This window comes from Magallana gigas, chromosome 2, assembly GCF_963853765.1.
Source record: "Magallana gigas chromosome 2, xbMagGiga1.1, whole genome shotgun sequence".
In the NCBI taxonomy this organism is placed as follows: Eukaryota; Metazoa; Mollusca; class Bivalvia; order Ostreida; family Ostreidae; genus Magallana; species Magallana gigas.
Genome location: NC_088854.1, coordinates 19,250,028 through 19,377,051, shown reverse-complemented (window position 1 = coordinate 19,377,051; position 127,024 = coordinate 19,250,028). Strand labels below are relative to the sequence as shown.

General features: G+C 32.9%; 12 protein-coding genes across 27 annotated transcripts; 5 read left to right on the top strand and 7 right to left on the bottom strand.

The window, feature by feature from the left end:
• Positions 1-9,986: 9,986 nt before the first annotated feature.
• On the bottom strand, positions 9,987-10,835 carry LOC105344521 (apolipoprotein L3). The gene has a single exon (XM_066077624.1). The coding sequence runs from the start codon at positions 10,833-10,835 to the stop codon at positions 9,987-9,989; it is 849 nt and encodes a 282-aa protein (XP_065933696.1).
• A 1,792-nt stretch (positions 10,836-12,627) lies between these two features.
• Positions 12,628-23,325, bottom strand: LOC136272184 (uncharacterized). Of its 2 annotated transcripts, none has more exons than XM_066073337.1 (8): positions 23,275-23,325; positions 21,182-21,304; positions 19,206-19,301; positions 18,968-19,056; positions 18,692-18,837; positions 16,481-16,537; positions 16,298-16,383; positions 12,628-14,097 (listed from the first exon to the last, which is right to left on the bottom strand). In XM_066073337.1, the coding sequence occupies exons 1-8, from the start codon at positions 23,282-23,284 to the stop codon at positions 13,937-13,939; spliced, it is 768 nt and encodes a 255-aa protein (XP_065929409.1). In that variant the 5' UTR covers positions 23,285-23,325; the 3' UTR covers positions 12,628-13,936. The 2 variants fall into 2 exon arrangements, with proteins under 2 accessions (XP_065929409.1, XP_065929414.1); XM_066073342.1 differs by lacking the exon at positions 23,275-23,325 and adding an exon at positions 21,947-22,156 and having other exon boundaries at positions 12,629-14,097.
• A 3,848-nt stretch (positions 23,326-27,173) lies between these two features.
• LOC136272777 (stimulator of interferon genes protein-like) lies at positions 27,174-31,135 on the top strand. The gene is made up of 6 exons (XM_066075406.1): positions 27,174-27,293; positions 28,634-29,264; positions 29,438-29,546; positions 29,732-29,967; positions 30,396-30,582; positions 30,878-31,135. Exons 2-6 carry the CDS (start codon positions 28,785-28,787, stop codon positions 30,973-30,975), a joined length of 1,110 nt encoding a protein of 369 aa, XP_065931478.1. The 5' UTR covers positions 27,174-27,293; positions 28,634-28,784; the 3' UTR covers positions 30,976-31,135.
• A 5,724-nt stretch (positions 31,136-36,859) lies between these two features.
• LOC105344519 (phosphatidylinositol N-acetylglucosaminyltransferase subunit C) lies at positions 36,860-39,999 on the bottom strand. The gene is made up of 7 exons (XM_011452300.4): positions 39,810-39,999; positions 39,590-39,659; positions 39,295-39,461; positions 38,833-39,001; positions 37,909-38,056; positions 37,408-37,574; positions 36,860-37,047 (listed from the first exon to the last, which is right to left on the bottom strand). Exons 1-7 carry the CDS (start codon positions 39,997-39,999, stop codon positions 37,002-37,004), a joined length of 957 nt encoding a protein of 318 aa, XP_011450602.4. The 3' UTR covers positions 36,860-37,001.
• LOC105330727 (cilia- and flagella-associated protein 157) lies at positions 39,962-45,104 on the top strand. 2 transcript variants are annotated; one of them, XM_066075405.1, is made up of 10 exons: positions 39,962-40,249; positions 40,923-41,044; positions 41,342-41,491; positions 41,768-41,921; positions 42,173-42,440; positions 42,828-42,958; positions 43,301-43,451; positions 43,687-43,880; positions 44,168-44,372; positions 44,496-45,104. In XM_066075405.1, exons 1-10 carry the CDS (start codon positions 40,095-40,097, stop codon positions 44,640-44,642), a joined length of 1,677 nt encoding a protein of 558 aa, XP_065931477.1. In that variant the 5' UTR covers positions 39,962-40,094; the 3' UTR covers positions 44,643-45,104. The 2 variants fall into 2 exon arrangements, with proteins under 2 accessions (XP_065931477.1, XP_034302654.1); XM_034446763.2 differs by having other exon boundaries at positions 39,963-40,249; positions 43,684-43,880.
• A 3,604-nt stretch (positions 45,105-48,708) lies between these two features.
• Positions 48,709-55,133, bottom strand: LOC105330728 ((3R)-3-hydroxyacyl-CoA dehydrogenase). The gene is made up of 8 exons (XM_011432623.4): positions 54,996-55,133; positions 54,569-54,691; positions 52,607-52,794; positions 52,344-52,436; positions 51,913-51,998; positions 51,558-51,685; positions 51,362-51,436; positions 48,709-51,237 (listed from the first exon to the last, which is right to left on the bottom strand). Exons 1-8 carry the CDS (start codon positions 55,024-55,026, stop codon positions 51,221-51,223), a joined length of 741 nt encoding a protein of 246 aa, XP_011430925.3. The 5' UTR covers positions 55,027-55,133; the 3' UTR covers positions 48,709-51,220.
• Positions 55,134-56,501: 1,368 nt separating this feature from the next.
• LOC105330729 (protein SGT1 homolog) lies at positions 56,502-57,854 on the bottom strand. Its single transcript, XM_011432624.3, has one exon. The coding sequence runs from the start codon at positions 57,814-57,816 to the stop codon at positions 56,707-56,709; it is 1,110 nt and encodes a 369-aa protein (XP_011430926.3). The 5' UTR covers positions 57,817-57,854; the 3' UTR covers positions 56,502-56,706.
• Positions 57,855-59,692: 1,838 nt separating this feature from the next.
• On the bottom strand, positions 59,693-83,336 carry LOC105330730 (coiled-coil domain-containing protein 180). Of its 10 annotated transcripts, XM_066075395.1 has the most exons (41): positions 83,078-83,336; positions 82,426-82,634; positions 81,933-82,021; positions 81,691-81,748; positions 81,510-81,561; positions 81,138-81,242; positions 80,752-80,886; positions 80,568-80,663; positions 80,164-80,327; positions 79,931-80,050; positions 79,691-79,770; positions 79,320-79,408; positions 78,974-79,096; positions 78,661-78,834; positions 77,519-77,634; positions 77,155-77,278; positions 76,980-77,027; positions 76,295-76,333; positions 74,929-74,967; positions 71,738-71,991; positions 71,330-71,411; positions 71,110-71,203; positions 70,753-70,933; positions 70,487-70,633; positions 70,159-70,335; positions 69,719-69,902; positions 69,323-69,343; positions 67,672-67,810; positions 67,359-67,439; positions 66,423-66,455; positions 65,643-65,754; positions 64,705-64,763; positions 64,253-64,397; positions 63,751-63,786; positions 62,397-62,544; positions 62,124-62,268; positions 61,464-61,762; positions 61,010-61,121; positions 60,794-60,910; positions 60,469-60,596; positions 59,693-60,230 (listed from the first exon to the last, which is right to left on the bottom strand). In XM_066075395.1, the coding sequence occupies exons 1-41, from the start codon at positions 83,144-83,146 to the stop codon at positions 60,102-60,104; spliced, it is 4,752 nt and encodes a 1,583-aa protein (XP_065931467.1). In that variant the 5' UTR covers positions 83,147-83,336; the 3' UTR covers positions 59,693-60,101. The 10 variants fall into 10 exon arrangements, with proteins under 10 accessions (XP_065931467.1, XP_065931470.1, XP_065931469.1 ...); XM_066075398.1 differs by lacking the exon at positions 63,751-63,786; XM_066075397.1 differs by lacking the exon at positions 66,423-66,455.
• On the top strand, positions 72,778-75,333 carry LOC109619061 (arrestin domain-containing protein 3). 4 transcript variants are annotated; one of them, XM_034446759.2, is made up of 3 exons: positions 73,038-73,182; positions 73,302-73,341; positions 73,912-75,333. In XM_034446759.2, exon 3 carries the CDS (start codon positions 74,067-74,069, stop codon positions 75,219-75,221), a length of 1,155 nt encoding a protein of 384 aa, XP_034302650.1. In that variant the 5' UTR covers positions 73,038-73,182; positions 73,302-73,341; positions 73,912-74,066; the 3' UTR covers positions 75,222-75,333. The 4 variants fall into 4 exon arrangements, with proteins under 4 accessions (XP_019923860.2, XP_019923865.2, XP_034302650.1 ...); XM_020068303.3 differs by having other exon boundaries at positions 73,302-73,346; XM_020068301.3 differs by lacking the exons at positions 73,038-73,182; positions 73,302-73,341 and adding an exon at positions 72,778-73,006.
• Positions 83,337-83,523: 187 nt separating the features above from the next.
• On the top strand, positions 83,524-89,794 carry LOC105330731 (26S proteasome non-ATPase regulatory subunit 5). The gene is made up of 8 exons (XM_011432626.4): positions 83,524-83,715; positions 87,044-87,188; positions 87,535-87,664; positions 87,777-87,880; positions 88,074-88,326; positions 88,443-88,631; positions 88,837-88,946; positions 89,315-89,794. The coding sequence occupies exons 1-8, from the start codon at positions 83,540-83,542 to the stop codon at positions 89,708-89,710; spliced, it is 1,503 nt and encodes a 500-aa protein (XP_011430928.3). The 5' UTR covers positions 83,524-83,539; the 3' UTR covers positions 89,711-89,794.
• An 841-nt stretch (positions 89,795-90,635) lies between these two features.
• LOC105330733 (NMDA receptor synaptonuclear signaling and neuronal migration factor) lies at positions 90,636-102,485 on the bottom strand. Of its 2 annotated transcripts, XM_011432628.4 has the most exons (11): positions 102,108-102,485; positions 101,921-101,989; positions 96,528-96,754; positions 94,338-94,465; positions 93,234-93,311; positions 93,090-93,123; positions 92,917-92,987; positions 92,438-92,523; positions 92,151-92,253; positions 91,421-91,496; positions 90,636-91,227 (listed from the first exon to the last, which is right to left on the bottom strand). In XM_011432628.4, exons 1-11 carry the CDS (start codon positions 102,218-102,220, stop codon positions 91,037-91,039), a joined length of 1,176 nt encoding a protein of 391 aa, XP_011430930.2. In that variant the 5' UTR covers positions 102,221-102,485; the 3' UTR covers positions 90,636-91,036. The 2 variants fall into 2 exon arrangements, with proteins under 2 accessions (XP_011430930.2, XP_011430929.2); XM_011432627.4 differs by lacking the exons at positions 101,921-101,989; positions 102,108-102,485 and adding an exon at positions 100,243-100,770.
• Positions 102,486-110,901: 8,416 nt separating this feature from the next.
• LOC105330734 (acyl-CoA Delta-4 desaturase) lies at positions 110,902-119,130 on the top strand. The gene is made up of 10 exons (XM_011432629.4): positions 110,902-111,323; positions 113,528-113,617; positions 113,834-114,037; positions 114,388-114,489; positions 114,840-115,026; positions 115,175-115,251; positions 115,385-115,482; positions 115,605-115,781; positions 116,212-116,337; positions 117,105-119,130. Exons 1-10 carry the CDS (start codon positions 111,102-111,104, stop codon positions 117,154-117,156), a joined length of 1,335 nt encoding a protein of 444 aa, XP_011430931.3. The 5' UTR covers positions 110,902-111,101; the 3' UTR covers positions 117,157-119,130.
• The last annotated feature ends 7,894 nt before the right edge of the window (positions 119,131-127,024 follow it).

The window sequence follows — 127,024 nt, the reverse complement described above, 5'->3', positions numbered from 1 at the left end:
GGGCCAGATACTATTTTGTTTCAGGTGTAAGAGCTTTGTTTGAAAATATTTAGACCCCTTTTGGTCTCTGATTTGCGAGACAAGCCCCTTTTACTTGATATCAAATAAAAGGTCATTTAATTCTTTAAAAGACATTTTGTTCAACAAGTGTTAGGAAATTAGTCACTGTTCTTGAGATATTTGAAATGAATCGTTATAAGGGCCAGTCTCTTAACTCCTTATTGTGGCCGCTGAACCAAATTTTGAAGGTTGCATATTGTTGGGTACATCATTATGAGCATCTCTTCTTCTATACCGCATTTCAAAATATTTTTCCTTTTTGAGATATAAGGGATCAAAGTTTTGGATGTTGGGTACATCATTATGAGCATCTCTTCTTCTATACCGCATTTCAAAATATTTCATATCTCAATTTTCGAACCCTACCGAGCTTTGGCGCATTTAGTACTAGACATATTAAAGACAACTGTAGAAATATGAGATTAATATCTGTTATACTTAAGGAGAACGTCTGCAGACAAAATACCCATATAAAAATCACTAAAACGTCAATATCGCAAAAACGGATGTGACGTTATCACTGAAAAAATGTTCTATCAAGTTCAGACCAATATGTATCACATCTGCATTGCTGAGAAATCGCGTGTACAAAAATCGGAAGGAAAAAAAATAAAAATAGGGAATAGGACAATAAAATCTAATCTAGAATCTAATCTAAAAAGATTAAAAATCTTTTAAAAATCTTCTTTTTAGAAACCAATTGCTGCAGTCACGATACAAAATATCTCGATTGTAGTATAGTATATGTGATATATCAGCTTATATATATAAGCTGACACTGTTGCTCAGGTTTTGTCTGTACGCTGGTAACTTACCTAACCTAGGTGAGACTTCACATCAAGAAATCGATTACATCTATTTTTCAAATATAAAATTTATTGGAGGCAAATAACATTGCATTCGTGTGAATAAACTATTATGGCATTAAGATATCTTGATTTGACTCTGTTTGATTAATTGGTACCTTCGTAATTGGTCATTCAGGATTTGATAAAGCAGCGTCTATGTTCTACGGGACAGATGCCATATTTTTTTTGAATTACAGATTCTCCTTGCACGTAAAATACATGTTTAATTCATAAAGTTTAATACTAGTACTGTCAATCAACTCCTTCGGCGTATTCCAAGCAAAAGATATCATTTAAGTACCTCACAGGCTTTCTAGTTACTTCAGCATTTACAAAAGTCGCACACACATACTATTATTTGTCGACATATCAGGTATTCTCGTCCACGATCGTGTCTCCTTGCATGGTTATGCCCAGTTGCATATTCCAGCGGTTAAACTCAAGCCATCGTGTATTTCCCTTTCGTTTTCAATTCAGCTAGTTCAGATTTCAACTCTCTATTCATGTTTAATCCTGCTCAGCAAAGTTCAATATCTGAAGTCCGAAGTTGTTTTAAAAACACAACATAACAATGTTATTAACAAATATCGATATTGATATCCATAGTTTGTTGGTTCTTTTTTAGGAAGATATACTCCGACAAAGGTAGATTAATATTAAAACAGAGGAAATTCGGACTAATTTTTTCATTTACTTTTTTTCTCTTTAAAACTTTCTGTTGCAATGTAATTGCAAAAGTTAAGTTTCTATATGTTTTTTCATATCATTTTAAATTTATTACGGTTGTATTTACCCGTCTATAAATTTATATCATTTGCTGGCAAGCGATTTGAAAAATCTTTAAAATACATAAAATCGATTAAAGATAAAATATCTCGAAATTTTTATCAATGACCTTATATAATGTTAATGTCAACATAATACAGACAGCAAAAACAGTTAAAGGCAATCAATGATTTGGAGCTCCTATTTGTCAGTTTTTTGTAAAACTTGATCAAAAATGGGTGCGATTTTGGAAATTGATAGAGGAAATTCGGACTAAATAAAACTTAAAATATGAGCTTAAAACGATTCAGTCAAATATAAAATTAGTAAAGCTATTCATATTTTATCATTTCCCAACCTACGAATTGTTTTATTATTTCTAATAATTACAAAATAAAGAAAACCTTGAAAATGGTGGATAATTTTGACAAATTGTGACATTTTTTCTTTAAAAAAAACATTCAGAGGTCACTAGCAATAAAATTAGGTCATTGACCTAGTTACTTGAAAGTGACAAATAGCACCACAATAGTGCGGCAACAATGTGGAATAAGTAGTTTTTCGGTCTTATTAGTGGATTTTTTCGCCCCTGAGTAAACGTAATCCTTAAATCAAAATATTGTTAATAATTTTCAAAACGACATGAATATATCGTAATGTACAAACTATCTAAAAGTTTAGTCTGCGCTGAAAATTAGATGGTTAAAGTAACAGTACTCTTAAAACGATTGAGTTATGAAAATTGTTCATTTTCTTCTTAAAAACCTTCCGTCAAAAAATACAGTCCCTTACTAAACTCTGTAAATATGTAATTTTCTTTTACCAATTAAATTAAATATGGTTTATTTGGCATTGTTAAATACATGTATAAATATACAAATAGAATTAATTTATGATGCAACATTTTTAGAAAAGAGGTGACCTAAAAGAGTTACCCAAAAAGAGAGGAGCGAACCTCTTTAAGATATCTTGAAAAGGCTTGAAACATGTTTATACTTCACCTTATCCTTTTGAATTATCTTATGCGAATCACTTGGACGTTTTGATAAGCTTGTTATGAAGAGAATGATCAAACAATACAGACTTACTTTAACTGAATTAAACATTTTTGACGCATACGGCTGTATAACTGCACCACGATCCAGTATGCAAAACGACGTCATTATATCTTTGTTAAAACAACATACTAAGGCGTAGTTATGACATTGAAAAGGAAAATAAAATCGAATTTTTGCTTTGAACAAATTGTCAATTGAAATCAAAGTGACAATTCTGCAATGTGCTTTAATAGTATTTTACCTTAACTTTCGTTCTCTCTAAGCGAAAATGCAAGAAAATGTTCAAAATATAACTGTGAATGTAAAAGGATCATATTATCAAGCAACTGAGATATCCACTGAATGTGCGCTTTGTCAATAGATCTAGATTTTTCATCAAGACAAACACTGGAGTAATTTAAATACTTTCTGCAATGGTCTGCACCGCTCCACTTTGTTTAAATAAGATCTTTAAACATATTTAATACTCCAATACCCGTTCACTGCCAGTTAGACTTCTTAGATTTTTTGTATTTTATTCTGCCTTAAATAGTAAATGTTTATAAATGCAATGGCTTTCAAGGAGACCTGTGACAAACGAGGTATATGAAATAGCTTTAACCTCTGTCATGCAAAAACCGTTGCTGAAAGAATATTACCATGTATTCTTTTAAGGAAACTATCGTTTAATAAAAAGGACTGAAATTTTAATGGCAAATGGTTTTTGGAACGTAGTTTGCTATTTGCAATTCAAAAGCGTTCCAAAAACTGATTGCCAACTGAAATCCAAGAGTCTGAGAAGTCTGAACTGAGAAAAAAGGATTGATAATTTCAATTTTTCGTAATTTTTATGCATAACAAAACAATGTTTGCCATTTTCAGTCATAAATATTTAAAGAAGATAATGCTAATCCTACAATTTGTTTACAGTCAGCTGTTCGAAGAAGTTCGCATGTGACGTCACCGTACCATGTGACATGATATCTAATTAACGAGTTTTTATACGATCGGGGCTATGATTTCGATTAATATTATGGTTAATTAGGGCTTTTATACAGAGCTTTTATACAGCTGACAAACTGGTAGAAGTAATTGAATATACACAAGGAAGGCAAAAAATGTAAAATGTCCCATACTTTATAAACCTGCGATATGCCCTTTAAGTTACTAAAATACTAGAAAAAGAGCTAACAGAAAACATCTTCGCTAGCCAAGTATTTTCTGTCCAGTGCGTTTCCGGGGTTGCCCAATTACGCTTCAGTTATCTAATCATAGATCTAAATTTGCCACCATGTACAGTATCATAGATGTAGGTCGAAGCGTTTATAATGTCCTGTTTGTAAATTATATAAAAAGTTAACGAAATAATTAGATTATGTTAAACAAAACTAAAATAAGAAACATTTATAATGATAAGAATACTTCAATCCATCTTGGCATACAATTGTCAGGAGGCATTATTGGAAGCTGTGTACTGACCTTTCGATCTTTGTGTGTGTGTGTGTGTGTGTGTGTGTGTGTGTGTGTGTGTGTGTGTGAGAGAGAGAGAGAGAGAGAGAGAGAGAGAGAGATCAGCCTCATATTTCATTTCCATTTTGCTTATACATTTTGATAAGGAAAAATAGAGTAAAACAATAGAAATTTTTATTAATACTAAAAACTTAATCACATTCAAGCTTGTAATTCAGTTCAATTTATATAATGTGTAGTTGCAATGAATCTTTCACAGAGAATTTTTTTCTTTTGAAAAGTCATAATGATATTATAGCTAAGATATATGAAATCCCTTTAGGGTGTATATTGCGAATACTTTTTAAAGTTTCAAATACATTTGATTTCAATTAAATTATGTACATATGAGTAAATATTAACATACATGGAATGACAATTTATCGATATAACTTTTAAAGGTATGTTGTTAGTTTAAAAAAATAATAACAAAATAAGAAAGCGCATAAACAGTTATCAGTCAGTCACTTTTAATTAATGTTATTATGTTCAAAAGATTCATATGTTCAATATATTATATTTGCATTTCCATTGTTCTTTCCCACTGTAAGCCCATACGGAGGAGCTGCAATTATTTCTCTATAATCGCAATTGCTCTGTCAGTATACTATGACGTCATAAAGGTGTAACGTTATATATACTTTTCCATGACGTTATAGATTTAAACCACTACAGTATATATACGATACATCATGTGTTTTTCTGCAACTCCATTAAAATTGACGTATTTACATGCAATATTAAAACATGTTTTTGATAACATTTTAAAGGAATTACTGTTATAACATTCATTGATTCTGTTAACAAATCTATGTGAATTAAAAAGATACATTACAGTCTGAATGTTTACTTTTGATGTAATAGCTAAATGTCAAGGTCTGGGCTATTACAGGGTATTTGCGAGTGGTAAAATGCAAATATAAGTAATAAACAACGATTATTTAGTGAACATGGCGTTATGAATAGCAACTGCTCTGCTGGCATATTTTCCATGATGCGCTAGCGCGCATCATGGAATATGCCAACAGAGCAATTGCTATTCATAACGCCATGTTCACTAAATAACGTTGTTTATTTCTTAAATATTCGCTTTAATTTGGTATAAGAAACTTTTTCCATTTCCCACACTTTTTTGCAATTTTTGGTTTATGAGAAGCATTGTGTTAAGACATCATATTCGTGTTGCATTTGTTCAATGACCTTCTGTAATTTCTTTGCCTCGGAGCACAGTTGCCCTTTATTGATTTTGGACAAGTCGACTGCGTTCCAAATCAAGGACCCCAGGTCAATTACGATTCCAACAGCTGCCAGAACGCTCAATGCCTCTGTAGATAATTTGGTAACTCCTTTTGAAACATCCTTGAGTGCCGAAGGAACTATGTCGTCTAAGGCTGTTCCAATGCTCAACACCCTAGCAACTTCATCAACGTTTCCTGTAATTCTGTATACATCAACTGCTTTTGAGTTATTCACCAAATTTACAACGCCTTTAGCAACTCCCGTGACACCTCCGACTTGTTTCAGACCTTCGCCAAAACAAGAAGTTTTCAATTCATTGCAATCCTTAATACTCGCCTCTATCGTTTCAATGTCCTGTTTCAGCAGTTCTAACAGACGCTTCATCTCTTTACAATGCTTATCATGGTTCTCTAAATTCGTTTTGGCATTGTTAATCTGTTTTTTAACTATTCCAAATTTGACTGCTCCATGAGTAACGCCCGCGACGCCCGACGTCACTCCCGTTGCAACACCAGCCACGGTTAATCCAAGAGAAACCCCGAATGTAAATGGAGCTGTGATTATCCCTGCAATTGCTAACCCTCCCCCAACAAGCCCGACACTGGAGTAGGTGATGGATCCAATGGAATGAATCTTTGCTTGTCGTTGAACTTCATCTCTGATGCTTTCCAGATCTTTGAGAACTCTTCTTCTCTCGGGTGCCCATTTTTTACGATAAAAATTTCGTGCCTTTACGAAGGAGTCTAGATGCTCCATTTTTTAACAAGCACCTGTTGTAAAAAATATACAAATTAATAAGATTTAACAACAAAAGGTAGGAAAGTGTCAACACTAATAAACAGTCAAATGCTCGTTTGAGTCTGGTTTGTACTCTTGTAACTTACCTATCCTAGGTGAGAGTTTTGAAATGTATTGGAGGCAAGTAACATTGCATTCGTGTGAATAAACTATTATTACATTTAGATACCTTAGTTTGGCTCTGTAGTAATAATTAATAGCTTCATAATTGGTCATTTAGGAAAGATAAAATAACGTATAGGTTCTACTGGGCAGATGCCATTTCCGGTGATTTTCGAAATTACAGATTAAGTTTTCCTTACGCATAAAATACATGTATAATTTATTAAGTTTAACAGCTTGGCAGTTATGTGTTCTTTGAGTTGACCTTATCCGCATAATCCCAGGCATTAAGATATTTTGAAAACGTATTGAAACATACACATACTACACATAATCCTTTTGAGTTACCTTATACGAACCACTTGGTTGTCTTGATGAACTTTGTATGAAGAAAATGACAAACACAATACAGAATTATCTTACTGAATTAAACACATTTGACGCATACAGGGGTACAAGTCCACCACGATCTCAAAATGACCTCATTACGACGTTGGTGAAGCAATATACTCAACCGTTGTTATGACATTGAAAAGGAATTGAAAATGAAAGTTAAAGATGATATAGAGTTCGTATGCAACAAAATACGTACATCATGACTCTCAATTATTAATAGTAAAAGTAAAATCGAGCTTTTGTTTCGAACAAACTGCTTTTGGAAATCAGAATAACAATTCTACAACGTGCTATAATAGTTTTAATTACATATACTTACCTCAACTTTCGTTCTCTCTAAGCGAAAATGAAACAAAATGTTGAAAATATAACTGTTAATGTACAATGAGCATGTTATCAAGCAACTGGGATATCCGTTGCATGCACGCTTTGTCATTAGATCACGATTTTTCAAAAAGACAAACACTAGTCTGTGTAGAGAAATTTAAATACTTTTTGCAATAGTCTGCACCGCTCCATTTTAAGTTTTTCAAACATATTCGCGACTCCAATACCCGTTCACTGCCAGTTGCACTACCTAGATGTTTAATTTATTCTGCCTTAAATATTATTTATACATAAAAAACAATGGTTCCTAGAGGATTTGTGACAAATGAGGTTTATGAAATAGCTTGATCCTCTGTCATGTAAATGCCGAAGGTAAAAAATACTAGTACTATTAGGGACTCTTTTCAGGAAAAGGAATGGATGAAACTTAGATCCTCTGAACCGAGAAAACAAGGCTTTATGTTTTACTTTTTTAAAATTTCTAATCTTTTATGTATAACAAAGCAAATTTTGATTTTGTTCTGGAGCAGCATTGATTATGTGTTGCCTAGGGGGAAAATATTTCGGCCAAAGGGAGCTCTCATAATACCTATATTGCCCTCAATTAATAAAACATACGTGCCTTAAGTAGTAATTGTGAAATAAACTCCGTTCAAAGTAAAACAAAACATTACTAAATCATTAACTTATAACCACTCTATCATAAATAACCAAGAAATTGTGACGCAAAACAAAATTGAATTCTTGAAATTCAATTTTATTCATAAAAATACACTAGAGTAATAATGGGGTCGTAATAAGATTCAAGAATTTAAGCTACTATAAATGAGACAGAGAGCTGAAAGAATCCTTTTACTCAAATGATAAAAAATGGAATTTCATAAAATTCAACTTCAGGAATCCTTAAAACATCTAATAGAACAGTTTTAGATCGTATAAATTAATTATAGAAAATCTAAATGCCATGTTCTTTGGGAACAAGTTTTAACCATTGTCAGCATCACATTTAGAAGTCAACTTTTTATTAGCTCACCTGAGCTGAAAGCTCAAGTGAGCTTTTCTGATCACCTTTTGTCCGTCGTCCGTCTGTCCGTCTGTCCGTCCGTCCGTCTGTCCGTCTGTAAACTTTTTACATTTTGAACTTCTTCTCTAAAACCGCTTATCCAATTTCAACCAAATTTGGCACAAAGCATCCTTATGGGAGGGCGAATATAAATTGCAGAAATAAAAGTCCGATCTATATCAAAGCGGAGAAAACCTTGAAACTGTAGAAAAAGGGGGGTGCATTTTTAAAAATCTTCTTCTCAAGAACTATTGATTCCAATTCAACGTAGTTTAGCATAAATTATCCTTATGGGAAGGAAAATATAAATTGCAAAAATTAAGGTCTAATTCTGTTTCAAATCTGAGTTATTACCAAAATAATAATATAGGAAAGGCGTGTTTCAATCGGGCTCGGCATCCGGTAAAATGGGTAGACAAGACTTTGCCTGGGCAAAACAAAAGATTGGCAGTTATTAATCTGCCAATCTCATTAAAATTTCAGGATATTTGATGGACCAGTATATTTGTATTTGCTGTAAATATTGCTGCAAAATAATGCGTATTTGGAATTGACGATTGCCGATCTGCCCCGGCTTTTAGTTTGCCACGGCCCGGGTTTGCATACCCATTTTACCATGACTCGTATTCCATACTTCTAAAACGAGGTTCTTTGTTTAAAGCAGCCATGACATTATACGAAAAAGGGTCGATCTGACTATGATGAATTTGCTTGTTGTGCAACAGTTCGCGAATGAAGGGAATTTTTTGAAACATGCAAAATATATTGGTGCCGATTTTGTGAAGTAAATTGAGGCTAAATATTTCAATGCGTTGGCAGTTTTCACACATGACGTTGGTGTTAGCTTGTTCTGATTTTTGTTTCGTTTTCATTATTTATGCTTTGTAACCCGGGAACTATCGTCTGTATTTCGTGATTTTTACGTATCAAATCAAACAGATACTTCGGTAAATCAAACAGTTAACTGTTTACCTGCGCAAATTAAGAAAATCTGATGTATCAAAAAAGTCCTGAAATACAATTCATTCTATCGGTAATTCGGCATTATCTTTTGCGTAATGGTAGATTAATGCAATAGGTTTTGTTGAGATGCTCGGAATTTTCTCGAGTTTATTCAGTTTAAATAGAGTTTGATATTGCTGTCGGAAATAAGTACATTGAGGTACAATTTTCTTCTTCACATCTATACATGTAGGATTTTTAAAATAAAAAAAACAATAACTATTATACTTATTTTATAAATACAATTACTAGTAAGTAGTTGATGAAAAAAATGTACCTATATGCTTTCATATATTTTGATCGCTTTACAAAGTGTGTGTGTGGGGGGGGGGGGGGGCAGAACGAAAATATAGGGAATTGGAAGTTAACAACTTGACAGTGTACTCCTACCAAATGTTTAGTTTTATATCTTGCGTAGGATTTTCTCATTCTGGTAAAAAATTGTATTTCATGGAGGTACATAATGTACAATGTCAAAAATTATGTGTTTGCAAAAATAAGTGTAAAATTCGAATACTTTACAATATTTATTTTTTGTTATTCTACCGAAGGACCATACGGCACAATATCTTTTGAACGCCCATTGTTGCTCAGGTGAGCGATGTGGCCCCATGGGCCTCTTGTCTTGCAAGGTATGAAGTTCATTAAAAAAATCAATAATAAAATAAGAAAGCGCATATAAAGTTATCGGTTAATCAGTTTTGCCTTTCCCTTGACCACTTTCTACTAATAAATGATACATGTATTATGTTTAAAACATTTGTAAGTTCAATATATTATATTCGCTTCAATTTGGTCTAAGAAACTTTCCCATTACACTTTTTTTTTGCAATTTTTGTTTTATGAGAAGCATGTTGTTAAGACATCATACTCGTGCTGCATTTGTTCAATGACCTTCTGAAGTTTCTCTGCCTCGGAGCACATTTGCCCTTTATTGAATTTGGACAAGTCGACTGCGTTCCAAATCAAGGACCCCAGGTCAATTACAATTCCGATTGCTGCCAGAACGCTCAAAGCCTCTGTAGATAATTTGGTCACCCCTTTTGAGACATCCTTGAGTGCCGATGGAATTATGTCATCTAATGCTGTTCCAATGCTCAACACCCTAGCAACTTCATCAACGTTTCCTGTAATTCTGTATACGTCGACTGCTTTTGAGTTATTCACCAAATTTACAACGCCTTTAGCAACCCCCGTGACACCTCCGACTTGTTTCAGACCTTCGCCAAAACAAGAAGTTTTCAATTCATTGCAATCCTTAATACTCGCCTCTATCGTTTCAATATCCTGTTTCAGTAGTTCCAACAAACTCTTCATTTCTTTACCTGACTTTTCATGGTTCTCTAAATTCGTTTTGGCATTGTTAATATGTTTTTTAACTATTCCAAATTTGACCGCTCCGTGAGTAACGCCCGCTACGCCGGACGTCACTCCCGTTGCAATACCAGCCACGGTTAATCCAAGGGAAGCCCCGAATGTAAATGGAGCTGTGATTATTCCTGCGATGGCTAATCCTCCCCCAACGAGCCCGACACTGGAGTAAGTGATGGATCCAATGGAATGAATCTTTGCTTGTCGTTGAATTTCATCCCTGATGATTTCCAATTGTTTAAGAACTTCTCTTCGCTCGGGTGCCCATGTTTCGTCATAAAAATTTCGTGCCTTTACGAAGGAGTCCAGGTGTTCCATACTTTTTGGATACGCACCTGTTGTTATAAATATCTTAAAGTCAATAAGGAATAGTTAAGGGTCAACGTAATTGAAATTCTCACGTTTCATCGGAATATTTTTAGGTCTTTCCTTATATCTACATATCTATAGGCAATATTTAAAAAAAAACATCCGATTTTTTTCGTTTGTTTTCTCTTGTCAATTCAAGTGACATTTTTCAATTCAATTAATTTCGTTAAGTTGTACAATTCACAGTAATTCAAATAAGTACATAATGAACGCTATAAATTACAATCTAGGCTAGGAGAATATGAATTTTATCCAATGCATGTTTTTAAAAATATCATACAAGTGCATTTTGACATCATGATACTACAAATGGATTTTACATCTTGAAACAGAAATTTACCTTATTATTAATTTTTTTTAATTATTTAGATATTGTTTGATCGTTCTCTTCGGGACGTTAAAACTGAAATTTCCGACACATACAGGAGTTTCTACTGCGTCACGTCCTAGCTGGCAAAATGACGTCATAACGTCGTTGCTAATGCTTTGAACTGTCTAAGACGTTGAATGAAAGTATTCAACTTAATCAAGTTTGGCCGAAACAAAAACGTAACTCATGGCGATTAATTGTGATATAAGTAAAATCTATGACAATAATATTATTACTGGGAATCAGAATTGCAAATCTGCAACCTCTTACATTTTCATGAGCTTACCTTCAATTCTGTACTTTCTGATCGAAAATGAAAGAAAATTACGTAATATGATATCATTGTTTACACAGGTATAAAAAGCATGTTATCTAGCAACCAAGATATCTGGCCATTGCACGCATGTATTGTCAATTGTTCAAAGAATGAAACTTGAGATAAATTTAAATATTTTTTGAATTAGTCTTCACTGTGCAAGTGTATTAATCAGACCCTCTAACACAGTTTGCTAATCAAATACCTGTTCACTACCAGCGATAGTGTACATGTATGTACATAACGCATTTGCTTGCTTGTAGATTTGTGAACAAATGAGCAATAACATATCTTTTATTTCTTTCATGTTAACTCCTTGTCTGTAAGAATATGCATGTACCAGAAACAGTTTTGAGGATATTAATGTATAAGAAACGGAATGAAACTTGAACTCAAGAGCTTGAGACAGTCGTATTAAAATTAGTCCATACGTTTAATATTTGTTATGCCGTAAGTATCGACCTTTCGACATAAGTTTGGGCCAATTCTTATTAGACTGGAGGTTGAGATACCTGTATCTGACTGCAAAAAAGAAGGTGATTTGTTTTGAAGACCTCTTGGGTTTTTTTTAATCTCTTATAATAACAGAAATATTCCTTTCGAAAGAAAATATATCGGACCAAGGGAGCTCACACTTTCATTGTTGATTTCTTATGATAAAACATTCGCGCCTATTTATCAAATGAAAAACCTCAAACACATATATCACTATTATTAAAAAGGGTAGGTTAAACTGTGTGTGATACCTTTAACAATAAACAAATATATTGAAGCTTTTTTAAAAAATACATGTAACTTCTTATTTAAATCTAGACCTATGAATAAGGCGGTAAGAATGCTGCGTTAACTATATAGCGACATGTATGTAGGTTGTCCAATTCTGAAATATCGGAAAATATACAAATTGAGAACGTAAACAGTATCATTTCTAAAGTCAGCTCATCGGAATATGGACTTTTACTTACGTTAAATCCGTTCTATCTCAAACGAAAATATAAAAGAAAATGGGCAGGGAATTCCCAACGTTTAGATAATAAATGTTATCAAAATAGGTTGGGTATAAAAACCCGCAGATTGTAACGTCAAACACATACTGTTCAAGTTCTTAAGAACTTAAAAAAAACCGGTTAATCAAATTATTACCAGTATCCGACTTCAAATACAACACCGTAGATCCTAATTAAGAAAATTACATGGGTGTCACAGAATGTAGAAGTAAACATTTTTTATCCACATTTAAAACTTAGGATATATTTTTTATTTGTGAAGATATCACGAACCGTTCAAAGTGATAGTCTGATATATTAAAATCTCTGACACCCTATCAAAAAACGACCATATTTGGTTGTCGGCTGTCTACATGTCTGGTTCAAAATATTTCATAGACCTCAGGCACGTAAGAACAGAAAGAGGGGAGGAGAACAGTAATGACCTGACCGCCCTTCTTGGCCACTTTCAAAAATCTTTCTTATAACCCATATATAAAATATACATTTGAAATTAAAAAATTATATTCAGACTAAAACTACAAAAACATGGCATCCGACCCGTCTCTCTTTGTCCTAGTTAACTTTTTACATTTTCTTCTTTTGTAAAACAAAGCGAGAAAAAAATTAAACCAGTGTTGAATAATGCTACAACGTTGCTTCTAAAGAACTGGGTTAAAATTAAATCACAAATACAACCTCAAAAAGCTACTAGTATATATTTTCCCCATTCCTAATATTGTAACGAATTAAGTGTATATCATATCGGCTATAGATGTGATGAATTTAAATTTTATAATACTAATAAAATCCTTCTACACACTATCCCTACATTGTAATACTAGTAAGCAGGTCAAAATAAATTTAGAAATTATGATTTTTACAAACGTGACACGGGAAAGGGTAAAGAATAGGGACATAATGGGGACCAGGATTGAAATTCCTAGAACATGATATTTCTTCAGAAAATGTTGGCCTATTTAAGTATAATTGATCAGTATGAACAAGTATAAAAATAAATCTGACATGTTCGTTATAAAAATACTATTTTGCATGTTATTTGTTTTAAATACGTAGTAAAGCACTGTCTGGGTCTTTGTTATAAATGTTACAATCGATCATTTTAAACAGTTTAAATTGATACCTTTAAAAGTTTTAATCTAACATAAACATTGTCGATAACCGTGATACCAGAAATTTCTGTGATTATATTGTAATACTAGTACATTGTGTGTGATTCTGTTCGATATAATTGCATGTGTTTCCATTTTAAAATGTGGTCTCCGATTCTGGTTTTGGGTATTGTCTGTCATTCTGCTATGAATCGTTGTTTGATACTGTTGGTTTCCGTTGTTCGTTTCTCCGTTACATGACATGTTCATCGGTGTTTTTTCCGGGACGTTATTGCCCTGAAGCCAAATTGAATGGCGTTCACCACTCTCGTGCATTCGCACACATGACATCGAATAATATTGAGGCGGTTTTCCCTCTTGAAGAGAGTGTTGAATGATTTACAGGAAGTACACATTACGTACTCTTCTGTAAGCATTAAGTAAAAATAGTATTAAAAAAAACACATTGTTACCTAACAGATAACAACAAGATCATTTGATGCACACAAAATAAAACTTCAAAGTGTTTATCCTGATATGTAGATTGATTTGAAAATCACGAAAATGACATGAAATATTCAAGATTATTGTAGCCGATGTCTCTTAACAAAAGCACTGATAAAATACTACCGATATAATTTCAGCTACTGATAACAATCAAAACAAGAAGTTGGTATTTTGCAGCATCTGCTTTGTGTTAAGGAGGCTGGATGCTCAACAAACTATCCATCAGATCTTTTTTTTTTTTTATATATAAAACTTTTAGCCATAAACTGTCACTAAGTAAAGACAAATTCAAAATGTTTAAGCCTTAGATAGGACACCAATTTATATCTTTATATAAAGTCTTCATAATACGTAAAAATAAAAAATATTTTAATATTGGAAGCATAAAAAAAATCAAAATATCTTCAAAATTTAAGAAAATTAGAGGAAATGCGGGCTAAGCTATATCAATTTTAGTCTCAATATTTATTCCCATTTAATAGTATAAACTGATAGACATCCTGATATTCTATCATTTCATTGAATAAAAGAATCTTCATATCTTAAACAGATGTCTACATAACTGAAAAGAACTAGATTTATTTTTATCATCCTTTAAGGGTACTCAGGGTTTGAGTTGTTATAAAGTTCAATGTCATGAGTAAAAATTGTTCTAAACACAAAAAGTAATTATGAAATGAATTATTATTGACTTAACAGTCGATATTACTACTTTAATATGGAATTAAGCTCAAACAGAAATAGATTTTAAACCAAACAGAGGAAATTCGGACTAAATTTTGCAGATTTTGTTTTTCGCTCAAACATTTTTGACAGTTCACTAATATTAAAAGTTAAGATTTTATATTTTAGTTTATATAATTTTGCTCATTTTCTGTTGGTTATACCTCACTTATTTATTAAAATAATCGTATAGCATGAATTGCAAAAATATTGAAAAATGCTTAAAAACGAAAAAAGACACCATATCTCAATTTTGATCATTGAGATCAAATAATTTTTATGCCAACAGAACAAGGTCTATATAAGTTGTTTAATGCTATAAATGTTTTTGTATTATCACATTCAATTTTTTGTAAAATTGGATCGAAAATTGGAAGAAATTTGAAAACTAATGGAGGAAATTCGGACTGCAATATTTTTAAAAAAAATTATCGCTGAAACTTTAATGCTTTGTATATATTTAGTGCCACTAGCATTCATAAATTGTATTTCATTTTTAAAGTGTTTAATCATTTGTAATATTTTCACAATTAAAAAATCTCAACCGTAGTGTAAAATTTTATGGCATTTTTTTTATTTAAAATATATTCAATGGTCATTAATTCGAAAAGTAAGTCATTGACATACTTTTTTGAAAGAGGATAATAACACTATAATCAAAGGTCTATAACATACAATTGATGGCTTTTCATTATCATCAGTGGAATTTTTTTTCATTCTGAATAAACATCCTCCTTAAGTTAAGGAAACGGTAGTGACCTTGACCTGACCTTTAGGCGAAAACAAAGAGGTCAAATTTGATTAAACTAATGGAATTATTTGGTTATATGATCTGTTTTACTGTATCAAAATTTCATGAATTATTGTTTATTATAAGAAAAGAAGGATGTTAAGATTTAGAAAGATATATATGATAACTAAAGGATGACGCAGAAAGGAAGATTCAGAGGAACATTGTGTCAATGAGGCAATGTAGTCTTGCATAGATTAGGACCAGGGGTGGTCATTCATTTTTTTTACGGATTCTAACACAACAGCCAAAAGAAACATGAATGCATTATTATTTATCAATAAAACCTTTCCCTTTTTTTTAATCAAACAATTATTGAGTGAACACTTAGAACTTTTCAGCGTAGTCTTTGGAAAGAAATTAAAAATGAATTTCATCAGTATTGTGTGTGTGTGTGTGTGGATTGAACATAAAACATTAATCTGATTGATCTAAATTCATTCAGGTATTCATTGGTATGATAGAGGACATTCTCTATATATAATGAAGAGAGGCTGTATATTTCATAAATCGTTTGGGATGTTAATTCGTGAGTAAGGCTTCCACCCAAATTCCATGAAACAGAACCCCACGAAAATGAAATATTCCACACTTTCTATATACTCACTGACGTATTTCGAGATGATTGTTTGTAGTTCTTTTTGTCTAAACTTTCCTATTAACGAAAGTCTGTTCCAGGGGTCGAGTGAACCACTTAAATTGAAAATTTGTGATGTTATTAAAAAAATCTATATCTAACTAAAATCGATAATTTTTTTCTGTTATTTTTTTCTGTTTAATGTACATGTACCTTGTCGCACATTCACTTATCAAGAAGTCCATCACGTGTTTCTGGGGACGCTTAACTCTAAAAGGAAAAAATCCAGGGACATTTAGCATATTGTTAAATTATTCAGATATATGGAAATGTAGAAGCTATTGGGGGGGGGGGGGGGGCACAAATTCTGACTCTTTTATAATCTTAATTTCTCTCGATGAGATGGATATAAACGTAAAAGGGCGTACTATATATATATATATATATATATATATATATATATATATATATATATATATATATATATATATATATATACACAAATTTTCAATCTGCAGGTCTGTAGCTTCCGGGTCTAAAAAGTATTCGGATGTACGACCTTAGGGCTACATTGCCTCCTATTGTAAAAAAAAACCCTGCAATTTACTGCGCTTAAAAATGCGCTAGTTTCGGACTAATTAACCTTATTCTCATACAAATTCTGTAAAAACAATTAGTACCATTAAATTTTTCAGGCAATTAACTTTACTTTACTTGCATCATTTTTCACTTAAACATGCTTAACCGACGTTGGAAAATGAAGTATATGAATTCATGTCGAGATCAAGAGTCACCATTTTTATATGTGAACAAACTGCACCATTTCATTTTTCGGAGCTGGTGATGTTGAAATGAATGTCAGAGGCAAGTAAAGTAACAATATATGTAGAAATGTCCGAGAAATCTTTTGGAATCAAATATTTGAACAGAATGTGTTTGGAAATGAGATTAATCAATCCAAACCAAGCACATCTTTTTCTGCGACGTAAATTGCATTTTTTTTTAATGGGAGGTACTGTATCTCCCAGGGCGTCCATCCGATTTTTTTCAAACCTGGAGCTACAAACCTGCAGTGTTACAACGCGCTTTGAAAAATTACGCACTTTGATAAAAAAATTCAAAGTGCTTTTTTTTGGGGGGGGGGGGGGGGGAGTCAACGCACTTTGAATATTTTTTTTTCAAAGTGCGTTGATATCGTCGAAATTAACGCACTTTGGAAAAAAATTGTTTAGGGTTTAGCCGAAATAATATATAAATATATAATTTTAGATACAATAAATAATTGTTTAACCTTGTGTAGCTTAATGGGATATATATTTTAGAAAGAACCCACTGCATTCTCAGCTAACTTGATAAACAGTTTCTCGATTCAATTTTTCCCCTTTTCTCATAAGCTTACGTAGTTTGACCAAATATGACGTAAGCTGCATCGCTTAGCAACTGCATTTTCCTTTTTTGTGTATCGCTTAGCAACTGTATTTTCCTTTTTTGAGTATGCAGCAAACTTACTAATTATCGGGTATTTTTTGCTGTGCCAGAAACGAAAATTATTTAATTTATTTATTGATAATGGAGATAATGTACAACATATTTCAACTGTCTTCAATTACATGTGCTTATAAACAAACATGATGTGAAAAAAAAGATACCTTAGTTATAGTTATCAAAAACAATATGATCTTTTAGAGGATCAGTGCGAGAGAAAAAAAACTCGCACCCTAATGCTTATTTTTAAGTTTATAATAATTTAATGTTTGTCAATTTTTTTTTATAATGAAGTGGTTTATTTGATTAGAATTTGAAACGAGGGTCTATGTTGACACACTTATAGATTTTTTAACGTACCATTGGAGTGATTATTGTTTGACCAGCTCGTATTTTTTTTTCAATATCACTGAACTTAATTTACGACAAAGCGTATTTTCCCCAATTTTATATATTTACTCTAAATTGCTGAATATCATATATGTTTTGGAAGGAAAAAATAGGGGTAGGGGACCTTCTTCCTGTAATCAATGAAATGAAGTACTGGTAACTGGCCTGTACCTTTGGTTAACCTATCCCCGTTTTTAAAGACGGTAAATTAGATTCATTAGTGTTAACAAATCATCATATTATCAACAAATTTGGAATTTAATTCCAGAATTTGTGATTTATACATATTTTTTTCAAAGTGCGTTAAGTGTTTCGATACTAAAAAATGTTGATGTACCTTCATAACTCACTTTGAAAAAAAAAATTCAGAGTGGATTAACTTGGTCCAAAATTTAACGCACTTTGAAATTTTTTTTCAAAGTGCGTAATTTTTTCAAAGTGCGTTGCCACACTGCAGCAGCAATTTTTCATGTTGATAGATTGTTTGCTATTTTGCCATTTCGTGGATAATATTATTAATATAACAGGAATCTAACAAGAAAGACATACGCATTGCAAATTTGTATGAAGTTCAGGAGGACCGTTTTCCTTGCAGTAAAAAAGGAACGAACATCGGGGATCCATAATTTGCAGGATCGTTGCTCTCGGAGATGAGGATGGTCTCTTTTAAGTGATTCATAAAGTTTATCCAAAAGCTGCAATTGAAAATGAATGAGTTACATTGTATTTAATACCCCCCCCCCCAATTTTACTCAAACTACATGTATACTAATATTTCTTCTCAAAAAATCGTTTGGACAGTCTCTTTATATTTTGGAGATATACTTCTTGATACTGATAGTCTTCATCTACTTGTTCCACATTTCCTTGGACTCCATCAACAAAAACAGGGGCCTCAGGTGGGACATAGTCATCTACAAACGACATTCATTATATCTTTTTGATATTCAAATGCATCTACCTACAATTAATCCTTTTTATCTACAGGAACAAAATGAACATTTAAAATATTTTCAAAACATTACAAAATTATCAGGATCTTTTATTAAATTCATTTATTTACCTTGAAATGCAGGTTTGCCAGATTTCTTTTTCTTTTTAAGACCCAAGAAACTCATGTCCTCTACAATATCGTCGATGTCTTTGTCAAGCTGTGATTCTTAATGTACGGAAAATAATTTAATAGAAATGAGAATGTTCGTAGGAAATAATTATTGAAAGGAAAATAAACTTACACTAGACTAGTACCATAGTAGAAAAGTGGGCGATATGAGATATGTTAATTACTTAAAAGTCATCATTCTTCAGTTTTTGATTTTAACTAAAATCTGTAATATGAAATTATTGCTCATACATTGTATATATATGCTTAAAGTGTTTATATTTGTAAAAAAAAAACCGTGGAAAATAATGAAGAATATTGTACGTTTACATCAAATTGTTTTAAAGGTACTTAGTGCTGAAAATCAAGTTTATTGAACCCGTATTGTCCACATACACCTGCGTGTAACGTTATGTTTATTTTCCAAAAAAAATATACCCCTACGTAATAAATAAATGGAAGGGATTAAAATACAGAAACCAAAAATATAACTCCAGCAGGCATGTTCACGAAAGTTTGCTAAAATATGACTTAAGTGTGTTCCTAAGATATGACTTAGGAAAAAAGTAAGGAACATCCTAAGATCAACTTAGGACACGTCTTAAAATGTAGCTCGACGGTAACTTAGGAACATCTTAAGTTAGGATATCCTAACCTTCTACAATCATTCTTATTTTGCACATTTCATCATAAAAATCGAATTTGAGAGACTTGTGCATGGATAAATCTTCAAACATGTTGCCAGAGAAAATTGTACGTGACTGTAGTTACATGTAACACAATATGCCTAAAACTAGTAATCTTAACGTTTACATTTATTTAAATATATATCAGTGAACAATAACTTATAAATAGTTAAAAATACCAAAAAAAAAAAAACAATCAAACAAAAAAAAAAATAAAAAAAAAATTAAACAGCACCCCCAGAAATCCAAGTTACTGCTTTTTTCGATGAAAATGTGTATCAAGACAGAATTGGCTTACAAGCAAATGATTAATTAAATAACACGTGTCCATTCTTTGGGTGTAAATTAACATTTGATAATCTTTTCAGTCAAGTATATGTTATACATAAACATGCGCTTTTCATAGAATTACATGTAGAAACACAACCAATCTCCCTTTAATCTGTTATATATATAATATACACGATGGTAAATAAGATATAAGTTGTATTAAATAAAGAAAATTCATAAATACAGTTTATTCAACATTACGATTTTTTCAGAGATTACCGTATTTTTTCAGAATGAAGTGAGAAAAATTCGAATGATCACGCATTGTTTATATAATCCAATGTTTTACTTTTTAACCAAGGAGATTTGAATAATCTTATCCAAAAATAATCAAAACAAAGAATGTAACTTACTTAGTGTACATTGTATACATTAAAAATAAGTGAATAATAAGGATGTAGCAACGGGGGAGTAGGGGGGGGGGGGGGTTAAGTGAATTCCTCTCCAATTTATATTGATAAAATGAACGTACATGATAGAATAAATGACTATGCCCCCCCCCCCCTCCGCCAGGATTAGGAATTATATGTTTGTTGGAAATGCTGTAACTGTATAAAAAAAACCTTGCTTTAATCTATCGGTCTAAGGAAAAAGCTTTACAACAGCCCCAATATCCCCAAAAACGTTATTATACAGCCTAAGGATGGTCTTAGGACAAGGTAAATGATGCCCTAAAATTAGGACATAAGTTATGGCGTTCCTTAAATTTAGGAGTGCTTCGAGAAACAGACTTAAGACTAAGACATGTCCTAAGATGTACTTAGGACGCACTTTAGTCCTAAGATAGCTTCGTGAACATGCCTGCAGGTGCCTGTGGTCGTAACTTAAGATATGGATTTTTACTTCAGATGGAATACCCATCTGTTTGTCCCTATTTGATTTTTTCATTGACCAGTTGGTAAATAATGACACTTAATGTACCTTTGCTAATCCTGTCATCCTTTGTGTATGAATGATTCCATCTGAGATGATGGAGTTTGCTTTTTTTGTAGACAGGGGACTTGTAAGGATCCAAGCTGTTATTTGACATAACTCTCAATTTTTCTGTTTAAATAAATATAGATTAGTTATCAAATACAAATTTCAAAATGGGTGATGAAATTTGAGCCTGACATCATCATGATTATTTTGTTTTTTAGGTCGCTGAAGGTTTCGACCAATCGACAAGCGGGGCGTATACATTTCAGTCTTCTCAGTTTTCTGACGGTTTCAGTCGCTGTATGTTTTAACCAATCAATAAACATGGCATGTAGATTGTTTCTATAGAGCTATGAATTAATGATTAGTTTCCTTAAGAAATAGAGGGAATCATACTCTGTAGATGTAAATATATGTAAATTAGGAATGTCAACGAGTGCTCGAGTACTCGACTAGCGCTCGGTCACACCGATCATCGACTGACGTTTTATGATAATATCATATTATGATCTTATCATATTTCCTTTACAGAACCTTCATTGACGTGACCGTTCAGGCTAATGGGTCTGCAACTTCTTTGATCAATACGGTGCCAAGATGTAGTCTTAATGCACATTTAAATTTACTGAATAGTCCCGTAGCTCTTTCAAAATATTCACTATATACTGTTTTGATTTATATATACTTTGTAAATCTAATCATAAAAAAGAAGACTGAAAGTATCTTACTGAACCAGAAATTAAAAGAATTGTACTAACCAATTCTTACCTTAAAATCGAATTTTTAAAACCGAAAATGAAAGAGAATTCACAGAATCGTTATTTTCATGCCAAGTCAATTAAGTTTCTAGCGACAAATGTAAATGAATGCGATAAGTTACGATCTTTTAGTTCAAAGTATTCGTATTATTGATTTTTTAAAAACGGTCTGCATAACCCTTGCGAGTTAAATCTTCGAAAGCATTTCACACTCAAATTCACTTTCATTTTTGTTAACCCTGCCTTGAATATTATGTCTTACTAAAGAAATAAAATTGCAATGTTTCCAAGTTCAAGTGGATATTAACTTGGTTAGTCGTACATGTAGTGTATTCAACAGTAAGTGAAAATTTAGAGCTGGTTAAAATAAAATAGAATGGTTTCATAGTAATAACGATAAATTGGATTTCTGATGCAAGATATTTACTTCCAAACATGCCATCGATCAAAGATATGGAACAATCCAACCTCATGTTTTGATTAAAGAGTGAGCCCATGATTAAATGTCCCACAGTTCCTTTATAATACACAGAATACAGCTTTTGCCTTTAGTTGTAAAACTGCTAATATTCATACGAGAAGTACTGTTGTAAATTTGAAGACATATAAAAGAGACGATCAATTGCATCTATGCTTAAACTTCACACATAAGACATTTTGTCAATAAACTAAATGCTTGCACCAGAGTAACTGCTTTAAAAATCTTTGGTACATGAATTTAACATCATGTGTGAGATAATGTCCATAAACTATAATTGAATTTTATCTCATAAGTAATTATTATGAAATAAATTAAAAACTTACTTTCATTTTCGATAAACCAGCCCGAAATAGCAAGAATAAGAGTAAGGTTGTGAACACGCTTTGGCGGATCCAAATCACTGGGAATTTACATCAAATTATATACAATGTACTTGCAATGAAATAATGTTGAATGATTACGTAAAGAGTAAATATATTCATTGGGAACTTAGGATATACACAGAAATTGCTGAATAAATGAAATTTTGAATGCGCGATTTTAGTTTTGGTGTATAGAACCTTCCAGAACGGGGTTACCAAGTAATTAACGTCATGGCGGAGAGTGTAGGATGAGTTTATTATGCATCGCTTGTAGATACCTTGGATCGGACATATTTCGTTATACCAAAAAAAGTTATTTTATAGAATGTGCCAATTTGTCGCGATTTTAGTTTTGATGGAAAGAACTTTAGAGAACGGGGTGCGGAAAAAATGCGGATTGACCACAGGGGCATCTCATCCACTCTGATCTCTATGACACACACAGAGAGAGAGAGAGAGAGAGAGAGAGAGAGAGAGAGAGAGAATAATACATACCCTTTACCATATCACAGCTTGTATCAGCCCGAGACTCCAATATCTGCCTGTTATCAGATGATATTGGCCTGTATTTATTACTAAGTATGATATAAATATATATATACACACACACACACAAGCTTGTGTAACTATACTTTTATATATGTCATAGAGAGTAGAGCAGATAAGATACCCCTGTGTTGGTTGTAAAGCTAATAAATTAATTTGTGCACCTTGAACAAGTTGTGTTAACGTTTATATGAATAAATGATGTATGCATAAAATGGGTAAAATCGGGTATTGGCATAAGTTGACAGTCTTTTTTCTAAAATTCTTATCTGCGACAGTGATAAAAACGATATAGTGAAATTTCACCTAAAGATCAAAAGTTAGAAAAGAGATATGACGCACTAAACACATGTGTATGTGCTAGTATATGTAATTAAATTTCAGCTGGGTTGGGACATCATATTACACGTGTTGAAATACCAAAGGTGTAAGCAGTTACTCTAGTGCATACATTATTTAGTTTTTTTGGCCCGGCAAAATGTCATAATTTATATATATCCTAGATGATATTCCGCGCAAGCGCTGTAATTAACACTTATTCACATTGATATGATACGATGCTTGAAGAAGCATAATAAATAATATCAACTCACAATTAATTTCTTGTAATTGAGCGTTATGTTCCTTAATTACAGATGTTTCGATTGCCAAGTATAGTTTTACATTTCTAGTCTCTCCCGGGTCTTCGCTTCCGTGATATTTTGACAATATTCTCAGTGAAAATCAGATTTTTTGTTTTTATTAAAATGTAAATGTTTCTAAGGTTTCAAAAATTTTCAGACAAAATTACCGTTACTGGAGCGCTTAAATCTTTCTGATGTTATGTTATGATACGGTTTTTCAAGTCTTTAGTACGGGATTTTTCAATGTTAATTTCAGCCATTGCAGCCAATTTAAGTGTACCAGAGAGTGGTAAATTATTTTTAATGCGCCTCGAAATAAATCGCAAAAAAAGAAAAGAAATATTTTATTTCAACTGTGCATATGTATGGGCAGCGGAAAGGGCAAAAAATACATTTTTACAAAATCAACGACAAACTAAATTCAGCAATCTAAAATAATATTATCAATGACCATAAATGCAAAACAAACAGTCTTCTTTGCAAAATAAATGTACATAAAAATCAACCAAAGATATCTAAATACAAATCAAACACAAAAAGTAAAACCAACAAACATAAATGTAAAACGAACATACATCAACATGAAACAAGCGGACGCACAAATAAACGCCAGGTGGCGTTTTTTGGGAAGCAATATACGTCATCGATTATTGGAATCCGGGATGGTTCGCACCTATTCTGTTTCGCCCTGAGATGTTTCCCACGTCAATGTTTCGCACCTGCCTCGGAGCAAAACATCTGACTGTATTATAATGTAATGTAATGGAGTGTTGATGTAAATAAAAATGTACATGTATATATAGTTAGCATAGATCTATTTTGGGGACCATTAAATACATAAATTACCGGTATCTGCTTGAACTTTACATTACCCAACTGCATCCACTATTTAACTACGATTTTTACCAGTCTTATTCTTATAGCAAAAGTGGGGTTAAATATTATTTCCATTCCCATTTATTTATTATGATTTATTTAAAATTATATATTTTAATGACCTGTTTATACTCGTACATTTGTTCCAAATTTCATATTCGGATGAAAACATATGTATAATCAAATATTGTACAGTCTTATATAAAAAAAAGTCATTTATTTGTTACCCATAAACATGATGATATACAAATATCTGGAAATAAAAAACATTTTTAAAATGCTACAAGACATATGTACATTGTGAATTAAAATTAAGTGCATGTATCAGAATACTTCAAGCTTATCGACACATACATGTAGGCTTCGGAACCGGGGGGGGGGGGGGGGGATGGCTTTTTGCAAAGTTAGTCCTAACCATTAGGTAAATAGCAGAATAGACGGTTCAGCCCCCCCCCCCCCCACTTTTTCTCGCAGGAAATATAATTGTTCCTTAATGTACCTTGAAAGATTGAGTCTGGAGTCTTAGGCATACTAGCCCCCCCCCCCACCCCCACCCCCACCACGGATTAAGATTTTCATGATTTGGGGGAAAATATTTTTAATGTAGGTTAGATTTTTTCTTTTGGAAGCATAGGTTTACTCCCCCCCACCCTCACCCTCCTCCCCCACGGATTAGGATTTTTATGATTTTGGGAATTAGGTTTTTTTCTCTCAATATTTCTGAGGATCAGTCTAGCCCCCCCCTTCCCCCCCTCCCCCCCCCCCTTTGTCAGTCATTTGTTGCATTTTATATCACTTTAATTTTACTGGGTGGAAGTAATGCAAAATTTACAACTTGACATCTTTGTAAATTTTGTATTTACTGCCATCCGGTAAATAAACAATTTATAGAATAAAAAAAAGTCGGATAAAAATAAAATATTTAACGAGTTTGAATGGATAATTCCATAAAAAATGGATACAGGGGAGGGGGCGGGGGTGGGTAATGTAAAGTTCAAGCTGATAATTTATGTAATTAAATGATCCCCAAAACAGAGCTATGCTAACAATATGTAAACATTCCCAAATTTTTCATTATAAAAATACAGGTAATTCTCAAGTGAAAGACAGGCTATAAATGTTATTACAACACAGTTCACACCTCTTGTTCTTAACCATATAAAACGACATGGCTTAATAAAATTAGTAAATAAAAATCCTAATCAAGCAAGAACGCTCTCTTGGCCGTGCATGAATAAAGACAAGCACTGTTTCAATAGTTTTTTTTAAAAACATATTTCAATTCTTGTATAGGTAATAATTAATTTCAGAGGAATGATAATACGAGAAAAATATCTAAATACAGTGAGATGTTTCGCTCCGAGGCAGGTGCGAAACATCTCAGGGCGAAACAAAACAGGTGCGAACCATCCCGGATTCCAATAATCGATGACGTATATATTGCTTCCCAAAAAACGCCACCTGGCGTTTATTTGTGCGTCCGCTTGTTTCATGTTGATGTATGTTCGTTTTACATTTATGTCTGTTGGTTTTACTTTTTGTGTTTGATTTGTATTTAAATACCTTTGGTTGATTTTTATGTACATTTATTTTGCAAAGAAGACTGTTTGTTTTGCATTTATGGTCATTGATAATATTATTTTAGATTGCTGAATTTAGTTTGTCGTTGATTTTGTAAAAATGTATTTTTTGCCCTTTCCGCTGCCCATACATATGTAATTGTTAAATTCACATATAGATTTTCTATTTTCGCTCGTATCATAAACCAGGTGGACATTGAGAAGCAATTTTATTGCAGATGATATAGACATTTTCCCCTCTACCAGTAGTGAATAAAATACCTCGGGTGAATAGATATTTCTGATTGTCGAAATATTTTGGAAAAAGTGGTGGAAGCAAAACCCCGGGACAGAGTATAATAAAAAGAAATGCTGAAGGAAAATCGCAGAAGAAAGAAAGTAGGACAAAAACAACGACAATTCACTTATCTTCAGCCCTGGGGCTTATCATAAATTGTTCTCCTTACATTTTGAACACGCCTTTGATATAAAATACACCTTTTTAAATTTGTATTTTGATAAGTTAAGTAAGAGATCGTGATGACACTCCCCATAACCACCAATATAAGAATAACACATCACAATATTTACCCCCCCCCCCTTCCCCCCGAAACGAAAGTTACAAAAATATAGATTGGGTCTGGTAACATTTTGCTCTTTTTATGTTTTGATGTACACCTTAAAAGATCGTCTGAAATGTTTTTAAAACCATAAACACTAGAAGTGATAATAGGTATATATACAACTTACGGCAGGAAGTTATTCAATATAAATGAAATTTTTCAAATCTATTTTTATAACACATAAATTCTATGACTCTATTTATAGTTTAAAAATTTTCAAACGAAATTTTTTCAGTGAAAATTTCCTATTCCTCCTGCATGTACGCATTGTGTGCCTGCATTTCGAAGTAAGTATATCCTTTTTTTTCATCAGTAGAAAAATTGAATAGAATGAACTAAATTAAGCAAGAGTAGTGTCTCTTTGATCGCCTGTTTATTAATTAAGGGAAAATGTATGCAAAATGTTATGTATTCGCGGATAATTATGATGAATTAGTACTTACTTTTTTTTTTAAATAATTATTTCATTTTTAATAAGTCGTATAAATTTGTTTTATTCTACATTGTAATTTCTTGCACATGGAAGAAAAAGCTGGCATTGATTTTCAAACGCCTTTATTAAGATAGTACAACAAGTATAACTCCGGTTGCATAAAAAAAATTATGCCCATAATAATTAGATTATCTTTTAAATTAAACAATATCAATTGTAATTGTGTAACAGATTTATACTGACTCGAGCTTCAATTTAGAGTTATGAATAGACTTTTCTCGTTTACATCTTGCAAATTGATGACGCCAGGTTTTATACATATAAATATAAATAGATAAATAAATAAAATGTTAAACAATTCTTTTAAAATTGGGAAAAAACGGGAAAAAACCGAAAATAATAAATTTGATGTAAAAAAAAAAAAAAAAGAAAAGAAAAAAAACGAAATAAATTTTGTAGGCCCTAGGAAATAAATGAACAAATGAAAGGGGAAAGAAAAGCGGACCAATGGTTATGTTTTAGGAATGAATTCGATATTAAAAATCCTTCCTTAAGCGGTGGCTGCAAATGCCAGTACATAATAAACACAACAGCAGATGTTAAGATTGTTTCAATATTTTGGATAAATCAAAATATAACGCAAAAAATATTAGAAATGCATGTTGCGTACAAATAGCCATACATTTAATGTCCCGTGTAAAAGTAAAAATATTAGGGGTCAGACCTCAAAAACTTCAGATGTGACATGAAATAAGCTAATTTTAGACAAAAAATTGGAGTTAATTTGTTCTTGACTTCTATGCAATATAAGCTAAATATGCCAAAACATATTGATAGAAATATCAAAATATTTTTCAAGTATGTTTTTCAGAACAACGTGAATATATATATATATATATATATATCGTAATATTGATAAATAAGTAAGGGACCCAATAATTGTATACGCTTTCAGATTTGTAATATCATTTATCAATGAGCAGAATAGATCGAAACAAGAGTATTTTACGATCTGTTGAATTTACGTATTAGCTTTATACGATTGTCGATAACCTTAAATCAAATCCGCATTGATATAGTTTTGGCATACAATCCATTTTAATGTATTTTTTTTCAATAAAAAAAGAAAATAATTCAAGGACTCCACACCCCATTGATACTGACTTTTTAACCTTCACTTGTTCGTTTCTTTAGATATTTCATAACAAGAAGAACCTCAAGGAAACCTTTTGAAAACACCAACAATAGTAGAAAAAAGACGTAGAATAGTTTGTAGTCCAACAACGAAGAACTACAACCAAAATTATATTCAAGTGTAAGAAGAAACAATATTTTGGATACCATAATGTTCAGTATGTATCTAAGATTAAGTCCTTCCGACAGAGCAATAGCTCTTGGGACTATAGGGATCCTGTTAATGTTTTTACTGGCCTGTAAATCCACCGACAACAACTTCTGGAAATCAACGTTATCATCAAACAACACCAATGCATTCGGAGATGAACTAAGTTACACTTTGATATTTGTTACCCTAGGCATCATTGATGTTTGGGTAGGGGAGATAATCAAGAGAGTGTTCGTCTTTTGCGGAGAATTACGCTTTATTAACAGTCGTTACGGCGGTAGAATATCATTCGTAGTTCAGCAAAGTTTCTGCACAAAATCTAATATTCCTTTTTTGACCCTGCCAATTCTGGTAGCCATGTTAACTTATATGAATCTCCATGGAGACGGGATGTTATTAGTATGGAGGATTTTACAAACCAAGTGGAATTGTATTATAATCGTCACTATTTCCATGATAGCACATCTACTTCGTTTAACTGTGAGTATATGTTAGATTTTTGCTAATAAAAAGTCACTCAAATTAAGGGTGTTCTTTAGCTATCAATTTTTGTTAAATTAACAGGCTCATGTGGTTAATGTTGAGTTGTGTTTGAATGACAAGCAATCATTCCTGTTAATGTATTTTATATTGTGCGTTGAATTGCTTTACAGGATCCCACAAGATCAGAAATGAGTAGGGTTATGGAGGAGCAAAAACTCAACGTGGGCCATGGATTTGCCTGGTCCTTCTATTTTGGATATCTAAGACTAATAATTCCAGGTAATACAGTGTCGATATGTAATTTAAAATCACTGAGTGATAATTATTAATTATTTGTGATAATTTATGCAGTTAAAACTGCTTTTCTCAAATAAAAACATCGCACAGATTTGAAAATAACTACGTTTTCTGTTTCTGTCCGGCAATATATGTGCACTTATGGTTATACATTTGTGACACCATAGGTTTGCAATCACGAATGGAGTCCTGGAAAAAGGACATAGATACCACAAGAAAATCCGTTGTAGTTCCAAAACTGTATATCCTGGTTCCTAAATCTTGCTATTGTCCACCATCAATAACAGCAGCCGACCCTCGGCTAAAAGTGGCGGGAGTGACGCCATCTTTTGTTGCGAACAGAGCGGGAAATCAGCGCAGGGAGTACAAAAACACCGTGTACTGTTTTGAAGTGGACAAGACGGTATGATTACTCAAATACTAGTTATCCCCCCCCCCCCAATCAATCGAAATCTAATTACATCAGGGCTGCTTAAAAAAAAACATAAAAAGTTGAGTCAAATAGACAGCGATCTTCCATTTTTTGAAAGATCTAATTGGATTAAATTGTCAAAATGATAGACATGAAAATATTGGATTATTTATCATTCTTACGACAAAAAAATCTTTGCTTTAGTTGAATAATATGATATTTTTAAAAAAAGATTTTTTGCATTTAATATATATGTTAAAATATTTATTTGGGGGCAACATGTGGCTATAACATGTAAAAAACCAATATTGTATTATATTTCATCCATGCATGATAGAAACGTGTGTAAATGTTTTACTTTCTATATTAATTCACTTTAAATCATGCAACAAGTCTGACTGTTTCTTCCATACATACAGGACTACTATTGTTTGTTGGAGTATGCCACGCCCATTCTGTCCCTGTATGAGATGAGTAACAGCGAGGAGGCGGGGCTGTCGTCGTTTGACAGACTGCAGCAGATGAGGACGTTCGTCGACACCCTGCAGGAGATCATCAACTCTAACCCCGAAACCAAGGACAACTGCAGCCTCCTCGTCTATGACGGTAAATGGAATTTACTTTTGTTTTTGTTTTTTTGGTATATAATCATCATCTGTAAAACTTAACAGCTGATAGTTGTTGATTTAACCGTAGGTAAAGGTTAATGTAATAAATTTGACTAATTGATTGTCAGGCAACGACATTTCAAATCTTTTTTAAAAGTTTTAATGGCACACAATATATACGGTTTTTCTTCTTGCTTTTCAAATGAACGAAAAGTATTATAATATTATCGAATTCTACTTTGAAATAACGACTTATAGAATAATAGTTTTTCTGAATTAATTTTGTGTTGTAGATAAAAAGTTTGGCGATGGTGAACAGTCCATTTCGACGTTAATCAAAGACAGAATAGAAAAAGATCTGAGTGAAAAAGCGGTGACCAAAACCTTCTGAGACTCAGTGTGTTCTTTTTTCATATTTGTTGCATTAAAACGCTGAGAATATACTAACAAAATTCTCACGATGTTTTTATTTGTTGAAAATCTGATGCATTCAAATGTTCTTAAATCAGTTTAAAAATATACATGTCAGATGTGATAAAAATCATAAGAAAGGGTGTTTTGAAGGTTTATTTTTACATGTACATATATATGTATAAAGAGTGTATCTTTTTATTAATATTTGACATTTTTGAAGCAACATTCAATAAAAAAAGGATTTTAAATAGTATGACTTGTAAATTATATAATTTATGTATCATAATGATATAAGCAATTTTCACTAGTGAAAAAATTGTTTATTAATTAAAGCATGATCTATATTTTCGTTAAAAAGACAGAGGAGGACATAGTGTAGGATAATGTATATTTCTCAATTTTCATTTACATTTCTTAGGGAAAGGTGATTTTCAAAAATAATTTTACGTATATTTTGTTGGGTTTTTTTTCTAAGTATTACATACTACATGTATAAACAATTTTTTCGCGAAATACCTGAGATGAACTGGTTCGCGGTGATAGATTTTCGTGATGATAAATTTTCGCGTTATCAACATAAGTGTTGATATAAAAACAGTTGGCAAGGACTGGCTCGTGGCGAGAAATATTCACTTTGCCGAGGCTATCGCGAACTACACTATAATTTCTCGCACCCGAGTAACAGTTGGTTTACAAATGTACAGTATGCATCGACATTTTTAAACTTTTGTTGTAATGTTGTATATGCTGATCATGAATGTATGGTGGCATATTTCTGCCCTCCACATAATTTTTGGTCAACATAGCATATCACGTAAAGTCAAGTTAACTATCTCATCAAGTCGAGATAAATTTCTAGATTTTTAATCGAAACCGACTTTTTTGGGATATCTATCTCGATAATTTAATTTGTATCTTGACTAAAATTCCTAGCATTTGCAAATACTGCCGTTCACAAAACAAGATAAGTTAAGAATAGATACTTGATAATAGAATTTTGGAACTCATTACCAAGGACTTTTTTGATATGCATCGAGGATTATTGATGAAAATTATAAGGTTGTCTTCAAAATATATAAATATGCTGATTTTTATTTTCCCTATTAATACACTCTGTACGTCATTTTCTCATATTCATAAAGTTGAACTCTTTAAATTCTTTAAACAACATGAAATTAAAAGTGGTGTGATAAGAATTAAAATAAACATGTGTTTACCGTTGGTTATATTTGTATTTTGGTGATTTCTACTTTATCTTTATATATTTATTTTGTTTTCTGTACTTATTAAACGTATTAAAACGTATTCTTGATATTGTTTTTTTTAATGTATCATTTTAATCTCTAATCGTATGAGTTAATTTAAATAACATGTAATTCAATATCAGCCTTGCGTTATCTGTCTTTTATTTAAGGTGTCTGAAGCTCTATAAGTCAGTATATTTATATATTCATCTTAATTATAGATTCAGATATGAATATGCAACTTAAGATAATTAACCAGACACCAATTGACGGGTAATTCGGTACAAATGCCTTTCTATAAACGTAAGGGAATATTTAGTAATGAGTCCCGAAATACAATTATACAATTTATTGATATACATCCATTATCTCGTTCTGCATTTGCAAATCCAACAAATTTTATTCAAGATACAAGATAAATTATTTCATCTTGTCGAAAAAGTTATCACAACAAAATATAATACCTTATGTAGACTAGACCAAAAAAGAAGTTAGAGTTTGTTGAGAAACAAGAAAGTTATCTTGACTTGACAAGATAGTTATCTCGACTTGACGTGATATGCTATGTTGACTAAATATATGTGGATGGCAGAAATATGCCACCATATGAATGGAAGTATATTTTTCAACACAATTTACAATTAGTTGTAAAGAGTACCTAACTATAGTAATATATCTTGAATAGAAACTAAGCACTGATCGAATATATTAAAAAATAATAATTCTCCATTGTAAACCTTTTGATCAATATTAAATCATCTAGTAAAGCTTTAATCCATTGTAAACCTTTATAGTCCAATAGTAAACCTTTAGACACAATGTAAAACTTTAGACAAATAGTAAAACGTTTGTATTAAAAAAAAAATATTTATCTTTTGTAAACCCTCGATCAATATTAAACCTTTAGATTAATAGGAAACCTTTTGATCAAATGTAAACCTTTAGATCGATATAGTAAACCTTTACATCAATAGTAAACTTTTTTATATAATTCAGAAAACAATATATATTTTACAAATCAAGGAAAAGTTCTGATATGCAAATAAGTAAACTATTTTTCTGCTAGGTAGAAAATACTTGAAAATCTTATTGCAATTATACAAGTTTAATTTTTTTTAATCACCCTCACCTGCTTACTGGTTATAATATTATAGTCATTATCGATATATCTATATCAACAGATATGTATTGATGTTAAGAATTTAAGAATCATAGTAAATGTACATTAAGAATGAGTGAGAGAGTGAAAGTTCGTGGTCTGTCTTTTTGTGTTTGTCTTTATGTATAAAACTAATGTATTTTTAATAGAAATAAAGCATTGGAGAAAAAAAGTAGACCTTTCGATCAACTGTAAACCTTTAGATCAATAGTAAAGCTTAACCCCATAGTAAACCTTTACAAGATCATTAGTAAACCTTTCGACACATAGTAAACCTTTCGATCAACCGTAAACCTTTGGATCAATAGTAAACCTTTAGATCCATTCTAAATATTTAAATTCATGAAAAACTTTCAGATCCATAGTAAACATATGATCTTTTGTTTTATGAAGTATGCTGAGAAAAAAATTATCAAAATAGCGTTTCATTCCACTGAGTAAAGTACCTGAACAGTTCACAAACTACACATCGCATGTGTGTATATTATGCCAAATTACTCTACTAAACAATTGAAAAGAAATGGTGAATTCATCAAAGTGGCGGTTGACGGAACCAACGTGGAAATTTGCAAAAATATTCCGGATATCATCTCCTGGAAATGTGCAAATAATTAATTACAGAAGACATTAAGAGATTATAAAAATGATTTCTGAAATACATTAAACGTAATCATATTCATAAAAGTCACTTGATAATGAACGATCTTAGATATATGTCAATTTCCATAAATACAGAGGAACCTGGCATAGTTAGCTCTAGAATTCGGAACACAATTCTAAAAAGGGTGATGTGAATACAGTCTCAAGTTTATTGACAAAAAATAATTGTTGGAGTTTCTGTTTCATTATTCATGTATACACCTGTAGTCACTGAAATTATATGTAGATGTATCTTCATAGTTTATAACATCCCCCTTTTTCATCACGTTAATACGACTTTTCACTCGCTCATGTCACTGTGAAATTACATTAAACAGGAAGTTGACGTATCTTGCACGTGGAAATTCAAAAACAAGAAACAAAGAAGACATTCAGGAAATTGAGGGAGAGGGATTTATTTTCTCAAGTCCCCACTCAGGAAGTAAGCGACGTAAACATGGTTTTATATCATCAAAGACATTGAAAAAAATCACAAAATCCACCAAAATTTAATGATAATGGGCTATGTATTTTTTTTTTTTTTTGCTGCAATTGCTTCCCTCTTAGCCCATAAAAAACACTAATAAAGCAATTCACTGCTTTTTTTCATCTATATTTGAATAATTTAATCAATTTTATTTAAATGAGTTAAAGTGCATAAATCTTTTCGGTCAACAAGAACGTTACACAAATGGAACAGCCATGTGAAGGTTATGGTAACTAAATGAACTTGAAAGCTGGGGTTGGTCGCTGTAAGTTGTTAGGTTTGTGCTCTCAAAGTAACTTTAGTTTTGATCGATCCATACTTACATCACAATTTCACCACCGTTACCAGTGCTGTTTTATTTTACTGAAGTCAGATTTTTATTTCTACACCTCATCCAAAGTAGATGTTTGTTTATAAAAAATAATTAACAATCAATAAACTGAGATAACTGAAACGTATGCCTTTAATGAACCTGAATATATTTGTCAACAAAAAGGAGCACTGCTTTTAGTATTTTCAGTACTTTGATTTTTGATTGGAAATAAGTTTCACAATGAGTAATATGAGCAGCATAAAGTGAAAAATGTTAATGTTGAATACCATATAGGATGGTATATATGATGGTGTACGCACAACCCAGAGATTTTCAAGTTCAACTTTCAATAGACTGCCAATTAAATGATGCAAATAAATATTCTATAGAGCAAATAAGCTAAAATTTTGAAGTTTTTAAAAATAGTGATTGGTTTTTATTCAATAATGAACAATCTTTTTTGTATAAGTGTTTATTTGTTTAAATATATACTCATAATAACATACATAAAAATGTACAGCATTACAAACATATAGAATACCATCTCTATACATCCATCAGACTATAATATCAAGGATGCCGCTGGTTTACTTGATGCTTGTGTTTACCATAAACCACAAGGTTTGGTATCTTTCTGATTGATTGGACAATACCACTTGTTTCTGTGACAGCATTTGGCTTTCTCTTCACTGGAACACCGTCCAAGGCGAGGCTTATCCTTTTCCCAGGGCCTTAGCAGAGTTTATGTGTACGGGCTATGCCTAGTAAAGTCTCTATCTTGGATGTCAGTCATTTTTTATCACAGCCTCATCCCATGGTCCATGAATATTACTAATTTAAAAAAAAAATAATGAATGCATATACAGTTACTGTAGTGAAATGATTTTATAATGTTGATATTTTTACCTTCCATTAAAAAATCCACTTTGATGTCTCATCGACAGTGGCATTTACTTAAAACATTTTTGCTATGTAATCCTTTCGGCCCTTTGGGCCTCGAACAGTTCTTTCTCTCACAGAATGGACAGTTTTCGGATTTTCTCCTTTACTTAGAAAAATTCCTCAAAATTGATAATAACATATACATGTACATGTACACATCAATCTAAATCCAAATCAAGGAAAACTTCTAAACTCTAGTACAACTTGAGAGCATATGTATTACATTTCCATTTTAAAAGTTGATCTTACTTTTTAAGAGGTTGTAGACTGATCAACCATGCTGGGCAGATAAATGTAATGAAGACGTTACAAGAACGTTACACAAATGGAACAGCCATGTGAAGGTTATGGTAACTAAATGAACTTGAAAGCTGGGGTTGGTCGCTGTAAGTTGTTAGGTTTGTGCTCTCAAAGTAACTTTAGTTTTGATCGATCCATACTTACATCACAATTTCACCACCGTTACCAGTGCTGTTTTATTTTACTGAAGTCAGATTTTTATTTCTACACCTCATCCAAAGTAGATGTTTGTTTATAAAAAATAATTAACAATCAATAAACTGAGATAACTGAAACGTATGCCTTTAATGAACCTGAATATATTTGTCAACAAAAAGGAGCACTGCTTTTAGTATTTTCAGTACTTTGATTTTTGATTGGAAATAAGTTTCACAATGAGTAATATGAGCAGCATAAAGTGAAAAATGTTAATGTTGAATACCATATAGGATGGTATATATGATGGTGTACGCACAACCCAGAGATTTTCAAGTTCAACTTTCAATAGACTGCCAATTAAATGATGCAAATAAATATTCTATAGAGCAAATAAGCTAAAATTTTGAAGTTTTTAAAAATAGTGATTGGTTTTTATTCAATAATGAACAATCTTTTTTGTATAAGTGTTTATTTGTTTAAATATATACTCATAATAACATACATAAAAATGTACAGCATTACAAACATATAGAATACCATCTCTATACATCCATCAGACTATAATATCAAGGATGCCGCTGGTTTACTTGATGCTTGTGTTTACCATAAACCACAAGGTTTGGTATCTTTCTGATTGATTGGACAATACCACTTGTTTCTGTGACAGCATTTGGCTTTCTCTTCACTGGAACACCGTCCAAGGCGAGGCTTATCCTTTTCCCAGGGCCTTAGCAGAGTTTATGTGTACGGGCTATGCCTAGTAAAGTCTCTATCTTGGATGTCAGTCATTTTTTATCACAGCCTCATCCCATGGTCCATGAATATTACTAATTTAAAAAAAAAATAATGAATGCATATACAGTTACTGTAGTGAAATGATTTTATAATGTTGATATTTTTACCTTCCATTAAAAAATCCACTTTGATGTCTCATCGACAGTGGCATTTACTTAAAACATTTTTGCTATGTAATCCTTTCGGCCCTTTGGGCCTCGAACAGTTCTTTCTCTCACAGAATGGACAGTTTTCGGATTTTCTCCTTTACTTAGAAAAATTCCTCAAAATTGATAATAACATATACATGTACATGTACACATCAATCTAAATCCAAATCAAGGAAAACTTCTAAACTCTAGTACAACTTGAGAGCATATGTATTACATTTCCATTTTAAAAGTTGATCTTACTTTTTAAGAGGTTGTAGACTGATCAACCATGCTGGGCAGATAAATGTAATGAAGACGTGGCCAAGAATAAATACCACAGCAGGAACCATTGAAACAGTAAACAAAGCCAGCAGTGCCAAGGATCCCAACACCACAGTCAGTGTTACATTTACAGCAGGGAATGCCTCCTAAATAGAAAAAATTAACTGCATTCAATTCAGAATCAATGTTGCAGGGTATATTGCAACTGCCATGTTTAAAAATTTAAGACTTATGGTTAAAATTTATTCATCAATAATTGAGAAATAGATATATAATAACTTTTTTCCAAAATCGGGTCTGCAAAATTAAAATAAAAAACGTTCATAGTGGTAAATTTTATACCAATAATTGTACCTTTACAGTTTCTAAAAAATTACTCTATGAAAATATTCTTTTGAATTTAAGTGTGTTGCAAGATTTGCAGCAAACAAAAACATATCAACTTCATGCACATTGTCTATATACAGTTCAATAAATTACCTTGATTTTGTGTCTTAACCTGGGCCAAAGACCAAAGATTTGTAGTGAGAATAAAACTGTAGCAAAGGCATGCCAGGAAGTGTGAAGACGGGAGGCCAGACACACAGAGGCGAATATTGCAGCATTCAGTGAGAAGGCTTCGGATACCCTAAATGGCAAAACATTGATTGCATTTAACAGGGCAGAGCGGTTATGGAAAACATTTTTACTGATTCAACTTTAAAAAGTTAAAGGGACTTGGACAATTTGAGATCAAAAATTTTATTTTTTATATATAAAATGGTTTACTGGTGCATTTTAAATGATTGACCAAAATATTGAATGTTAAAGTCAAGTTAAAAGCAAGATACAGAGGTAAGAATTGATTGTTATGTAAACAAAGCTCGAGTCTTATAGTTGTTTACAAAAAATGTAATGTAGATAATTACCATTTCTTAGACAAAATTACATGTAAAAAACAATTTAAACTTATTCAATATCTTCATAAATACTATTACATGTATCAACAAATTTTAAAGAAAAATACATTTGATTGAAACTTACACCAATACAATACATATGACAAAAATGACAATATTCGAGCTTTGTTTACAAAACAAAGAATTATGAACTCTGTATCTTGCTTATAACTTGATATTTGATTTTCAAATTTTGATATTGCATAGAAAACTTCTATTTTTATCAGTATAAACACTGAAAATGGAAAAAAAAAAATTGAAAATTTTCAGTAAAATCGTGTCCAAGTCCCTTTAATTCTTCAATCCTTTTTAATTAAATTATAACTGAGACAATATTGAGAAAATATTGAAGGAGTTTTCAACAAAGCATGGCCTAAAACAATATTTATTCAAAATATAATTTTCTATTATTGAATAAAGCTATGATAGTAATATATATGTATGTACAACTTATACATGTACTAACAATGCTGCCTGTACTCCATAATTATGAAATGCTAAGTTGGCAAGAAGCATCACAGTTGTCATTGCATAGATTGTGTCAGTAGATATTGTCTCTGTTAGGGATGCCAGCACTGGAGACAAACAGTAGCTAAATCCTGTGAACATCACAAATGTTTTCAGGTCCTCTAAAACTGTAAAATATTGATGTGTAAAATATATTATAGCATCGTTTAGCAAAGAAAAATATTTGGATCACTCCTAAATGTGAGATATACAGATACATGTACCAGTATATGAGAAAATTATAGTTTTACTCAAGTTACTGTTTTAGTGTAAAGTAACCCAGAAGACAAATTTACCATAGAGTATTTCTTGTGATTTTCATGTAAAGGTTTGTTTTCTAAACCAAAGATAACTCTCTGCTTTAGTTTGTATTCAGTACCTACATGTACTACATGTCATGTAGTAATGAATGCATTTTTACCTGTTCTCTGATTCTTATCATCTGAAGAATCTACTGTAGTAAACTTATCTACTAGTTTACTGACAATATATCCAACCACAGAGACAGCAATTGTGATTAGAACTAGGGTATCTGGTAAGAGTCTTTTGTCATCCATGTAGATAAACGATACAATAAACAAACACATACTGAAAGAAAATTGTAATAAAGCAGTTAATTTTTAACTGACATTTTCTCTCTAATTCTTCAACGTTGGTCTTATTTAAAGCATTTTAGATTTTTAGGAGTCAAACTTTATTATATCATAGCTACTTACCTACTTATCTGTTGTGTTATTTCACCAGATGCTTTTACAACTGACCAATATTCATAGTTTCTTATATACACTGAAATAAAATTTTTGAAGTAAAAACAGATACATCATACAGTCACAGTGTTCTTAACGCAATGTTGATAACATCTAAAAATAAATAGTTACAAAGAGATATCAAAGGTAAAATTCGAGTTCATTGTGGAAAAAGTTGGAACATGCTTACAATTCTTTTTCATTTCTTCAAGAAAAGACTCATCGACGTAGTTGTCGGGAACATTTTGATGCTCATACAAAATTTTCCGCCATTTGATTTCCCTGCGCGCTGCCATTTTTACATCATGTGACCTGTCACGTGATTTACTGTATCGAGGAAATGACGACACAGTTGTTGACAACAAGATGGTGTCCTCCATGAATAATACAGAAGTGGAGGCTTATAGTAAATAACCTTGCATTCCTTCTCCTATTTAAAATTTATCCATATCGTAGATCATAAAAGAACACAAATATGCCTCCCAAAAAGAAGAAGAGTGGGAAGAAGGGGAAGAAAAGTGCCAAGAAGTCTGGCCGAGGATCCCCTTCCAAAAGTATCGAAACCATGAATGAACTGTCAAAAGAATATTTTATCATTCAAATTCGAGACTTAGAGAACAGATTGCAAAGGTAAATATATATACTGAGTACATACATTTCTTATTCTGACATTTATGAACTTGTTTTTATTTAGCATTCAATATACATGTACATGCATATATAGATACATATATATATATAGCTATACATGTAAATATTTTGCCTGAAATAATACACAACGCATGTGTCACCCGTTTAACAAGTGTGTGACTGTCAGTCAAATATTGTGGGGTCTCTGCAGCTCAGTGGTTAGCTCTACTCAGCAATGGCATGGTACACTAGAGCTAGGCCCCGCATTGGTTCAAATTTCATTTGAAACTTGACTTTTCACCGCCAGTTACATTTAGAACCATCCATGAAAAACCATGGGCATTCCCCAGGAACATGCTTCATGCTTGTCCTATACTCTTAGATTTCTGGAGCAAATTTCTCTAAAGAAGGAGAATATTAAAATGGGTACGTTAACAGGTGTATGACCAACCTACTGACTGTCAGTCAATAAATTGGGTCTCAGTGGTTGGTATACTGGCATGGTACACCAGGAACCCAAAGTTTGAGTCCCATTTAAGATAGAATTTTTTTGAACTGTTATATTTCCATTGTAGCAAATAATGCACAAAAATTTGAGGACTGAAAATTTAGTGTAGAAAAAGTTTTATGAGTACTTTATATAGATCTACAATGTATATATTTTGATTTCTAGGTATCAGAAAAGATGTGATGAATTGGAAGTGAACAGAGGAAATTACAATGAAAAATTTGAACAACTTGAAAAACAGAAAAATGATATTGTGGATTACCTGAAAAAAGAAATCAATAAGAAAAGTAAGTTCATATCATGTGTTTGCAAGTGCAAGAAATTGCCAAAAAGTAATCAATACCAATAATTACAACTGCAATAAAATTCAGATTAGAGTTTAATGTTGGTCTATGCACTTTTACCTGTGAAATCCGGCTTAACAAAAACTAGAGAAAAGAGTATTGATTTTTTTATCACCAAGGACTTGATTGGTTCATCTTCTAATTAAAGGTTAACAAATGCATGACACATGTATTTTAATTAACTTTTGGTAACGCAACAGAATGTAGGTTTGTACTGCATGAATGTATTTTGTTTGGTAGATGATGATATTGAGGATTTGAATGAACAGCTGATTGGTTTACAACAGACACGAGAGCTAGAAAAAGAGCAGGCCCATGCCACCATTCAGCAGATTAAAACTGAACTCCAGGAGACCAAGGACCAGCTAACATCTGATAACATGATTCTAGGTAAATGCGATTATCCAGTTAAATCTTATCATAATAAATTTAATTAAAGTTTTTATTTTATTAATTCTTGAAAAATTTTGTCTTTTGCTAAATTGACTTGACAATTCATGACTTAACATTCAATTCTAAGTAAAATTAAATTGATCTACATGTATTTGTAATAAATGTATAAAAACCAAATGAAAAAAGATAGGGTTTTATTGGTCTGAAAATCTTTCTTCTCAGTTGAAAAAAGAATTACCGATGTAAAATACTTTTTTTACTATTCATTTTTAGGTGGTAAATTGGCCTCTCTGGAAGAGTTCAAAGTGCACAGAGAAGAACTGATGGCAAAGTTTGCTAACATGGAAAAGGAACTAGAACAGAAAGATGAGGACCACAAATCTGCCATTTATGATCTGGAAAAGAAAGCAGTATTAGATAAATCAAGGTTGGTAGCCTTGTTTAGAAAACATTGGTCTAAAACTTCCTTCCAATTCTTCTTGTTTTTTTAATGTACTACCAAAGCAATGATTTCAAATGCATATAAATTTTTGTTTTGCTCACCTGAAAGTGTAAGTTAGTCATTGTCCAACATTGATACATTTTGATACTCAGATTTTGTCTGATAATTTAAAAAATATTAGTTAATAGGTTATTTATTATTGAAATATTCATTGAGAAAAATTCACTTTCTTGCAGATTGAAATCAGAAATGGTTCAACGAGTCAATCAGGTGGCTGCAGAATTTAGGAGAGTATCCAATAAACAGATGGCAGAGACCACGAAAAACACCATCAGGGAAAATGTGTCCATTACAGCCCAGCTAGCAAAGATGTCCGACAAAACTATGGAGCTGATTCAAGAGAATGATGAACTGAAAAAGAAAGAAAGGCAACAAAAACAGCACATAGAGATGTTAGAGGACAATGAAAAAACACTAGCCAAGAAAAACCATAGTCATCAAAAGGTATTAATACTAATCTAATATTTAATCCCAAAATGAACTTTTGGTATTTTCTCACTCAATGAGCCTTGCAAAGTTGATTCAACCAACTGAAGCTCTAACTCTTGTTCTGTTGATTTTACAAACATGATGCTAAGAATTAAGCATTTATTTAACAACGATGATTATAAATATGATTTTTTTATCTGTTCTTAAACCACGATTGTGAAAAAAAAATTCTCATTCATATACATGTACATCATAGGAAATTTCCACTATAGCATGTACATGTAGTATCTCTTGTAAATCTCACCTTAAATTGCAAATTTTGTTCTGATAGAGAAAGTTACAAAACAATCATGAAAATCGTCTTATTAGTTACAATGTAGTAAATGATATATTTGTTCACAGTTAATCAAGATGCTGACAGACAAATGTCGAAACCAGGAGGCACTCATTGCTGAGTTTGATTCTAGGGAACAGGAGTATCAGGAGTTAGATGCTGAGATTGATTTTCTGAAACAACAAGTAGAGTCACAGAGGTAAATATCCTCTAATCCTTATTTCTATCATTTACTGCAAACAGAGAAATTTTCATCTCTGTACAATATGTTATTTTTAAGTGACAAAGAGGTAAATTTAAAATGGGACTATAGTTGAAAACTTAAATTTACTTGTTTTTTTAACAACAACTGTGTAAGGGTAAATTTGAAATACAGAAAAATCTTATACATAGGTACAAGTGAGTGTTATTGAATGGAACTAATATAGGACAAAATACTACCAAAAATGTACACAGAATGTTAAAATACCAATAATGCTACAATTTGTTAGTTCACATTTGTCATTTAGCATTTTAAAATTAATTTTTGTTTTCAATACAGAGAAGAAATCCAGAGTTTAGCGAAAGAAAATGAGCAGTTACAGGAAGATCTAAAGGAAGCCAAAACTAAATTTAGAGCAGAGAAAAGAAACAAAGAGAAGGTGGACAGGATTCTGTATGATGCTGCAGAGGCCATTAAAATGATGCTCCAGGTAACTGTTTGTTTTTTAATGTAAATTTAATAAAGTACTATATGTTGATATCAATGATATCTATTGAGTAATAACTATAATACATATTTTTCAATAGTTTTAAGACAAATGAATACGTGTTTCACTTTTGATGAAATTCATGCACATTATGTACAGGAGGTAGGTTTTTAAACCAACACAGAAATATACCAGAAATTAAAAAAATGTCATATTCATGCATATTTATTTCAAGAAGTCAGATGATACAGAATCAGAGAGTGGGTACAATGACATTGAGAAGAAGGACAACATGTTGGAGAATCTGCTCATCTTGTTGAACAGTGCTGCTGCCATTGGTATAGGGCCCCAGCCCGAGGAATTCGGGAAGTATGAAATGAGGCAGAAGAGTGCCAGTGAAATGCCAGGCTCAAAGCAAGGCCTCAAAAGAGGGTAAATACATGGCTTCTATTTACTAACATTTGTACATTTATCAGTATTAAAAGTATTTATTTTTTTTTATTATTATTTGTACCTGTATTAATGCATTATTGGATGCAAAAATTCAATAATTCTACCCTTTTCAAAATTTATATTGCAATTACATTTTTTGCCTTTATTGATGCAATAAACTTGTAGCCCATGCAAATATGCTCTCAATCTGTGATATTTATTCTATTTTCTTAAAGAGTTATCCCCCTTGTAGCAGACTTTTTATAGAGTTTTTCCCCTTGTTGTAGAATGCTCCCAATGTCTCCTGTGGCCAGGAGTGGTGGCACCCTTCCCCATTATCAGCTCGGAGATTTGGGTTTGATTCCTCGACCCAAGAACCATATTCCCACCAGTGTAGATAAGATGAGGGTCCTGTCCGCCACCACAAGACTGGGTGGTCTCCGTAAAGTGTTGACCAAGTCTGTAGCCGTTCAAACCGTCAGTGCTCCTAAGGTATGTATATACGTATCATTTTATAATCTAGCTATTAGAGCCTTGCAACCTTTTAACTATTTTTGTTATGTAAGGTCATGATGCTAATTTGTGTATGATATTCCAAATTAATTGAACTTTTAGGCGTTATTTTATGCTGATCAACTTCTGAGTAAAGCTCCCACTGGTACCCAGGAAGCTGTGATCTCCATGACAACAGAAAGGATCCGGTCCCCAGGGATGCCCCTTGGCCCTATACATACAGCTAAAGCCACCAGTAAAGTCTATTAATCAAACCGCTATCACAGCATGTTAATCACATGTGACAAGAACTCACATCAATGTTGTCAGGAGGCACCAACAGATCAAGTGTCAAATGCATGCTGTTAAAAAATATGTTTTAGAATGAAGTTCACAAATTGTTATTTTAACATGCTATATTTTTGTGATATTTTTCTTTTTGTTTCAAACTCATTTGTGAGTTGTTTGAAGACGCTTCATGATGAGCTTTGTATTTTCTTCGGATGTATAATATATTTATACTTGCAACAGGTGAGTAAGGAAAAGTGTTAATCTTGTTTTCATTACGATACAAACTAAATACAATATTTCTTACAGAGAAATCCAGTCAATTATTGTATTATGTATAATACAAATGATATACTTATCATGAAGTCACTATTTTTGTTGTTACAATCATTGTAAATATGTATAAAATTATCTTTCACTCAATAAAGCATTTAATAAATGTGATCATGCTTTTGTTTTCAACCCACTAGTGAAGGCATGGACACTCACGAAATTTTGATACTGTTGAATGTTGTGGTTGTCACTATATTATGTTGAAAACGATTTTGCGCAACTACCTTACATGAAGTACTATTACATTACACAAAGGGAAAGAAAAAAGTGTTAGTTAGCCAGAGTGTAAATTTACCTACATATGTTTTAATAAACATACAAGAAATAAATTCAATTTTATTGGGTTCAAATACATTGACAAGATATCACTTCATATAGATTCCTTTACCTTTTAAAGCAAAATTTCAACGACTTTTCGCTTTATTGATATAATCCAGCATTGCAACCAGTAAACAAGTCTGAGCAAGATTTGGTCATTGTGAGAGAAAACATTGTCTGGATAAAGAAATTTCAGAGATGTCATGACCTTGACCTTTGACATAAAAAACATATTTCAATGTCATTGTACACACAATGCCAAGGGGGAGAAACGATAATAAAAAACTAGATTTCAAACAGATCTGACTTCAATCCTTGACCTTGAAAACTTGACTTGAGGTCCTTACACACCCTAATTAAGCTCACATGTTCTTTATGTGAAGTACATGTATGAACATAATAGGGCAAAGGAATATGAATATACAACCAGGACAAGGATTCTTCAAAGAGATCCGATTTGGTCACTGCACACATTTAGTCTGTCCCAAGATATTTTTCCCACATATTTCTTAAATTTACCAATACTTATAAATACCTCTTGGTTCAGACATTGTTCATTCAATAGTATTCATGAACAAATCCCAAGATTTCCCCTTTGAAACGCCCCTCTAGCTTGTCAGATTTCAATACACGGCTAAAAATAACAAGAGGCCCAGGGGCCACATCGCTCACCTGAGCAACAGTTGCCTTAATTCTGATCAAATTAGCATTACAGTATCAAAATATCTTGACAACTAAGTACAGTAGATCTTGCTAAACAAAAATTGAAAATCTGCCAATTTTTATCCACCTCTTTTTTTTGGTAAAATACCAAGCCCTTTTTGTTGTTGTACCTGTAAGAAGATTTTTCTCTATTCCTATGTACCCCCCCCCCCCCTCCCATTTTGTGGCCCCACTTTTCTCTAGGGAATCATGGTTTCATCAAACTTAAATCTGCATAACCTGTGCTTTCACACTAAGTACTGACTTTTGGACCGAAAACTTTCCCAGAATATTAAAGATTTTCTCTATAGATTCCTATGTAAAAATTCAAACCGCCATCACGGCCCCACCTTACCAATAGGGACTGAGATTTTGCAAACTTGAATTTACACTACCCGAGGATGCCTTTACACAAGTTTAAGCTTTTCTAGCCAAACAGTCTTTAAAAAGATTTTTAAAGATTTTCTCTATATATCTATGTAAAAATTCATCCCCCATTGTGGCCTCGACCTACCCTTGGACTATTATTTAAACAAACTTGAATCTACACGATCTGGGGATGCTTCCAACCAAATTTGGGCTTTCCTGGCCTAATAGTTTTGAGAAGAAGATTTTCAAAGATTTTCTCTATATATAAAAATTTATCCCCCATTGTGGGCATGCCCTACCTCAAGGGACCATGATTTGAACAAACTTGAATCTACATTATCTGAGAATGGTTACATACCAATTTGAGCTTTCTTGGCCTAATAGTTTTTGAGAAGAAGATTTTTAAAGATTTTCTCTATATATTCCTGTATAAAAATTTATCCCCCAATTGTGGCCCCACCCTACCCCCAGGGACCATGATTTGAACAAACTAGAATCTACACTATCTGAGGATGCTTCCACTCAAATTTGAGCTTTCCTGGCCTAATAGTTTTTGAGAAGAAGATTTTTAAAGATTTTCTCTATATATTCCTATGTAAAACTTGATCCCCCAATTGTGGCCCCACCCTACCCCCAGGGACCATGATTTGAATAAACTTGAATCTACACTACCTGAGGATGCTTCCATTTTAATTTGAGCTTTCCTGGCCTAACAGTTTTTGAGAAGAAGATTTTTAAAGATTTTCTCTGTATTTTCCTATGTAAAAATCCGTTCCCCCATTGTGGCCCAACCCTACCACCAGGGACTATGATTTGAACAAATTTGAATCTACACTACCTAAGGATGCTTCCACTTTAATTTGAGCTTTTCTGGCCTGATAGTTTTTGAGGAGAAGATTTTTAAAGATTTTCTCTATATATTCCTATGTAAAACTTGATCCCCCTATTGTGGCCCCACCCTACCCCCGGGGACCATGATTTGAACAAACTTGAATCTACACTACCTGAGGATCCTTCTATTTTAATTTGAGCTTTTCTGGCCTAATTGTTTTTGAGAAGAAGATTTCTAAAGATTTTCTCTATATATATTCCTATGTAAAAATCCATTCCCCAATTGTGGCCCAACCCTACCACCAGGGACTATGATTTGAACAAATTTGAATCTACACTACCTAAGGATGCTTCCACTTTAATTTGAGCTTTTCTGGCCTGATAGTTTTTGAGAAGAAGATTTTTAAAGATTTTCTCTATATATTCCTATGAAAAACTTGATCCCCCTACTGTGGCCCCACCCTACCCCCGGGGACCATGATTTGGACAAACTTGAATCTACACTACCTGAGGATCCTTCTATTTTAATTTGAGCTTTTCTGGCCTGATAGTTTTTGAAAAGAAGATTTTTAAAGATTTTCTCTATATATTCCTATGTAAAACTTGATCCCCCTCTTGTGGCCCCTCCCTACCCCCGGGGACCATGATTGGAACAAACTTGAATCTACACTACCTGAGGATGCCTCCACACAAGTTTAAGCTTTCCAGGCCGATTAGTTTTTGAGAAGAAGATTTTTGAAAAATACCAAAAATTTTTCAATAATTCTCAATTATCTCCCCTTTAAAGAGGGCGTGGCCCTTCATTTGAACAAACTTGAATCCCCTTCACCTAGTGGTGCTTTTTGCCAAATTTGGCTGAAATCTGCCCAGCGGTTCATGAGAAGAAGATGAAAATGTGAAGGTGAGCTAAAAAGTCAATGGGGATTTTCTATTGCTTAAGAGATGAAGGTACCCAGATGATAGCATTGAAAATTGAACAAGGTATTCCAAGTGAATTTTGAATGGAGAAAAGATGTCAACATTCCCCATTATAAATCCATGAGGAAATCTGTTTTTGTTTCTGGTGAATTTTTAGGAGTGAAAAATGATAATGTGTGAATGAAGTTATTTTGGAAATTTTCTCTTTCATTTTTTAGGGTAAATTTAGTTTATCAGGAACATATTCAATATCATTTCTGTAGACCTTATTCAATCTATAACTTAAAACTTCTTGCAGGCAATTTTCAAATATTTGCTATGAACTTGAAGTATAAGTCAAATGTAAAAAAAAAATGCTTTTCATCCAACAGTCTTTTTTGTAAAATCAGGATCTTGGAGATGGTCACCACCTTAATGATATCTAGGATTTTGTTACAAGGAATGCCTATAAAATGATATATCAACTTGAAATTTGCAAGTTTAGAAGGAAAGGACATTGTAATTTATATGTTCATTTGCATTTACTGTAAGTTGAACACAAAAAATTTAGATCAAAATAAACTACCATACTATCAAATTCATTTTTATCAATTTTTATGGTATCAATTATTACACATTTAAAAACAATGAACAAAGGTACGTATCTCACAAAAACTGTAGTACATTTATTAAAATACATTTGTATATGCAATGGTCCCCCAAAAGATGATGTCATTGAAACAGTGGATATAATCAATATACAGGTACCAAAGAAAAGGATTGTTTCTCACAATTACAGGCTGAGGTAGTTCATATCCTGTGTCTTAATAACAATGTTGTGTGGCAGCATATGATTGGCATAGCTAACATTATAGTATTCTACCATATAATTGGCATAGCTAACATCTATTGTATTCTATCATTTGATTGGCATAACTAACATCATTGTATTTAACATATGATTGGCATAGCTAACATCATTGGATTCAACATATGATTGGCATAGCTAACATCATTGTATTCTTACATATGATTGGCATAGCTAACATCATTGTATTCTTACATATGATTGGCAAAGCTAACATCATTGTATTCTATGATATGATTGGCATAGCTAATATCATTGTCTTCTTACATATGATTGGCATAGCTAACATCATTGTATTCTTTCATATACCCCCGGTAATTGGCATAGCTAACATTATCGGATTCAACATATGATTGGCATAGCTAACATGATTGTATTCTTACATATGATTGGCATAGCCAACATTATTGTACTCTATCATATGATTGGCATAGCTAACATCATTGTATTCTTACATATGATTGGCATAGCTAACATCATTGTATTCTATCATACAATTGACATAGCTATCATCATTTTATTCTATCATACAATTGACATAGCTGTCATCATTGTATTCTATCATATAATTGGCATAGCTAACATTATCGGATTCAACATATGATTGGCATAGCTAACATCATTGTATTGTATCATACAATTGACATAGCTATCATCATTGTATTCTATCATATGATTGACATAGCTATCATCATTGTATTCTATCATATAATTGGCATAGCTAACATCATTGTATTATATCATATACCTAGTAGTGTATCAGCCCTGATACACGTGTTTTGGACTAGGTGAGACAGCAACCAGAAGCTAGGGCTGTATCGCCCTCGGGGCTGATATTTCTCTGTCTCAGCCCGTCGTCAAGGGGGTGTATTGCCCTCAAATTTGAAATCAATAATTTCCGTATATCTCCGCTTTAAATTAAAACTAGTTTGTGAATTAACGATAGAATAACGAATATATAATACAATTTATCACCTTACACGTCTGAATATTTTTATTTTTTACTGAAAATTGAAAAATAATAATTCAAAAATAGCGCCAAAGAGTGATGTGTATCCAAGTAAGGGGAGGTAACCTACACAACGCTTGTGTATTGAGAACAATAGCACGCTTTATTTAATATCAATCAACGTTTAAATTATGGAGGATATAGAGAAGGATGGAACGAGACTTAATCTTAGAAAACCAGAGATAAGACTGTAAAAATTAAGATGCTAAAGTAATGGACGCGCTTATGAACGTTCTCAAACAACTTTCTAGTTGCTATAGAATCTAACAGTATATGGATCTTTATGATTGGAATCTGACGGGAAACTTACGAAATCCCAGTGAAAGAATTTGACTCATACCGAAGCTGCGTAGGAGGGAAGTTTCTCTCTCGATAATTTTGAATTCTAGAAGATAGTGCTTCATTTCAGACGACAGACTCCCTTCTACTGTATTTCAAATGACGATGCTTTGTCAACAAAGTCCGACAACTCTTACAGTTTTAACACATATAAAAAGAAATAAAAACGAACAAGTTTTGTAAATCCGAAAAAAATCTATAGCTTCTTCATGATAAATCATATTCCTAATTTGGAATTTAAATCTGAATTAAAGTCTTTGATTTTAGATATATGATATAAACAACATCACACTTTTGTTTTGATCTCGTCCCTAGTATCAGCTCTTCGGGCTTGGGCCGATACCAACCGCTCGGGCCGATACCAGGGCCGAGATCAAAACAAAAGTGTGATATTCTATATGTATCATATGGTTGGCATAGTTAACATCATTGAATTTTTATAAGTACCCTGGTAAAGTTTTTATAGTACAATAAATATATCACTTAAATGCAGTAATGTTCTGCAATCAAATACAGCTGTAGTTCAAATACAAATATGTCATTGCTTTTTTTAATTTTATTACAAGATTTTTGCTTATTTGTTTTTCAATTCTCCTTTGTACAGTAAAAAAGAAACCAGTCAAAAAGGATGAAGATCCCTACTCCTCCATCAAATTCCTAGCCGAGATAAGGATCCCAACCTCCTTTAGCACCATTCCTGTCCAGGACCATCCCCAGCTAGACTAGCCATCACAGATACACAGTTGTCTTCATATCAAATCTCAATAATCACTAAAAACCACTGTGATCAGTTAATTCATCTATTGTGCTATTATTTCGCATATCTTTATGACTTTGTATTAATATCACAGACTTGATGTTTTTTTTAACAACACTCTGACTCTTCACTTTGTTTTACATAAAAAGACCACCTGCAAAAGAAAATACATATGTTAGTTATTATCAAAGAAAATAAAGAAGGAATTGACACTATATCTATCTTATGTTGATTGATAAACATGTATATAAATTTGTCTATTAGCCACTGTTTCATACCTGTAACTTCAATAGTAGCACCAGTTATATAACTGCTCTTGTCAGAGGCTAGGAAAGCACAAGTGTTTGCTATTTCTACAAGAAAAAATCAAACTATTGAACATTTGGAACAAGGAGAGCTATCCAAAACTGTCTCTGAGACCAGTACCTAAAAACAACAAATTTCAACCATACATAGAGAAAATTTGGTTTTTACCTTCTGGGTTTCCTAGGCGGCCCAATGGAATCAACAATTTGGTCATTTGCATTAGATTTTCTGGAACTGTCTCAGTCATGGGGGTCTCAATAAAACCAGGTAACACTGCATTCACCCTGATGTTAAACCTGTAGTCAGAGAGAACATGTATCATGATAACATTACAGCCACAACAAAGAGAACAAATGTCAGATAACCACAAAATTACACAAACAAGAGAACTAATAACTTAATCATAGATCCAAGAATATCAAGGAAAAGAGACACAAAGACTTAACTAAATTAGTACATGTCATTTGAGTATGATCAAAGCAACAACTTTCTTTGGAAAGACAGAGATCATAATATAACTCACTTCCCCATTTCCTTTGCCATGGACTTTGTGATTCCTATCACTCCAGCCTTTGAGGCAGCATAATTGGTTTGTCCTATATTACCTGTCTAATATAAATTGACTTTGTATCACTTCTGGATCTACTTATCTTCTTGGTTTTTTTTTTATTTTTGCATGTTATGACACTTAGTTGGGAAATATAAATATAGGGGCCATATTGCTCACTTGAGCAGCAATGTCCAGCTTCAATTTTGGAAGCGTAGTAACTTTAATACAGATAAATCAAAAATGTTGTGTAATATTGCATCCTCTTGGTGTATTTGAACCAGAGGAGAACACAAAATTGGAAAGTTAATGCAATGGACATAAACAATGACTACATAAACCTGACAAATTTTGATCAGAAGAGCCTTCAGCTTAGGTAAGCCAACAAAAAGTCATACTATATTTACCTTGCCTACAAGACTTGATATGTTGACAATGGAGCCTGGCACTTTGTCTGTCAGCATAGCTTTACCTACAGCCTTGTTTAACAGCCAAGTTCCCTGAAAATGGAAACTTATCTTTTAAAAAGAGCCTCCTAATAATTTAAACAATCAGTTATAGTCTTTGCTACATTAATTGAAAACAGAAAGGCTGGTTAAAATATATCTAGTATTTTAACATACTAACATTAATACACTTCTCGATTCTTACCCGTTAACATAACATATACCTTGAGATTAACATTGACGACTTTATCGAAGTCTTCCTCTGTAAGTTTCATCATTGTCCTGTCCCTCGTAATACCCGCTGAGTTCACTGCTACCTGAGGAGCTGAGGAGTACTTCTCTTTAATTTTGTCCAGTAAATTGTTGACAGATGCTGAGCTTGATACATCGCACTGGAATGATTGATGGTCACCTAAAATTCACATATACCTTGACAGAGTACTTTTATGTTAACCATGGTATTTGTCTTTCACTTGTTAACAAATCCAAGTAGGCAAGGAAATAACTGACTGACAGCCATTGCACTGTTTGAACCATTGATAGATATAATTATCCTGGTAGTAAAAAAAAGTATCAGCTACAGCCTACATATACACTATACACATGAAGACATCAAATTTTTATTTCTTTCCTGTTTCTTGAATAACAGAATTATAACAGCAATTGGTGAATAATGTATATACATCATTGCAAGTAGTTAATGTACACTATTCCTATAGACAGTGATCTTTGCTTGGAGTCAGCTAGTTTTTACCCCAAAGAGAAGCAGAGAGATAAGATACAATGTATAACCACTACCCCTTCACAAAACATTGATAATATGTTTTACGGTGCGACCGTTGGGGCGAGCACAGCATGTGATCAAACAATGAATTATAATAAATTAATAAAATAAAATTAACAACGTGAAATTTGAATGCCAAAAAATAAAACATACCTATTTTTCAGTAAATTTTCATTATTCATAGTTTATAAGATTTGTTATAATTTATTTATTAATATATAGAACAATAGTTTAATCTCAGATACAATGTTGTTAAATAATAAAGATTTTAATATATAAATATTCATTGCACTGCATCTCCTCTTTTAAAGTTTAATTTTATTTTTAATTTACGCTTAAAAATATTTGCTTATCATGTTAAAAGAACATGGTGTTGTCCCCCCCCCCCCCCCCCCGCATGTAATAAATGGAAGTGAAAATAAAGAAACCATTGAACTGCTAAAGAGCTGAAGGATTAGAATTTTCATGATTTATTTTTCTTTTTGCTTGCAAAGATTTTTTGGATGAGGCTGCCATCCACCCACCCACCCCCTTTAAAAAAAGGCGCTGCTACGTATAACGTTACGTTTCAGGAAATTACCGTAATTATAGTGAATAAAATATTTGTGAGCATTCATCCAAATTAGTGCAATTTACAACTGTTTCCTGTATCTGAAGAAATGTCCTTATTCGTCAGCTGTTCTTTATCTTAGCCTTTGCAAGATTTTAAGAGGATTTTGGTCATTTCAGCAGATTTACAATAACTTCAATTAGAGTAATTTCCCCTTATCAGTGCTTATTGTGACGTCAAAGCTGACGTTGGTTGAGTGTCGTCTTACTCTTTAAACTCCCCTGAGAAAAAAAAGTATGCGAAGTATACTGTTTTATTAACTTAAAAAGCATGATGTTCTTAAAATTACACATCTTATAAGCTTTTCAAAGGTTTTACTTTGATTCTCGGGAGAACGTGATGTTGAAACGTGAGGTTGGAAACCATTGGTACTATGAATTGTGGGTCAAAATTTACTGACTCCGAAAAAATATATCGGATCAATGTGTAAACGTTTGTGACGTCACACGATTATTTTTGATTGAAAGTTTACTGAGGTGAACTTTAGAGGTAACATTGACTGTATGTCGCTTACATCGTTATTGTTTTTACTGTCTAAATTTGTCTTGCTGATTCTCGTGAGAGTGTGAAGAGATAAAAATTGCCATGATTACAAGGAACTACTGGGACGATTAAAACGATGCATTACTGGTCCGATTTACTGACGCCAAAAAAATCCGTTGAATGAATGTGCAACTAGTCCGAATTTTCTATTCACACATGCCTTGCCGGTAGAGCTCGCTTCGCGCCGGCGCTGCGCGCCGGCGAGCTGCGCTCGCTATAAACTTTGATTTCATTAACCATAAATTTTACCTGTGTCCTTGATCATGGCTAGCGTCTCTTCCATTCCCTTCTCATTCATGTCTACACCAATAACAGTAGCTCCTTCAGATGCAAACACCCGGCATACTGCTCTCCCAATGCCACTCCCAGCACCTTCAATATATAGGTATTAACGATTCTTTTTACCTCTTCAATAAATTTTTATAATCGTCCAATATACGTTGATTATGGCGTACCAAGTATGCACCAAAGAGGTATATCTAAACTGACCCAAGTATACATACCGGTAATAACAGAATAAGCAATATACATGTATGACATGGACAATACGGTATATAGGAATATAACCGGGTTTTAAAAATATTTTGAACTGTTGCAAAAGACGGTTACCATAGGTGAAATTTGAATATTAATTCTTTTATTCATAAAACCAGACAATGACTAAGTGAATATTCACCTGTTACAACTGCTAGTCTACCTGACAACATTGTGATCAAAGTTCGTCCTCAATCAAATCGAAAATGAAAGTAGAAGGTTCACTGTTTTAACTTGTACTGTAACCTATTCGCCCAACCTTTGAAGTATACATTCACGTTTTTAAATAAATACATCAGTATGTACTTTTCTTTTTTAAGGTGGATTAACACACCTGGAAAAGTCACTCAAATTAATTTTTTTGATAATGAAAGATATAATAATAAATAAACTGTTTGGGGATAAAAAATGAATATCTAACATAATTATTCCAGTAATTAACAACAAAAGCCCTTGCGGGATTCTAACTCGGGATGTAGGGATTACAAGTCCGACACTTTATCCACTCGGCTATGGAGTAAGTTACATGTTTCAGTCCATGAAATCCTTTTAATAAAAAGAAATTTCGATCAGCGGTCAGCTATTTTGTGATGATGTGTTATTCCATCTCATGTGTGATAATTTGAGTGTTACAGGTACATTAACTATAATATACAAGAGTATCTGGTAGAAGATGATCTTTTTATAATCTTATACCACAGTTCATTAAAATTTAAAGTTGTTTAATTGATTAAGTCACAATTTGAATCCAACTAACCAAGTTCCTTGATGTAATGTTCTTTTGTGTTAAGGTGACTTCACTGGTCTTACAGGTAGCAACTATTTAAAAGGAAAGGTTACACAATATGTACCATTTGTAGTTTAGATACACTGTATTATAAGACCATTGATATAAAAATCTCAATTAATAAAAAAGTTTATTTTGTCAGAATCAAAAGTCAAAACATGCACAATAATTTGGACGGAAATGTGAACAAGAATAGAATATGACTTAAGGATATATCTTTCTTTTCTTTCAGAGTTATTTAAGGGACTTGGACACAATTTCATTTAAAATTTTTAATTTTTTTTGTTCCATTTTCAATGTTCATACTGATAAAAATAGAAGTTTACAATGCTATGTCAAAATTTGAGTTAAATATCAAGTTATAAGCAAGATACAGAATTCTTTGTTTTATAAACAAAGCTTGAATATTGTCATTTTTTACATATGTGTTGTATTGGTGTAAGTTTCAATCAAATGTACCTTTCCTTTGTTGATAATAGTATTTATGAAGATATTGAATTAGCTTAAATTGCTTTTTTACATGTCATTTTGTCTTCGAAATAGTAATTTTCTTCATTACATTTTTTTAACAACTTTAAGACTTGAGCTTTGTTTACAAAACAACCAATTCTTACCTCTGTATCTCGCTTGTAACTTGACTTTAACATCCAATATTTTGGTCAATCAGTTATTAAAATGCACCATACATAAAAATAAAAATAGCATTTTTTATCTCAAATCGTGTCAAAGTCACTTTAAGTTCAGCAGATTTCTTATATGCAACTTATACAGTACATGAAAACACAAAATCTATTTCTTTAAAGACCAGTATTTCCATCTGTATTCAATTTTACAACATAGAATAATTGAAACTAAGTGACATTAAGCTTCCAGTTAAATTTATTGGATATCTAACTGCTCAGCATCTCTACATGTTATTCAGATTTGATCAAAGCATAATATACAATGCCAATTTCTGCAAGAGTCATGAAATAAATATAACAGAATTACACTGTAGTTCTTATTCTTATCAATATGACTTAATGAAGATAAAGATGATAATCACTCTTCAGTACTTTGTTGTCTATCACACTTCCCACTTTTTGTACTCCATCCCATCTGGTGGTTTCACATCAACTTTCTCCTTTCCAACTTCATTCCAGTTTGTGCTTAGAACAGTTCCACCTGATTCATAAAATGATTTCATCATTGCTTTCTTCGTATCTTCACCGGCATCAGCGTAGATCTTCTGAAACAGCTGATTCAAGGCTGCATCTCCATCCAATTTCTCGTCCTTCTCTTCTTGCTTGATATCACTCACCAACTTATCCCAGTTTCTGGTATAATGACTGGATGTGGGATACTTGCTCACGGTTGGATCGGAGCCTTGAGGATTAAACTGTTTGACTTTGTCCTGGAGACCATCATCCTCTAATTTTTTCCACTGCCTTTCCTCAGATTTACGAAGTTTGATCTCAATTTTGGTAGACATAATTTTGCTTACGGATTTCTCAGGAATGATTTCATGGGCCAAATCGAGTTCTAAACTGTAATCACTTCCCCCAGGCAACTTTACTGTAACACTCACTGCCTTTGGTTCGATGTTAATTGTACAATCTTCTTTTTTCACATTTTTCAGCATCACGTTGACTACAACTGTTGTTTGGGTCTGATACCAATCATATCGTGTTTTGGGACCTGCAGGCATTGGAGGAGGCTGACTTGGGGCAGCAGCTGGAGCCTTTGGTTCTTCTTTTGGTTTTGGAGCTTCGATTTCTCCCTTTGAAGTGCCAACAATTGGTTCCATGGACTTGTCTTCACCTGTTTCTTTACCCAGAATATCCAATTCAGCTTCACATTTCCTTACCCATGTTTTTATTGCTTTGTCATCAGGATCAAGGATTTCTGCCGCTTTAAATGTTGTATAAGCTTCTTTGTATTTTTCGAGATGAAATAACGCAGTGCCTTTCCTTACGTACGCTTTGACACTCTTTGGATTTATTTCACACGCGGTGTTAGTGTCAGTTATCGCCTCTTCGTACTTCCCTTGGTTGATTTTAACTTGTGCTCTATTGTTATAATACTCAGCATTGGTTCCGTCCAATTCAATGGCCTTCGAATAAAATTCCAATGCCTTTTCGAAATTTTCATTAACAAATTCTTCGTTGGCCTTCTGGAAAAATTCTTTTGCTTCCATTTTAGAAATTGTAGTATTCAGACCAAACACTTCCGGATTACTCCAAACAACGACAACAACTCTGCATAGCGCAAGTTTGATTATTGTTTCCATGGCACGTAAACAAGAAAGGATCTATTTTCTCTCTTTTTTCAACTTACATAAAAGTTCTGTTCAAGAAACAGGATCCTTCACTTTTCTGTTTTGTAATTTTCTGAATATTGAGTGCCCATAAAGCTGAGAATTTTTGTAGCTGAAAATATTTTTTTTTTCGCGAATAAATGCATTACTTTCGCAAAATAAGGCAAAACTTTCGTGTTATTCGCAAAACTTTTGCACTTTTTATTCGGTATGGGTTACAATAAGCACATTTTCAAACAATATCACTGAATAGGCCACTAATTTCTAACGATATTTTTTAATTGGCTATATATATGGATAAACACAAATTTCAATGGAATAAGACTAATGAATGCCTGTTTGAACCAAAAAAATATATCGAAAAGGATGATTTACTTCCTTAATATTTGCTTTAAATATTTTTATATGATATGAATACTCATTTTAAGCTTTATCAAATTTAAAAAGATAATATGATTTTGATTCATGTATCCAAAGTAAAGCGGACAAAATATATATATACATCGAATTTTAATAATTCACGTAATACGGAAAATATCATATCGAATTTCAAAACTAAATCGAATTCTTTTTCACTCATTGTTCTTTATGATGGTTCTTGTTTGAAATAACAATATTTATATTAAATTGAAGTTTCGAGTTCATTCGCAAAATTACGCATTTATTTGCGAAAGTTTGCGTTATATAGCGATATAATTTCATTCTTTTTTTACCTAAAAAATGAGCTCAATGGGCTTTTATAGATGTAATATAGGTTTTATATATATGAATAATGTCAAAGACCTAGAAAATTGTATATTACCCCCCCCCCCCCCCCCCCCGGCTATTTGATTTTATGTACATTTGCGAGTGTTTACTATTTTTGTTTACTTATTTAATTTTTGTTTGCGAGCCTTCTTCCTTTTTTTTTTAGGCGTGGGGGGGGGGGGGGGGTAAAAATCCGAGAGGACTACATTGTAGTTCATTATTTATATACAGCTTTACTGGCACACGCAAAAATAAAACCACTAAAAACCTTTGTTTTCCTTATTTATATTTAAACACGACTACAATAACCAGGCACGATCGAAGTATTGTCACGGGGAACCGGGGGGTTAATGCGAAGAACTTAAATCGTTTTTATGAATGTTAATGTAAAATGTGTCAAATTTGTTCATAAATGTGACCAAGTGATTTGTTGAGTAGAAATGGGATAGAAATGAGCATGCAATTTCGAATGGGCTAAAACATTTGAATTTAATAAGTTACAGTAATTTTATTTTCTGAAAGTTTGTGCTACATACATGGTATAATTTTCAACTATTGTACCTTATTCTCAAACATTCCTCCTGAAATAGGTTTATATTGTGAAAAGTTTTGTGTACAAATCAAAAGTAGTCAATGGTTCCTTTGTCTAATTAAATAATACAGGTACCAGTACATGCATGGAAGTAGATGCATATTTATGACTTTGGCTGAATTGGCTCAGTTAACTTTTTGTAAGATTTTATCACAATTTTTAATTAGTCAAGAGTTGGATGCATGATTAATAACCAAGACTATGCTGACAAACTAGTATGTATGTGGTATTTCAACTAAGGTGTTTAACATTCACTAAATTATACAGGTATTATTAGTTTTGATGTCCATTTAAAAAATCAGATACAAGCGGTATCAGTAATACATTTTACAGTATGGTATTCCAATTACATATGAAATTATGGGTTTTATCTTCAGTAAAACTAACTGCATAAATAGGTCAAGAAAAGCAAAGAAATAAATCATACAAAATTGTATTTATTTCTTCAATCAAAATACCTGACAGGTATATCATATCACAGTTCACACTGACAAAATATCAGCTCTATGGACGGTTACAGTTTATAGAAGGGAATGCTGTCCAATAAATAAAATATTTAAATAGATTCTTTTATAAATGCATATGTATTTACAAATACATGTATAAATCATACAGTTTAGTGCAATTTCAACAACAAGTAGGTAAAACATATCACAACTCATTATAAAGGGGGAAAACTCTTGCCATCACAGTCAATGAGAGAAGCACATTTGGGCTCTTAATACATTGCTTTCACAATATTTGTTCACATATACACAAACAACCTATACATAAATTCCCATTTAAGTTTCTGTATCATTGCTCCACATACACACATGTGGATTAATTAATATAGCTGTTTAACTTTGTCCACAGAGGTATTCCAGCTATCCACCCATCTTTGCTCTGCCTGCATCAGTTTCTGTCGCTCGCTGTCTATCCACTTCAGAGTCTTTTCAAATTCTGCCTTATAATCCTAAAGAAAAGAAAAAATCAAATACACATTACCTCAACTTCCAATTTAATCTGATAAATGTAAAAGTTTCAAAAATAAAACTTGATTGTTAATCCATTAAATCACAAGTATGACTATAAAAATGAATTGCATGTAACCATAATTATTTAACAATGTTCATGAAAGAAATGGAACCATCAAATAAAAATGAATTGGTACATAAAGATGAAATGGGTACCAATTGAGTTCTACACTGTACCTGATAGGCAGACTCCCTTGCTGTGATGGTGGCACTCTGTCCCAGGGTTGTTTTGGCTGTGGTAATGGACGCTGTCAGGGTAACCTTACTGGGAGGCTCTCCTATCACCAACTCATTGTTAGGGGTACCTACAGAAAGTCATTCCCTCACTTACAGATTGTGATTCATATAAACTTCACTCTTAATTGTGATTTTAAGCATAACAAAAAATATAACATTTGACTAGAAAAGTGTGTATTGAATAAAAGAATGTTCTTTTATTTAGCTCTTCATGTTTTTCAAATACTTTTGTATGCCAAATATTTCATTGCAGCAATTTTCTCACCAGGCCAAGTATTTTTGCCCCTTGGTAGAGCCCCTTTATCTTCATCATCCTCCAGTGGAAGTCCAGCATTCTTTCTTCTGATTAATTCACTTGTAGGATACTTGGGGGATTCAACACCTATATTAAAAGGAAAATTTCACAGGTGTAAAATGTAATACTATAGCTGAACAGTGAGAGGATATGACAAAATGATAGCAGTTTGCATGTTTGACTTACGTCCTTTGATGACATCATCAATGACAAGTAGGTTGTCATACTGCAACAGTTGGTGCTCTGCAGTTCTGGCTAACACATCGATAAATGTCTGGGCATGTGACAAGGCAGAGTTCTGAAATATAAACATTTAAATGAATGCAATGGCCAATACATGTTTATGTTTATTTACGTTTGAGTTTTAAAACTCTTGAACAGTAATGAAACAACTTCTATCAGCAAAAGCAAGACTAGTGACATATAATAATGATTGTAAAACATACTGTAGATCCCTAATAAAGCTTGAGGAATAAATATCATAAAATTGCATAAAAAACCTTTCCTTCAGGAATTCTTAAATTTTGCTTTTATTTGATTTAAAGCTTTATACAATATGGAATTGCTACAAAAGTTCAGTGCTTGCAGTGTTATGTTCTCATGCACTGTAACTAGAGGCACCGGTCCATGGGTTGCTGACCTGTAGATCCTTGGTGTGTTTCTCTACAGCGGCCACGTAGTCCTTGTGTCTGGCCTCCTCCTTCTCACACAGGGCCTTCAGTGAGTCCTCGGCGTGGGGGTGACCAAGGGTGGGGCGCAGCAGGTGGGAGTGTTCCTGCTGGCGCTGCTCCAGCTCCACCTGGTGGTGGGAGAACTCCTCACTCATCTGCTTCCTGTCGGCCTTGGATTTCTGGAGCTCCTCTTTCAGGATGTCTCTGATCAGGAGGGCAGGGACATGGGCTACTGACTTCTCCAGCTGGGCAAGCTGATTTCTAAACTCTGCAGGGTAGAAATACACAAGTTTCAAGAAATGTACATGCTGATGTATATGCAAACTTCCGGTGTGTATTGCTTACTCATATGTCCAGTAAAACATAGTACAGTAACAGGGGACAAGCTTATAATGAATTCATGTTTATTGCAAAGTTATTGGCATTCCCTACCTTGGCTACATACATTACATTGTCATTATATGAAATGTACATGTCAGAAAAACATGTTGGATATACAAATAATATTCATCCCTTGAACTTTGCTTAAAGCATGTTTTACTGTACATACAAATGAAAAACTAATCTACCTGAAAATTCATTTGAGAAATATTGACACCTTCTGAATATTTAAATAGTACTATATGTACCTTGTAGGCACTGGTTGTGGTATTCATCTGACTGTGTGTAATAGGACTGTAACTTCTGTACAATAACATCAGCACATGCCTCAAAAGTCTCCTGTAAAGCCTGAGGGCGAGTCACTGGCCGGTTCCCCTTAGACCTGTAGTACATCTACAACAAAGCAAAACTTCATAAGCTGAACTTATTGAAATCACAAATTGAATTTTAAACCAACACCCATGCAACATCCAATTCCCATTCATTGACCCAAAGAAATGCATTGTTCTGTGAACAGTTACCTCAGCATTGGTCAGTAAGCCGTCCAGGGCCTCTCTCAGAGTCCTCTTGATGATCCCCAGGATGTGGGCCTCCTCACCCTCCTCCTCTTTCTCCCCAAACACCAGGTACTTCTTGTCAAACTTGGTGGACTTACTGTTCTGTCTCAGTCTGAGAATGAAACAAAACACGCCAGTAAGTTCATGTCTATATGTATTATTGTATTTAAACAAAAAATTTTGTCATCTCTCATTTTTTCAGTATGTCTTTAAGTCCGAAGAATAAAAAAAGAAATCTTCAAATATCTGTATTTCATAATTTGTAATTTGTTAACCGTACTTCATATTTTCAGTACGTCTTAAAGTCTGAAGAATAAAAAAAATTATCTTCAAATATCTGTATTTCATAATTTGTAATTTGTTAACCGTACTGTATAATACTAGATATCTGATCTCCTGGGGCATTTATATGTGTTTATATGGATAAGCTTGTTATCAGGTATATCATATGATTATTATTTAAGCGTAATAATATCACACACACAGTTGATATTCTATAATGTCTCTTTTTTATTGTAAATGTATTTTTCAGAAATTATTATAATACAATGTCATATCATAACTTTTCACTGATCATGCCTAATCTTAGTTAAATGTTTTATCCAAAGCCCTTTCCATTTTAAAACCAAAAATACCATTTCCCATATTAAATCTAAATCTATATTATGACTGCAAACTTATTAGTGTAATTTTCATTTTTATTGATGAATCTTTTTTAACATGCTTTTTATATTGTTCATGCATGGTATATGTTCTATAAAATAACATTTGATTGTGATCAATATAATGGTGATCATGCAAGAAAACATGCATTCTTCCAACAGCACCCAAAATAATGTGCTTTGTAAAAGAAAGAAGGTGATCAAAAGTAAACAACTTGATAGTCAATTTGAATAATTTCAACTCAAATATAACTTCATAATAATGATTCAATCAACTACTGGTATTCCAAAAATTATTTTTTAAAGTCATGTATTGAAAATAATTTATCATAATACATTTACAAATTTCAAAAGCCACAAACTCTGATTATACTTGTATATGTATGGAAACAAAGTGATTACTGTGTAAACAAGTTTTCCTGTTTTGTAAATGCCACACTTGCGTTTAGATCAATTATAAGCCATTTTTGTCTGTAGGATAGTTTTGTGTTGCTTTATAAATACATGTACTTGTATTCTTCTGCACAAAATTATCTCCACATGTCCATGTAAAAAAACCCAAAACATTAGAAATAAAGACCAAGCTCCTTTTGGTAGAAAAGATAGATAAGTATCAACCCAACACAAGAAGGAATGGTAGGGAGGCAATACTGTACCGTGGCAGTGAGGGAGTGGTGTGGACGCTCTCCATACTGTACAACACAGAGCAGTTCATTCATCACAATTCTATCCTTATCTTTAGCATTTATCCAATCAGAGCAGTTCATTCATCACAATTCTATTCTTATCTTTAGCATTTATCCAATCAGAGTAGTTCATTCATCACAATTCTATTCTTATCGTTAGCATCTGTCCAATCACTTTTTTTAGATAAAAACTTTATCTTATTAGATGGAGATTATCATCATGAGAGTGTGTGAGAATTTAACCCTGATTGTACCTTAGCACGACAATAAATCACTGTAAATATTATGTAATAAAAAACAGGGATAAAAAAAAAAAATAGGAACTACTTACAGGACTATTAATGCAAATAATGATAAATATTAATTCAAGTGCAGCTTTACCTCTGTGCAATTATTTGTAATACCATACAATATAGATATTTTCATAATCATAATATATCCCCCCCAACTTTGAAATTTCTACAGTACTGACCCAGACTGGACCCGCTTGGGCGAGTTCTCTGAGCCCCCTGTGCTGTGAGAACTCTTTCCTTTGGACGTCTGCTTGGATTTCTCTGAAGTGGTTGTGGTAGACATGGAGGACTTTAGCTTCTCTCTGGACTCGTGATGTGTGCCTCCTGCAGAATCACACATTGATACTAATAGGAATCTCATAAGGATGAACTTCTTGCGATAAAACATAAATATATGCACAATGCTGGTTATAATACAGCTATGAAATGAATGATTACCTGGTATCAAACATTCACAATTTTTATGGAACCAGATTTGAACCTTTAGAGAAGATCACAACTTTTCTAGATTTTGTACCTTAGATTGTATGGATCGACTTACAAGCAAAAGCTTTCAAAAACTTGAAGTACATATGTAATAATTTTTATACGCATAATAAAATTTATATGTTGAATTAAAAATATATCATACCTGTAAGTTCTCCATCTAAATCTGCATCCATACCAAATCTCATCTTACTCTTCTGGGCTCTGTAAATGTATAAATACTTTATTAACATGATCATAATGAAATCTTAATATAAAGCTAACATGTCATTCAAAATCATCCCCCTCTAACCAACCTATACTTCTAAACTGTAAGCATTAATTGGAATATAGACCATGATTAAGCTAACAGATTAGCAGGAATATATATATGTAAACTGGAAAAAAAGTTGCTGGGAAGTTCAATATTTAAATTCTTGTAAATGTTAGTGCTACCTATTCACTCAATACTCATAGTAAACATGGAATTAAACCTTTCTACTATAATTCTAAGAGGATACAATGCTTTATGTGTCAAAATCCTTATTGCAAACATTTTAACAAAGAACAAAGTGCTTCCTTTTCAAAACATGAAATTATGAATCTCCGAGTAATATATAAAAGCAAACTATAAGAAAGTTATCATGCCATAGGATTGAGGAAAAGATGAGAACTACATCAAATGATTCCCAAATACAACATCAAAGATGCAGAGTGAACAGCAGGTGTATATAAATCCCATCAGATGTTCATGGTTTTCCTGATGTTGAACATGGGACATGCATTCGCTTAAAACAACATCCTTACCTTTTCTTTTTTCTATTCAAATCAAATATTAATGTGAATGAGTTTAAACACATCTCTGAGAAAAATTAAACTGTGAATTGGGGAAAAAAAGTGCTGCAAATAATACAGGTATTTAAGTTGATATCAAACAAAAATATCGCAATTGCATACTATGGGTGTTGAACAAAACCAATATGTTTATATATATGGAGTGCTCATGAAATAAAGAAATGGTTTTGGCAATAGTAATGTTATGGAAAAATCCCAAATTTCAAATCAAAGAGTGGAAACTTGAGAGCAAGTAGCCTTGATGTGTACCTGAGAATGCTCTTGATGACATTGACAGATGGGTCCTCCTGGGGCTGTTTGCCCATCTTACTGATGGGAGTTGGCTGGACATCCGTCGACTGTGAGAATCCAACCCTGACCCCTGCAATGAAAGCCAAGCACCATATGTAAAACAAAATATATGTTTGTTACACATGTACAGTTCTTTGGCCTGCAGTTAAGTTGATCAATATTGGTAATGAGCTTCATTTGAGCAATAAGCTGGTCTTGTAAAGTTTTGATAAGTTTCTTAATCATGTGCATTAGTTAAACATTTTTTTCTCTCTGTATTTTTGTAGATGCATGAATTGATACCTATATTATCTCTTTGATGTCACTTTGTACATTTGGTACTTGTAGAAATCAAATAAATCAATTATTTTCATCAAACAGATAAAAAAAAAATCATTAATGGAAAAGGGAGACAACTCTGAACAAATGAAAAAGCACATTAAATCATAAAACAACACAAAACAGAATTGAGTTTAGTGACCTGATTCAGCAAAATGCACTTCAATAGACCTGACACGCTGAAATAAGGTCTTGGATGCTGCAATTCAAAACATGAATCGAAGCAAAGTATGGCAGTCAAGAGATAACACAGCAAGGAAGAACACTGCATACAAAGGGGTAGGGGGAACAAACATGTTATACACAGATAGTTGATCAAACTCTGTAACAAATGAGGATGGGCTAAGGACTTCTAGTGGCACTCACTAAACACAATACAATGTACGGTATTATGACAGGGTACATGTACACTCAAATTACCCTGCTCACTGCTCATTCTGGTAGACTTTCTCTCTGAAATAGAAGGGTCCAACAATCTGTACTGTGTGTCCAAATTACTATATTTATATTTCATCTTATAAGTACAATGTACTGGGTAAAGTTGACCAACACCCCATTATCTGTGTGATTATACAAAATGGGGTATACCGGTATATACTCATATTTTGTGACCTTGATCCACAATGACTTGTTGTCGACTACCGGTACTTCAAGTACCGATAAACATTAATTTTCAGAATATATTAATGGTAAGAATACATTGATGTTGAAGCTTATAGATTTTAGATAGGTTTATCATGACTCCTCTAACTGTAAATGTATGAAGAAGAAAATTGTGTTACATTTTGAATGTGCTAATTAAGTTATGTGCATTTATGTTTACACTATCTCCTCCCCATGGGGATGGAAATTGAAAAGAATAACAAATGGGGATCAAAATAACTTTATCACACTTTTCAATTACAAGTTTATATCTGCACAAATGCATACTTTCCTTAAAACTGTAAGTTCATTCACATTTTCAAAATTTAGTATCATTATCACAACAACTTGCATAAAATAGATTCATGTGCAGTGTAGCTCATAATTGGTCACTTGGCATTTGAAAGTTATGGATGAAAAAAGTGCCAATAGCTGGAATATTCATAAATGTGATATGTGAAAATGAATCAACTTTAGTTCTTCGCAATTCTTCAAAGTGGTGTGTGAACAGATGACAGAGACATTTAACATATGTGATTTTACAGACTGTATGTATCAGACATTTTTCATACAGCAAAGAGAGCTTGGTTTAAAGACACAATTTAATTGATACCATGAGAGACAAGTTTTATGTTCACATACATATTATAAATCTGAGAGGTTATGGGATATACACTGGGAAGGAATATAATTTTTGTAATCATGTATATTTACCCGTTATATTACCACAAGTACTTTCACTTCCCATACGCACCAATTTACGCTCAGAAATTGGTGGCACTGGATGCAAAGCTCCTGTATACATGATATAGATGATGTATGTTTGTGAATTGATTGATATTGAAATGTAATTGAGCCTTACTCATCTATTCAAACCATCAAAACAGTGTTTAAGACATAATCCTAAACTTGCCACTAAGTCTATACATATTCCTCAACATAAAACTGTACAGTAAAAATCATAACATCTAGGCCTATCTAATCAATAGCTGTTGATATGTCTGAAGTAGGGATGAGAATTCTCTACCTAGAGCGGGTGGTCCCTGCATTGTGCCAGAGGGTGGCCTGGGGGTGGGGTCCTTGATACAGTTGAGGTAAGTACTCCGGTCCTGGAACGCCTCAAACACTGTCTTCAGGGTCTCATTCAACTGTCTGGAGGTGATTTGCTGTAAAACACAGGTTTATGGCATCACTTAAAGGCTACACATATTTTAAAAAGCATAGATTTATTGTTCTTTTGCAATTATCTGAAATTAAAAAAAACAATGACAATGAAGTGTGAAACAAAAATGTAGTTTTATTGACACCTGTTCAGCAATGTAAATTTTGTCCAAGTTTAGCAAAAGCAATTTCTGTAACTATTGTTTCCAATAGCTTAGCCTTTGTGAATACGGGGTAAAACCTCATTATCCTGAACATAATAAGGACTTGAAATATAATGGCTAAATTATCCATGTACCTAAGATTTTTCACATTCAAGATATATATATATATAGTGTTACTGAAGTTCCAACTGTTTATAGAATATGTTCTGTAAACTCTGAATGAAACATTTACTGTTTTAAATGTATACAATAACTAATTGGTCAGTTTATATTATCTATGACAGAATTGTACAGCTCTACATCTGTCCATCAGATAAATCATAGAGCCTACATTTTACTATAATTTTGATGGGATACTTTCTTTGGAATAATGATGACACAAAATGATCTTTTTCTCAGACACAGAAAGTTCGTATGATCAGTTCATGCCGTTACTGATGGAGTCAATGTTGTCAGATTGCACTCATTGATGAACATGCTTTGTTAATTTTTCTTTCAATCAATAGATCATTAATTATCATTTAACAGGCCATGCATAAAAAACAACTGTATTTAATTGGATTCATTTGTACTGAATGGCATTATATGACTTTTCCTCTACACATGCTTTAATGATAATGAGGAAACCTTTATATTACCAACATATTGTTAATTCCCCTCTGACACACACTAAATTTCTTTAAATATAGTAGATTCATTTACTGAGTATATGTTCATTTCATAATTTATTGAACAAAAATAAACTAAAAATTAGCATACTCCTTCTACAAATGGGTATAGAAAGAAAATTAGCGTATACCAATTCAACATTGACCATATAAAGATAATTCACATGAGCAAACTTGACAGATTCACATCTAATGTCTAGATTGATATAGTGATATTTCACACGAAGCTGACAGTGGACTCTTATAGAGAGAAGCCTGATTGCCTGCCCCGCACGTCTACAGTCCATGATCTACAGTCTACACACACAGTGGTGCACCTTGTGAATTCTACAGAAATCCAGTTTTGCATAAAAAGAGAAATCCACCTGATTTATTAGTACTAGGATATACTATATCAAACGATATATACCAGTACCGGTAGATACTCCATACCATATAGAGAATAAATGAGAACTAATAGTTGATCTTGTTATATATTTTAGGTTATTTTCCTTTCACCATTATTCTTGTTTATAATTTGAATATTTTCATTTATCAAAGTTCAAATATATATATTAAAGATGATTATTTTGAAGATTAAGATGATTTCAGAACTTTAAGAACTGAACCTGAAAAAAGAGATGTTTTTGAATCCAAATTATGTTAATATTTAAGAGAGACAAATATAAGCAGCTAATGTTTTTACCATTTCCTTTTTACATGCAGGCTGTTGATAAAAATCAATAAAATTTACATATAATATGCAGCAAATAATCATGATCATTTAATTGGGTTGTATTGAGAAACATGAAACCTGTTTAAAAAATGTCAAATTTTCATCTGCAAAAAAATATGACTCAAAGATTATGATCTTTGATAATCATTCTGTAAGCTAGGGTGTATATAAGGCAATTGAAACATCTGTGTATGTTAAAAAAATATTATGCTGAAGTTATTTAGATAATACATGAATGATTATTATAAATAAAAATAAAAATATTTTTCAATCTGCATATATGTACATTATATGTATAAATATTGAGAGAGGAATGAAATTCTATTAAAAAAAGAAGAAGAAATTCTGCATCCAAAGTGTGTTCACCTCTTTGTCTAGGTTGGGTCTCTCACATGCATCAACTCTTCGATCCAAGTCGTTTAGGTGCTGGGCTAGCTGCTGAGCTTGGGAGTTGCTATTGGCAACCTCAGCCTTGATTTTCACCTGAGTGTTAGTCAACCAGCGAGCTATCTTCTCCATAAATATCAAATCTATCATGTGATTTTTGAATCTGGAACAAAATTGTTACATGTATACAACTAATATACTTAAAAGCCCCCATATTAACTTTAGTTAGATCATACATCTTAGTTTATCTCGTAATGCATAGAAACATACATTCTTAAACTGGTACTGCTTTATTGTGTCTAGCTTGTATGGTACAAGGCGCATATAATTTGAAGATTATATTCGTACATACTGATATATAACCTAAGCTCTGAATTATTATGTATGAATGTGTGTGAATGATTATCTCTATATCATACCTGTCCTCAAACTCTGAGGCAACTTTGGTTGCCTGATCGAGGCGCTTCTTTTCTATGTCTTCCATGTCAGACATAATGGCACCCTCTGACACATCAATCTTTGAGGACATATTCTCCAACTTCTTACGGTACACATCAATCTCCTCAGGACAGAAGTTACCACCATCTGAGAACACCCTGTTGATAAGTTATGAATAACATTTAAAAGAAAATAATAAAGAGCATGTAAAATATGGTCCTTGTTTGTACATAACAATTCAAATAATGAGGAGATACCAGTTAGTATATATAAACTGTATAAGAAAATGAATTGTGCTGAAATACACACTTGAATGACTTGATAAATCTAGCATTTGATTCCCTCAACATCTGCAGTGTTTTATCCAGGTGTTTCCGGTATTGGAGCAGGGAGGTTCGGATGATTTCCATGAAGTTAGTCAGCTCATTTCCCAGCTGAGATTGTAATGCTATCAATCTGAAATAAGTAAAAGGTTTGAGCGATTAGATGAAAACTAACTGCAATATAACTGTCACAGCACTGATATCATTACAACATATACAGGTACAATATTCAGTGTAAAAAAGCATTCCTACTTGGAAGATTTTGTGGCATTGACAAAGACAACCTCCAGTGCTTCAATGTCTTCCCTGAACTTGGACGCCAGTTTGTTGTGTTCCTGGGTCATCTTGTTGAAGCCCTGCCTGAGTTCAGCCAGGGCTTGGATGATGCCCTTTGTATGGCGAGTCACCCTCTCTGAGTGCATCACTAGCTCAGCTGCAAAGCAAGTCATAATGTTTTACTTTGGGAAATAACTCTTATATTACAGACACATCATACATTTTACAAAGATCTAAGCTTGCAAACAAGACACAACTTTTGAAAGTCTTTATCTATGAGGCATTGCATGTATTCTTTCAGGATTTACTGGCATCTCTGTTTTCACATCTTACCGGCTCTAACATTGTGGACATCAAGTTCTGCTCGCCTGGCTCTGGGTTTGTGAAGATGAAATCTCAACTCCAACTCACTGTTCAACTCCTCGCACTGTTAACAAATAAGACATTTCTATTGACAGTTCTCTGTCTTAAGTTTTGCTATAAAAAGCCAGCTGATCTTGGATTTTGAGAATGTTTTCTGAGGTTCATAAAGCATTGTGTAGATGTGATTTACCTTGGCTATAACAACACTTTCTGCTCTGTCCGAGGCTTGAACATGCCATTCCTCCATGTGGTTTAGAAAATTCATTCGTATTCTGCAAAAATATTAAAGGTTTTTTGTGAGTTAATGAATTTGAGAAGCATCATTGTTAATATAATTTATAAAACCTTATCATATCATTTGAAAATGTGTAGTTGTATTAAGGCCATATGTATATATGCATATTTCATTGGATTCTTTTCAAAGAATTGTCAAAATTGTTTGGGTTTTTTTCCAGCTGAGAATTGACTGTTAGATATAAAACACCAGTGTCTAAACAATAATGTATGTATATTTAGGCATTTTACCTGATTTTTCATATCCTTCATTGATTAAATAACTTAAATAAAAAAACTTTCTTTCCATTTAATTTTTGTTTACCTTTTCTTGACCTCTATAAGGATCGCTTCTTCTACATCTATCTTCTGGATGTACTCTGGTTTAGACGGAGGGACAGGGGCATCAACCTCCGTCAAAAAGGCCGCTTCCTCCCCTTCCGGCTTCTCGTCTTTGGAGGGGGCATCCTTCTCAGGAGGTATCCCATACTCCCCTGCTTCTGTCAGGACGTAGAAGAGGGTCCCCCTCTCTGTGGCCAGGATCTCACTAACAGCCTCAGGAAGGGAATTTTCTTTGCCCTGAGAATAAAAATTTACACTTTCCTTTCAATTTATTTTAATAAAAAAAATGTAATATCTTAAAGTGCAAGTGTTCATTTTTTTTTTTTTGGGGGGGGGGTGTCATATTACATAACATTCAAGTGTGGATACCATGTGATTCATACTGTTTTTAAAGTACATGTGTACAAAAGGTTTGTCTACACATAGCATAAATTACATTAAACAAACATCCACCTACAACTTGCCTGCATTGGGGCATGCAGGTTATGTTGACAGATATATTTCAAAAACTGGTCTTCATTAAATATAACTTAGACAAACAAAACAGTCAGGAAAGAAATATGGTACAGTATAAATTTACATGCAATCATGCCTTTATAGTTAAAATAAAATATAACTAAAAAAACAATTTATTTCACAATGATTGCAATTAATCAAAAAGACAAATTATCTGTTATGGTATTATTAAAGGAACTTGTTGGTTACTGGTAAATTGGTGGAATTCATAGGTAACTGTTGTCAATTCAATTCATCTCTAAACCTATTACATTATCAATTCGTTTGCCTCAAAAACTTATGTTGCATTGCTGTCAAAAAGCTGTCAAAGACTGCATTAATTTCAAAACCCATCTGCTGCACAATCTCTTGTGTGAGGTGATTACTTAATAATAAAGGTAATTAAAGTATTTAACCTCAGGTAATTGAAAAGTCTGACATATCAGATAATTGCCGTTGAATAGTTAACAAAACAAACAGTGACAGCTTAATTAATTCATTAGAGTGAATCCTTTTCCTCAGAGGCGACACATCATCTGCCTGTACTATGTACATTTATACCAAACATATACCAGACTTAGACCTCTGTGTAAACTTTAAATGGTTGAATAAAGGTATAGACTGGCAGTCAACCGATTCTTGGTGTCAGAGTTTAAAAAACTGGTTCTGAATTTATAAATAACTACAGCAGATCCCGAGTCTCCAGTCACCATTTTTACAGACAGGACTTTAACAGTGTACAGGATTTTCACTACAGGTACCGGTATATTCTTTAAGCTTATCAGACTGAATATAATCTGAGTGGCTGGTTTGTTTGTGATGTAACTTTGACACCGAATTGTTTCTGTTCTGCGCCAGAGGGTTTTGAGACTGTTCATTGAATGTGGCTTGTTTTGTCCCGAGGCCTTTCTATCCCAATATTTGTGTAACTAGGTAACTCATGCAATTTATTGATCTTACTTTTCAAATTCTGATTAGATTCCGGCGATTGGTATGCCTATTGATTTGTTTAAAACTCTCAGTAGAATGTACATTAGGTTTTTAATCAATAGGCACAGTCTGTTCACTAGTTCAGGCCTTCCACAACAAGAGGTGAGGTAATTATACCTTTATATTGCTTGATTTACTTTATCTTCAGTTCTTTTAAAATTGGTGTGTTCAATTATTCACTGTCTTGGTTTCATGTTTGTTTATTTCTTTGTTTTCAATATTAAACATTTTAAACAAATCTGAAAATATTTACCAATGAAGGCCGGTCTTTCAAAGTGTATAATGCAGTTTTAAATAGCATAGTTTTTGAACCATAAAATGTGTCTGCATAAACTTGGGTAGTCGGTAGCTTGATTTCAAAATACCAAAATCCCTTTACACAAAGCGTTCAAGTTTCAATTTTCTCTCTTTGTTGAAGGTGACATATTCTTCCCATTTGTTGATTGTTTACTCTTGGAGAGCCCCTGCCATGTGTAACAAGAAAATATATTGATAGAATAATGCTTTGGAATTGAATTTAAAAGATAAAGTAAACATCAAACATTCAGGTGTCAAAAAAAAAATGTTCGCAAAGAGAACTCTTAGTTGATATTTCTTTTGTACATGGAAGGTATTGTAAGCACACCGCATATTGCTTAGGGCAAATAACATAGAATTTATTTATCATTTCAGGTATCTAAAGATGGCAGATGTATTAAAAATCACCATGCCACAGTAAGGAATGAATCACTGATGTCTATTGATATTCTTAGGAATGTTTCTCCGATGATTGTCGATGCAGGATTCATGAGAATTCCCCATTAATTCAAACCATAAAGTTACTCAGGATGGGCACCGCTGTAGCTAATTTGAGTATATATCTAGAACACGATATTGATGAACAGTATCAATATCAACCTGGAGAAATTGTTCGGGGTCATGTAGATGTGACCTTGACCCGACCCCTTACAATCCGTAACATTTCGATCAGTGTGTACGGACAAGGAGTGGTTGCTTGTGAGGATCGTGACCTGGGGTCACTGCATGCTCATGAGGAGTACATCAATGCCTCTAAACAGATCAACCATGGATCTGACCACTATAACAAGGGCCAACACAAGTTTCAGTTCGATTACCTTCTACCAAACAACCTACCATCGTCTTTTATAGGAAAATACGGAAGTGTAACTTATGTTTTGAAAGCCACTGTTCACGGAGAAAGACCTGGCGAGACTAGTATTACTAGTGAACCTTTCCTAGTGTTAAGACATTCCATACTTCCTGATCAAAGCAATAAAACTATAGGGACATCAACCCAGAAAAGAATCTGGGCCATGTGTAATTCTGGGAAGCTGAAATTAAATGTGGAATTAAACAAAGTGGGATTTTTTCCGGGAGAAGACATGTTCATTAGTGCAGCCATTGAAAACAAATGTCCGTTAACAGTGACAGCGGTTCAGGCATCTCTAATGATGAACAGTGTGTATCATGCCAAACAACAAAAAATTCCATTCCACCAAATTGTGAACAAGCGCAGGGACATGTATGAAATAACCAGTGGAGAGGGAAGGCGGTGGCAACATGTACGATTAACCATTCCACCATACATTCCAGAGTCGGGGCTGGAAAATTGTGACATTATTGGGATTTCTTATAAGTTTCAATTCCGTGTAGAGTTAGTAGGCGGGAAGGAAGTGAAGATAGAGTTACCGATTCTGATTGGGACACATCACATGGGTCTGGATATTCCTGAAAATGCCAAACTAGATAGTGGTAGATATAACAATGAATGGAGCACCCAGCATTTCCCGGGGAATGCTAAAGAACTACAGAATGGTTTTGATAGAGAGCCCGCAGCATGGGATGTTGGGGTACCAGAACTTCGTCCGGTGGATTCTACCATGATAAACCCTCTATTCCAAAAACAAATATCTATCCACGAACGAAAGAAGAAGATTTCTACAGAGGAAATGCCAGAAATCATGGAAAATACGAAACTTTGAACTTAACTTCTAACAAGAACCCCCAATGCTTACTTTTTCGTAGATGAAATCTATGATTGTAATGAATCATTTTAGTTATGAATTTTAGAAATTGTGAAAATATTTTTACAAATACCTTTTTAAAAATCCCAAAGTCTATTAAAAATATATTTTTAGTATTGCAAAATGTATTCTCCACTTAATCAGATTGAATTGAAATTAAATGAAGTGTTAATTCAATGACTATAACTTTTATGCTTTATACCTGCTTATATTAAAAATTAAAAGCATTATGAGACTATAAACAAGTTTGGTTATTCTGTCAAAGCTTCAATCTTTTAAGTAATAAATATGCAGTCTGCAGATAAGACTTTACAGGTAGATCATAAATCAAATTTCCTTGCATAAATTTACTGCAAGTTGAAGTGCATTCTTCAAGTGGTTGAAAGGTCCCACAAGAGACATTGCAATTCTATTTGCATGCAATAATGAATAATGCCATTCACCAAGGGATATAGCTAGACCTTGAATACAGACTGGGTCACATATTTATGTCTAGATATAAAGCACCATTTTCCTCCATTTAAAAAAGCGTCATTATAATTCATGATAAATATCTTTATGACTACAAGAAGAGGTTTCTTGACAGAGTGATTATAAAGTTCATGGTATTAGAAACAAGTTAAGGGTAACTTTAAAACACACAATGTTCCCTAACGTAAAAATTTTCAAATCCATTCTCATACTACAGTTCAAGAGTAGACTTCATATTCATTCTTGCTTTACAGGGGCTGTGATTTAAATATCAGCAATGCTTGACTGAATGTTAAGAAATTTTACAGAAAGAGGAAGTATTTATCAGGGAACAATTTTTTTCTTCAATATAATTTTATGCAAACAAACACAGAAAATAGAAAAACCAGGTAAACTATGCAGCTAAGAAAACAGAAATTGAGTTCTTCCACAAAGATTTCTTCTCTAGAACAAAATATGAAAAACAAATCAAATGGATAGTCATGCAAACAGGAATTTCAATACAACGCAGGGGTTCCTTTGTCTACCTGGACTACAATTATACATGCACTAATACTTACCAAAAAATCAAGGGGTGTGGTGGTAATTTCAGATTCATCCTAAGTTCATTCAATAAAATATTTTCAATCAATTTTGAAAATCTTTGCATTATATTTCAACAGAAGAAAATTTCATGAACATGTATTATATTAAGGAGCACCTGAGCAGTAATAGTAATTAACTGATAAACATTACCCAACGTACCATCATTTTTAACACTAGCAATTTATACTTAACAAAGTTTCTAAATCTGCACCCAATCAAACTCAACTAAAAATGAATATTTTCATTGAATAAACTACTCATAATGTATTTCTCTGTGTATCTTATTGTTGCAAAACAGTCTCTTTACACAGCTACACAAAGCATTGATCATCTTTAGATGAAAAAACAGCATGGTAGTAATTAAAATGATACTTGCCATATTATGATGCAACTTAATTTCTAGCTTAAGAAAGTCTCAAATTGACTTCACATATATAAGTTTGATATGAGATTCAAATTTTTATTGGAATAATATATTAATACATGTATTAATATTAATGTACCATGGTAACTGTAAATGTATAGCAGTTTTAGAACAAAATTTTTAACTTAAATCAGCAAAAACATTACTACAGAAGACTAAACAAGTACCCCCCACTCATCCCCCCCAAAACGAGGATGATGCATTCAAGGGAAATAACTCTGTAAAAGTTTACTTACCCCTGACTTGGATTTCTTAGGAGCAAGAATCTTGGATTTGCTTTTCTTCTAAAAGAAACAAAATTTTGTAAATTGTAAATATTTCAACAAATAAATTGGTGCATTCATGTGTTTGTATGACTAACAGATAAAAAATGTTTACCTGATCATTCCAAAATAAAAGAAGGAAACTTACAGGTTGATTTCTTCCAACTTCGAAGAATTTACACACTCCTTCATCATAATTCTTCATTTCAGCCTTAACCATTGTAGGATAATTCTTGACAATGTCCATTTGATCCGTGTGGAAAACTTCATACCTGTGATGATCAAAACAGTGATCATTTACATTTACAATGTACTTGAAATATCCAGGACATGCATGATATCTATGCATGTAGATACAAAGTACATGTACAATATTATATATGTGTTCTATTTAAGAAGCTAGTCTCTTTAATTCATCTCAGAACATTAGAAATTTGATTTATAAAACAATTAACTAATTTCAAAAGTTTTATGTAATTTTGAAAAGGTATAAAACAATGTTAAATACTTACGCATTTTTAATTTTGTTCAGCATGTCCAATGCTTTATCTAAGCTGTCTTTAAGTTGTTTTTCTGTTGCATCTTGCCTCATTCTGTCCATTATGATATCCAAGTGAGCTTCTTTATCCTGGAAGCATAAAAAAGTAGAGAGAATCAGATAGATGATTTAGTGATATTTGACATAGACTGCATGCTCCCCTTTTCTTAGATTGTATTAGCTAGTCCATGCAAAGAAAACAATCTTGAATTTCCACACAGATAACAAGGAATTGCAGAGGTATAAGTTACCTAGACAAACAAATAAATTTGATATGGATGAATGTACATCCTTTTTAAAATAAAAGGACCAATTATAAAATGTAGATGATTTACAGTGTTTTGCGGTAAATTGCATTTTTAAAATTTGTATAAAGAAAAAAAATGTAAGACAATTAATATATCACCAAAAAACCCAAGTTTATTAAGAGATGCTTTATCAGACAGTGTTTAACCCTATAATGTTAAGTTTGGTATAATATTATACATTTATTGAATGATGGTGAGGGAAATATGAAGATTTATTCCCCCCCCCCCCAAAAAAAAAAAAAATCATAGCCCGAGGGAAAACTGATTTTTCTGGGAAAATAAATCTTCATATTTCCTGAACATTCATGCAAAAAAGGTTTTATTATACCAAACTACATATGATAACACAAAATATGTCGATTTTAAATATTTTTTCGACTCGTTGAAAGCAATAACATTGTGATTTTTGGGGTTATTTTCTTATTGTCACTCTTTCCTTGCATAAATTTGAATCAAATATAGTAAAATTGGTTTTTGAAGCATAAAGAGAATTTTAAAAATGATTAAATATTCATGATTTAATCATATTTGTAAACATATTATGCTCATATTGGCTTTTTAATACATTTGGAATGACAAATCCCGAGATTTCCAAAGATATGAGACATGATATTTATTCCCCAAGAGACACGATGTTTTGTTGCCTTGTCACGGGACTCTCTAGACCAATCAGATGATGCATTATATAGAATAATCATATTGAGGTATATGTATAATATTAGGGTTAATGTCATAGTTAATTTAAAAACAAAGTATGTTGCAACATTCAGGTGTCCAATACCTGCTGAAGTTGTTTATAACACAGTACCTGGTTCTGGTTGTCGTGAACTTGTCGACATTGCTCCAGTTTTTCTTGCAATGCTCTCTCCTGTTTGGCCAGACCAATCTCATGCACGTCCCATACGTGGGCTGCTCCTTGAGCAAACTTGAACAGCATCTTTAGCCTCTCTGTCATTTCTTTCATATGATTCTCCAAGTCTTTCTGTAGATCAAAATAAAATAGTTTTAGCACAGGAAACCAATTCATTTTTCCACAAAAACTTGCCACTAGTTGTAGTGTCACATAACATATTTTTGATAAATCGTATCATTCTCTGAGGAGAACCAGGAAATGGACAAACCTCCATAGTTTCCAGATTATTCTCGAACACTCTCTGTCTCTCTCCAACCAGAGGCAGCATGTGTTGGTCCACAACTTGCTGGGCACGCGGAGGGGCACACACCCCATCGTCAATCAGAGATTTCTGTTGAAGTAGATTTACAATTTTGTCATTAAGTTTTTTTCTAGATGAAAAACACAAACTTACTGATATATCGAAAAAATAAAATATTTGCATCATAAATGATTTTTTTTTAATCTATCTTGCTCAAAATGTTTCTTTATATTGCATATTTTTTTCAAAGTTTTGATTGGAACTACAAATGTATATAAATTTCAAACATGATATGCATAATCCCAAGTTTTACCTTGATAAACTCAATTTTCTCCAAGCAATCTTGACAGACTTTCTCATATTCTGCATGAAGCTTTGTCAAGTGAAGCTGATTCACAGAATCTGAAAAACAAAACAATGATGTTCTACAGTGACATGGATCAATCAACACAAAACTGGAAGAGTACAATCAAAAGTGTTTTTGGGGGTCCTACTTTTCTGAACTAGCCTCCATAAATATGCATTTTATTGAACAAAATTCTAAATACATATTGAGTTACCTGACCTTGCATAGTGATTCACAACCTCTCAAAGAAATATAATTTGAACTATCAATTAAATTAAAATTTGCCCCTAAAACTGTGAGTATAGTTGCTTATATTAAATAATGAAGACATGACTTACCAATTTCCTTTGTGAGATTTTGAATTGTTTTGTCCCATTGATATACAGCTGTTTTTGTAGATGCTGGTGGCTTCAAATCACTGAAATAAATTGATTTAATGAAAATTTATGAAATGTTAAAAGGAATAATATGTCTTATCTGCATTCTTTCACCTCTTGCTTACATAAAATATTTTACAAAGAGAGAGAGAGAGAGAGAGAGAGAGAGAGAGAGAGAGAGAGAGAGAGAGAGGGTTTTACCATAATTGTTGAACAACATCTAATCTCCTCTTATTGATGACATCTTGTTCTGCTATCATAAAGTTGTAAACTTTCGTAACTCCAGGTGGATTAATAATTTTCTCTTCTTGCATAAAATTACTGCAAATAAATAATAAAAACCAAACCTATTAAAATGAATTTTTATCATAAATTGAGGTGAAATTTAACATATTGGAAGTTTGACTATTTGAAAACTTATACACTAATCTCACCTAAAATGTTCAATGGCAAGTTTAGTGTTGAGCTGTCTCCAATCTTCAACCCGCCGTTTCCAGATAGTGTACTGAGACTTTTCTCTCTCGATGTCGGCAGACATTAGTCTGACAAACAGATCAGAATATGCTCTCCTATTACTCAGCATTGTCTGGTTCACAAGCTGTAATATATATCAATACAAAGTCAAATATATGTATGACATTGTGATTTGTATGTACTTACAAATCTTTAAACAATACATTGGAAAAATGTAATAATCTTCTCCTCATCTGTCATCTTATATAGTGTTATTCAACAGAAGCGGCCAAGTTCTTGATGAAAAATGTTTACCTAATTGCTTTCATATACATGTACCCTCTATAATTCATCACTCTAAACAAGTTACAAAGCTGACATCTACCTGAGACTCTTGGTCCAAAAACCTGTTTAGATCTGGAGGCATCAAATGTGCGATCTTCTCCAAAGTCTTGGCATATGACTTGAATATATTTCTCATCTAAAAATGCAAAATCAGCATATGTAAAAACAAACCCTAATGCATGATATAAATTTGTTTTTGCGGTAAACAGGAAGGATTTCTGTACCATGTCCATGCGATCATCCTCCACTTTAGATAGCTGCTGGTCCAGTTCATTGATCCAGGCTTGTCTCTCTGCTGAGTGATGCTGGACTTGATCCCACAGCTTGTAAAGTTCCTCCAGATTGTAGGTTAGCAGGTCCTAACAAAGAAGGCCAGAGTATTAATAATGAGAAAGTCACTTATTTATCTAAATTTCAAAGTTTAAAATCTCATGATTACATGTGTAGCTTGTATTACAGAAGTGGAAACGGAATGCAAGAAGATGATGAAATGATTGCAGAAAGCATATCAATGTGTATAAAAGACAGTATCTTTTGTTAAGCAAGAAATCAATGAAATTGATATTTTATCATCAAAATGTCATATTTATTAACATTCCTGGTACTTTACCTCATCCTTCTCTATCCTTGCTAGTAAATGGTTGATTTCTTTGTCATCATCATCCAGCTTTCTAAGCAAGGTTTCACTGTATTCTGTGATGACTGGCTCCAAATCCTAGGTGATGAAAAAAAAAATGATGTTGGTATAGATTGGTATGGATCTTTAACAAATCTTTTCTAATCTAACTCAATGTCCTACAACCTCTCATTAATACCAGAAAACAAAGTCAGGAATAACAATCTAGTATTAGATATATGTGTATGAAAGTATGAGAACTGAAAGGGTCTGAACATAAACAAATGAATGTACATGTAATTTATATTTTTTGAAAATTTCAATATAATTTAGATACATTAAAATGAATTAAAACAAGTTACTCACAGAATTAATAAGACTGAGCTCTTGATGAAGATCTTCTACTGTTGACTCATGTCTGAAAAAAAGTAAAGATGAATTTGTATTCATTTTGAGGCAACTGGGTATCTAAGATAAATATCAACAGGTGGTAAAGAAGAAAAGGAACCATCCTATTTTAATCTACTGGGTATTTAAACATGCTAACCTTTTCTGTCTGCTTGCTGCTATTCTTTCAATGATGTTTGATCCCTCTTTGGCTGGCACTGAAAATTATTTTTTTTTCTTCAAATTAAAATTTAAATATGACCATGGATCATGAATAATATATTAAAAAAGAATTTTTGAATGTATAAGGTTTATGGGAAAATTAGTACACACATTTAGTTCTATTTATTCTTAAGATAAATCCAAGATCAGTTTCATTATTAGTATTTCGTCACTGCTTACCAACAACATCAGGCAGTCCTTGTACCTCCTTCCCTGCTTTACTTGAGTCAGTCTCTTTCATTGTGGATCTCACAAATTCTGAATATTGTCTATAAAAGAGGAATGCGTGCATACAATTTTGTTTATCTGCATGTCAACATTGAATAATAAATTTCAAAAATTTTGAGAAAAAAAGTTGTTTTTATGTCTTTTACTTCACAACTGACTTTATGTCTTTTACTTCACAACTGAACACAGATGTATGGTAAAAGTGGTTATTTATGCATGGGAGAAATTTAAACTAGTTACGCGGTAAGCTAAAAAATGCAACAACAACAAAAACTTTGTGTATGGTAAATAAAATTAAAACATTTGTGTGGTAAATTACGCATCTGCATATTTAACACACAGGCCTATTGTTTGACTAAAGAAAACATGAACTTAACCACCAGCATAAATAAGGATAAAACAAATATTCACACATACAGATTCTAAAACTTTTGATATAACATACTTGTGCAGAACAGGATTCTCCACATAGGGATCATTAGGAAACCCATCAGCCCAGGTTCTTTGTCGTTCAGTGAGAAGTCCATGAGCCACCTCCTCTTTAGTCAGTTTCACAACTGGAATGGCAGTGCTCTGTCTTTCTGGGGAATGGTCCAATGGTGCAGTGTTGGTTTCTCTACTTTTCATTTTTGTTAAACTCCTTTGTAGTTGAACCTAAGAATGAGTTAAAATCATATAAGTTGTAATTAGCCTTTTTTACTGGAGTCACTGGTAGGTATTCATGACACAAATTTTATTGAGCACACTTTTTCCATGATCATTTCATGCATTGAAAACATATTAAATGATCAAATTAGTGAACAGCATTGACCCTGTATGAATTGCACACAAAATATGATAGTCATGAATGCTTGTCGCAGCTTTCCTGTTGAAAGCGAAAATGATTGAAAATAATAAATCAGATAATTTATCTATTCATTAAAAGTCTCACGCTTGGGACAAAAGCAAACAGTAAAAAGTTTTTTAAAGCTCTTTCTGGTGTTTTGATACAAACCTAAAATTGACAGGCATGTAAACTTGCAAATGATTCTAGTTATTATAAATTGAAGACTTTCTGTTCACGTGTTTTTTTTTATGATGCTGTTAATGTAAATTACCTGGGCATCAAACATCTGCCTGTATATCTTTCCACTGGGTACAACCCTCATTGATGCTGTTTCTGCCATGTTTATCACTTTAGATAATTCAACCTATTTTTACGTTTAAAAGTACGAGTTAAACCTCCAAAATATATTTCATATGCATGGAAAAAACATCTGAAAGATTTCGATGGTCATTTAAGCGACATGACTTAGTTTTTTCATCAAGCTCAGCGAACTTGTTATGTATGACGCCATATTTAAACAATCTCCCAGAGCAACGTTTTGTTTCAGACAGCATTACAAAAAACGAAAATATCTTTCTTGTCTCAATCTGAATTTAAACTTGCAAATTAACAGAATTAATTGATATATTATTAATTTAGTATTATAAGAGATATAACTTCTTGATTTTTTTCAAATTGCATTTAATATGAATTTTCGTTCCGTGAAATAAAATATAGTAAAATACCCGCTAAAATGGCTGCTTTCAATTTGACTAGCTTGCTAGAGAGTTTGCCAAATTCGACAAACTGGGAACAATCTCTACTCGATTTGAAGACTTTGTTCACATCTTTCTCTCCAAGTGAATTGAGGAATGTGACTCAGGAATTGTCTTTTCATGTCATCTTTGAGTTATTGAGCACGGACAATAAGTAAGTGCAGTGTAGCTGTGATTCAGCAACTTTCATTTTCTCTCACTTTATTCTTACAACATTCTTTTCATTGATATAATAATCTAAAGTAAGATGTTACTGCTGGCATAATTTATAAGATATTGAGTAGATCTTAATTGTTATTAATTAAATATGCTTTGATCAATATATACTTCTTTGACATTTCTAAAAAAAAAAACAATGACATAGAAATTTTAACCCTTTTAAAAATAAGTCTTGTTGAAATTCAATGAACTACACTGGTATAGCCAATAGGGAAGAAAGAATTAATAGACACACGGTACTTTTGGCTCATATATGTAGATTTACATTGAGTCATCACCTCATGGATGGTAAAGTCGTTTTACCGGTAACGAATCAGTATATATATATGTGTGGTTTCGTCGTGCATGCGACTATTATTATCGGAATTCCAAATGTTTTTTTTTTTTTTTTAAATCACATTTCTTTGTCCTTCTAAAATGTAATATCAAACTTCCGAAAATATAAAGGATGAATTACGGAGATAGTAATTTCAACACCCCCTCCATTTTCCTAGTTTTAATTCGTTTTCCAGTATCAAATCAAGTGCACTCTATTACTTCTGGCCGAATATTTTGAGGCGAATTAATTTCAAAAATGTACTAGAGGTACATGTTAATAGACTTATAAATGAAGAAAGAAAAATAATTGTGGGAATATGTCATTTAAACAAATAATATGATCGTTATTTTTATCATACCGTTTTCCCGTCAAATTGAAACTGGACTTTAATAGTTTTCATATGCGTTACTTTATGAAACTGAATTTTCATGAAAACACTCTATTATAATAGTAACGGATGACAAGTAATTGTCATTTGCTTTTGTTTTGCCTTTATATCTATCAATATATCCAGCCAAATAATGCTTCTATCGCAGTGAATTGAAACTAGGAAAACTGCACGTGGTTCTATTTGAAGTCATAATTTCATTCAAAGCTCCATTATTATTTAATTATAATATGGTGCATTATCTTATTAAATGGATTATAATTACTAATTATCCACCAAATAGGGGTCAATAACAAACTTATTTTCATAGTTAGGCCTAATTGTTTTCACACTTTCGTTTTTTTCTGCCTTGCACTTCTGGCAGCTCATATCTGGGTCACCTTTTTAATTTGTAAACAATTCGGTAAATAATTGTGCAAATGTCAAACAACTTCACACACTGATAGAATATTTATTCCTGTATTATAATTACCTAGCTAGGATTTTTTAAAAGCTTAACTTCGTCTTTTACCAATATTTTTTCTAAAAATTATTCGATACTGGCAAATATTCGTTACCGGTAAAACGACTGTATTAGAAAGTTTTTAAAATATATTTTTACACATCTATACTACTATATTAAAGTAATAGACTCGAATTTTTGGCTTTAATACCGAGAAATCAGAAGAGTGCTGCCCTTTGTGTTATATTTTATAAACATCTTTGGAACTTGAAGATTACCAATTTGTTTTTATTTTTTCTCAATTAAGCTTTGCTAATTATATGTAACAATCAACGAAAATTACTTTGAAAAATCCGGAAATCATCTGGATTTTTTGGATTTTACAATCTTGCGCATCAAATTACATTCACACTAACTCACGGGAGACTTTTTAGTTTATGTTTCCACAATATCCCCATTTGCATGGATAAACTCAGAAACGATATTACGAATACGTGTATATTTTCATTGAAAAATTGTCATATATTCTGTTCATCTAAGGAAATACGGGAGATAACTCTAACTCAGGCCATTAAATAAGTTCCAAATGTCAAGATGGTGGGTAAATTGGAAGAGAGTAAAAAACGTTGGTGAAAAAGTGTTGAATTCTTCATCAATATGAATTAAATTTTTAGATGAAAGGTATTTACAGCCTAAAAATGGTTTGTTATGAATATTTGACTGTTATTTTAAGTATTTTACCCGTTGCTTCATTCGATTAAAATATAAATATGCAAGGGGCACAACTCAAGTTGCTCGCGAGATAGCGCCACTGCATGACCCAAGTTTTTGTAATGATATCTGGCAAGGGTTTATGGGGAGCGGAATGGACCAAAAACCCTTGGCTAGCGAAGATGATGATGATATGGATTGAAAAATTTTTGTGCAAAATAAGTTTTCATCTACTGCACTTTGAATTTACATTCAATTTGGGATATGCTATCCAAAATATTATATCTGAAAATCAAATGTGCTACATTTATTATAACCAGGGATAGGTTCTGTTGATTAAGATTGATTGTTATTTCACTCTTTATCATTTATATGCAGTTTAGGCTATGCAATTTAAACTTTTGGTAATGATATTTGTACTCTTTGCAGAGCATGAAATTTTTTTTAAGGTGGCTCGACACACCAATGCATTATTTGATGGATCGATGAAGAATCATTTTTGAGAAATGATTATACAAAAATGACACCTATATCGGCCTCTGATTATTTTATATGAATTTTTTTGTATTTTTTGATAGAAACCGGAAACATCGTTTTAGCTGTGAACAAGATATATTAGAGCTAAAAATTTGTTATCAATTAATGCACAATACAATTATCTATAAATACATATCAAAAACGGCCAGATAAACTTTGAAATATTTTTGTAAAAAAAATATTTATGAAAATGCAAAAAAAGGATTGTAGATATTTTTTAAATCTATGGATAAAAACTGCAGATAAACTGTTACTCGCATTTAACAATTGCTGTACAATCATATTTCAACAAGAAATTGAAACCAAATAGTGAAATTAAAGAAAAAATGGAAAATTTTAAAATCGAACTGATCCCGATTGTAATTAAACTGATCCCGAACGAAATCACATAAAGTTAGAATGAATCTGATTCAGAATTTTGCAAAAATTTCAGGTTGTTTAGCTGTAAAATGGTTTCGTCATTTACTAACTTTATAATTTATATCAATTACTTAGAAAAAAACTGCAGTTTATTTGTAAAATTTCAATTTTAAAATAATTCTGATCGGGATCAGTTTTTTTTCAATCGGGATCGGTTCAAATTTGATAAATATATATTGATCTCTGTTTTGTGGAATCATGTTTCAAAAAAGATTCTCTATCGATCCATAAAATAACATTTTGGTGTGTCGAGGAACCTTAAGGAGAATTAAACTTAATGTCCATCATGAGTGTCGAACCCTGTCAGTTCTTTTAAATCATCAAGTTAATTATGTGAGTCTAAATTTTGTGTTAGTTGGCAATGTGGTGTTTATTGTACCTATGTAGGTTCCCCAAATTTTTTCAAATATACATGTATTGAACCATTTTTATTTCTAAAATTTCAGAGATGTGCTTGAACTTTGCTGCAATGTGCTTGAAAAATTACTTGATGCATCTGGACCATCAACTGTTTTTCAAAAGTACAGAGAGGAAATATTAAAAGGTCTCAACCATCCTCATGTAATGGTGAAATGCCTTTGTTTGCGGCAGGTAAGTAGTTATAACAACTTCTTATGCAGATGTGAAGTGCGCAGTATGCCCCCGTTTTATTCTTGCAAATTACTTTTATGAAAATAAATTTTATTTTAATAATGTCTTTAAAGTATTTTTAGCTTCATGTATTCTTGGTGTCATGAGTCATGTACAATGTACCGTATAGTGATTATGATAACATTTTACAAATTGCTTTTTTAAAATATTTACTGTAGATAAAGTTTATTTTATTCAGAGAGAGAGAGAGAGAGAGAGAGAGAGAGAGAGAGAGAGAGAGAGAGAGAGAGAGTGTTCAAATGTAATCAATGAGACATAGCAGCATTATGGATTTATTATGCTTTAGATGTTAAGTGCATCAGAAGAGGTTATTGATGAACTATTGCCACACAGGGAGGTGCTCCAGAAAACAGCCAGCTTGCTCTCAGATGAAATTCAGGTGGCAAATCTGGCCAGCAAAATTCTCATCAATCTAGGTACATTTACATGTTTATGGACAGCTACTTTCAATTCATAAAATAAATTTAAAAAGTGACACCAGTACTCATAAGTTAAGAACATTCAGGGTATTTTTTGTCATTAATACAGGTAGGACTCACCAAGGATTGGCTGTTCTGTTCAGCAATCAGATGATTCATTGTTTGGAACAGGTCAGCAACATCAGCGACACAGTCAGGTTCAGAGTGTATGAGGTAAGTGTACATGTATGGTACATATTTCCAGGTTAATCCAAATAAATCATAAAAAAAAGAAAGACTAAAGGGGTAAAAAAAAAATCAAAATTTTTGGTAGATGTGTACTTTTAATATGTTTCATTCAGTTCTTTTTCTTAATAAGTTTAATGAGCATAATGATCTCATTAAACCATTGTCTTAAAAATTTCAGATGTTAATCCAAATCTGTAAGCTTTCATTGGCGGCCCTGGAGAACACACACAACAGTGGACTCCTTCAGCAGCTGTTGAATGAGGTCCATAAAGATGATGTCCTAATTCAGCTGAACGCCATAGAGATGTTGTCAGACCTGACAATGGTGGACCATGGATTGGTGTATCTGGATCAGCAAGGCGTTGTTGGAAAATTAGAGAGCATGATGGGTGATCTAGACTCAAATCCTCTTGGCAACCTACTCCTACCAGGTATGGAAACTGTAAGGTTTGAAATTTTATGACAATATTTTTTTTTATTCACAGAAAGCTTTATTTTATTTAAAAAGAAAAATACAGTATTGGTTTATTGAACTGCTGTTATCTAGGGTTGACGAAGTTTTTCGGAGGAGTTGCTCGTTTTCATCCAAAGGAGGTTTGCAGCAGTAACAAGACATTTGTGAACTCTGTGTTTGAGGGTTTATCCTCCAGGGATCTGACACAGAAAAGCATTTCTGTCCAAACTGTTGGTTTTATTGGAGAATCAGTGGAGGGGAAAATGGCTCTTGACAAATTAGGTTTGTATAGAGTTTATATGGCGATATCAAAAATTGTTAATTTGGAATATTCTCAAAATCGTGGGTTACAGTTTACCTAAGACATGTACTTACGGCGATATGTTTCATAAGATTTATAGATAAGATAAAAATGGTTAATATTCCTTTAATTGAAGAGGTGATAATGGATCAATTCATTATTGTTGTAAAATTTGTAACATTTTAGGTAACACAATGATTCATGGTGTGAAGTTGATAGGAACTATGGTGCGGGAAGCTCCATCAGAACTACGCATAAAGGCCCTGGACACTGTCTGCAGCATCACCAAACTACAGGTAAAATGACTTTTCAGTTGGTAAACTAGCAAAATTATAATGATACTGAATGAAGTTTTGGTTTGTAGCATTTGTTCTATTATGAAGGAAGGTGGAGGTTTTTGTTACTTATTTATACATTTTCAATTTTAAGGTTGTTCATATTATTTGTTTGACGTGAAACAGCATTTTCTATAGCTGTGTAATTAAAAAAATTACACTTCCCATTTGGTTGAGTGTGTGCTTGAGTTCTTGTTCAACTATTTCTAACCCCAAAAATGTATGATATTTCTATGCAACTCTTTAAAATATGTATCATATATATTTTTTGACTCATAAAATTGCAGCATTGGGTGTAATTTAATTGAAACATTGAAACATTTTTACAGATTGCAGAACAAACAGATGAATTACAAAAGCTGACAGAGAAGTGGTTTAATTTACTAAGCAATAACTCGTTTGAGACACTGATGTCGTTGGTGAGACAGCCATTCACAGACCTGCGATGTTCCGCACACTGCGTGTTACAATCCCTGGCATTACAACCGTGGGGACAGACTCTTATGAACAATTACCCTGGGTTTACGGAATTCCTGTTGGACAGAAGCACAGAGAAAACCAAGGAAACGAAAGAATCCAAGTTTACTGTTATAAGAACCATTGCAGAGTCGCCCACTGCGGTGGATGTGTTCGGACAGCCTTATATTGTTCAGCTGAAGGCAATGGCCCTTCAAGGACCCTTCTTTGTTCAGACTCAGTCAGAGGTGGCGTTTGAGGGGGAATGATGCATTAACTGTGTACTGTTGAATATGTTTTGATTAAAATGTCAGTAATATTTCTGTAACTTAATAAAATCATGTTCAAAAGAACTGTTCTTGGGTTTAATATTCGAATGTAATTTCGATTGTAGATTGATAAGATTTTTTGTCCATTATTGTTATTGATACTTAGTTTTACATGTAAGATTGAAAAGTTAAAGGGACTTGGACACATTTTGAGATCAAAAATTTTATTTTTATTTTTTATGTATAAAATGGTTTACTGGTGCATTTTAAATAATTGACCAAAATATTGAATGTTAAAGTCAAGATACAGAGTTATGTAAACAAAGCTCGAGTCCTATAGTTGTTTACAAAAAATGTAATGTAGAGAATTACCCTTTCTAAGACAAAATGACATGTAAAAAACAATTTAAACTAATTCAATATCTTTATAAATACTATTATCAACAAAAGAAAGATACATTTGATTGAAACTTAAACCAATACAACACATGTAAAAAATGACAATATTTGAAGTTTGTTTACAAAACAAAGAATTATGAACTCTATATCTTGCTTATAACTTGACATTTGACTTTCAAATTTTGACATAGCATTATAAACTTCTATATTTATCAGTATAAACAATGAAAATGGAAAAATAAAATTTGAAAATTTTAAGTCAAATCGTGTCCAAGTCCCTTTAAGATTAAAAGCATGTGTTTCATGTTGCAAATATTAAGGACGATTTAGTATTGATAACTTCATGTTTTTAATGTTGACAAGTTAGGACTGATATAGCTGATAATGACAAGTTAGGAATGATAGCTTTAGATGTTGCTAATAAAGACAAGTGAGGACTGATAATTAACCTGCATCTCTCTAATGACAAGGCCTTTTACACGAATCAAAAGCAAAGCTATTAACACTTGAAAGAATGAAATCAAGATTGGTTAAGCAGGTTTTTTATGGATAAGAATTTATAAATTGGCAATAATTCTCTTAAAATTGTAATATTATGGACATATATGATAACAAATAACAACATTACTGAAATGCTAAGATAAGTGAATTGCATAGCAATGAGGTCAGTTCACTTGCACTGGTTCCTTGGAGATTACAGGATTACTGTATGCGTCCCCTATAGGTGCAGTGTAATGACAGTGAAGCAAAAATCTGTCAGCAGAATCCATGCCAATTCTTCTGCAACTAAAATCAATATCTTACATGCATATTTCTAGAAAAGGCCATTTGGATTCTTTAAGGTCACTGCTCTAATGTCACATCGAGCTGTATGATGAATTTCATGGCATCGCATTGCACTCATTAAACAAAATCTGAACACAAGATTTAATCGCTGTCAAACTGTTTTGCCAATGATGACCACGTCCTGACATCTGCCTCTGTCTCTTCTTCTCTGACCTTGACCTTTTCAATGCCCGCCACCTTGCTAAGGTCAATTTCATCGTCACTGTCATCCATATGAGCTTTCCAATAGTTGAATAACCCAATGTTGAAGTACTGAGAAATAATTTTTTGACCTGGAAATATAGAATGCAATCATTCTGATGACACCAATTTTTTTTCATAGTAATGCATGTATGTAAAATTCTACGAGTTTGAAAAAAAACTTTTTAATTTTTTATGCACACATGCATTTCAGTGTTTCACATTTTGTTGTTGTTGGGAATTGGAGAGAATAAAGTCCAGTGAACAATGAGAGAGTAAGTTTACCATTTTCAGTCTGATCACCATTTGCAAAAACTCTAACCATACTGGGTTGGACAAGTCTTTGTATAAACCTTACAACCTGCAAACATTAGATAAAACAGAGTGAATTTGGGTACAGACATATTGATTAAAGAATGGATATTTAAATGTTTGCATGTTTGCATGTTTTCATAGATTGTTCAAGCATTTATTGTTGGAAAATGCCATTTTCATGTTCTTTAAAAGTTTATTTATTGATCTACATGTCGTTTGCAGCGGATTTAATTTTTATTAATGCACCGAAATGCAATCAATTGGAAGTATATCTCTATATGTTTGTTTTCACGATAAAAGAAATATCTAATGAACAGAAAAGTTGAGGTCAACAATAGTCACTGTTCCATTTGTAATTACTAGAATTTAACAAGTGTTTGACATTTTGAATTGTGTCAAATTTTCACCCTAATGTTGAACAGAATTTCTCGTAGTCAGTACCACGTATGTTTCTAGCATTCATCGATTTAGATGGTCTTAAACGTAAGGAGGCTCTCAAAATAGCCGTTCCCAAGCTAAGAGTTGAGATTTTCCCTTGCCTTTGCAGAACTGGGATTTATGAATGAAAATTCAATCATAGAGATCCCGCTTTATTACAAATTTAACTCTTCAAGTGAGACTCAAAATTCAATTATTTGTAACGCATTTTTTCCAATTTATTAAATTTCGTATGGTAATTGAACCATTTTTTTTTAATTACCTCTCTTCCCTGAAAGCTATCTTCTAAAGTACATCCAGAAATATGAATTGCAGATTCAGTTTGGTCTATTTTGCTAACATGGCTACTCAAAGCTCTCCAGAACCTTAAGAAAAGGGAAAGCAAATTGTTTGTATTATTAATTTCATATTTGAACAAGTATTGATAGCTTGTTGTTTGAACAAATAAATAGAGACATGGACCCATCACGCGTGATTTATTAATAAACAAATGCATCGTGTTCGATTAATTCATATCCGGGTCTTTGTAAACATGTGACATGGTCTTACTCTCTGACACACTTGTAGGACTCTTTCTTGAGTTTCTGGGGAGTGACAGCGAATTTCCGTAGAATATACAAATAGCCTGGTCCACCCTGTTAGTGTGAATAAAACTGAATTTTAGGTTTTAACCATACACACGAAGATATTGCATTATACATCTGCAGAACTTGAACCTGAGGTAAAGAATTAGTTATACCAGCACTTTCAATGGAAAGTACGAGTATATTGTTTGAATATGTAAAAGTAATAAAACATAAAAGTACAAATCTAATTTATAGGGTTTGCTTTATTTTCTAGATAACGTTGCGTGTATTCTAAAGCTAGAGGACAAAATAGTCGTTTTATACTGGCAAATCTTAAATTGAAAGTTATCAAATATTTACCGTTGAATGATGGGATCAGTGTTTATAACTGGTCTTCAGAATTTATTTTTGAAGACTTGAATGCAAAAACAAAATAAACCAAAAAAAACGATTTTCGTGTACCTGACAAAGTAGGAGAATGGACTTTGCTTTGCATCCGGATTTGATACTTTCCAATTTGTTTGATACCATTTCTACAATATCATGGTTGAAATATATATATAACATGTTTTTGTATTTAAAAGTGTTATTAGTAAATGATTTGAATATCAACTGATTTTACATTTTAGGTATACCTAATATTTCATTGAAATTGGAAACTTCGAAGTCCTGCAAGGGAAATTAACAGTGTTAAAAAGGTTTTCAAACACGTATACGCTGTATCCAATAAAAGATGTAGATCCATTCCATTTTCTACTGATAAAATAGCTTTTACTTACATAAACAATGTGCAAGACATTATGAGCCAACAACATTTTGGGAATTACGTGATGCTTGGGTATTTTGGAGGAAATGAGCTACAAACAAGATCAGTATGATTATATATAAAAACAAGAACAGTCTCATTATATATAACATCTCTAAAATACAACAGGGATGTTGCATGTTATGAATGTATAAACCAACAATACCGTGTATGATATTAAAACCAGAATACCGTATAATACTATTAGTATTGCATTTGCGAAAATGAAAAACAAAACAAACAAAAAGAAAAAAAAAGGAATGAAAGAACTTCCTATTACTAGTATCTGAAACAATAAAGGTTTATTCTAGGTCTGTAGTTAGCTATGTTTAATAACACAGTGCTGCAATAAACTGAACATTTATGACCGAGATCAAGATTACTGAGAAACCCATGCTGCCCTCTAGCAAGTAAATCAGCATTTGGATGACTGATGGCCAGAAACCGAAGCATGTCTGGATTCTGACAAATTGACAATAACTATTTACTTCCGTCCACGTTTGGTATGTTTAACGAGTATTCCAATAGACGAACATCAAAGTGTATGCAACTCATCACAGGATACCATTGTTACTTAAGCATTTATCATTGACACTAGTTGGAACTTTTGCATTACAATCCATCTTGGTAATTCTAGTTTATCATTTGAACACTTTCCATTTATTACGGCAGTTTGAGCGCTATCTTGACGAATAAAACCCCCATGGCAAAATTGAACCGAGGTTGTTTGTGTTCTCTATTAGGCCTAATCTAGGTTCTTACTCAGTAACTGCTTTGCTAAAATATTTTCAAATTTTAGTAATTTATCACATATGGCTAGGACACTCACTATTTAATCTGGATATTCCAAAGACATCCCATTTGATTGAATTGGTACCTTCACCCCGTATTTGGAGAACTAATTACTTGTCTTGATTATTAACAACATATCTGTATGAAGATAAACTTCATCGACAAAAATGTGTATATTCTCATTCTTCGGTGATTGTTGTGATCAATTTTATTATAGCTTTAATATTCATTACCGATAGTGGTAGATCATATTCAACCAGAAAACATTGACGATTCGAACACTCACCACGAGTCTGGGCGGCTCAAAATTGCTGCCCACCAACGCCTTCTCAAACTGTTGCTCTGACAGCCATTTGACCTTTTCTGCTTCTGTCAGACAAAACTCGAAAGATTCCTCGGCGTCCTGGTCCACTACTATAAGTAAATGTTTTCCCGTTTGTTATTGTTTCAACTGCCAGTTAACGAGTACAATTATGCAAGTTCGACGTTCAGTGACCGTATCTTTATTCGAGACGACAGCAGCTATTACACCAAATGATCTTGAAAAACTTGGATAGCGTGTACTTTAACGAAATAACGACAATACGTGGACACTATCTCCAGGCAAAAGCTCATATTATTCAAAACAAGCATGATACAGAACTATGAAACTAATGAACTGATGGGTTGGAGATTAATCGCAGTACAATAGAGGTTTTTATCTAAAAAGTTGCAAAACATTCTGTTTTTGTGTCGGTTGGTCAGTATTATATTATCAAACTGGCCTTATAGAAATGTCGATGCATAATACGTATTATTATACTTTCATGTTAAATACTGAAATCTGATTGGTTTAGACGCAGTTGGCAATCCGTTCTATTACCCTCAGCGTTAGCAACACACTTGGCAACGGGTAACACAACCAATTGTTACATGCGCGTAAATTATGCGCGTACGGTTCGCCGTAGAATTCACTTCATTTCTATATAAAAGCAGTAAAATTTTAAATTTAGTAAAAAAATTTAGCAGTAAAAAAAAGAATAACTGTTAAAATTGACACCCCTCGAAAACCATTGTCAACCTCCGCTTCGCGTCGGTTGACAATGGTTGTCTCGGGGTGTCAATTTCAACAGTTACCCTCCCAAACAGGCACTATTTATATAATAACGTTGTCAATAAAGCAATTTTAGGACGAAATTGATGTGCAGTATTGGAAATGTTTGATACTTGTTTCTGCATCATTGTCCACGAGAACTATAGGAGCCATTAGCAGTGTCATAAGCTTAGGTTACGTGAAAGGCTTGGTGACAAATGAAATTCTCGCACATTTAAACAATTCAAAAGGACATCAAATGAACTACTTTCATCGCAATTTGCTTTACTCTGTAGGCCTATTTTTTAAGTAGGACAGACCATTACAGCCTACACCCACTTTTCCAGGTCTTGGCTGCAGCAACAAGATTTAGATAAACAATGTCCATAATATATACAGAGTGCTGTATAATTACCAATGCTTTTAAGCTTTCGCGTATCCGTAACTGTATATGGTATTGGTTGAATTATTATATTTAATTGTATGGTTCATGCATAATTCATTTTTTTCTATAGGTCACGTGTATTTGTTTCATTTGTAAATTACAATATTAAACACCTATAGTATTCCCGCGAGGGCAAAACAACGTTACAGAACAAATAAATGGACCAGTTTTAATACGTGTTCTAATTAATACATGAATATCTTCATTACGGAATCCTCATACATAGCATGATTGCGAAATAAATTGATTGTATAGCAAAACAACGAACTTCATTATTCGTATTTGAAGCATAGTCAGCGTAAAAATGTAGGATAAAAAGAACCCCCACAGCTATAGTGAGTGCATAGCTCCTCCAATGGTATCTAGTGACGTCACAATCTGAGCAAATTTTTCTTGTTGGTTCATAACGATAGATCAAACAAGTAAATATAAATATAATTATCATACGCAAAAATAGTGAATTTACTGCAATTGGATCGAGATGTCTTTTCATTTCTATGAACAGTCAATGCATCTTCAAATTACTAAGTGTGCAAGCATCGCATAATTTTCTTACAATTAAAATAAGGCGTATTGTTTAAGCATATACCTTTATTGCTTTTAATGTGAAACATAGAATAAGTAAGCTTTCAGCAATGTAACCGTCACTTCACGTATAGAAAAGACCATTGCTTTTCTAAGGCATTTACTCGGTCGATTTTAGATAAATCACTATAAAAATGTTCATTATTGTTAAATAATTATATACTTCTAAAAAAAATTGTCGAAGCTGGGATAATTGCGTTTTGTAGTCAATTTGCGTGTTCATGTCAAACAGACTTGTATAATCTATTTTATATCAAATACTGCATCGTGCTGACTTCAGAAGTTAGTACATATGTAGTACAGCATACGTTTTCTTTTTTGTCCTTTTCTTACTCTCAAGTATACAGCGTTATTAGTGCATATATAAGACTTACCTGGAGTTTCAACAACATTTTCCGTAATCATTTCATTGACAGGATGAGACTCGGACCAAGGCTTCGGGCGTTGATGACGTTTCTCTCTCCTGACGTTGACGTCGTGACAACATTCACACTCTGCCGAATGTTCCCCGGGCGTTTCTGTCTCTCCCAGCGCCAAACGCGGCAGAGAGAAATTCTTCTTGCTTTTATGGTTTTTTGGTTCTGTGCTACTTCTTTGCGATCTGATAAAGACACACAGACGAACGTTCATAAATCTAAAGAAACTAACGTAAAATCACGGGCCGTTACTTCCAGAAAAAGATATGCTTCTCTGGTCACATCGATATATGATGAGTGTTCAAAATCTCTCGGTCTTCGGATATGCCACTAAACCATATGCTTATCACAGATAAGTCCAAGAAATAATAGTGTTTCAACACGGTCTGAGCAAAAGTAACAATGATGTACTTTTGTTCAGGACAGGGCACTGACAGCTCTGATTACAGATTCTAATAACAATCGATGTCAATATGGCTATTTGGATCCATCGAAACCTTTTGTTTGTCAACTCGGTTCCGTAATATTTGTTTTTCCCGATCTCAGAAAGCGGTTTCCACGTCAACCAACAGGTTTCTCGTAATGATGCGGTATTCTGTACAAAGTTTATCGACGATAATTCGACGCAAAGTCACCATAAAACTTAAGTACTAACGCAGATTGGTGAATTCATTGCTATAAATGGTCGCATCGAATTGTCCGTTTAATCAATTAATTAATATCGCCTGTTCACGTAGATGAAGTTTTATTGTATTGAAGAATATCAGATGTTGCATTAATTTGCAGTGTTATTCAACGCAGTGGATTTGTATGATGAACAATAACGGCGAATATTAATTGGTTGAAACGGATAAATAAATTTCTGGAGGGAGAGAAGCGTCATTACTCTCGGAATATACGTACACCAGGTACGCCAAACGTATAGTAAACATCATATCCCTTGTATGGATTATTTTATTGATTTTACGAGACCATATTCCTCGTCCGATTATAAATGTGGTAAATTACACGTCTATTAATGCAATCAATTTGACAAATTGCCTGTAACAAATTCCGGATTAGAATCCGTAAAGATATTAGTGAACTTATTATAACAATACGCCATGCAACTCCTTACATATTTTGATAGTCCCAGCACTTTTAACGAACTAATACTCAATATAGATGATGATCAGTGTCCAAGGTTCGAAGCTGTGAAGTGAACGTACTTCAAAATTAAGTTTTTACAACTATTCTCCCCCAAAATTAGATTATTTTAACGTGACTCTCGCGTCTTACCCGTTCTCTGGGCTGTAGAAATTAAGAACACTGAAAAGTTTAGCTGTCAAAAATCATAAATAACCGTCTTTTTTGCAATGGTAAAATTAACCAAGTCCAAGTCCTATCAGCATTTCAACATTTGCTAAAATTATTTTCAGTTGTACATAACTATATAACTCCATGCCGAGGAAATATCAAAAGATGAGTAATACTCATGATAACTGAACAGTTACTATAGTTACTATAGAATTGTACGAAACGTAGAACCGTCGAGGGCCAAAATGATAAATAATGAAAACCTTGAACACCCTTGTTATGATTTGGATATGTAAAGAATGAAGGATTACCTCTCTCGTTATAAGCTAGATATAGATGAATGGAAGCCCAATAATAAATGGAGCCATTTGGTTAATTGCCTCTCTTATCTCCGCCGACCTATCTATTGGAGCCCAACTATGGTGTGATTAGGGGACTCGGAGCCCCCCACTTCACGATAGCTGGGGCTGCTGGAGACTTCTAGGCCTCAGTAATCATCGAAAATATCAATATGATGGACAGGGTAAGAACAAAATCAGAGAGAAGAAAAACAATGTTTTGTCTTCAAAATGATGGCTCTGCAATACTTAAAACGTTACTTCTTTAGCTAGTTTTGCTTCCACAAGAAAAAAGATTACTATATAACAAATAAAAAACAAAACGAAAAAAGAAAGAGAAGTAAATACTAGTAAGCTCATATATCATTAGGTTCGATTATTGCATTGCCGTTTCTATAAAAGTAAATTCATAGTCATATACCGTTTATATTCCCGCGCAAAATTATCGCTTATACACCAAGACACCAACTTTTAACCCGCAATACTGTTGACGAAAGATGAATCCATTCTACTAAAAAAAATCATTGCTACCAAATAAGATATGGTAATTACGTAATTTTTTTGCACTATTCGTCTTTCTGTTAAAAAATCCGACCAAAACAGTTTAACATTAACAGTAACATGTCTCTTTGAAGGTTCTCTTTGACCAGGGACCTCAGTTTAGATGATCGATCTCATTCCCCATGCCATCATGGTTCAAACATTTTTTATTCCTCAGATGATCTTTTTTTTTCTTTCAGTTTTGTCAGTTATCCTATCTTGTTGACCAATAATATGCACACGATCTTTGATTATAAAATCTACATTACATGTTTAATTTTCCGGATCAAACATCCTTATACCTTTATATGTATCAGGAACACAGAATTCCCTCCATAGAACAGACAAACCTGACATTTGATAACATGTACATAAACTTTGTTTTTTCATTACTTAATACTTGTCACTAACATTAAAAAATAACCGCATTTTAAGAGCAATGTCACCAGAAGTGTGGCCATCGAAAATGTCAAAGAAAAAAGTTCCATTTGCGTTTTTCATGTACATTTTACCTCTAATTGCCATGGTTTTTATAAAATGTCGCCTTTAATATATCAACACAATATCTAAATTATTAATTCATGTATAAAAGCCGAGGTGGCTGGGACGTTCGGCCCCCAAGAAAATTGATACCGAAATTTACAATTTGTGAACAGCGGACTTATCAAAAATACCATACTACTCTCCTTTATTTTGCTGAGCTACGCGTTACTTTGCCAGTGAATTTTTCATGTTTGCCTTTGTTTTATCCGGTGTGTGAACAATGACCAGACGTCCATTTCAATTGGTTATAAAATTAATACTTGTCATATATGTACAAGAGGGTTTTAGATTTCTATTATTCTTATAAATAAATCAAACACTATTTGAGAAATTGAAGCATTATTTCAATCTTCAGATACCCTTTCTGATTTTCCGACATCAAACCGTAAAGTCTCTCCACGCAACAAAAAATGTAACGCATGTTCCCAAGCCGTGTAACCTTTCTCTAAATGTTTTCTGTTAAGTCTCTATTGATTTTTTAAACATAGTGATTTTGTAACCTTTAATTCTTCTTCTTTATTAATTACCAGAATGACATAAATCTTTAATCAACCTTTGCGTTTCCAGTCACAAGAAATGTCAAGAAAATCTGTGCAAGAAATTTCTGTACCCCAAGGAGCTACAGAGACCGATTTATTTAATAGACTTGGTACAGAATAGAAAATAATGACCTATTCTGTTCGTTCCTCAGCAATTATTAGCTTTGACAAAAACAGATGGCAATTCCCTCGCTATTTCAAACATGAAGAAAAAGTAAATGACAACCCTTTGGGGTGAATAATTGAGAAAAACGATCAGCAGATGCTGGTGTTAGACCCTTCCTTAATTGAAGAGAGAGAGAGAGAGAGAGAGAGAGAGAGAGAGAGAGAGAGAGAGAGAGAGAGAGAGAGAGAGAGAGAGAGAGAGAGAGAGGGAGAGAGAGAGAGAGAGAGAAGTAGAGAGAGAGAGAGTATTACTTTTCTTGGAGGATTGTCATATGAAGCGCTCTTCTGTGTTTCTTCTCTAGATGTTTCACAGATTTGTCTATGACGTCTTTTGGTAGTCCCTCAGAGCTCAAAATTTCGCGCACTCTTGACGGCATCATGAAGTCCAAATCAAAGTCCTCCAGCCCTGCCTCCATGGTGGCTTCCCGCTGGAATTTAAGTTTGTTGTGTTCTGATTGGATACTGTCCCTGGTTGTGTCGTCATAGTGATCGCACTCGTCCTGCCAAATTTCGTCAGAATAGGTTTCATTGGCCACCATGAATTGTTTCGGAGCGTCAAACATTTCCACAACCTTAATTTTTGCCACCTTTCGGTTTTGGTTAAATAGACTTGTCCTTTTGAAGTGGCCATACTTTCCGTATGTCTGCATGTTGGTTCCCTGGTAAACTACAGATTCCCGTCTGTATCGTTAACAAACGGAGTTTACTAGTTCCAGACTACTAATAGTTCAAAAACCTATCATTTTTCCTGCTTGTTCTATATTGATTTGCAGGTAACTGCATGATTAATTTCGACTGGAAGGGGAAGGACTCGGAAATCTATTGCAGAAAGTAATAAATAATAGACAAAGCTTTATCCTTCTATATATACGTTCTGGCCATTAAATTGAACGCATCATGCAAAGCATAACGCCCTGTGATGACTTTGGTATGTAAACCCAGGTAGCTTTAAAACGCAGTTCGTGAATATTAAAAGAGGAACTGATCAAAGGAATTGAAACTACGTTCCCTTCCCACGTTCTAAAACAAAAAAAGCAAAATCACTATTCATTTTTAATTAACTCCTAGTAATTTTCGATCGCAATTTTGCCTGCATGATTCATCGTTAACTATATTAATAAAGTCACTTGTGGATGGTGTTTAAAATTTTCATATTCTGTACTTGCTGTTTGGATGCAAAATTAGCAAGGCTTTCATTTGGTTAAAGATTCCAGGACACATCTGTGCTATATCAATAATTAATGATTAAGATTGCATGAGAAATTTAAAACATTAAACAGCTATATACATAATACCACTTAACAGGAATCAATCTGGGAAATCTTAAACCACATGAAGGGCTTACTTTGTTGTTGGAACAGACAACGCCACAGATTGCAAAGCATGTAAATCATAGTGCTCTTTACAAGTTGACACTTTAATGCAATTTGCAGCATGTGCATATTGGTTCATTTTTTCCTCTCTTGATTAGCGTTTTAACAAAGCTGAGACAATTTTGTTTCCACATATACTCCATTCTCTCTTACTATTAAGTAAATACAAGCGCGCATTTCCAGAATCTCTTTGGTATTTTTGGTCTCTTCAAAAGGATTGGATTTTTGTAACTTTCCTTGTCAGAAGTTGCATAATATAAATTTTATATGATTTATTGATGCATGTATACATCATTTTTTTTAGTTTCGTTGTATTAATTAACTTCAAGGACAATTTGTAGGAAGCCTTATGCATTCCATATTTGTATGTGTCTGTACGTTATGTTTGGTTAAACTCTTCCGTGGTCACGATCGAAGTTAACTTCTTACTTTGAACAAAGACAAAAAAATCAGAAAAACAAATGTTTTTGATAATTCACTGATTAATATCAATATAAAAAGATAATATATTATCAGTTGGGAGCATAGTACTAGCATAATGGACAAATTATACATACCTCCTTGTCCTAAGCCTGGGTAAGCGAAGATTTTTACATAATTTGTGTTCTTCTTTTTGAAACTGGTGACTGCAAAATCGATTTTTATGGAAAATAAGTTAAATGAGAGGGTACAGTTATGGAAGTTTTAATAATTATGAATTGTGGTGAAAAGAAGTCGCGAGGCGTGGACTAAAATTCGACTCACCATTTAGCGCCATTCAGCCGGACTGAAAATTCTTCCCTGGGCTGCTGGAAGTAGGCTAAATCCACAATCCGGTCCAAGACTCGCAGTCTACGGTCTCCTAAAAACGCTTGCATTTGTCATGTTCCGCTTTCCGGTTGTTAAGACATCTCTAGTCCACTCTTGAATTAGTCAAGCTCGCGAGAACGTCATGTACTTCGAATCTCTGGTCGTGATTTCGTTTATAGTTGTTAGGTACAGAATGATTTGATCAGGAATAAATGAAATTGATGGGGAAAAACTTGGCTTCTTTTTGTCGGAACCTGGTCGACTAGTTACATAACATCTGTGGGTAAAACATCGCTTTAATCGGATCCAAGCCTGTTTATGCTGTCTTCGCATGACAAGAAATTCACCAATTAATTGAACGAAATCGACATCAAAAATCACTGTTCTTTATAATGCATGCGAAGTTCACAGATTGATTTCGCCTAAAGCTAAAGAAGAAAGACTGGATATCATGAAATTGGTAAATTTGTTGTGATTTTATTATAATAAAACGGCATTTCCTGGAGAAAACAGTGCCATAAAAAGACGGACATAAAATAGATTAGATATTATGCTGGGTGTTTATGGGACTGCGGACAACACGGAAAAGGTTTAATGAAAGAGCTGCCTGCATTCTGCAATATGACTGTTCGTGTTATTTCGGTTTTATTCAACATTTATGTACCAATATTGACAACAATGTAGGTTCACAAACAGTCATAAAAACAGCAGATTAGACTGGTTCATTGCAACGATTCTTTTTATTTGTTTATTTTTATTATACATTAAAATATTGCGAACGTTATAAAAAAAACATATGAATTTATATTATATTCCCTCTTTCATAAAATACGATTAAAAAGAAAAATGGGGAAAAGGGTCAAATTGTATGATAAAATATATGATTAATAGACTGCGCATCTTGGACTTGCATTATATGAAGACGGTTATGTTTAAACAATAAAATGCTTTCTATGGTGATTCATGCGTGATGTGAAGGTTGTGACATTTCAGAAAAAATACATACATGTAAATAGCTATTTCTGTATAGCTATGAATTAACTATAAGTTTCCGTAAGAAATAAAGGGAATCATATTGAGTAAATGTAAATATAACACAATTAAAAACATGCAACTCCTCTTCATCCCATTTTCAGGCAACAGACAACAAAGGAAGCCAACTTATACAACTTACGAGGTCTTCACAATTAAAACAAATTTAAATTGTATAAAAACGTTCAACTGTTTCACAGATTAAATGTATGATTAGAATTACAAAATAAAAAGAAACATATGGCACAAACAAATACTCAATTGAATCTACTAGTTTCTTGTATAAATACCTGGAGGGATTACATGTAAGCTTACATACTGAGTGGATGGTTGTTGTATTTTTGGCAAAATCTCAGATATCAAGAAATTTCATATTTCAAAGTAATTTTTCCAAAAGTTATTCATAAATTTTTAAGAATCGGTCAGTGATTTTGTTGTTGTTTTTTTTTTCTATTTTAAATTTCTTTGAAATCAAATAGCCTTGACTTTTTTTTATTAAAGAAGGGATATGATACCAGAAAATAATTTTATGGTATACCGTATTTCGTGCAAAATTGTGTGACGAGTATTTAGATATTTTTTCTACACTGAAACTCCACATGCATCTTGATTACAGTTTAAAACATACACAATTATAAAATGATTTTGATAATTTTAAGTATAATTGCAAAGATCTGTTTTCTTTTTGAAACATTATTTGGATTCTCTCCTAAACAAGTTTTTATTGCTTAAATATAATATTATGAATGAACAATTAAACTAATTAAACTAATAGATAATGGGAAGAATAAAAAACGGGAAGAATTAATTTTGTGCAAATCTTACTTTAATCTAGACTTGGGATTCATTCTATGATTAATGTTCATTAATTTTCGCAGAGTTAACTATTATTGGTCTAAGTAAAGTTCTTTGAAAAAACAAAACCCCACTTGTAAGGCTAAAACAGTATCTCATTCAAAATAATTGATGAGTACACAAATTCTCCTTTTGAGTGCGTGCATGCAGTTCTTCTGATTAGATTACGTAATCCATTTTTAGGTTGAAATTGTTTTCATTACTAAGTACAAAAAAAAATCTATTTCCGAAGCTTAAGAAAGACATCTCTCTCTCTCTCTCTCTCTCTCTCTCTCTCTCTCTCTCTCTCTCTCTCTCTCTCTCTCTCTCTCTCTCTCTCTGCGAACCCGCTACATGATTGGAATTCGGGATTAAAAGTGAAAACGTATATATTTAGGCCCATTGATCATTTACTTACATGTATTAAAATACATTTGTTGTTTATAAAATGTTTTATTATATAAAATCATGCATTGAAAACTTCGTTTCTTGAAAAAAAGAAAAGAAAGAAATGCATCTAATGATCAAATGTTTATCGATACTTTTATTATTATTATTAAGGTCTTCCGTTTCCAACGGAAGACCTTATAGTTTTCGTACGATTTCTTCTTATTATTATTTTTTTCCACAAATTTTGTGCACGCGATTTCTCGACAACTATTCGACCGATTTCAACCATTTTTTCACAGAAGATAAGACTTGAGATAAACTTCATACATTTTTGAGATTTTTCCTGTCGTCACTTCCGGTACCGATTTATCGGCCATTTTGCACATTTTTACGACCTTTTTTGTGCAGAGTTGATCTCAGAAACTATCGGAGATATGACTATGAAATTTTCAGGATAGGTAGTCTATAGTTTGAAGTTGTGCACTATTGTGTTGTTTTACGCCAGTGGCGCTATTTCTTGGAGCTCGTCTAGGCACAAAACTCGGGTACGAATTTTTATTCAAAATTATCATACGTTTTGATCTGTATCTTTTTATCAGTTGATATTTTGTTAAGATATATATCACAAAAGTGGTAGATAATTATAAGTTCTTTCCAACAAAATCAAGAAAAAGGGGCCGGCCCCTTTTTTAGGGGCCAAGAGACTCGTAAACTATATTACAAATAACTTAAAAACGATAAAGATATTGTAATCCATTATAGAAGCAAAGTTGTTGACCAATATCTATTAGAAAAAATCATTGCCACGCCCATTTATTACGTAATTAGGGAATTTTAGGGGCCAAAGAACTTAAACTTTGACGCAATATAACTAGAGAAGTAGACATATTTTGTTAGACATCATAGAAGAGAAAATGTTTTTATTTATGATTTAAATCGATTCCACTTATCAAAACACGAATTTCTGTCCCCATTAAGGATCTAGAGGGCTGGCCCCTTAAATATTCAAACATTTGTATCTCAAAAATGAACAACAATTTAAGATAGGTGTAAGAACAAAAAATGTTTGTATTCTTAAGACCTTTGAAAAGAAATTAAGAAAAAGGGGCTGGCCCCTTTAATTAGGGGCCAAGTCACTCGTAAACTCTATTACAAATAACTTAAAAACAATCAAGATTTTATAATGCATAGTAGAAGCAAAGTTGTTGATCGTAACAATATCTATCAGAAAAATTATTGCCACGCCCATTTATTGCGTAATAAGGATTTTTTTAGGGGCCAAAGTACTTAAACTTGGACGCAATATATCTAGAAAAGGAGACATATTTTGTTAAGCATTGAAGAAGAGAAAATGTTTGCATTGATGATTATAATCGATTCCATTAATCAAAGCACCAATGTATGTCCCAATTACGGATCTAGAGGGCTGGCCCCTAAAATATTCCATCATTTGTATATAAAAAATGAAGAACAATTTTAGGTGGTTGTAAGAACAAAATATGTTAGTATTCGTAGGACCTTTTCATTGAACTCTAGGGAAAGGGGCTGGCCCCTTAAATTAGGGGCCAAGAGACTCGTAAAGTCTCCTACAAATACCTTAAAAACGATAAAGATTTTGTAATGCAATATAGAAGCAAAGTTGTTGATCGTAACAATTTTAGTTTGTAAAACTCATTGCCACACCCACCGATGACGTAGTTAGGGATTTTAGGGGACTAAAATCTTAAACGTTTAATGTGTTGTATGTGAAAAAGCAAAACACTTTGTCAAGCATTTTAAAGGATTTTGAAATATCGTAAACATTATCTGAAAGGGAGGGGTTGAGTGGAAATTCTGAAATTTTATTGATATTTTAATGGTATCGTTTAAAAAAATTGAACGGAAGACCTACTCGTTACTCGTAACGAGATGGTATCTAGTTCTTATTATTTTTTGGAAGTTCAGAAAATCCAATTTCTAAAAAAAAAATAATTATACAAACTATATTTGACATTTATTCAATCTGCACTCGGTTCAAAATAAAGTTGAAATAATTATAATATTTTTCCATTCATTTTCAATAAAAAATGCTATAGATTTGCATTTGAAAGCGTTCAATTGGATTGCGCAATTTTATGCAAAACGTGCAGGTATAAACTTATAAAGATATGTAGTGAAATGTACATTGGTATGTTAATACATGTTGTTAAATATGTAAATGACCTCTGACCCTGGTCCACTGCCCACCCCGATACCTGGAGCTCCAGAGTAGTCAGTTCAGTTCCGCCCGCCTACACGTAAACACCTATATTGTATATGTTTGATGTCTATGTCCATGTCCATGTCCATTGTTGTTCGTCATAAGGTAAGGCTTATTGCCTTATGCACATGTACTGTTTCACGACAATTGGCGTCGCCGGTAGGATACCCTACCCGACATTTCGCGTTACTGGTACATTTTTGCAATATTTGCAAGCAATGAATGGTACATTACTTGTTCATATGTTGGAAGTTTCGTATTGAGCGTGTGTATTATACAAACGCGTATAACGATAGTCCTATTATTGAGCGAGTGCTGCATCATTTTGTTGGAAATGTCGTGTTGAGCGTTTGTTTTTTACAAGCGTGTATGTGCGATAACTCCGATATTACTGTTGATTACGTCGTGTTAAGCGTTTAATTTATATCAAAGCGTGTATACACGAGTGTCGATAGTTTTTTCTTTTCATGTTTTTTGTCAAGTGTCCCGAGACAACTGGCGTATTTCGTACTTTCATGTCGTCGTGTCCAGCACGAGATTCATGCATGTATTGTCTATCAAGTTATTTTTTCACATTTGCTATTTTTTTGAGTTTATATTGTTTGTCACGTACATTATCGTCTCAATAGACGTGCTGTGCGATATTTTGTCGTATTTTTGCTATACTGTAACTCGTGTTTCTGTAAACACGTGGGTGATAACGTCTGCACAAGTGTACAATATTTCGTATTTATCCTTGCATTTTTCATATTTTGCTAGTTTATTGTTACTTTCTAGCGTTTACCATAACGTTGAAGTGATTTTGTGTTAGTATATTGCATAAGATAATTTTTTTGTATTTTGACATTTGTCGTCTGGTCGGTCGCCATTACTTCCACGTGATTTTTGGCGCCAATTCGACAGTGACATTTTTGCGAAGTTATTTTTAGTTACAGCAATATTTAGATACTTTGTGTAAGGTATCCAATACAATAATTAAATTTGTCTTGCTGTTTGAAAATTGTTTGGTGTTTACAATATCCAATTCATATTGTGTTCTATCAGTCGTAGGAACTTGTAGTATTTTTGAATAACTTTTAAAGTTTTTTCTGTAGTGTTAATTTAGTCACTGCTTATCTGTTAGCAATTAAATTAATTAATTAAGCAATTAGTGGCTAGGCCAGGGTACTAATTAATTCTATAAATTTAAATTAATAATTTCATAACTACTGGTAAACATATATTTATTTTTTTTTGGTATTAGTTTGCATTTTTTTAGGAAGTCATAAAAATATTTACAATTTACACTCAGTGTTCTGTTGATATTTTTTCAACAATTTTGTTATTTTTCTGAGTTTTTGAACTTCTGAGAAATTTTTCAGAACAATAAGGTTGATTTTTTTTTCTCTCGAACAATTAAGTTTTTTTTAAAAGTTTGAATAATTTAAGCTTTTTGAATTAAAGTTTGGGTTATTCTTTAGCATTTGAATTAGAGTATAATTTTTGCCGGTGTCACAAGCAGTTTAGCAATCATGAAGCAATTTAACATCAATTGCTCAGTTTAAATACATTTGTAAATGTACAGTGTAACTACAATCAATATGGAACAAACTCCAGTAATCAGTAAAACTATTAGTGAGGGGGTGAGTGTGCACATAGTGCATATCCATTAGTAGGTCCCATCATGTCAAATGGTCATGCTATCCAGCAAACAGGCATGTTGCCATGTGGGGTCCCGCCAGGTTTCTACCCACCATACAATAGTGTTCCTGTTCCATACGCTGTACCATATGTAGATCCATATCAAACTCCTATGCCATGGGGAATGATACCTCAGTATCCCTGTTACCCATACCCAATGATGAGCTATGGTATGAATTATCCATCATGCGGTCCACCATTGCAGTATCCTCCACACATGATGCCCCAGTATGGTGTTGCCCCAGCACAACCAATGGCACAACAACCAACACAAGATGGTGCATCTAGCCAGATACAGTATGGGTTACAGCATCAGGTCAATGTTGCTCAACTACAGGATGGTAGTTTAACACTTACAGCTGTAGTCAACATTGAACCTGATATAGAGGATACACAATATGGAGGCAGTACGGCTCAGCTACAAAGTAGTGATACACTGCTAATAGCTAAAGCTGAGACTGAATCCATACCGTGTAATGTTGAAGGGATGTCAGCAGTTGCAGAGTCCATTACAGAGACATTCCCCAATTCTGAAACAGTCCAGGCAATAGACGGTTCAATATTGTCGAATGTTCAGGGTTCTGTTCAGAGTTATGGAGCATCAGCACTTGGCACAAGTAATGTCACAGCTCAGGCATCAAGAGGTTTTGAACCATCCAATGTCAAGAGTTCTGTGCATGACTTTGCTATTGCCAGTCACAAAACTCATGCACATTCAGAACATAACATGTCACAATTATGTAATGATGTGCATGAGTCAAACCATGAGACCATGCAACTGTTGCTGTTAGATCAGCATACTCCATTACTGCAACAGGTGCAAGATCAACCCAATGTGACCCTTCAGGAAGACCATGAGTCACTACTGCATATATGGAGTCCTGGTGACCTTGACACAGATCTGCATGATGGAGAGAGAAAAGAGATGTCTGATGGCTCTGATGGAGAAAAAGCCACCACAACAGAACAGAGCGGAGTCACAGACAGTCTTCACCATTACGATGACGTCCTACAGCGTCTGTCCACAATGGAGAACCACATGGGATCTCTGAGGACAGACATGCAGACAATCGTCAGAAGAATGAAGGCTCTTGAGCCTGATCTGTTCTCATCTTGTTATCCAGATGTTTAAAGAAAATACTTCCCCTGTCCAATACCAGACAATGCATAGAAATTAAGATCATCTTTAAAAGTTAAGATGGTGTTCTTGTTGTAGCGATTATTGATACAAGTACCGCAACTCAAGTGACCATGATATCTAGGTGTAGTATGATCATTTATACGGAGCAGATATTCTTCATACAGTGTGCTTCGACTTCTATATTACATGGACAGGGAGGTAATACAAAGGATACAACCGCTAGCGACTAGTTTGTGAACAAAACAATATGATTAGGGATTTACAAACATTCAGTGCTTTTTGATTTTATGATATGTCATGATAATTAATTATGTATCTTTTAAATTAGTTAAAATCATAATAGCATATAGAACCTAGATCTTTAGAGTTGAATTTAGAGTTAAATAGTATGTACACTGATAAGAGTTTCAGTGTCATGTGTTGTTTTTATTGTTGAGGCAATTATTTCTTTCAACAGCTGATGATGTGAAGGACAAACCTTTAAGACCAGGGTCATGTCTCCTATCATTCTTTTCAATATATTTGATATGTACTAGTCATTTATTTAGGGGGGTCCTGTTCTTATTGTCCATTCATTATTATTTTTCTACATTTGTCTCTAGTTCATTATTTATTATATATTTACTATACCACACCCCTGCGTTCATAGGAGACGTCGCCTCTCAAGTTGTGTCCAGACTGGAAGTAACTACACAGTACCTGTTACGTGAAACAGTAAGGAATGGTCGCCGCCTATACAAGATGAAGCCATCAACTTAATAGTCCCTGCAGAATGGACGGTCTGGAATTAAGTTACCAGCCACATTCATGTTGTAGGATATTCTGTGACATAAGTCTGAATTTAATGTCTGGTGTTCAGTTACCGACTAAATTCGTGTTGTAGTAGATTATTCTCTATATGTAAAGTGTGTGCTTTTGTTGGTAGATGATTTTAGATAATGTGTATAATTATATATATATATATATATATATATCCCTGGTGCATTTTTTAAGGGATGTATTATATTTTTTATAGGTTTATCTTAGTCGTCTGATCTGATTGTACATTTCTCTATTGTTAAAGACCCTTTTAATATAAAATGGGGAGGTATGTAGTGAAATGTACATTGGTATGTTAATACATGTTGTTAAATATGTAAATGACCTCTGACCCTGGTCCACTGCCCACCCCGATACCTGGAGCTCCAGAGTAGTCAGTTCAGTTCCGCCCGCCTACCCGTAAACACCTATATTGTATATGTTTGATGTCTATGTCCATGTCCATGTCCATGTCCATTGTTGTTCGTCATAAGGTAAGGCTTATTGCCTTATGCACATGTACTGTGTAACATGTTTACATAATATCGGTTTCAGTAATCTTTAATTTTTATCATTTATAGCCTATTTGTCCAATCTTCATGCTTACATAGCATGTGGTCCTGTAAATGGTGCGTTTTTCTCGTGAAAGAGTAGATTAAATAACATCACAATAGAAACGATCCATACTTCTTCAGACTTGACTTCTTTGATCTGGTTAGCAACAACAAACACGGAATTGCGATCCAAGTTAGACAAGCGCTTAACACACAATTCGATAGTGAGAAAAAACATTTTAAAGATTTAGACAATCTTACGAGAGAGGTCGAGGACGTTTATGAAACCCGGCCCGTCCAAAGAAATGGGGAAGGAAGTGTGCAGCGATGTCAGTATGGCAAAAGAGAACAAACATTACACCGTAGAAGAAGTAAAACGACACAATAAAAGGGATGACAACTGGTTAATGATAAACGGGAAAGTGTATGACCTCAGCCGGTGGGCAAAGAAACATCCTGGAGGTGCCAAAATCTTGGGGCATTACGCAGGTGAAGACGCAACGGTAAGTTTTGTTGGCATATGCAACATTGTTCTATTACTGATGCTTTATTTTAATCAACAAATTCATGTTCATTTCTAACAGGATAGAGTATACTTATTGATTCAAGGGAAATAATTTATACACTGTATGTATCCATGGAAAACGTGTTCTTCTCTCCTTCTTTCCTCCCAATGGAGTGTACTCAACTTGAGTGTTAATACTCCAGCGATTTCCTGTCGATATGAGTTATAAAAAATGATCAATTTGGAAGAAAAGTTGAAGATATGTATGAAAATGCGTTAAAACATGGTGTAAACAAAGTTTTTATGTAACCAGTTGATCACTCAGTAGATCCATTCTATGGGAGTTATCTCAAAATTGGAGCATATTCATCATGTTTATTTACAGAGAAACTTGCTTACTATTTTTTCTCTTTCAATTATAGTATATTCATGTGGATTTACAACAAAGTTTACCAAAAACATTTTTTTCCTTTTTTTGCATCACAAGTATCAGAACTTAGCTTTGATTGAATTGTGAATTTAAACGTTGATCTGAAGAAAGAGGTATAGCACATTAATTTAGTACCGGTATTTGGTTTTGCTTACAGTAAAGCACTTTTGCAAACATCAGATATTTTCAATGTTATACTTATATTTAGGACAAATATATCTAAAAAAAAATATGCAAATTATACATTTACCTGGTTTAAGAGTCTCGCATGTTAATATCTTACGCAGCATTTATCAATATATTTTTTTTGAAAAATATTTTTATAGGTATACCATCAATTTTTAAAAGTTTTATGTAGATATTTGAACCATTTGAAGGTGGTTTGGGACACCTCCATATTGTGACATCCTTCCAATTGAAATAAACAATAAAATCAAGCATGATATTATAAACCATTTCTTTCCCTAAATTGTACCTTACCGCGTAGCACAATGGGTTGGAGCATTCACTATGGATCTGAAGTCATGAGTTCTAATCTTGCTGGGGCTTTAAAATTTGTAATTTAATTTACTTTTCCAAAAAATTTTAAAACATATATTTGGGTCAAATATTTTAAAATTATAAAATAATGAAAGTGTTTTGATTAAAATATACTTAATTCCACATTGAATGTGTTCTACAGATATTTTAGTACATGTTAACATTGAATAAATTGGGGGTTAACATGGTCTTTGTACTGAAAATTATACAAATAATTCAATAAGTGACTTTTCTTTCCCTGTAAACCATGATAATAATATAGAGTTCAAATTACATGTATCTAACCTGCTGGGGTTTTTTTTCCTTCAAATCCTTACGTACAATTATGAGTATGTTGTGAGTACATACAAAATAAAAAGATCTCTACAATGTTCAGATAAGGATGCATTATATTTTGCTTGAAATAATCACAATTCGGAAAAGAAATGTGACTTTATACACAGAGTTTATAAATTCATTTCTCAATTCAGATTTTTTATATTAATGACAAATCAGTGGTTTCTTGTACATTTAACAACATGTATATTGTTTTATGTGAAAATGATTTTGCATTACAGAGGGATTAAATTTTTCACAGTAATTTTTAACGCTTGTTCTAGCCAAATACTGGTACTCATAAAACACTGCAGTACATGCAGATTGCGCAGTCTATAGAAAGTTATCACTGTCCAAACAGGATGGATGCACTTGGAGATTAAATTCACATCCTGAAACAGGAGGTTTTAGCTCCTTACTTGCTGTTACTAGTACATGTGTTTCTATATTATCAACGTGACTTTAATCTATTTGCGCTTGTCCCTGCTTTAAGAAAAGTTTTTCTTTCTTTTTTATTAACATGATTTACTCTGTATATATAGTTATATGAGAACAAATATTTACTTTGTATATATATTTTTTAACTTGCGAGTACAACTTTGTAAGTTTTCTTTCTCTGACATTTTTCCATGTGTTAGCATCATGTTCTCAGCATGGATTTGATATATTACTGTTGGTAATAGGCGGGTCTATATAAATGCGCAAATCAGAATCTTTTTTGCGAATCACAATTGAAATACGCACCGATTTGAAAGTGTTATCATTCAACACAATGCTTCATACACTCGTACACATGGGTTAGAATTGTGATAAGAGTCCTTTGACCTTGAAATGGAGTGAGGGGGGGGGGGGGGGGAGGGGTTAATTTGAATTTTTTAAAGCTTGAATTCTAACAAAAATCAAATTATCTTAAACAGGATGCTTGGACAGCTTTTCACAATGACAAAGGATATGTATCCAAATTCATGAAAGCTTTGTATATTGGAGATGTGGAAGATTGGGACCAGGTAAGAATTCACTGAAACATACCATTGACAAAAGATGAAATTACACATTTTAAATTTGAACAGATTTTAGAACTTTTACTTATATAACACCCATACATTGACAGTTAACTAAATTCTCTACATCTTTTGGTATGCTAAGTGTAAATATTACATCCGAGCAGAAATGTCTATGTTTGAAATTGCCAGTTATGATATTATTTTAAAACTTATTTCCAGAATGAAACAGAAATTAAAAAAGACTTCCGTAAGCTGAGGAAGTATGTAGAGGAGAGCGGGTTGATGAAGGTTAACCCTTTGTTCTACGTGTTTCATCTCCTCCACATCCTGGCCCTGGAGGTGCTGGCATACCTGGTGGTCTGGCACTGGGAGGGAAGCATGGCCGCTTTCTTTGTTGCGGCTGTACTGTTAGCCACCTCACAGGTGAATAATTGGTTTATCTTTTATGATGAGTGTGTATAAATCTTTAATATGATATAATCCTTGCAGGTTCTGACCTGTAACGATTAGCTTTACCACAAGTGCTTGTACTTAGTACACAGTTCCTTTCTCGGGTTTGATAAATTGGATAAGTGTTTAATACCTATGTGATTTAACAATGATTAAAACTGATGTTTGAGATTAAACTAAATCTTTCAAAATCAAAAGAAATTGTAAAAAAATTTTTAAAGTTTACTGGTAATTAAAAGTTATTTCTCAGAGATGACAATGTAAGCATTTCTCAGTTGCACAGGCTTTGATGTAATCAGTATTGAAATATTTGTTTATTTCAGGCGCAGGCAGGTTGGAGTCAACATGACTATGGTCATATGTCTGTATTTCCTAGTCACAAGATGAACCATATATTTCATCATATTGTTATAGGGCATATTAAGGTAAATATACAGGTGTCAGTATGAAAACATTTACTGGTCATGAAGACAAATTTAAGATGGTTATTTATTCCCTATAACAAAGTAAAATACTACACAATTAAAAATACAGTTAACTTATTTTTTATCACATTTAGTGTAAAAACTTTTGCAATCAAACAGTCATTAGTTAATACTCAACTAAGATTACCAGTTTATACATTGTTTAGAATGAGCCAATAAGAAGATCTATAGTGAAAAATCTAGCAATTTTTATCAATAAATTGTTTATTTTAATAACATTTTTAAAATGATAAGTCTTGTACCTTACAACATAAGTTTGGTCCTAAACTACATGGATTTATTTCTTGCAGGCTGCATCATCTCACTGGTGGAACTTTCGCCATTTTCAGCATCATGCCAAACCAAATGTGATAAAGAAAGACCCTGATGTCGATATAGCCTTTCTATTTTTAATAGGAGATTATATTCCCAAGTCATGGGGAAGCAAGAAATTAGGATTCATGCCATACAACTTTCAACATAGTTACTTCTTTTTCTGTAAGCATTGCAAGTTGAAGGATTTTTAAGCATGCACAATCTGAAAAAAATTGTGATCTAGATTTTTGCAAGAAAGGTCCCTCCTATAGAATTACATGCTCATGGAATACTTTTGAAAATACATGTATTTTCTTTTCTTTTTTTCCAGTGGGTCCTCCTTTGTTGTTACCAATTTATTTTCACGTTGAAAATATCTTTTTTGTTTTCAAGAGGAGAGATTATGTTGTAAGTATTCATATTATGTACAAGTTTTTTTTATTAAGAATACCTTCAGCACCCACAGGTTTCTTGCAGTGATGCAGTTAGCAGACAAAGGGTAGGTTATGAATTAATTTAGAGTTGTTTTTGTTTTTGACAGGACTTGCTGATGACTGTAACATTCTTCTACAAGTTTTTCTGGCTGTATGGCCCGTATTATGGAGGCTGGGGAGCTTTTGGACTCTACATGTTTATGAGGTACATTCCAGTTCATTCTCACTAAAAAAGTATATGAACTGTAGTCCACTGAAAATTTTTCCATGTGGTTGTTTCAAAGTATGTTAAAAATCTAAACCTCTGTAAAACCCCTACTTTTTCAGATTCTTAGAAAGCCATTGGTTCACTTGGGTGACTCAGATGAGCCACTTACCAATGAGGGTAGAGAAGGAGAAGGAGGAAGACTGGTTCTCTCTCCAGCTCGCTACCACCTGTAATGTGGATTCCTCACCATTCAATGACTGGTTCACCGGCCACCTCAACTTCCAGATTGAGCACCAGTAAGTGTAGGCTTCAACTGATTTCGGTTTTACCTGTTGTCTAATGTAACCAGCATTTGCATTTGAAAAAATATTCTTGAAATATTTGCCGGAATTAGTTGCCATGAACTATATGTACAGCAAGTACAAATGTATTACAGTAAAGCATAGAAGCATACTGACAGCAAGTATTAAAGAATAGATGCATACTGAGTAGATGTTGTCTTTGAAACAGTTGAGAGAATTTGTTGTCATGAACCATTTCGATACCTGTTATCCATCAATTGAAACTATTGCTATATTGCTAGAATTGGTCACATCACCACTTTCTGATTCATACTCCTGAACCAACTTATTTCTATACATCCTTCCAATGATATAAATCATATTTTTATAACAAATTATGTTATTCATTATGATTATTTTACATATCTTAAATGTTGATTTTCAGCTTATTTCCAACCATGCCAAGACATAATTTAGGAAAGATAGCTCCTCTGGTGAAGTCGTTGTGTAAGAAACATAACCTGCCTTACAGATGTTCGCCTCTGTTTACAGCATTTGGAGATATAGTCAGGTAAGCCGTCAATAAAGATAGTGTGCATCAGATACATTTATCTTCAAAATCATTGATCCATTAAAAGGAAGAGGGCTCACCTTCAAGTTTTTAAATATTATACAATTACAGTAAAACTCGGCTAGGGACCAATGGATTTACTTGCTATAGCCTTAGTTCTTTGTATTAGTATAACAAATTCATAAAAATAGGTATAGTGAATTCGTTATATACATTTTTTTTCTTCCACATCACTACCATTTTTGCTTTATACGAAGGCATAAAAATGAAATAACTTTTCTGAAAACCTGAATTAATCAGATGGAAAATTGAAGGATTTATGTGGAGATTGTGTAAATTGGTATTGCTGACTTTTAAAATTATTAAAGACTTCCCTGTAAAAAAAAAAGAAGGTGTAAATTTCATCATTTTTTATTTTTAAGGGACATAAAAAATTGCTAGGATTTGTTAATTCTTGTTGGGGACTCCACAAAACTTCACTATATCCTCTATATTTTGCTATATACTGGTATGTGTTAATACTAAACACATTTTGCTGTATATGAATTTGGATTGTTTGATTTAGGCAAACTGATTAGAATCCTGTAGCATCTGTTGTTATAAAAAATTAGCAGTTATGAGGAGAGCATAAAATTCAAAATTCAATTCTTAAAAGCCATGAACCATCCAGTTGGCAACATTATAATATAGACCATTAAGTTACAACAATTATGAATTGTTTCAAGAGTTGTCCTTTTTCTATGGAAAAATGCAATTTCTCATTGTAGAATGCTCAAAAAGTCAGGAGAGATCTGGTATGATGCCTATTATCATGGATGACCAAATCCTGAAAATAAAGAAGAAGGAATTCAGTTTGCATCTGTCAACTAAAATTAAATTTATCAGTTGACCAGCATTCTTAACTAACTATGCTTGTTTACCTGTGATATGCATTATCTGCAACTCAACCCCCCCCCCCCAAAAAAAAAAGAAAAGAAAAAAAAAACAACAAAAAACGAAAAACCAAGAAACATAAACTAATAGCAGATTCAAACAAAAACACACCATTTTAAGATCTTTAAATTAATTCTAACTTCTTTGTTCATTGAATTTGGTACATCTATAAGGTTACCGTTAATGAAAAGAAACTATTTTTTAAGCATAATATGTTTTGATTAAAACTGTTGGTAATGTTTTAGATGTCATTCATATACTTATGTTTTACTTATGTTTTTTTCTTTAGTTATAAATTTTCAATCATTGAGTATTTGTCTTTTAATTATACATGTAGTACAGCTGATGTTTTAACAATCTGGACAGAGTTGTCCATCATGCCTCTCTTTACTGTCAAACAAAAGATGTAAAAAACAGAAGCTAGATTCTGTTTTTTACATCTTTTGTTTGACAGTATTCTATTTGGAATATACGTGTGGTAATTTTCTTACAGTATTTCATGTTCCTTCATGGGGTAAATAAACATATGTTTTTTAATATATATTTCTATATACATGTACTTTGTTAAATAAAATTTTTCACTCTTTTAAGAATTGCAATTTTGTTCATGTTTTAGTAGCATTTATCTATTTTTCATTGAATAAAATATTTTTAAGTCATGTTCGTACATAAGTATTGTATGCATCCTTGAAAAGTAAAAGTATGAACATATCATGGAATAAAACCATCTGGCAATATAGTGAATACAAATTGGTGCGAGAACAACAAGCTCACAAGACAGCAGGTTGCTCTAGTTAGTTCTCGTGTGAATACCAACAGTGATTTTGTAACCACTTTTATACTAAATTAAATTAATTACCGGTATACTAAAGTGATTCTTTTGACTATTTAATAATTTTGATAAAGGTCCACCGGTGCGAAAATGCATTTTATAAGTGTGTTTTTTTTACTCACTTATGACTAAGAAAATATAAAATATAATGGGTGAAATGTACCCACGTTGCTGTTGTTGTAATTCTTCTGATTTGGTATGATAATCTTTTCAAGAAAATTCATAGGCCTACTGATTTTTGGGGTAAGACACATTCTAAAATTGGCGGATTCTTACTTCATCCTTGACGTCACAATGCTCTCTATGACGTAATGTAATTGTGACTTCATAACAACACACAAAACACAACACGATAATGGATATGGATGCAAAATTGGAATCGAGATTGAATGAAATCTTGTCTTGGTTGCGAAACAGTCAAAGAAATCATGACATTTTTCATAAACCGCCATTTGTCGATCCGACGACAACAGTTACACCGTTGACAACTTGGAACACTTCAGTTGTCGAGAACGCAACAACAGCGATTCCATTCGTCCACAACAGCGGGGATCCAAAGATTTCCGTGATGAAAGATGTCTTAATCTTTGTGGTCATCTTAATCCTTTGTTGCGTGAATGCACTCATCGGATACGGAATTCGTAAGAGCAGAAAACCAAGAAGAGAAGCAGACGAGGAGGAAGGGGGAATCCCAAGATGTCAAAATGACGGAGGAAATAAGTACGAATGTACATTCTGGCTGCCTGAACTAGTAGGGAACCACAGCAACAAACCCCAGGGGTTCGTGACCCTCTCCGAGAGTGGACATGTCATCGATGTGAAATACTGGTCACACCAGGAACTGGACGAATGGTTCCGGGGGAAATGTCACATGAAGATGACGGGAAATCGCCCGTGATATGATATTAGACATTTTCCGAGTCGAAATTGAAATTTTTTTTGTAACATATAATAAGCATCAGTTATTATCTTCTTGTAAAACGGGGGACATAGTTATCTTACAGAGTGAATAAAAATCAAGAACTAATTGTTTTATTCGCAGAATTTCAATATGTAAACTAAACTTACTTGAATACACTAATGGTCTGCACTGCATAAAAAAAACACTGGTAACTTATGATACGTCGACAAAATTTACCTATTTGTTGGTTTTGCTGCGAATTCATCAGTTTTAAAATAATAATAGCTAAATATATTTATAATGTAATGATAATATTAATGTAACCATTCTTTAAATATGATTTTATCCAGAGAAATATAAATTTCGAAAATGAACGATGATTCAAGACGCTTTTTTTTAAATAAATATATATTCTTTTCAATTACTCCAAAGAAAGAATCTTGAATGGGTAATATGTATAATGTGTTGAACGTCTCTATAGCCATTCTGCACAGAATCTTACAATGCGACCGGAAATAAAATGCGATTTCCGTTGCTGCAATACTGTGAAAGCTCAACAATGACATGTACTAAACTGTCCACTGAAGAAAAAGGTGCAAAAATTGTACTAGAAGGACAAATACAGTAGTACCAGAGTATACTAGTATAATTATGTAATATTGAAACATGGTGATGTCATAGAACCCTGAAGATACATAATGTCACACTGCCAGAGAGCATGTACCACCCAAACAGTACCGTATCACTGTTAGTTACTGTATCACTGTTAGTTTAATGTTCCTGTACATTGGGTTCTATTTTTATCATCCTGACAACACTTTGCATGATGAAATCTTGCGCAGTGACCACTCATCGATGTTTAAATGCGACAGGAATTTTGTTTATATCAAATTTTAAAATCTTTCGAGTCAAATTATCATTTTTGTTTCATTTTAATTTCTTGCTATTAAATGCAAGAATATCATAAAAGTGAACCAGTTTTGCAGTTTGACAAAACTGAGCTAGGCCCATATTCCCTCTTTCAACGAAGGGAATAGTAGTGACTGGCTTTAGTCAGACTGCCAGTTTTGCCAATTAATTAACACATGATCAAATATGTACGTACTTAAAAACTTTCAGGTATTGTGCGTCTTTCGTAAATATTGACTTTTTAATGTGTTCCGGTGTTATATAGTGCCTTTTCCCCCTAGCCATCTTTCCCCCCGGAAAAATGGCTATATAGCAGTTCTTCCCCCCGGAAAAATGGCTATATAGCAGTTTTTCCCCCACGGAAAGCTGACTATATAGTGGGCTTTCCCCCTTTTTATAGCCAGATTACCCCCACGGAAAACCTACTATATAGTGGATTTTTCCCCATTTTTACTTTCCGGCCATGTTTATTGCGGACCATTCGTGACAATAATTTGCAATAACTGATATAATATTAATTTCTCACAAAAAAGGATAATTTTGGCATATATTAATACATACAATAAATTACATGGTTTTTCAACCCCAAATATGAACTAAGGCATGCGCCTTCATAACATGCATGTGTCATCATCGTTTATTTCACCTGTTCTCACCCCTTTTTGGAACACCTTTACACGGATTTCGGAATACCTCGAATTTTTTCATCTAATCGATGCTTATCTACACTTTTGACTTCGACGTAATGAACACAGGAGAACACTTTTTAGTGAAAATGCGCGGTTTGCAATTGGAAATTTAATTTTCCAATGTATTACCAGCAATGTATAAGCTTCTCCCAGGGAACTAACTGACCAATCTTGACTTAATTTTGTAGAGGAAGGGAATAAAAAGTGGAAATGTATTACTCCCTTCGTCCAAAAGGCTATCAATTTTAAATTAATACCGTTAGAATTGACGATCTTAAAAACAATTATATATTTCTTCTTCTAATAATCAAACGGGAGACAGGATGCAATGATATGATGAGAAACTGAAATGTTTTAGTTTTACTTTGATTGATGGGGTTCTAAATCATAGTTAAGGGGTATTTTAATTATGTATTAAAAGCATTTGTAAAGTTAGTGTTTACCATTTCGTTTTAAAGTTACGCATATTCATATTTTTAAGCACATTTCCACGAAACGCGAGATATTATGATGTAAACATTTTAAAAAACATTGAAATGTCTTCACAACCAGAACAATGTCGGTATCTTTGCTGGTTACTTTGGAAAATGTGAAATGGAGCATGAACTAACTTTATGTTTATATTGTCACTCACTATTTGCTAATTTTCCACTTTTAAGTTTGCAGCGTGATTTATAAATATACAATTTTGAAAACGATGCTATATAAATCAAGATATACGATTCAATTACCTAAAAAAATGTATACTATTTGTTTCATATTTTTGCATTAAAGATTTACTTGTGTACCAAGGGTAATTAAAAAACAAAAAACAAAAAACAAAAACAAAAAACAACCAACACATATATTGTGATGAGCTGACTTTTTTTTTTAAATGTAAGCTTGTTCTTCTAATCAACTAACAAGTAAAAAAGTCGTATATATGCGCTTAGGTTGGTTATTTATTTTTGAATTTCGGTTTCTCCTTTTATAAATAAAAGTTCATTGATTTATTTATCTAATTATTTATTCTATCATTAGTCATCTTATGAATTGATTTAATGTTTTGAAGAATAATGAATTTTACCCGCGTAACTTTTTAAAAAATTTGTTCGTAAATTTAAAAAAAAGCAGAAGAATTAAACGTAATGTTCAATCATTTTGATAAAGAAATATATGAGTGATTGTGTATTTTTAAATGATGTTTTTACTTTTAAATGATCGTAAAAATATGTTCATGTGGTCATCTATAGTTTTTGAGATATGGGGCCCTAAAACATACATATTCTTTATAATTGGATTTCATACATCGGGCTCGAAAACAACAAAGGCTCCTACCCTTCATGGGGGCTTAAATTGTCGGTGTCATCTACTAGTGGTATACCACTATCACTTTGAAAATATGGTTAATTGGTCATCTCTAGAATTTGAGATTCGGGTCCACACTTATAGAACACTATTCAATCATTATAATGGGATTTTAAACATCGGGCCCTGAAACATCAAGGGCCCCTACCCTGAGGGCTGAAATTTTCATCTTCAAGTAGTAAACCACTGCCACTATAAAAATATGGTGATATGGTCATCTCTAGTTTATGAGACATTGGACCCTAAAGAATATGCACTATAATAATTATAATAGGATTTAAAAAATCGGGCTCTGAAACATCGGAAACAAAATTTCTCTAAAACAGAGGTTTAGCCTGGATGAAATTTTCACAAACAGACAAACAGTCTGATGAATTTAAATTCTTAAAACATTCTCGTTTAATACAATTTCAGAACACAGAATTATGCATATAAGTGTATAACTTGTAAATCTTTTTTCGATAAATTACCTAAATTAAGTTCTAGTTGTAATTCCGTTACACACATGTTCAACTTTCAGCATTGTCTATAAAAATAACAAATCGGCAAAACGAAACTTAACCTGTACAGATGAATGCCGATATACATGTATGCAACCTGGGAGTGTAGAAACATTGATTTTAATACTTACTGGATTTCCATAAATATTTTTTATAAAATCTGAACCAAAAACGTGAGGGAGACACCCTGCTACTATATAGTAGCTTTTCCCCCCGGGGGGAAAGGCTACTATATAGTAGGTTTTCCGGGGGGAAAAGCTACTATGGGGGAAAAACTGCTATACAACACCGGTTGATGATTCGGAAGCAGACGTTTTGATTATTGTTTAAATGTCGTCATCTGAAATAAAATGAACTACATTAATGTACTTTTCCCCGTCGATATCTTAATTGACAGGCAGTTTATGATTAATAATAAATGTACAGTGACGCTAATTTGACATCATTTTTCAGTTTATACATCTGTTGAAAACACTCAATTACAATGAATATTGTATGTGTAAATGTAAAATAAAAATTAAGTATTTTGTAAACTGTTAATATGTAGACTTTTTCAACCATAACAAACAAAATACTAGGACTTAGTTCACCAAGACTCATAAAGCCCAGTAGGCGATGTTGTTTTTATATATTTCTATTTAAAAACGCAATGAACTGAATCTAAATTTAGTTACATTAAATATATCCTAATTTACCTTTGCCCCACAAAATTACCTATCTACCTGAAAGCGTTTCATTACTGTCAAATTATGCTGGACGCGTCGTCAAGAATTAGCAAGACTTCCTGAATTCGGTTTATTTTATTCATGATAATGTACAAATGGATATGCTATTTGCATACAAGTTCTTTCAAGTTCATTTGAGATTTTGTGATTCTGTCAACCAGCGAACAGAAACAATTGCATCGAAAGTGGCGTATTGATTGGGTTTTTTTAATTATTCTTTTTCAACACCTACATAGAAAACCTTATCTGAACTTTCTATTCAATTGTTCGGTCTTAATATACTCTATCTGAAACCCTTCCAAGCGATGTCATTTCAATGTTTTAGCATATTTTGCGTATTAGGTTGGGATTTAAATTTTTTGCTTCAGTAACATCTTTGAGCATTATTCCATTGATCTCCGGAGCATTAGCAGAGAAAGTGTCTCGTGTCCAATGGAACTTCGCAGACAGCGAGGGATTGCGGTACTTACCATACTGAGCAATATACAACCCAGTCGCTTGGAACTCGTTTAATCTAAAAATGAAAAAAAGCATCCCTCGCGGATTGATAGCAATCAGTATTTGTCCTCAATCTGTTCAAATAAACACACTGCAAACCTAGTGTCTAGTATCGAACGCGTTCTTTGTTCAAACACAATGGTGTGCTATGTGGTAAAACAAATTGTTAATGTTTCTCACTTCCGGTTAACCTTACTGGGGGTGCTATTAAGGGTGTGTACTAAGAGGATATATATGTAATATGGAAAGACGTTTACGAAATGTATCGGTGAGGCATTGCTTCATCAATGTTCTTGGCAGAATTTTAATCAAGTTGAATGGCAAATCCTGTCCATAAGCATCTAGACGTACAAAAGAAGATCCGATGATGAAGTGAAGGTTAATATTTCAGCAGCTGTCCACGTTTCAAAAATACTGTTAACTCCAGATACATGATAGTAACATTATTTTATTAATATTACTATTAATTTATATGAATGCTTTTTCGAATGCATGTACATGTATTTATTTCTGTATACTAGTATGCGATCAAAAAGATGTTTTAAAAACCCCCAACAAAACCCTTTTCTGTGCCATTGTAGATGTCAAATAAGCGTGATACTGTACACTAAAAGTATATTTTTAGAGAAAATAAAACTTTACAATTTTGATGTGATGAGAAGTAACTTTGTCTCAAATTTTGTTTGTTTCAATAGTTTAGGAATTCTTATGGAGTGAAAAGATTACAGATTTGGAAAGATTTTTCCTAAGCTGATATTTCTGTCAATCCTGACCAAAGCAACTTTAAAGTCCTATGACTTTTGCCATTGAGTATGTCTCTAAAGTGCACTTGTTTTGAATGATCTGTTTTTTGATTTTTTTTTTTGGTCAATACTGTAAAAACGAACATTTTGGTAGTACATTTGCCAAAAGCTCGATGCAAAGGGATTTTTATAAAAAAAGATTATTACTGTAGAATATGTAAATGGTACGGAATATCACTTAATACAGAGAATGATTAAATAAATTCTTCAAGCTTAATTCCAATTGAAAAAGTTGTATATTATACATGTGTGTTCAACCATGCAGGGACGTATATACTCTTATTCTGAAAGTAAAGATTCATCCATCAAAGCATTGAAAGTACTGGAAGCCGCTAGAGTTAAAAAAAATCGATGACGTAATATATACGGATGATATTTGAGTTGGACATGCATTTATTCTTAAGTGTCGTATAAACAGATTCATAGGATTGTTTCAGACGCACTAGTTTTTTAAATTTTGTATCAATTCATGCATTAATCAATTATTTATGGTTGAAATTGCGTTCATACTGGCCGTTACGCTACTTGGCGCAAATATTTTATAAGGGTTCTGTCTGTGTTGATTTACGTTTATCCTGCCAATTGTTTACACCCATCATATACGTGCAACTCATGTTGAAACATATCAAATAAAAACACATAATCAAACGGAATTTATTGTATAGTTTTCTTCAGGAAAAAATCTCTAATTGATTTCATGATGTATTGCTCTCTTTATGGAGCGATAGTTTCCGCTTGGACGATGTTCGGATTTTATGTTTACTTTTGCGGATATGCAATTTACAGTAACTCGGGCAATGTGCCTGCCTCCAGCCAATCAGGGTCTTGCTTTCAGCAACGTGTCATGCTGTTCATTTTGTATTTTCCACGAATTTGCCACCTTGTAAATTTAAAATTACAACATGACAACGCCTGACTAAAAATGGTTCAGTGATATAATTTCTTTTCTAAAATTCTAAAATAAACCTGTTTTCACAATTCAGTGGAAAATAGCAAACGTTATTCCATTCTTTAAGGTGACCCTCTGTTTTGTCTAATCATAGACCAGTTTCACTACTAAGCCGCAGAACACATTGTATTTAAGCATTGATATTATTTTTATACTTAAGCCTATTTTAAAATGATGATATATTTCATGAATATCAGGCTGATTTTTATTTGGCCATTCTACAGTTTATCAATTATTAGAAACACTAGACTTTGACCCGTGCGTGCACGGGTTGACATTGCATATCGGACATTTACGAAATAGGTACATCGACACACCTTATTATTGACATTTACACAACAAAGCTATAAGCCTACAATAATGCTACTAATTTCACTACACTTTCCTTAGTTTGAATAATCTGTGTCTCGGGAAAGGCCCTCACCACAGTTAGAATGCCTCCCTTATACCCGTAATGTAGCAGAAAATTGCAGAATCACCCCGGAACGATTTTGGAGAAAGTTAATGAAGTTGCCTTGAAAATAACAGTCAAATTCATCACAACAAACCTTTTTGAGACTGCAAATACCTTTCAACTAAAAATTTTAATCTATAGAATAGAATCTTTTCATCAACGTACACGTATTTTCTTTGTAAAACTGGGTCCGTAAGACATTAATCATTTTTACGATAAAACATATTCTATCTTCACTCTCCTAACAAATATAATGTAACTTTTTTGCATGTAATCAAATTTTTTTTTTCATCTCGAAGACAAAAGTAAGTACTTAGTTGAAATGTATAATTGTTATTTTATACTTTCTCTCATAAGAAATCATTAAATATATATGAAAAAAATATATAGCAAAAGTCCAATGAAAATTTACCCGTATTTGTATTTATTCATGCAGATGTGTTATTGTGGAAACATAAACTAAAGATCCCGTTAGCGTGAATGTATTAATGTATTGCGCAAGCGCAAGATTGTAAAATCCAAAAAATCCAGGTGATTTCCGGGATTTTTTTTAGGAATTTTCGTTGATTATTAATTAGCGAAGATTAATTGAGAAAAAATAAAAACAAAATAGTAATCTTCAAGTACCGATGATGTTTAAAATATATAAAACAAAAGACAGTATTCTTCCGATTTCTCGGTATTAAAGACCAAAAATTCGAGTCTTTTATTTTAATATAGTAGTATAGATATGTTCAATCACATACTAGTAAGCATCTTATAGTCACATTTTCATTCAACCTGAGTTGGTCATCTCATATATTGAACTTATATTAGGTAATGCTTTAAAAATGGCTTGTTTAAAAAAAAACTTAAATTTAAAATTGATCGTAAACTCATGTATACTTCATTTATTTGGCCTCAGCTGGAATATGCTTCAGTGGTACGGGATGGTTGTCTAGCTGCTGTTTTCGGGGAAAAGAATAGAAAAAACTATAATTAAATGCAGTCCCGATTGTAACTAGTCTCTCTATCTTAGCCTCTGTGAAATCATTGTATTTCGAAACGGACTGGGAACCACTTAACGTAAGACATAAAACTCGTAGGTTAAATATAATGTACAAAGTCCATAGCATTTAGTTCTAGAATATCTCTTAGATATTATACC

Coding starts and splice junctions, on each gene's coding strand:
- LOC105330728 (XM_011432623.4), bottom strand. CDS start 55,026: ATGTTGTCAGGTAGACTAGCAGTTGTAACAG. Junction 52,795..54,568: donor AGCCATGATCAAGGACACAG/GTAAAATTTATG, acceptor TGTGAATTTTAG/GTGACCATCAATCATTCCAG. Junction 51,686..51,912: donor ATGGCAAAGGAAATGGGGAA/GTGAGTTATATT, acceptor CTCTGACTACAG/GTTTAACATCAGGGTGAATG.
- LOC105344519 (XM_011452300.4), bottom strand. CDS start 39,999: ATGGAGGACACCATCTTGTTGTCAACAACTGTGTCGTCATTTCCTCGA. Junction 39,462..39,589: donor ATAACACAACAGATAAGTAG/GTAAGTAGCTAT, acceptor ATTTTCTTTCAG/TATGTGTTTGTTTATTGTAT. Junction 37,575..37,908: donor GGTTAAGACACAAAATCAAG/GTAATTTATTGA, acceptor TTTTCTATTTAG/GAGGCATTCCCTGCTGTAAA.
- LOC105330727 (XM_034446763.2), top strand. CDS start 40,095: ATGCCTCCCAAAAAGAAGAAGAGTGGGAAGAAGGGGAAGAAAAGTGCC. Junction 41,045..41,341: donor AAAAGAAATCAATAAGAAAA/GTAAGTTCATAT, acceptor TTTGTTTGGTAG/ATGATGATATTGAGGATTTG. Junction 41,492..41,767: donor ATCTGATAACATGATTCTAG/GTAAATGCGATT, acceptor ATTCATTTTTAG/GTGGTAAATTGGCCTCTCTG.
- LOC105330730 (XM_066075395.1), bottom strand. CDS start 83,146: ATGGCAGAAACAGCATCAATGAGGGTTGTACCCAGTGGAAAGATATAC. Junction 82,022..82,425: donor GAGAATCCTGTTCTGCACAA/GTATGTTATATC, acceptor CCTCTTTTATAG/ACAATATTCAGAATTTGTGA. Junction 77,028..77,154: donor AAGTTGGAAGAAATCAACCT/GTAAGTTTCCTT, acceptor TGTTTCTTTTAG/AAGAAAAGCAAATCCAAGAT.
- LOC105330731 (XM_011432626.4), top strand. CDS start 83,540: ATGGCTGCTTTCAATTTGACTAGCTTGCTAGAGAGTTTGCCAAATTCG. Junction 87,189..87,534: donor AATGCCTTTGTTTGCGGCAG/GTAAGTAGTTAT, acceptor ATTATGCTTTAG/ATGTTAAGTGCATCAGAAGA. Junction 88,632..88,836: donor AATGGCTCTTGACAAATTAG/GTTTGTATAGAG, acceptor GTAACATTTTAG/GTAACACAATGATTCATGGT.
- LOC105330734 (XM_011432629.4), top strand. CDS start 111,102: ATGAAACCCGGCCCGTCCAAAGAAATGGGGAAGGAAGTGTGCAGCGAT. Junction 115,483..115,604: donor GGACTCTACATGTTTATGAG/GTACATTCCAGT, acceptor CTACTTTTTCAG/ATTCTTAGAAAGCCATTGGT. Junction 116,338..117,104: donor GCATTTGGAGATATAGTCAG/GTAAGCCGTCAA, acceptor TTCTCATTGTAG/AATGCTCAAAAAGTCAGGAG.
- LOC105330733 (XM_011432627.4), bottom strand. CDS start 100,640: ATGCAGACATACGGAAAGTATGGCCACTTCAAAAGGACAAGTCTATTT. Junction 96,755..100,242: donor ATGACAATCCTCCAAGAAAA/GTAATACTCTCT, acceptor TGTCTTTATCAG/ATCGCAAAGAAGTAGCACAG. Junction 92,254..92,437: donor TCCTACAAGTGTGTCAGAGA/GTAAGACCATGT, acceptor CCTTTTCTTAAG/GTTCTGGAGAGCTTTGAGTA.
- LOC105344521 (XM_066077624.1), bottom strand. CDS start 10,835: ATGGAACACCTGGACTCCTTCGTAAAGGCACGAAATTTTTATGACGAA.
- LOC136272777 (XM_066075406.1), top strand. CDS start 28,785: ATGTTCAGTATGTATCTAAGATTAAGTCCTTCCGACAGAGCAATAGCT. Junction 29,265..29,437: donor CACATCTACTTCGTTTAACT/GTGAGTATATGT, acceptor ATTGCTTTACAG/GATCCCACAAGATCAGAAAT. Junction 29,968..30,395: donor GTTTTGAAGTGGACAAGACG/GTATGATTACTC, acceptor CCATACATACAG/GACTACTATTGTTTGTTGGA.
- LOC136272184 (XM_066073337.1), bottom strand. Junction 19,302..21,181: donor GGATGACAGGATTAGCAAAG/GTACATTAAGTG, acceptor CCGTACATTAAG/AATCACAGCTTGACAAAGAC. Junction 14,098..16,297: donor AATCATCTCGAAATACGTCA/GTGAGTATATAG, acceptor TAATGCTTACAG/AAGAGTACGTAATGTGTACT.
- LOC109619061 (XM_020068301.3), top strand. CDS start 74,067: ATGGGCACCGCTGTAGCTAATTTGAGTATATATCTAGAACACGATATT.
- LOC105330729 (XM_011432624.3), bottom strand. CDS start 57,816: ATGGAAGCAAAAGAATTTTTCCAGAAGGCCAACGAAGAATTTGTTAAT.